At 40.3% G+C, this 114,532-nt stretch overlaps 2 protein-coding genes across 2 annotated transcripts in view; both read right to left on the reverse strand.

The window, feature by feature from the left end:
- sap30l (sap30-like) overlaps positions 1-8,674 on the reverse strand; it is a 12,461-nt gene extending 3,787 nt beyond the window's left edge. The window contains exons 1-3 of the mRNA XM_036588810.1: positions 8,095-8,674; positions 2,433-2,555; positions 1,520-1,618 (exon numbers count right to left, since the gene is read on the reverse strand). Of these exons, the coding sequence (XP_036444703.1) occupies positions 1,520-1,618; positions 2,433-2,555; positions 8,095-8,283 (411 nt within the window). The 5' untranslated portion in view covers positions 8,284-8,674. The remainder of the gene's footprint in view (positions 1-1,519; positions 1,619-2,432; positions 2,556-8,094) is intronic.
- Positions 8,675-18,582: 9,908 nt separating this feature from the next.
- On the reverse strand, positions 18,583-99,630 carry galnt10 (UDP-N-acetyl-alpha-D-galactosamine:polypeptide N-acetylgalactosaminyltransferase 10 (GalNAc-T10)). The gene is made up of 12 exons (XM_036588360.1): positions 99,478-99,630; positions 67,242-67,341; positions 64,457-64,595; positions 60,953-61,119; positions 50,087-50,272; positions 48,937-49,120; positions 41,114-41,231; positions 32,171-32,278; positions 25,911-26,132; positions 24,721-24,837; positions 22,767-22,916; positions 18,583-20,740 (listed from the first exon to the last, which is right to left on the reverse strand). Exons 1-12 carry the CDS (start codon positions 99,628-99,630, stop codon positions 20,573-20,575), a joined length of 1,812 nt encoding a protein of 603 aa, XP_036444253.1. The 3' UTR covers positions 18,583-20,572.
- Positions 99,631-114,532: the final 14,902 nt, after the last annotated feature.

Below are 114,532 nucleotides of genomic sequence, written 5' to 3' on the forward strand. Positions count from 1 at the left end.
CACCACTGAGAACATCTGGCACATTATGAAATGAAAAATACAACAAATGAGCCCCTGAACTGATGAGCAGCTGAAATCCTGTATCAAACCAGAACAGGAAAATATTTCACTTTCTAAACTACAGCAGTGTCTCCTCAGTTCCCAAACACTTACAGAGTGTTGTTAAAGAAGAGGTGATGAATCACAGTGGTAAACAGGCCCCCGTCCTGACTTTTTTGGAATGTGTTGTTAGCATCAAATTCAAAATGGGCATATATTTTTCAAAAAACAATAAAATTTCTCAGTTTCAACATTTGATTTGTTGTCTTTGTAGTATTTTCCTTTAAAAAATATGGTTTATATGATTTGCAGATCATTGCATTCTATACTTTTATTTACATTCTGCACAGCGTCCCAACCTTTTTGGAAATGGGGTTGTGTTTACAGCCAAGATGGTAAAATGGACATAAAATGTTGTGGCTCCCAAGGTGGTTTGATTTTTGCTGAATAGACCAAACGGCTGTTCTTCACATTTGGGTTGCGACCCCTGTTGTACATGTTTAAACTGTGTTTCTCCGCTAAGCTGTTAGATCAGTGACCTTGTAGAGGTCAGCTGTGGAGCCGCAGGCTGAGCGCTAATTGGACAGACTTGTTGATTTCTGATTTATTAATGACGTGTGATTCTCATTAACGGGGCCGAATTGTTCCTCCTGCCCACAGAAACGTCCAGCCAGAGGCGGTTTGTTAGCACAGAGCCGAACCAGCTGGATTAGCTTTCATAATAAAAACACACAGTGAGCCGCTCAGACACTCACTACATCATCTACACTAACGAGGATCAGTTACCGGACTCATTACTGACCACTTCGCCGTTACTGAGGGTTCTATAGGAAAATACTTTCCTCAATTAGCTCTTTCACATGTTTGGAAAAAGCAGACTGGCAAAAGTTTGAACACCCCCTGTTGAATGACATCGCATTGATTTTCTAATTGAAAATAAGTTACACGTCCTCTACAGAGAACACAATGCTGCACATTTTAATGCACTGAGAAAAAAAATAAATAAATAAAATATATATATTTTATTTATTTATTTTTTTCTCAGTGCATTAAAATGGCATCACTTTTGCCTAGACCACCTTATACGTTGGTTTTTCCCCCTAATATGAAAAAAAAGACCAAATAAAAAAAGACCAAATAAACACTGATTGTGCTTTAAAATTTGCAAAAACTCAGCAAATAAACAGTGATTCTGCCTTAAAATGTGCAGAAAATCAACAAAATGTAATTTGAACACGGGCGCCCAAACTTTTGACACTGATTGTACTTAGAGATAATGTTTTTGTCTATATATATATATATATATATATATATATTACATTTGTCTAATATATTTATTTACATAAAATTATAATTTGAGACTAGTTGGTGAGGACAGAACTGTGCAACACAGGCTTCAATGCATCAAAGTACAAACACAGTGTAAATGGGCGTGTGTGTGTGTGTGTGTGTGTGTGTGTGTGTGTGTGTGTGTCTGTACCTCTGCCAGCTGGGCTTTGTTCAGGCCTGGTCTGGTCTGGATCTTGTAGTGCCGTTTATAGCGCCTCAGTGTGTTCACCTGAAGCTGGAACAGATCCACCTGAGAAAGAAAAAACAAATCCAGCTCATCTATTAATCAAATACAGTGCATCGTACCTAATAAAGCAGGTGTTAAAGCGACAGACTGGAGGAAAATCTAGACACTTTACTCTGAATGTAGTCAATCAGTCGAGTCATGTTTGGGGTCTGAAGTGTGATTCTGTAGTTTCAGCACTGGAGCTATGAGGCTAATGAAGCTAACAAGCAACTGAACCTCATTAGCATGGTCCATGTGAAAACAAAACAGCCCCCTGCTGGTGAAAGCTGGTGTAACATGCTAAATGTTATCCAATCAAAATATACACACACACAGATCAGGCATAACATTATGACCACCTCCTTGTTTCTACGCTCATTGTCCATTTTATCAGCTCCACTTACTATATAGGTGCACTTTGTAGTTCTACAGTTACAGACTGTAGTCCATCTGTTTCTCTGACACTTTGTCCATGGGGGTCCTGACCACTGAAGAACAGGGTAAAAGGGGGCTAACAAAGTATGTCAAATGCTCTATATTAACCCATTCATTATGGACTCGCTCTGGAGCGCCCTCTAGTGTCTGAGAAACCCGGAAGACATTACAGAGTGGTAATTCTCCTCTCTACAAGTTCTCTGGTTTTACTTCAGCTTACTAGAATCTTGGTACACCATCCACTGCGGAGGAAAAACACACTCATTATCATCTACCACTACACCGGCTAGTGTTAGCGCAGTAGCTCATCTGAAGGGGCAGCCTCTGTTCGCCTCCTAGTAAAAAAACTACATTACCGCCCGTAAACAGTAAACAGAGAGGAAGAAATGATGATTCCTGATACCTCTGGGACCTCGACATCATGATCTGGAGACTCTCCTCCGTCATCACTCGTTTTCCTCTTCCGTTTGTTGCGGACGCTCTGGATGAAGTTTTTGTGGAAGTCACAGATGTACAGGTGTCTGACCTGCAGGAAAGGATTTACAGGGTTTACAGCTCAACCAAAATGCTACACACTTAAAAAGCTTCTTTAAGGGTTTGTAAGTAAAGAAAATGGTTCTATTTAAACCCTTTAACATTCAAAGAACATTTTGCCTGCTTAAATGGGTTTTAGCTTGGTGAAACGGTTCTTCAGACTGATGGAGAATGTGCTGTATATGGTTCCATATCAAGCCATTCGAACGTTTACACTTCTTATTTTGCCACAAACAGAAAATGGACTTCGGAAAATTTTAAGATCACATTTGACCGACAGCCGATTTGGTCAGACTCTGAAGATGAGATGACACTAAATTCCCAAACTGTCATCACCACTGAGCAGCTTTTCAGTCGGCAGCTGAGACAGAAGAACAGCTGAACAACCTGGAATCAGCCAGAAATGAACCCAACACCATTCGCCAAACGTGTAGTCTGATCTTCAGAGTCTGACCAAATCGGACTGAGCCATAAAACTGCCGCAATATCAGGTTCAGCTCAGTTTTGTCAGTTTTTGCCAGATCAGTATTAATGTTGTTTTGTTCCAGCCAGTCTGTAAAGCATCTTACAGCCCATTTAGTTTGGCGAATGGTGTTGGGTTCATTTCTGGCTGATTCCAGGTTGTTCAGCTGTTCTTCTGTCTCAGCTGCCGACTGAAAAGCTGCTCAGTGGTGATGACAGTTTGGGAATTTAGTGTGAGGAGCTGGAGAACGAACTGCTGGCTGTGCGGCGAGTGGGCGGAGCTCGTTACTCTGACGTAGCAACAAGCTGCTCGTTAAGGAACTATAATTTGGTGAAGGAACTGCGAACATTAAAACATATTAAACGCCGCGTTCACGGCCCAGTTTATTAATTTATTACTTTATTTATTTAACTGTTGTATTAAAGCAATAGAACACTCGAGGAGTGTGTTATCACCAATAACGCCACGGCTGTGAGGATCTACGGCGACCAAATCACAGCCGTGATGTTATTTCGTGATAACACACTCCCTCTGTGTTCTATTGCTTAATTACAGTACGCTAGTCTAGCCTAGTTGCCCAGCATTAATACTGACACCCAGCTGTGTTTACAAAGAGTTTTAAACGTAGTTTACACTCTTTTTACATTACAGCACAGTAAAACAATTAGCATTTAACATCCCGCTGATTGCTATGAAGAACGGCAGCAGTTGTGAGCAGAGGATTGTGGGAACGGCAGAAATCAGGCGATTAAGAACTTGAGCTTTTCTCAACTTTATGCAAATCAGAAGCGAGTTTTGCAGGCTGTGTGTCACGGTACGTGCTGTCATGCATCACATCCAGTCAAAACGACACGCTGAGATCAGTGTTGACGGAAGACAGAGGAGAAATAAGTGGGAGATTTTTACACTGGTTCACATTTTTATAAACAATACTGGCTGAGGTGCCAACACGTATGGTTTATCCATTTAAAACATGCTGTTTTCACACTTTTGAGGACACACAGTTGTATAAACCTTGGATATGGTAAATCTACTCTAATTTCCCCATAAACTTTGTTCAAATCTGCCTTAATTATTTGCTTGAGCACACAGCACAATCTGCCGTTCAGTGCGAATGCACTGTTTATTTTTCCAGGTTTAAAATGAGTTTTAGTGCACATTATCTACTGAATATACTGCAGTAAAGACATACACTATATGGACAAAAGTATTGGGACACACCCCCTAATCACTGAATTCGGGTGTTTCATTCAGTCTCATTGCCGCAGGTGTATAGAATCAAGCACCTAGCCATGCAGCCTGCCTTTACACACATCAGTGAAAGAATGGGTCTAAAGAGCTCAGTGAATTCAAGCGTGGTGCTGTAATAAGATGCGGTTACAACAAGTCAGTTCGCGAAAGTTCCTCCCTCCTAGATTTTCCACGATCAACTATGAGTGGTATAATTGAAAAGTGGAGGCGTTTAGGAACCACAGTAACTCAGCCACGAAGTGTCAGACCACATAAAGGTACAGAGCAGGTCAGCGAGTGCTGAGGAGCATAGAGCATAAAAGACACCAACACTCTGCTGATCAATAACTGCAGAGTTCAAACCTCCTCTGGATCAACATCAGCACTGAAACTGTGTACCAGGAGCTTCATGGCAGGGTTTCCATGGCCAAACAGCTGCATGCAAGCTTTACATCACCCAGCACAATGCCAAGCGTTGGATGGAGAGGTGTAAAGTGCTGCCACTGGACTCTGGAGCAGTAGAGACGTATTCTGTGGAGTGACGAATCAGCTTCTCTATCTGTCAGTCTGATGGACGAGTCTGGGTTTGAATGCCAGGAGAACGTTACCTGCCTGACTGCACTGTGCCAGCTGTACAGTTTGGTGGAGGAGGGATGATGATATGGGGCTGTTTTTCAGGGGTTGGTCTAGAACCCTCAGTTCCAGTGAAGGGAAACCTTAATGCTTCAGCAGAACATTTTGGACAATTCTATGCTTCCATCTTTGTGGAACACTTTGGGGAAGAACCTTTTCTGTTCCAGCATGACTGAGCCCTCGTGCACAAAGCAGCTCCATAAAGGCCTGACTGGGTGAGTTTGGTGTGGAAGAACTTGACTGACCCTCACAGAGTCCTGACCTCAACCCCATCACACACCTTTGGGATGAACTAGAATGGAGATTGTGAGCCAGGCCCTCTCGTCCAACGTCAGTGTCTGACCTCACAAATGCTCTTCTGGATGAACGAGAACATTCCCACAGACTCTCTCCAACATCTTGTAGGAAGCTTCCCAGAAGAGTGGAAGCTGTTAGAGCTGCAAAGGGGGACCAGCTCCATATTAATGCCTATGGATTTAGAATGGGATTCATAGAAGCTCCTGTAGGTGTCCCAATACTTTTGTCCATATAGTGGATCAGTGTATACAGGCTGAAGACATGAAGATGCTTCAGCAAAGATACACTTTACTCTTCCTTCTCACCTCGTAGACCACGCGCTCGGTCAGCTCCCCTCAGAGCATGAGCTGACTGTGTCTTCGCTCTCTGACAGCATTTGACTGTGTTTATATGCGTTTTTAACTGTAGGTGAGAATCTGTTCATCTTAATTTCCAATAAAGATTACCAGAGAAACTAATCACAGCACAGGAAATCAATACATGCCGAGCTGCTGATAATAAATTTAATGTTAGGTATGTTTTATACGGGTATCTGTCAATTTACAGTTCTGTGAACATAAGAGAGCAACTCTACTGTTTAACACCTGAGTCTTAGACTTTCTCACCTGCGATTCACTACAGTTCATTTTAGCAACTCGCCCACAAAGCTGCCAACAGCCTGAGAGGTGAGTGCTTCACTTCACTGTAACCTAAATTCAGCACAAAGATGGTCTGACACTCTCGTCAATGTCCAGTTAGATTTTTTTGGGAGAGAAAACTCCACATTTTAATTGCAGCATTAGATATTTATCTGTCTGTAAGACTCTCAGCTTCTCCTCATCTGTGTTTATGGAGTTTAACCTCTTTAACTCCATTCTTTACTTCATAACTTTCATATTTCATAAGCTACATTCTAAAGGTGGGGGTCGTATGAGAGCTGTTACTGTCTTCTTTCCAGTCAAATAGATGGGTGATGTCATTTTAAACCCTTATAATAAAAGAAGCTGAACTCACAGTTTATTTGTTTACTGAAAGTCGACCCATTTTTCCACAAATCTGAGCTATAAACTATAAACAGATGGCGTCTCTTCAGTGATCTGGTCTGTAAAAATTATTTTTATAAAATAATACAAAGAGTGTCTAAGATTTTGGGCTTTCAGCAGTAAATTGTAAGCATATAGCAATATGTGTGATCATAAAACATGTTCTGTTCATTTGAGGGGAGGTTTTACAAAAAAAAATTAGTTATTTCATGCAGTTACTGAATAATGTGCCTTAAAATTTGGTCATGTAGATTCAGATGGACAAACCAAAATATACCTACCCACCTATACCTAAGAGGTTAAACCCCTGGTTCCTATCGCCACCACTGGAAAGACATCTGAACCATTTCACACCAAACCTCTCTGAATCACTCTGTTTACATCTTAACCAGGGAATCGTGCAGGAATTTTGAAAAATCGGTGGAATTCCCCTTTAACATCCACTCTGAATTCCCTAGCTATTTACAAGTTTAAACTCAGTTTTAAAGCTCAACAGGCACCAAATCGTAGCCTGGCTGTATGTTTATATGAGGCTGGTCAGCTTCTCGTTCCACCTTAAATGGTGCAGCACAACGTAACCGCTGCATCATTTAAAGGGGAGTGTGGATGTAGATTCAGATGGACAAACCAAAATATACCCACCTACCTATAAGAGGTTAAATGGAGCTTTAAATGCAGTTTAAAGTGCTCTTACGCTCTTGCTGACCTCCAGTTTGACCTCCCTGTTTATTTATGGGAGTAGAATATACAGTGATACAGTCTATAGACATGACTCTCCGCTCCTCTTAGGCTGTTTATGGAGCTTCAGTGTGGTTTTGCCCTTGTTGACGTCTAGTTTGAACTCCCTGTCAAATGCATCGTGGTAAAGACACCGCAGGACATCAGCTGGATGTTTTATGCCAGAGAAAACTCAAATCTGTTAGCACTGTTGAATTAACCCACCTCTATCCGTCTGCTGTGTTTACAGAGTTTTAAATGTAGTTTAAAGAGCTCTTATGCTCTTGTTAAAGGAGAACCCCACTAATTTTCAAAATTTCTGCATAATTAAACGGTTAAGATGTAAACAAAGTCATTCAGAGTGGTTTGGTGTGGAATGCTCTGTTCTGGAGAAACTTACCGAGGCAGAATTGTTGGTGATAGGAACCAGACGTCCACCTCTAAAAGCCCCCTCACAGAAACGTATTACATTAAAATGGTTGCGAATTCACTGCCTGATGTCTGAGACACTGTTTTATGATAGTTTGGGTTGTTAATCCATTTGTTTTAATCCATCCATGGTGGAGGGATACATGCAGGGTGTTGTGAGGCAAAATAGTCCCCAAAGAAAATGTATTATTTCAGATTTTCCACTATTTTCCATCATCAACATTCCATATAAACTCAGAAGACTCGTGTAGGTTCACTGGTGGTTCTGGATAGTAAATAAAATGTCTATATTTGTGTTGTAGTCATGGCGACCCCTGGTTCCTATCACCACCACTGTAAAGACATCTGAACCATTTCACACCAAACCACTCTGAATCTCTCTGTTTACAACTCTACAAACATTGAATCACGCAGGAATTTTGAAAAATCGGTGGACTTCCCCTTTACCATCCACTCTGAATTCCCTAGCTATTTACGAGTTTAAATTAAGTTTTAAAGCTCAACAGGCACCAAATCGTAGCCTGGCTGTATGTTTGAACGAGGCTGGTCAGCTTCTCGTTCCACCTTAAATGGTGCAGCAGTTACAGCGCTAGCCTGAGGCGCCAGGATGTAACCGCTGCATCATTTAAGGTGGAGCGTGGAAATTCGAACCAGACGCTGGCAAATAGGAAGCGAACTTCAGCCTCGTTGTGTTTGCGGAGTTTAGGCTGAGTTTTAAGCGCGGTTTAAGGTGCTCTTACGCTCTTGTCGATGTCCAGTTTGAGTTTTTTCTGAGATATGCTCTTCTGGATCCTCTTGCTGAAGCTGGCGTTACCCGCAGGCCGGCCGCAGCGCTCTCCGTCCGCGATCAGGCAGCAGCTCTGCCCGAACAGAGGCCCCGGAGCCGGCGGCCCGTCGTGGCTGTCCTCCTCCGTGCTGAAGCCGTTCATACCGGCCTGGCCTGGGTTCAGACAAGCCGGGGAAAGCGCGGAACTGAGCTGAGCTGAGCTGGATCCCCGGAGCTCCTTTAGCTGGTGTTAGTTTGCTTAGCTGGTCAACACAAACAACACAAGCGAGCGCAGCTCTGATCAACAGCAGCGCAGAGAGACAAAACCCCCCAAAACTCGCATATATACGAGTCCCAGTGTTTACTAAACCCTCCGAACCGCCCTTTAGGACTCCAACACAGCCGGTAACGTGTCAATTTCGGCGTTTTTAAAGCTGTTTTTAGGCGTAAAATCCTTTAAAAACCTCTTTCACTCAAACGAGTCCTGGAGTCCTGCAGTCCAGCACCGGATGCTCCCCACCTCCAACCCCATTGGTCCGTTCCCGGCGTGGGCGGGCCCTAGCGGCGCCTCCTCGGGTTCTGATTGGGTGAAGCACACGTCACTCGCCCCCGCTGCTCTTCCTAGTTGTGCCGTGTGATTGTGGGCTGATGTACACGCTGCTCTGCAACAAGGTGAATCAAAAAGCCTCTCAAACGCAAACCGAGCCCCGAATTTCTCCCCCAGACAGTCAGCGCTTTCACACACGCCGCTAGAATCCGCTTCAAAGCTTCTTCTCCGAATTTTCCGTTCTACCTTAAGGTAGACTGTAACTGCTGCACCATTTAAGGTGGAACGGGAAAATTCGGAGAAGCTTCCTCCAACAAAGAAACGACAGGAGGGCGTAAGGCAGAGTCTAACTGGGTTATTTTTAGAAAGTGAGATGGGTGCTGTGAGTTATCAGAAACCTAAAATCCTCTCCCTGCTGCTGACACGACGTCGGTCATGTTAAAGGTTCGGACACAAACGCTGACAAAGGGCGTGACTGTACTGAACTCCGGCCACCAGGGGGAGGCAGAGTGGCATAAACAGGCTGGAGCCGGTGTTCTGACGAATTGTGCTACCTTGTCCAAATGTGCTACCGTACTGGATATTTTAGGTAGCGCTCTACATAAAACTACATAAATCACCTTATCAGAAAACGTTACCAGCATCAAAAGAATAATTAGGATATTGTAATGGTACAAATCACCTTATCAGGGAGTGAGTGATAATATTAAGATGAGTCTGTTAATGAATTAACATTAAAAACAAAATAAAACCTTTCAAACGTTGCTAGTCATAGATATACACACTTAGATGCCGCGTTGGGTCGTCAGGCACGTCAACGGCGCCGCCATTGTAGGGCGGTCAACATCGCTGCTGAACTGCTTTCAGTAGCATTACAGAGCGGCAGTTTAAGAAAGATACTGTCCAAAATTACACTATTTCAGGAATATTACACTCAGAAAGTGGGATAGGATTATATAACGGAGGGAACGCAGTGATCCACACTCATGTCTGTGTGATGTGTATTGTTTGTGTGGTGTTTGTGTAGATATGGCCATGTGGTTAATGAGGCACAGAGAACCTGTTGGTGTGATTGTTTTTTCTCTGGTTTTATATTAAATGATTCACACATTGATGGATTTGCTGTTTGTGTTTCTCGCGCTAAACTCGATTTTTAACGTCAGGTGCAGACTGAATACTCTCCTGCTGGTCCGGACGGCTAATTATCACGATCAGTTATTAAAGTAATAAAAGCTGCCGAGAGCAGATCCGAGCAGCCTGGATTAATCTGTGTCTGAGGATTATAACTAAACAGATTTGGTGAAAATCGGTTGAGTAGTAAGGAAGTTGTGGCTGATTTAATCCTGAGACTCATCGTCTCTCAATACAAGTGAATCTGTTCACAAGCGGATCTTGACCGCTCCAACATGGCGGACGCGCAGACGTATCGCCTCAGACAGAGAACAGCAGACAACGCGGCATCTAGGAATATGTATCTGTGGGTACTAGCTATGTAACGATATGCGCATGCTCAGTAGGACCACTCGATGGGTAGAACAAATTGTTAGAACACCGGTTTAAGGTACAGGAGAACATTTAGCCATGCAATGAATTCCTAAGACACAGATTTAAAGCTTCCACTTTCTGTGAAGGAGACAGAATAATTGGAACATCTGATTTTCTCATGAAAGCTATCTAAAATGTTTTGGAATGAACTTTATGCTTGTCTGACGACTAAATCCGAATTACCTGACCTGGAATATAAATTCATAAAATGTGATATTTTTATTGATAATTCTAAGACAGAATTTTGAATTAACAATGTTATAATTTGGGCTAAATACTGCATACATAAATGCAGAACTGTTAAACTCTCCCAGTTGGTCAGCCTCCCAAAATGATTTGGCTTTTCTTTACAAATCCTTGAAAGTCATGTGTAGTAAAAATGCCCTTAAACTGTGCTCATTATTTTGAATATTAATGCCTTTTTTATTTGCTTCTTTACTTGGAAATTAGTTTTATGTAAGTTCTTATTCTGTTAATATGAAATAAACAGATTGTTGCTGCTCTGTTTATCAAAGTTGCTGCATGAAATGTATTTGTAAAGCCTTTTTCATACTGATTGAATAAAAAAAGAGGAGAGGAGAATTCTCGCTCTGTAATGTCTCCCGGGTTTTGCAAATGCTAGAGGGCGCTCCTGAGTCCAAAATGAATGGTTTAATATGGAGGATTTGAACAAAATTACAGTTAATAATATTCATTTTTAATTGAAATGAATGATTTTAATTTTCTAAACAAAGAACAGCATAAACAATTTGAACACTGCTGTTATATTTTTAAGAGCTTTTAAACTCGAGTTGTAGGAGTTTAAACTGGCGCCTCATGTATGTTCATGATGTCTGTGAGCGCAAACAGCCAATGAGCTGCTCCGCTCGCCAATCAATCAGCACTCAATATCAGTAATACCAACCAATCAGTGCTCAGTAGCAGTAATATCAACCAATCAGCGCTCAGTAGCAGTAATGCTAACCAATCAGCACTCAGTAGCAGTAATGCTAACCAATCAGCACTAATCAGCTAAACGGCTGATCAGTTAGCATTAATGCTATACAGTGTTGAATGGTTAGCATCACTGCTACTGAGTGCTGATTAGTCGTCATTACTGCTGCTGAGTGCTGATTGGTTAGCATCACTGCTACTGAGTGCTGATTGGTTAGCATTACTGCTACTGAGTGCTGATTGGTTAGCATTACTGATATTGAGTGCTGATTGGTTAGCATTACTGATATTAAGTGCTGATTGGTTAGCATTACTGCTGCTGAGGGCTGATTGGTTAGCATTACTGCTACTGAGTGCTGATTGGTCGGCATTACTGCTACTGAGTGCTGACTGGTTAACATTACTGCTACTGAGTGCTGATTGGTTGGCATTACTGCTACTGAGTGCTGATTGGTTAGTATTACTGCTAATGAGTGCTGATTGGTTATCATTACTACTGCTGAGGGCTGATTGGTTAGCATTACTGCTAGTGAGTGCTGATTGGTTAGCATTACTGCTGCTGAGTGCTGATTGGTTAGCATTACTGCTGCTGAGTGCTGAGTGGTTAGCATTACTGCTGCTGAGTGCTGATTGGTTACCATTACTGCTACTGAGTGCTGATTGGTTAGCATCACTGCTACTGAGTACTGATTGGTTAGCATTATGGCTACTGAGTGCTGATAGGCTAGCATTACTAATACCGTATGCTGATTGGTTGGCTAGCTAATCAGCTCATTGGCTCAGTAAAGCAGGAACTCATTTTCCAGTCAAAATAAAATTCCCGAGCCAATTTCAAATGTAAAAAAGAAAAACGCAGTGAAAACTATTTCAGATTTAATTTGATTTCCAACATTTTGAACTGTGATGTTATCAAAAGCGGCTCTCTGGAGAAGTTTTAAAAGACAGACTCAGAAACATAAGAAGATAACGGTTTATTTTACACTTCAGAGAAAATATGTTACAGTTCCGTTTCACCTGGATGATCTTCAATATCTAAACATTTGTACAGACTGTTGTTTCCGTTTGTATAAAAATACTGTCCAGTTGTTTTTCTACACGTTAGAACTGCACACACGTTCATAGCCAACATCCGCGGCCGACATAGAACCACGCTTTTAAAAATCAGCTTCAGTTGAAAAACTTCTTAGAACCTGTTTATTATTTTTTTTAAAAAAGGCATTTTACAAAATAGAATTTTATTAACACCCTAAAAAGTTTCCCTTCAACCCGATTATAATAAAAAAAAACCTCTAAAAATGCAGCGGACCGCACAAAACACCGCAGAACATACGGAGTGCAAAGCCAAACCAAAGAGCGAGAAGTTTCTTAACTGGCGTTCGCCATCGAAGCACATCTGTTCACGTTAGAACCCGTCCAGAGCGCTGAAGCGACCCACTGCAGTGCCTTCAATCTGCCCCGAGACTGATTTAAAGAGGAATTCAGTGTGTGAGGTATAAACAGAGTGATTCAGAGGGGTTTGGTGTGAAATGGTTCCGATGTCTTTACAGTGGTGGTGATAGGAACCAGGGGTCGCCGTGACTACAACACAAATATAGACATTTTATTTACTATCCAGAACCACCAGTGAACCTACACGAGTCTTCTGAGTTTATATGGAATGTTGATGATGGAAAATAGTGGAAAATCTGAAATAATAAGTTTTCTTTGGGGACTATTTTGCCTCACAGCGCCCTGCATGTATCCCTCCACCATGAATGGATTCAAATAAATGGATTAACAATACATTTCAGGCCAAAAGTTTATCACGAAACTATCGTTACACAGTGTCCCAGTCATCAGGCAGTGAATTCATAACCATTTCATGTAGTAACTTTCTGTGAGGGAGCTTTTAGAGGTGGACGTCTGGTTCCTATCACCACCACTGTAAACAGTTCTGACTCGGTAAGTTTCTCTAGAACAGAGCGTTTCACACCAAACCGCTCTGAATGACTCTGTTTACATCTTAACCATTAAATTATGTGGAACTTTTGAACAATTGGTGGAGTTGTCCTTTAATAACTCTGACCTGCACAGCCAAATGCACAGAGCTTAACTGCAGTGGGGTGTCTCAGTGTCTCCCTCTGGCTGGTGACGGGCCTAATAATTTACCCAGTGAGGTTAAATCAGGCATTTTAAATTTGGAGAAAGCACAAAAAATGCCAAAACAAACAGAACACACTGTTCCCTAAACCAGCGGAACAGATCCACACATCATCCCACAGCTACACTCTTCACAATAAAGGAGCCAAAAGGGTTCTTTGGAGGAAAGCCTCAGGAACAGAGGAACCGTGTACGGCTCCCTGAAGAACCTTTCAACGAATCAGTGATTTTAAATGAGGCGTGAAGAACCTTTGTAACACATAACGTAAAGGTTCTATACCAATTAAAGGGTATTCCCTAGAACCGTGCATCCAAGCCAAGAACCGTTAAGCAACCTTTATTTTTTAAGAGTGTACAGAACATCAGTCAAAGCGATCCTTTACACTGAGTGTCCGGTTTATTAGCAAGTCCAACCTTGTTCTCGGTGGCCACTTTATCGGAAACACCTCATAGAGCTGCACTTCGTAAGTTTACTGACTGCTGGGTGGATGTTTGTTTGTGGAGGTAAAGACTTGTAAACTTTTTGGTGCTATAAAGAACCATTCAGAAGGTTCTTTAAAGAAATACCTAGCATAGGTTCTCAGTCAAGGTAAATATATGGCCCATTTTACTGAATTAGTTCAAACTGCGTCCCAAAAAAAAACTATTAAAAAAGTATTCAGAGTAAAGATATTTACAAGTATTCTGTACTGATCTGTTTAAACTCAAGACATTAATAGAGATAGTAATAAGCTAAATATATACAAAATTATTAACAATATCTACTCGTCCAAATACCCCATAATTTACACTTCTTAAAATAATATTTACTTTAAAAAATAATAATAAATGTTTTTTTGAAGATCTTTTAAAGTGGAGTTGAAAGATTTAGATTTATCATGAGTTTCAATTTAAATAAAAAGCTTTATTCTAAAAATGCTGTACCACGTTTTCATGTCACTACCGAAACAGAGTTTTAGTCTGTAGGCGGAGTCTTATTTTAGCCACGCCCTTGTATTTTAGAGCAGGAAGTGAGGCTGCATCCCTGTCCCTCATGGCCACATGGTGAGCAGTTAGATCCCATTGTTTTGAAGTAAATGTGTCCCAAAGTCTGAAAATCAGTGTGGAACATTAAGAATTGTCACTACCGAAACACAGATTTTTGCAATTAAGTACCTTTTTGTGTTTTAATGTAAAATATGATGATTTTCTGTGTGAACAGCTGTTAAAGCTGTGTTTGCTGGTCATGTACTGGCTGCGTTTTTGAGCTCAAAATGAGCTGAAATTGTCACTGAAACAGTCACAACTGAGACATTTGGCAAAGTTTGGTAGAGTTATGATTGTTTTAGTAGTGAGAAAATGGAACATTCAACCATTAGTTGTAATAAAATTATCATAATTAAGGTATAGAGTCACTCAAAGTTAAAGGATTAAGTTAAAGACGTTACATTTACAGCATTTAGCTGACGCTCTTATCCATATGATCATTTTACAAAGGTGGGTGAAGGCAGTGTTAGGAGTCTTGCCTAAGGACCCTTATTGGTATAGTGTAGGGTGTTTACCCAGGCGGGACATTGAACCCCAGTCTACAGCGTAGGAGGCAGAGGTGTTACCCACTACACTATACCAACCAAACACAAATGTGTTTTGAGCTCTGACTCTGAACAAGTTTGGTAAAATGATCCATATACATAATAATAAGAAGAAGAAAAAAAAAGAAGAGGAATTCATACAATAAAGAATATAATAACCATTCATCTTAACTGTCTGAAGACATCTGTAGGCCACACTCTCAAAAATGAAGGTGCTAAAAACACTTCTCGAGTGATGCCACTGAATTATGGCCACCAAACCTGGTCCTGGAAGATCTACCTTCCTGCAGACTCTGGTTCGAACCCTGTTCTACCCCACCTGCTCCAGATAATTATCTTCTTCAGAAGTCCTTGATTAGCTGGCTCAGACGCATTAGGGCTAGGTTAGAGAGGACAGGGCAGCATGTTTGATGCAGGTTGGCACTAAACTCTGCAGGAAAGCAGATCTCCAGGACCAGGGTTGGTGGCCACTGCCACTTTTGGTTCCCTAAAACAGAGGTTCTCAAACCGGTCCTCAGATACACCTTTTTGCTCTATCGCTGTGCACTGCCAGTTGTGTTGGAGCAAGGTGGGCTGTCTGGAGTCCCTGAGAACTGTTTATTCTACCCTAAAAGACTTTGTGTATGATTCTTTAGAGAACCATTTTCGGAAATGGTTGTGAGTGTTAAGAAACCTTTTTAAAGCTTAAAGAACCTCCACGCAATTTAAATGTTCAAAGAAAGAACCCTAAATTGGTAGAGAACCTTTATATTTCATGAGAGTTCTTCACATATACAAATCTCTTTTTCAAACATGGTTCTTTAGTGAACCAGAAGTGGTTCTTGTATGGCATCGCTCAAACAATCCTTTGGCTGCATTTAGAAGGTTCTTCAAAGAGCCATATGTAATAGGTTCTCAAACAGGGAGATTATATACATGGCAATAATAATAATAATAATACTAATGAATGCCATAGACAATATAATAACTGACCACACCTGACCTGACATTCAGAACCACACAGAACTTTTATAGCATCCAGATGGTTCTTTAAGTTGTCATGTGACCACTGTCTTTACAAAAAAAACCCAAGAAAGAACCCCTTATTTAAGAGCGTAGGTGTTTCTGATAAAATGGCCAATGAAAGTAGGTGCAATGTAGGTACAAGGTAGGTGTTTCCAATAAACTGGACACTCAGTATAGGGTCAATGGTGCAAAACCTGCCACCTACATGCAGGCATTTGTAGCTGCTGCCATGATCAACACTGCTCTTAATACAGCCCATAATAATCACTCATTCAGGAGAAGTTAAACACAACACTGCGGAAAAGAAAGCAAACTGAAAATAAAGGGATTTAGATATAAGAGTCTTAATTAAAATGCAAATGACTAATGACTAACGACTAACGCGGGTCTGTCTGGCCTTTTCATTATGATTAAAAATGATTCACACAACACAAACCAAACAGCCGCTGTATGACCTTCCCCTCCGTCTCTTACAATCCGTGCATGATTCATCACAGCAGGGCCAGATTCAGAGCAGGTCAGCGAGGATTAACCACAATAAGAAAGATCTTCAGACATTTTCCCACTAAATCTGAACGGAAAAGCTACAGTTTACAGAAATAAACAACAAACGAGGGTGAAATTAGCTGCTTACTCATTTTCAGGGGTCGGTCTGGGAAAGATGTGTTCCCAACATTATGCTAGCACTAATGCTAGCTAAGTTAGCTACATAGCATGTAAAAATATAAGTAGCCAGGTAGCTACAATCAATAACCAGAATTAGCATTGTCTTCCCTTCTTAGATCTCTCTAGTAGGGCTGGGACGATAAGCAATGTTTGATAAGTGATAAATTGGGATAAAATTATTGACAGTTATAAAACAGTTTCCATTTGTGCCAGAGGGTGGCGACAAAGTCAAAGGCCTTTACACACCAAGTCTGAGTTTTACAGTCAAAAACATAAAATAACCATAACAAAATAAAAGGCACGTTTCGTCAACTTAAACACTAACGTCGTCTTTCACATCACAGCTCATGGTTGTTGCTGTAGTTTGTCGGGAGAGCGTTTTAGTGATGTTAACACTGATTTCTAGTGAACTCTGAATCAGGACTATTTGTGGAAGAATAATTTAAGTTCAACAACTATGCAAATACTAGTCACATCCAATTATTTCTTAGCGTGAGTTTTCACATCATGTCGTACGGCTTTACGTATTAACGTCAGAGAACTTGTAGAGAGGAGAATTCCCACTCTGTGATGTCTTCTGGGTTTCTCAAACACTAGAGGGCGCTCCCGAGTCCAAAATGAATGGGTTGATATGGAGCATTTGAGCAAAATCATGTTTTATAAATTCTTAAACATTTTTAATGTAAAAGAATACAATAATTTCCTGAACACTGAACAGCATAAAACATTTAACACTGCTGTTATATTTTTAAGAGCTTTTAAACTCGAGTAATAGGAGGTTTAAATGCTCACCAACCAATCAGCACTCAGTAGCAGTAATGCCAGACTTCTGCGCAAAACCTGTTTGCTGCGGTTCGTTTTTAGGCATTGAGCTCCATTTACTCCCATTCATTGAGGACTGGCTCGTGGACGCCCTCTGCTGTTTTGAAGTCCTGTTTTATATATAACGGGGGAAATAGGAAGTGGCCAGACTCCTCATAAACCGGCTCTGTTAACATCACATGCACAGACTCAAAAAGAAGGTCCTGATGTTTAGGCCTCAAATGATCTCAAAAATCAGCATCATACTGATGAAGATATGATGACAACAGTCGATAATTCACTCACATCCTCTGAAGACGCGTCCTTCCTTTTAACAGAGTTCTCTTTGAATTCTCTTTCAATCATCAGATTCAGCTTAGACTAGGGGAGGGGTCCGAAACACAACTCGCGCTACAGAATGTTCCTCCGTACACTGCGTGCAATTACACATTTCCACCAGAGAGGTCGCCAAATCTCCAAAATGTATATAGTGTAGCTTTAAATACTGTATCTGTGGGTTGAATAATGACTGAGCAGCTGCTGTGTTGTTTTTTAGGGGGAGGGTATCTTTCAGAGTTCTCTACTGGAAAAATTCCTTCCTTTGAAAAAAAAAACGCAAATGTCGACGCAAATATCATATTTAGTATTCAACATATACAGCACTGCTGCAGAGTCGGTGATGAACTTGAGCAGAATGGGCCGTTACCCAGTGTCTTTGTCTTTCAGTCCCTCTGGTTACAAGGAAAATGTTGATTGTCACTGTCATTATTATTCAGTGGACCCTGTTTTTTCCCCCCTTCATCTCCTTTTAAGTGTTTAATATAAAGTGCATCGAATCAAGAGTTCTAGTGTGTTAAAAATCACATCCCATTTTATTATCTATTAAAAATAACTGACTTGGTGTGAAAAGACCCGACAATGACTCAACACTGAACTAACATTAGTCTGGACCAGAGTTTCAGAGCAGAGATCGGAGCTCAGAACGCTTAACGCACGCAAAAAGGAAAGATCAATTCTGTCGTTACTGTAAATTACTGATAAATCAATAAGTGGTCCCAGCCTTACTTTCTGTGCTCTTCCCAAAAAACTGCAACTGAAATCATAGTAATAAGCAAACAAACAAACAAACACCCACTTCTGGTGACTTTCAGTAGGGAAGAAATGCATAATTTGACATGTCTCTGGGGTCAATAATCTAAAATCAATCAAAGAATAAAACAGAAAAGAAAGAAAGCGAACGAAACAGAAAACAGTGTTCAGTGTTGCAGACGCAGATGAACATTCACTCGTTTCTTTACTCAGTCCGTACAAAAAACATCAGGAGCATATTTAAACTCTGTGCCGGGTTGTTATAATGTTCTCTAACAGCAAGGCACAAGGATTGGATTCAAGTTTAACATTTATGAGTGCTTTATGCATCAAAACAAAGGGAGAAGGCGTCCTCCGAGTTCCTCCGGTATCGGATAATAACCCACGAACACGCAAAAGTACGCTCCATTTCACTCCATTTACTGTCAAAGTCCCTCCGACTGCCTCCGATCCGCTGCTTTACACGGAGCGCGAGGTTTAGTGCATCAAAACAGCCTCGGCTTTAATTGCACTGGGGCCTGAAACCACAACCTGGCCGAGTTTGGAGCCAAAACAGTCCAAATCTGTGATGTGCCATCAGTCTCGTCTCGTTTACAGGCCCGCCTGGCTGTGTTCCTGACCTCTGCCTGGAGCTTCTGTTATTAAACAGCTGTCAGGTGAACAGGGGATGACGAGAAGGATGAGTTTGATGGAAATGTCTGAGGAGAGATGAAGGAAATTTCCAGGAGAAAGATCTTTCCTTCAGGGCTCTGGGTTAACGGCTGGTGGTCATCGTGAAGTAATCCTGGACCGTGGAAAGACGCTGTCCAAACAACTGTAACATTATCTAGGCTAATGTTAGCAAAGTTGCCAACAGTGTGGTAAAAATAAAGAATATATTAGCTAGAACAAAAACTGACACCTAATCAGCATTAGCAAGTTAGCTAACATTAACTTACTCACTAATGTAAAAAAAAAAATAGAAAAACACAAAATTCTGTCGTATTGCACATCCCTAGTTGCTGTTGTGTCAGAAAATAACCGTCTGTAATTTAACTGTAATTATTTCTGACTGAAACAAATGAGGAGATTTGTGCTTAACATAATGAGCCAAGTTACCATTAGCAATGACATAAACAAAGCTAGCTAGCTAGCTAGCCAGTCATTAGCTAGAAGGACAAAACTGGCACCTAACCAACATTAGCATGTTAGCTAACATGAAATGTTAAAATGAAAATGCGACTGTTTTCGCTAACGTCACTGCAATTTAGCGCTAACTAATTCGCTAAGGAGTTAAAAAAGAGAAAAACACAAAATTCTGTCGTATTGCACATCCCTAGTTGCTGTTGTGTCAACAAATAACTGTCTGTAATTTAACTATAATTATTTCTGAATGAAACAAATGAGGAGATGTGTGTTTAACATAACTAGCCAAGTTACCAATAGCAATGACATAAACAAAGCTAGCTAGCTAGCTAGCTGGCTATCCATTATCATTCACTGGAAGGACAAAACCTTCACCTAACCAGCATTAGCAAGTTAGCTTACACTGTCTAGTCAAGTACCCAATAGCAATGATATAAACAAAGCTAGCTGTCTAGCTAGCCACTGTTATTAGCTAGAAGGACAAAACTGGTACCTAACCAGTTTATTAGCATGTTAGCTAACATTACCAAATGAAAATATGACTCTTTTAGTTAGTTTACTCTTTTACGAAATTTTGCACTATTTTGACGTTAAGCTGGTGAAAAGACTTGCATATGTTCACAGCTTTACCAATGACAAAAACAAAGCTAGCTAGCTAGGTAGCTGGCTAGCCACAGTCATTAGTTAGAAGGTTAAAACAAGCGCTTAGCCAGCATTAGTGAGCTTACTAATGAAACTGTGACTGTTTTAGGCCGCAGCTCCAGCTAACGTGACTGAAATCTAACACTACTTTGATGTGGAGCTGGTGGAAAGACTCTTGCCTACATTCATAAAAGGACAAATGCTAAAAGTGTATATGAGACAGTTTTCCGTAATTTCATTGGTGTTGCTCTTCACTGCCCGTGAGGAAAAACCTCGATGTTCAGTCAGTCGTCTGTTTGAAAGTGAGGGCTGCACATCAGATTTCTCGCTTTGGCTTCAGGCCCCAGAAGTCCACGTCCCAAAGCCCCGAGGGCTCAGTGTGCTGAGCTTCAGGAGTCGTGGTTGCGGTTAAACTGCTCCAGAACAGTGGAGTTGGTCCTTTCGAAAATCCACTGCTGGCTGGGTGAGCTGGAGTCACAGGAGTTCATGAAGACTCGTTTCTCTGTGGGGTTGTGGTCTATACAGCTGTTGCTGATGGGGTGGTACAGAGTCTTATCCTGCATGGAAACACAGGAGAGTGTAAGTAAGAGAAAGAGATTTCTGCCATCACTATTATATTTTTATTGTCCTTTTTAACCCTCAGACGTTGCTATTAGGTCACCATTGCGGCAACTGCAACCCTGCAGGTGGAAGAAGACCAAGCAAACTAGACCAGAAAGACCACGAAAAATGATGAAATGATGAAATGATGAATATATGTAGACATTTTAGATCCAGAAAACACTGCAAGGAGAAGTTTAGCCCAATGGGTGGATTGGATTCTTATAGTCTACACACTTCTCAAACTCAGACAATTCAAATGCGTGAGATTTTTTATTAGACAAGAAACTAATAAAAGTGACTAACAAAATTGCCAAAGCTCTTACATAAACACAATTAATCTGGATTTGGCTTCTTATTCGCCAGCTTTTTTTTTAACAGACTATTAGGAGCGCTAGTATGCGGTTTGGGACGATGCAGAAGTGATGCAGCCAGAAATCTCAGCCATTTAGATTTATCTAGTTCTATCACTACAGCAACAAATCAAATAAAATCAAGGCAATACAGTCAAATATGTTGGTTAATATATAATATTTAGTTTAGTCTAGTTAGTTTAATGTGCTAAACATATATAGTTTTTGATGGCAGTTTTTAAATGTGGCATGGCTAGAGCACTGTGTCTATCGTGATACGTATTGGGTATCGTGACAATATCTATTCATTGTATTCCGATGACAGTGCCCATCACACTGCCACCCTTTCAGTAGGCAACTTCATGCAGCACAGGGACAGTGTGTTATCAGATAACAAAGCCATAACTGATTCAGCGAAGGCCGTAAAACATGTTTTTCTGGGAACATTCAGTTTAAAACTAATTTTAAAGCGTATTAACTGATATATTTCAGTGTATTGCCTTGATTTTATTTGATTTGTTGTTGTAGTGATAACAAATGAAAGCTGAAATCTAAACGGCTGAGATTTCCTGCTGCGTCCCAAACCGCATACTAGCGCAGTTTGCAAAAAACAGTGCAGTAGCATTAGAAGTGCACTCATTAGTGTAGTAGGTGAAGTATAGAAGTTTTTTTGCAAACTGCGCCTGAATGGAACTGCTGCACCATTTAAGACGGAAAAGTTGAATAAGAACCTGGCAAATAAGTAGCCAACTTCAGCTTCATATACATATACATGTGTTCATTATTTAAGAGCTTTAGCAGCTTTGATAGCTGTTTTTATTTGCTGAATTTAACATACTGGTTTAACCTGTAAAAAGGTAGGTCACAGTTAATTTTTTAATTCTTTTCCAGTATGTTAAATTCATCAAATAAACAGTAATTTTGCATTAAGTGTGTAGAGGATGTGTTAACATATTTTCACTTAGAAAATCAACAAAACGTGGAATTTGAATGGGTACTTTTGAATATGACCGTACACCTTTTTTGACTACCCAGTTTTTTGAAAGGACAGGCATATAGAACATATGAGGCACAGACACGTAAACCACCTATAACTGATCATATTAGTCGTGTCCCGATTCAGTGGCTGCATCCTTTAGAGGCTGCATTTGAAGGCCGACTGCGTCACCACGGCGCGACGTTAAAAAAGCCAATGTGGTCTGAAGCAAAACTTACGCTAACGTTTCGTTTTGTTTTAGGGAGCAAAGAACCGACAGAGAGAAGCATCTCCAGCTCTAAGAAATGAAAGAATAACAACTCAAAATTTCTGGCTCCATCTTTAAAAAACTTTAAAAGAACTTGACAAGAGTGGCGTTTCGTGATGCAGTGGTAAGGCCGGGAACAGCAGCGCTGTGATATAAACAGGACATCCGCCGTAGGGCAGACCATCTAATTTCAGTCCAACCTTTGCGGGTCTAAGCAGCCTTCAAAAGACACGCCTTCGATGACCGCATCCTTCAAAGGATGCAGCCCCTGAATTGGGACACAGCTTTTGTGTTATGAAGTTATATATAATTATATATACACGTTCCAGATTACGTTTTTATCAGTAATTTGAGCTGGAATACATATTCAAAGTAACCCTCTTTACCTTCCTGTAGCGCCACAGCTGGTTTCCCTTCATGCCATGACAGTCGTACAGTGTAACCGGACTGTTGTGCGAAATGGCGTCAAAACACACTTTCTTAGTGTGGAGTGGATCACCGACCCTTATATCCTCCCTCCAGCCAAACGTAAACACCTGAAAAACAAAAATAAACACGCTAATTTTATAGGAAATTTTGATTTAAAGTAACATCACAGGCTAATACATTACTAAAGTCAATATAAACTAAACACTGATACCTTAAAACCATCTGCTTTGAAGTTTGAAGTATCACCATTTACATATAATATACAGCAGTGTGCAGAAGTCAGAGACCATCCTTCATTTATTCAGTCTAAACAGCCAAGTACAAGATATCCATTTTTCAGGAGAGATTTCTAAGGAGATTAGATACAAGATAATCCACTTGAATAAGGAAGGATCAAAGTGAGATTTGTGAAAAAAAGAGCTGAATCAAAGCTACAGAGATCCCTAACAACCACCTGGAAGACACCAAATCTGCCCCCATCAGATAAACAGCACTTAAAGCTTTCATCTTTGAGAGAGAGGAGAAAATCAAGCTGCTTCAGATCTGAAAACATCCACAGGTGTTTCTGTCCATCCTTCCACTGTGAGAAGACGACTCAGCGCTGTGGGTCTGAAAGGATGTGTAGCTGTCAAGAAGAACCTCACTGAGAAAAGGAGACGGACACATCAAACAAAGAAGCTGAACGATGGACTGACCACCCCAGAGTCCAGACCTCAACACCACTGAATGTGTTTGATTAGTTCAGAAAATCATCAACCAACTTATAAGGCCCAGTCCGATTTCTTATTTTTACCCCTACCCCTTGTTTTCGAGGGTCTCCTTGCCCCTTGGAACAGGGTGATAACGGGTAGTGGTTGAGATCTGCCCTCTGAAATGGGACCCTCAAATAAAAAGAGCATCACTTCATTAACAGCTACTAGAGCTGCTCTGTAGGCGACCCTGCCAGTCTGCAGTGACAGCAGAGGAGGGTAAAGTTCAGCTTCTCACTGCTGGGCTTTAGTTACATTTAGGGCATCACATGACTTCAAAGAGCGGGGCAATTATTTATCACCCACCCCTAATTCTTCAGTGATATGAAGCAGAAGTCAGATATTCACCAGCTTCTCGTTCTAATTTTCCCGTTCCACCTTAAATGGAGCAGCTGGTACATTCTGGCGCTTCAGGCATCAGAACTGCTGCACCATTTAAGGTGGAACGGGAAATTTAGCTAGCTAGCTACAGAGACATTAGCATACTACTAGTGATTCTTTATGCTTGTTATGAAGAAAACGACCATAATACACTGAAATGAAACACTGAAACATTAAACTAAGACAATACAGCGGTTATGGTAATTTTTTTAACTGAGAAAATTCTCACATTTGTGGGTTTCTTTGGTCTCTTGTTCTCCATCTTGCTGGTTTTTCTTTTTTTCTCATAACTCTCTGTTTGGAGTCTCTGAAAAACCTCCGTTTGGAGGGTCATGTAGCTCTAACACTTCACCCTGCCCCTCTATCTCAACAAGAATCGGGACACCCTACCCCTAGACGAGAATGCGCAGAACAGAAGGGTAGGGTTGAGTGTTGGGGCAAGGGGTTGGGGAAATGGGATTGGGCCTAAGACTGAACTTTGGAGGCGTGTCTGCAGATTCTTTGAGGAACTGAAAGTGAGTCTCCTGAAAAGAATGGAAGCTGGAATAAAGGGGAAGAGTGACTCACTGACACTAAACAGCTGAGATCACGACAATGAAAATGAATAATTCCATTATGAAACAGCTGTTTTTCACTTAATTAAATAAATGAAGGAGGGGTCTCTGACTTTTGCACAGTGGTGTACATAATAGTTGGCGCTTTTCCGTTGCACAAAGTATCGGAACCTTTTGGCACCAGAAAAGCGGAGCTGAGCTCGTTCCACCGAACACAGGTGAGTTACCTGTCCGTGATTCCAGGCTGCTTCTCCTCGTCCTTTCACACACGTCTCCACTCTGAGTGGAGAACCGGAGGAGAAGTGTTTACTCTCCATACAGAGGCCACTGCCCACGTTACGCAGCTGCACAACACAAACAGATACAGGTCACTTTTACACAGACAGCACATCAACTGATAAACACACCTCCCTCCTGAATAATGAGAATTTAATTATGGTAATTAATACACAATTATGCCATACAGAACTCCCTTCAGGAGAAGTGATAATGAGAATTTAATTAAAATAATTAATATTTATTTAAACCATACATACCTTCCTTTCAAAACAAGCAGAAATAGTTGTTATTTAAAGAACTGAATTAAAATAATGAATGAATATTTAATCAAAGCTATATGTGCCATCCAGAAGGAGAAATGATGAATATTAAATTTAAATGATTACTGAATATGTATTTGAAACAATTAATACATTTTTCATTAAAGTTGGAGGAGTAATAATGAATACATAATTAAAATAATTAATGAATAATTAATTAAAGCTGCAAATATCTCTCCTAGAAGGAGGAGTAATACCTACTATTTAAATAATTAATGAATATTTAATTAATGTCAGATGCATCGCCCCTAAAAAGAGGAGTAATAATCATTATTTAATAAAAATAATTAATGGATATTTATGTTGTTTCATCAAATGTTGTGCGCACCTCACCCCTGAATAATAGTTCAGATAAGTAATGAATATTTAATTTAAGCTGCACACACCTCCCTCTAGGAGAAGCAGTAATAATTAATATTTCATTAAAATAATTCATTTATCTTTGATTAACATTAAAGTTATATGTACCTGCTCCCAGGAGGGGGAGTAATAACAATATTTTAATTAAAACAACTGATGAATATTTAATTAAAACAATTAGTGAATGTTTAATTAATAATAAAATTTAACCTGAATTATTTATGAATATTTCATTAAACCCTCCCCTCCAGTGGAGGAGTAATAATGAATTTTAAATTAAAATAAGTAATGAATATTTAATTGAAGCTGTATGCCCCTCCCACAGAAGGAGTAATAATGAATTTTAATTAAAAGAAGTAATGAATATTTAATTAAAGCTGTATGTCCCTCCCATAGAAGGAGTAATAATGAATTTTAATTAAAATAAGTAATTAATACTTGATTAACGTGGTACGTACCTCGCCCCACGCTGCGGCCGGAGGCTCGACAGGTGGGTAGTGTTTGGGCAGGTCCCAGGCCACCTCCGTCATGAACCATTTAAAATTCTTACAGTTCAGCCTGGCTCTCAGCTCCTTCTGCGCAGTTACATCCCCTGCAGACAGGTGGCGATATTCCGGCCGCCGCTGGTAAATATATTCAGCGTATTCATCCATCCACACCTCCGCCACACGCTTGAGGTTCTGCGGAGAGAGAGAGACGGTACTGAGATTACAGACCACTGAAGCCGTGCGTCATTCTGTAGATGCTCATGTTTGGAACCTGATACGTTTTGTCCTGTGTACATTTTTCTCCCGTATATCACTGGATCAACTCTGAATTACGAAGTTCTTTAAGAGTCACTACATGCAAGCTAAAGCTGCTGTGCATCAATTTGACGTCACTAACCTACACAAAAGTGTAGTGAAAGGCGTTTGTGCTACCTCATTGAAATGTCCTACCATAGTGTATATTTACAATGTACATAAAAAAAAACCTCTAAGTAGAATATTGATAGCTTAAGCTCTTCAACTCCTTGAGACCACTGGTGGTTCCAAAACGCACTTCGTCACATTTTTCATAACTTTCATATTCCATAAGCTACATTCTAAAGGTGGGAGTCGTATGAGAGCTGTAACTGTCTTCTTTCCAGTCAAATAGATGGGTGATGTCATTTTAAACCCTTATAATAAAAGAAGCTGAACTCACAATTTTTTTGTTCTACTGAAAGTCGACCCATTTTTCCACAAATCTGGGCTATAAACTATAAACAGATGGCGTCTCTTCAGTGATCTGCTCTGTAAACATTATTTTTATAAAATAATACAAAGAGCGTCTAAGATTTTTGGCTTTCAGCAGTAAATTGTAAGCATATAGCAATATGTGTGATCATAAAACACATGTTCTGTTAATTTTTAGGGGAGCTTTTACAAAAAAATAAATAAAATAAAAATTTACGTCTATTTCATGCAGTTACTGAATAATTTGCCTTACGATTTGGTCATGTAAATTCAGATGGAAAACCAAAATATACTCCGGTGAATAAGAGGTTAACACTCCTTATCAAAGAATAGCACCAGCATTAAAACTATGAAGCTGAAGTCAGGTTCTTATTCGCCAGATTCTTGTTCATATTTTCCCGTTGCACCTTAAACGGTGCTGCCTACAAAAACTCCATTCATTCCTCTCACAGAGAAATTCCTTTTGGACCCAGAAGTCCTTATACGGGCATAAGAGCATGGCGCGACTACAAAATGACGACACAACTACAGTGGCCTATATCATTCACTAATCAGTCTGCCAGGCTCCGCCCACAAACATGTTGTTACTTGGCTGCTGTTGTGAGGTTGGACAAGCTTTACAAAACGCTGCTAAAAATCCCAAACCTAATGAGGAACTATAGAACAGACTCAGTTTATATCACAATACCTACATTTAGAGTCGGTTATTCACTCAGCCTAATGAGAAACTGTAGAACAGACTCAGTTTATATCACAATACCTACATTTAGAGTCAGTTATTCATTCAACCTAATGAGAAACTGTGGAACAGACTCAGTTTATATCACAATACCTACATTTAGAGTCGGTTATTCATTCAGCCTAATGAGAAACTGTAGAACAGACTCAGTTTATATCACAATACCTACATTTAGAGTCGGTTATTCATTCAACCTAATGAGAAACTGTAGAACAGACTCAGTTTATATCACAATACCTACATTTAGAGTCAGTTATTCATTCAGCCTGATGAGAAACTGTAGAACAGACTCAGTTTATATCACAATACCTACATTTAGAGTCAGTTATTCATTCAGCCTAATGAGAAACTGTAGAACAGACTCAGTTTATATCATAATACCTACATTTAGAGTCGGTTATTCATTCAGCCTAATGAGAAACTGTAGAACACTTTTTTTACTGTATAATGATTATATGATTACTAAATTAATGCTACAGTAAAAATGATGTTTAATTCTTCCTTTGAATTATCATCACATTATTACTCAAAGTATCTTATTAAAGGTTTTCACTATTTTCTATTGAAACAAGGATAACACATTCTGCTCTCTCTATTGCTGTCTCTCTCTCTTTATGTATCTATATCTATCTATCTATCTATCTATCTATATATATATATATATATATTTATATATTAAGAGAGAGAGAGAAAAAGTGACAGAAAGAGACAGAGTACATATAATAATACATTGAAACATAATACTATATAATACAGCATTTATTAAATTGAATTTTGCAGTAAAATTTGCATTTTTGCTAAAAAAAATGTATCACAATTATTATTTTTTGTATACTTCAAAACTTCCAACTACCTGAAGGTTTTTGGTATTTTAGTGTGGAACGCTGCTCTGTTGCCTCCTACGGTGAACAGACAGGAGTGTGTGGTGCTCGTGGGTGAAACTAGAACTAATTAATATGTGCAGGGTTAAATAAGGCCAGATTTACATCGCAGCAGTACCAACTCTGACCACCGGAGGCACTGCAGCACAAACATTAAACACGACAGCCCACACTACCATCACATTAAACCACACTCTGCTCTTTAAACCAGAGTTATTGTGTTTATTACTGTGTTTATTACTGTTTTTATTCACTGTGCTGCTGTAGATAAGAATGCTCATATTATTTTAATGAAGAGAATCCACAAGAGTGCGAGAGGAGGAAAGAGAAAGAGAGAAAGACAGATTATCATTGTTGTCATTGTTATTATAATTATTATTACTGTTGTATAGCTGCTGTTACCATTATCATTACTGTGAGGGGGAGAGAGAGAGAGAGAGAGAGAGAGAGAGAGAGAGAGAGACAGCCATAGGAAGAGAGAGAAAGAAACAGAGAAAACAGCGAGAGAAAGACAGAGAGAGAGAGAGAGAGAGAGAGAGAGAGAGAGAAAGAGAGAGATGGTGATACAGACAAAGAGAGAGAGAGAGAGAGAGAGACAGCAACAGAGAGGGACGAAGAGAGACAAAAAGAGAGAGTGATAGAGAGAGAGAGACAGTGATAGAGAGAGACAAAGAGAAAGACAGACAGCCATAGAGAGAGAAAGACAGCCATAGGGAGATAAAGACATTAATAGAGAGAAAACAGCGAGAGAAAGACAGAGAGAGAGAGAGAGAGAGAGAGAGAGAGAGAGAAAAGAGAGAGTGATAGAGAGAGACAGCAATAGAGAGACAAGGAGAGAGAGAGACACTGATAGAGAGAGGCAAAAAGAGTGATAGATAGAGTGATAGAGAGAGACAGCGATAGAGAGAGAGAGAGAGAGTGAGAGTTAAAGACAGAGAGAGAGTGATAGAGAAAGAGTGATAGAGAGAGACAGCAATAGAGAGAGAGAAAGAGAGAGAGTTAAAGACAGAGAGAGAGTGATAGAGAAAGAGTGATAGAGAGAGACAGCGATAGAGAGAGAGAAAGAGATAGAGACAGAGAGATAGAGAGTGATAGAGAGACAGCGATAGGGAGAGAGTGAGTGATGGAGAGAGAGTGAGTGATAGAGAGAGACAGCGATAGAGAGAGACGGAAAGAGATGGAGACAGAGATAGAGAGTAATAGAGACAGTGATAGAGAGAAACTGATAAAGAGAGAGAGAGAGAGAGAGAGAGTGAGAGTTAAAGTGAAAGTGTGATGATTTAGGTATGCAGTCAGCACGATGCTAATTGGTGGGGTACAAGCTTCTATTACTTAATTAGCCTCGTAGCTCCAGCGCTAACACTAAAGACACTAAACATGTCTTGGCTGATCAGCTACATTTGAGGTGGGGGGTGACCGAGGGGGGGGACTACTTTTCTGTCTGAACTATCGCTTTAAAGCTGAAGCAGACCTCCTGCTGATGGTGTCAGTCTAATCTGAGCGTGAGTGGGCCGGAGGGTCCTGCAGTAAAAGCTCCATTGAAAAAGGAATTTAATTCAGACAGATGCGTCCACAATGGACTCCATTAATTCCAAATTCATTAACATTCCTGCTGTATACAACTCCGAACCAAGCCGAGAGCCTCCTTCAGCACGGAGAAAGGAGCGCTTCCACAAAACTCCACTGTCATTTCACTTAAACCTCACAAACCTCCAGACTCTGCACTGAGCTATAGACACGATCAGCACGCTGAGCCTGAACACAACCAAACCTGCACTCAAACACACTTCATACAAAAATGCCATTTAAAATCAATAAACTATTCAGACTTTACATACTTACAAGGGTTATGTTCTATTTAAACACAAGTAGGGCTGGGCGATAAAACGATAACCATAATTATCGCGATATAAATTTCCTTGATAGAACGATTAGAAATGTTCGATAAATTTTCAATATAATAGACCGTTCTCACACTTCCACGTTCTAGCAACAGCTGTGGCGTTTTCTATTGTAAGGAAAGGACACTACTCTGCTGTCGCCAGGAGAGGGCGCACTTCCGAGTTTTTCGAAAGGATTAAAGAGGGAGGGGCGACGAGTAAAATGAGTCGCCAAATATACAGGGTGTATATGTGTGACATCATTTCGTAGTCTAATAACAGCCAATTCTCCCTCAAATGATCTCAAACTTTAACAGAATGTGTAAAAACTAAGTTTAATTCTGAATGTTTTTTTTTCAGGTGAAGAACGGCGTTTACTAGAAATGAAAAGGCATTTTGTGTGTTAGAATACGCTCGAACACAGTCAAACGAGAGCGTGCAGCGTGAATTTTGGAGAAAATTGAATAAAAATGCACCAACTGGAAAGCAGATTTGGACACGGCACAAAAAACTCAAAGAGGAAGGCTGTCTGTGCAGGACAAAGGGATCTGGACGACCACCAGTATCTGAAGATATTACATTTGTGAAGCTGTGAAATCAGTTATAAAATCTACATCCCTCTGAATTTCTTCGAATTTTGATAAATAAATCTTGTATTGTTCAACATGAAGGACATGTAGTTACTCAGATATTCACATCTCAAATGATGTCAATTTTTTCGGGACACCCTGTACTTTAGCCACGTCTGAAATGCGTAGTTATATATTCCCTGTTTGAGTGGAGCGACTGGCGATCTGTTCTCCTGTGACCGAGTGTGAGTGACGAGGTCAGTGGCGTATCTGTACTGTCCCACAGTGAACTCACCTCTTTCCTAACATCCTAACCAGCTTTAGCGGTGTTAAATCACGTCTGATCCTCACAACTACAGCACTGTTACAGCGCTCAGTCATATTTTAGTATTAGTGCATTCACAAGCAGTGAAAGTGAAAGAAAGAAGTGGTTCATGTAAATTACAGCCCTGATTTAAACGAAAGTAAACTGAGGAAGCTGTGAGGCGTTGGAGAGCGGGAGAGCGCTATCTTTCCAGGCTAGCTGTTTTTAGCAGCTGGCTAACTTGAAGCAGCTCCGTCACTCAAACAGCACAGCGAATTGATGATACTGTAGATCAAACAAGACACAAAAGCACCGATTTCAGTTTAAACAGACCTAAAAGTCGGACTCTGTTTGTCTGGTGTTGATATATTGCTGTTCACCCCTCAAACTACTATAGAGAAGCCCAGTCTTCTGCTAGCTGCTGTCTGAATACTGAGATATGCTCTGATGTGGATGTGGTGGAGTGACGGCAGTAAGGCGGTGTGATCATCACTGACCTACTGAGTCAGCTAATGTTTGCTGTTCGTACTAAGTTGACGTTGTTGAGAAACTGAACAGTTTAGCACTGTTGTTGGCCGCTTGTTCAGTATTTGTAACGGGGTAGCCGAGCGCTCGTCACCAGACAGCTAAAATAATCTGTTTTCGTTCTTAAGTTATAACTGCAGCTGTGCTTTTCCAGCTGATAAAAACAGCCGACCAGACACTTTCTCCCACTCTCCCATGACAGATCTGTGAAACGTTCCACTGTTTGGTGAGTGTTTATCATGTTCTGACCATAAAGGATAGTTTAAAACAGCAACTGACCACCCAGGAGCAAAAATCAGCCTTCAAACTTGAAAAAACTATACGAATTTTGTTTATCGTCATAACATTTTGGCCATATCGCCCAGCTCTAAACACAAGGCATTAATAAAAATAGTAATAAGCTAAGCTCTCTCGTTCTCTGGCCGCTATCATAAATGCTAATATCGTTAGCTTCTTATAGCTTATGTCTCCTTATGCTGAACTCATCATATGCATGTAATATGCATGTAATTTAAAGAGTATTAAGAATATACATGTAATTTAAATATTCAATATTAGTCATTAAATTGAATAATTATCCATTTAAAACAAAAATAAACTCACCCTGGCGAGACTGACCCCTCCGGGTACTTTGTAGGGGACGTACTTCCTGTAAATGTGGCCGACCCGAGAGCAGGGGATATCCTCCATCCTCCCACCGCACATCCACACCTGCAGGGGCCAGAACACACAGTGTGAACACAAAAACACTGCAAAAAAAAGGAACAGAATAGAGAACAGAAAATATGATAAGACAATAGAATAGAATAGAACAGAATAGAATAGAATAGAATAGAATAGAACAGGATAGAACAGACCAGAAATGACAAGGGAATGGAACTGAATAGAACAGAACAGAACTTTAAACACTGGTAAATGTCGGTGTTCCTCAAGTTCTTTATGTTAGTTCTTTAGAGAGAGTTCTTTCTGTAGGCTGATCTCAGAGGGGGAACCTCTCAGTCTGGAGCCGTTTCTCTCACAGTGCTGTCACAGAGCCTGTATTTACTGATGAATCATGGACTCAGAGGTGAGCCCACCGGCCCCCTTCTGACAGAATACTTCACCAAAGAGAGAATGACAGTCTGAGAACTGTCTGATTGAAGTAGCTCACACTCGGACTGACATTTTGTTTCTGAATGTAATACATTTTTACTATGGCACAAATGTCCGAATACTTTCAGGGGCCTCTGTGTGTAGAAATGTGCATTAAACTGTGTGTGCAGAGGTGACAGTTTGACATGACGCAGCATACAGCAGTCATACAGGACAGGAAGTGTGGAAATTTAATAAAACTAAAAGAAAGACTAAACACAGTGAACAGTCTCGTTTCAGGAACAAAAGCCTGCATGTGTGTGGGCACTGAACCGGTCAGAGAGAGAACGGCTCTCTGTTTCTGTTTAGAGGGAGTGAAGAATGTGGACGTGTAAATAAACCTGCAGTGCATGAATGATTAATACAGTTCAGAGTGAGCAGAAACAACAGCAAAACATTAAAAATACATCACAGCAGAGAGAGGAAGAGGAGGAGGAAGAGGAGGAGGAGGAAGATTACAGCAGTTTAGTTCCACCATTCAGCTACAGCAGTTTAGCTCCACCATTCAGCTACAGCAGTTTAGCTCCACCATTCAGCTACAGCAGTTTAGCTCCACCCATTCAGCCTACAGCAGTTTAGCTCCACCCATTCAGCCTTCAGCCTACAGCAGTTTAGCTCCACCCATTCAGCCTACAGCAGTTTAGCTCCACCCATTCAGCCTACAGCAGTTTAGCTCCACCCATTCAGCCTACAGCAGTTTAGCTCCACCCATTCAGCCTTCAGCCTACAGCAGTTTAGCTCCACCATTCAGCTACAGCAGTTTAGCTCCATCATTCAGTGTACAGCAGTTTAGCTCCACCCATTCAGCCTACAGCAGTTTAGCTCCACCCATTCAGCCTTCAGCCTACAGCAGTTTAGCTCCACCCATTCAGCCTACAGCAGTTTAGCTCCACCCATTCAGCCTACAGCAGTTTAGCTCCACCCATTCAGCCTACAGCAGTTTAGCTCCACCCATTCAGCCTTCAGCCTACAGCAGTTTAGCTCCACCATTCAGCTATAGCAGTTTAGCTCCACCATTCAGCTACAGCAGTTTAGCTCCACCCATTCAGCCTACAGCAGTTTAGCTCCACCCATTCAGCCTACAGTAGTTTAGCTCCACCATTCAGCTATAGCAGTTTAGCCCCACCCATTCAGCCTTCAGCCTACAGCAGTTTAGCTCCACCCATTCAGCTACAGCAGTTTAGCTCCACCATTCAGCTACAGCAGATTAGCTCCACCATTCAGCTACAGCAGATTAGCTCCACCATTCAGCTACAGCAGTTTAGCTCCACCATTCAGCTACAGCAGTTTAGCTCCACCATTCAGCTACAGCAGATTAGCTCCACCATTCAGCTACAGCAGTTTAGCTCCACCATTCAGCTACAGCCGTTTAGCCCCACCCATTCAGTCTACAGCAGTTTAGCTCCACCCATTCAGCCTACAGCAGTTTAGCTCCACCCATTCAGCCTACAGCAGTTTAGCTCCACCCATTCAGCCTTCAGCCTACAGCAGTTTAGCTCCACCATTCAGTCTACAGCAGTTTAGCCCCGCCCATCCAGCTTACAGTAGCAGTTTAGCCCCACCCATTCAGCCTACGTCAGTTTAGCTCCACCCATTCAGCTACAGCAGTTTAGCTCCACCATTCAGTCTACAGCAGTTTAGCTCCATCATTCAGCCTTCAGCCTACAGCAGTTTAGCTCCACCATTCAGCTATAGCAGTTTAGCTCCACCCATTCAGTCTACAGCAGTTTAGCCCCGCCCATCCAGCCTACAGTAGCAGTTAAGCCCCACCCATTCAGCCTACAGTAGCAGTTTAGCCCCACCCATTCAGCCTACGGCAGTTTAGCTCCACCCATTCAGCCTACGGCAGTTTAGCTCCACCATTCAGCCTACAGCAGTTTAGCCCCACCATTCAGCCTACGGCAGTTTAGCTCCACCCATTCAGCCTACGGCAGTTTAGCTCCACCATTCAGCTACAGCAGTTTAGCTCCACCATTCAGCCTACAGCAGTTTAGCCCCACCCATTCAGCCTACGGCAGTTTAGCTCCACCCATTCAGCCTACGGCAGTTTAGCTCCACCATTCAGCCTACAGCAGTTTAGCTCCACCATTCAGCCTACAGCAGTTTAGCCCCACCATTCAGTCTACAGCAGTTTAGCCCCACCATTCAGCCTACAGCAGTTTAGCTCCATCATTCAGTGTACAGCAGTTTAGCCCCACCATTCAGTCTACAGCAGTTTAGCTCCACCATTCAGCTACAGCAGTTTAGCTCCACCATTCAGCTACAGCAGTTTAGCCCCGCCCATCCAGCCTACAGTAGCAGTTTAGCTTCGCCATTCAGCCTACAGCAGTTTAGCCCCACCCATTCAGCCTACAGCAGTTTAGCTCCACCCATTCAGTCTACAGCAGTTTAGCCCCACCCATTCAGCTACAGCAGTTTAGCTCCACCATTCAGTCTACAGCAGTTTAGTCCCGCCCATCCAGCCTACAGTAGCAGTTTAGCTTCACCATTCAGCCTACAGCAGTTTGCCCCCGCCCATTCAGCCTACAGCAGCAGTTTAGCTCCGCCCACACAGCCTACGGCAGTTTAGCTCCACCCATTCAGCCTACGGCAGTTTGGCCCCTACCGATGCCATAAGCAACAGTTATTGCTTTCTGAGCTCATGTTGCCAGGAAAAGTTCACAAAAATCATGTAGGACAAAGAAAATAAAAAAAAAGTGTTTGTTGTGGTAGATATCATCAGGTATACAGTAATTACTTCACTGACATCTAAGTAAATTGCACAAATGAAGGAAAGACTTACACATACACTACTCCATCCAATCACTTTACACCAGGAATCTTCACACAGTCAGACCTGCTGATCTGTTTCAGAGACGCTAAAACCGAAGCCACACGCAGAGTTTAAATTACAGTGAATGAGCTCCAGTTTTAGAGCTGAGTCTCTCTCTAGGAAATAACTTAAGCTCATATTAGCTCACTTTTCCAACAGAATAATTAATTAGACTGATGTACTGAGCCCACTGAGGGTCTTCACCAAATCAAAAGAAGATTTTTGATCTTCCACTCGGGGAGACTCCATTACACCCTCACACCTGGGGCCAGCGTTCTGAACCGAACTCCGCTAATTTAACTTCTGGACTCCTGAAAAGTGAGAAAAACCTGCTTCATCCCTTTTTACCCCAAAATAGTAGACCAGCCAACTGGTTTTAGCACTGGAGGTATGAAGCTGATGTAGCTAACAAGTAAAAAATAATAACTTCTGAATATTTTTGTATGTTTGTTCATTTTGGATAGTTTTTTAAAATCAAAATATTGGTATCACTTTAATTGGACAGCCCCAGTAGATTATCTACAGATTTTCAAATTATTAACAGACCATCCAGTGAAAGGCCACTGCACACCGGATGTGCCACGCAGCTCTGCATCGTGTGATGTAGCGTCACACAGCAGAGAGCAGCTATAGAACACCAGCAGCCAGAGAACCGATTCTGGTTCTTATAATAAAATAGTTTGTTGAAAACAGTAATAACAGAACTAGTGATGCACCAAAATGAAAAGTATTGATCGCAAGCGAAATGAAAATCCAGGATACACTCAGCCAAAAACCAAACTGCTATAATGATGAAAAACATCTTGTTTTTTAATGTGTAAAGGGGGGGAACATGGCTTCAGTCTGACGTTTCTGTAAGGGGTGCGATTAGCAGGCAAGTCGCTTTAACAGTCATCATTTAGAGCAGAAACAGCCATGAACCCACACCAGCAGGGTCAACCAACTCACCTGTGTACAGTAAAAGCATGTATTCCCTGTTGATCTGCTGCCCAAACTGAACAGGTCTGAGACGACTGACGCAGAAAACTAACAGCAGGTTATATCAATATTTCTCATTTTGGTGACACTTTATTCTGAGTGGTCGTTTTAGAGGAAACACTCAACGGACTATTAGTAACATGTCAATAAACACATGAGGGTTAGGATTAGGTTTTGGGTTGAGGTTAAGGTTAGGATTAGGGCCAGGATGAGGGTTAGGATTAGGTTTTGGGTTGAGGTTAAGGTTAGGATTAGGGCCAGGGTGAGGGTTAGGATTAGGTTTTGGGTTGAGGTTAAGGTTAGGATTAGGGCCAGGGTGAGGGTTAGGATTAGGTTTTGGGTTGATGTTAAGGTTAGGATAAGGGCCAGGGTGAGGGTTAGGATTAGGTTTTGGGTTGAGGTTAAGGTTAGGATTAGGGCCAGGGTGAGGGTTAGGATTAGGTTTTGGGTTGAGGTTAAGGTTAGGAATAGGGCCAGGATGAGTGTTAGGATTAGGTTTTAGGTTGAGGTTAAGGTTAGGATTAGGGCCAGGGTGAGGGTTAGGATTAGGTTTTGAGTTGAGGTTAAGGTTAGGGTTGGGATTAGTGCCAGGGTGAGGGTTAGGATTAGGTTTTGGGTTGAGGTTACAGTTAGGATTAGGGCCAGGGTGAGGGTTAGGATTAGGTTTTGGGTTAAGGTTAGGGTTAGGATTAGGTTTTGGGTTGAGGTTAAGATTAGGATTAGGGCCAGGGTGAGGGTTAGGATTAGGTTTTGGGTTGAGGTTAAGATTAGGATTAGGGCCAGGGTGAGGGTTAGGATTGCATTTTGTAAGGTTAGGTTTTGTGTAATGGAAGTAACATATTAACAACACATCTACTTAATGTAAGTAATGTATCAACAGAACATCTACAAGACTCCAAATAAAGTTACCCTCATTTTTTATGATCATTCAACCATTCAAATTCTCTGTAAAGTGTTTTAGACACTTTGTAGTAAATATATTTAAACTTCAGCTTTTCTAAGATAAACCTCGCAGCCTTTTTTCCCCTCTTTCAGCTGAAACTTTTCAGTGGCTGAAATTTCGGTGCATCCATAAAGTAAACTCAGAAAATTCTTAGGAATCCACAACAAAGGTCCAGGATTCTAGTGGGGTCTAAAGCGCAAATGTTGAAGCTTCTGATCACTACACTGTAAAAAACAATGGCTCGTCAATTCAACCTAAAAACTTTTACTTCATGTGGTAAATTAAAGGAAATTAACTAGTTTTATTCAACCTAAATAAATACTAAACGATTCTTTCAACCAATGTTATTTTTTTGAGTGGTTAAGGTTAGGATTAGGGCCAGGGTGAGGGTTAGGATTACGTTTTGGGTTGAGATTAAGGTTACGGTTAGGATTAGGGCCAGGGGTAGGATTAGGTCGAAGCTTCTGATCACTACACTGTAAAAAATTGGCTCGTCAATACAACCTAAAAAATTACTTCATGTGGTAAATTAAAGGAAATTAACTAGTTTTATTCAACCGAAATACTTTGAGTGAACGATTCTTTCAACCGATGTCATTTTTTGAGGTGAATAAAACTAGTTCAATTACTTGTTACTACATGAACTAATTTTTTTAGGTTGATCTGAGGAGCCATTTTTTACGGTGTATATAAAGGAAACAAAACCAACATAATGAACAGATACTCGAATACTTAAATTATTCAGATCAGCCCTAAAATTGTTTTCAATAATCACTTTTATCCATTATTATTAACTCCTGCAGGAAAAGCTGCTGATGCATTATCAGTGAAAGCACTGTGGAAAACATCATTCTGTCATTTTCATGTTGAAATGTGCCAGGAGTGTCTGTTTTATCTCAACATGATATTCCACTACTGTTCGTGTGCATGTGTGCAGATTACATCAGCCAGAGCTGAGCTGGTCAGTCAGAGCGGTGGTCAGATGGTGGTCAGGGTAATGAATATTACGTGGTGCTGAGCGTCTGGATCTGAATGGTATTTTATTCTGTAAAGCGGAGCTGCAGTGAAAGCTGGCAGATTCTCACAGTGCCGCTCGTCTGTCTCTTTCATATTACTGACCCTACAATAGCCTCCCTCACGCCAGCTGCCATGGCAACCGCTCGGTCAAACACACGCCGGCTCTGAACGGGGAATGTACAGAGTATAATTACTTCATCAGTACGGCATATTGATCTTTACAATACAGATACTGCAGCACACCGCAATATGGAAATGAGCCCTACATAAAATCATCTAATAAGCCATCTTCACTGTGTGCTGGGAGCATCTGACCACATCTGATGAACCAGCACATGTTTTTCTAACACACATTTAAAGAATTATGGTAAAAATAATGCGGCCAGATCTTTAATCATGTGACATTATGGATTCATCAATGTGTTTTTCATGTTTTGCATGATCACAATTTAGCAAAATAATCAGAATGTGATATTTTTAGCAACATAAACTCAAATTGAAATTAGGCCTCAGCTATTCGGTTAAACTTTTGCCAGCAAATGATATCTCAATATTCACGCATTCATTTGGAAATGGACTAAAAAAAGAGGTCTTCCTTTAGAAATGGCTTAGAAGAGTGAATTTACTTTCTTTACAAAACCATTTTACTTTCTTAAAATGCTTAAAAGAACATTTGGTAAAATTTTCTATGAATGTCACATTTGTAAGCATCTATAAACACAATTATAACATGTTACAATGCATTCATAAGACATTATAAACATGGTTATAAATATTTATAAAAATTAGTTACACTGAATTACACTTTATAGCCATGTTTATTATACATTATGAATTGTTAATATAATGCATTATAAGTAGTGTTGATAACATGTTATACTGTCAGTGCCAAAGAAGTCAGTCCCAGCCTGGAGAGCGTAAAGTAAAGACAAATACAAAGTTTATTTATGTCCTGAGATTTCCAGTATTTTATTTCTCCCCGCTGGTGCTGTTTGGGCTGCATTTTCGGGGCTTCAGTCCTGAATATTCAGATGCTCCAAACAGGCTGTCCAGCCTAGAATCACTGCTACAGTGAGCTTTTCTTACCCAGCGTCTCACTTTAAATGTTACATTACATCATAGCAAACCAAGTACCCATCAGCCCCTACCCGTGAAGTCACGGTGGAGTGAAGGCCTGGAGAGGGAGAGGCGAGATAGTAGAGCGCTGTCACTGTAATTTGTTCCCTCACTGGTTCTAACGTCAAGTGCTAGAACCCTTCACTCTGTAACACTACAGTACAGTAATGCTAATTTCTGCTAGCGTTCTATTGGATATGCAGTGTTAAGTTAGTGCCAGGCTAACTTTCCCACATTGGGTAAAACACTGATGGCAGCTCTAGTTTAAACTCTGACATTTGAAGCCTGTAATGTGCTTTACTGTGAATGTTTTAGTGTTTCAGTAAATCCTTCAGTAAATACTTCAACTTGAAGCCTCACTCTGAACACTGGAGGAGGCTTTAGTACAGTACGCTTCACTTTACTTAGAGCGGACAAATACCACTTATGAGCTCTTATAATTTGTTATGAACAGTACTTATAATGCATTATGTTAACAATTCATAATGCGTAATAAGCAAGGCTATAACGTGTAATTTATTTTTTATAAATATTTATAGCCATGTTTATGATGCCTTATGAATGCATTATAACATGTTATGAATGTGTTTATAGATGCTTACAAAGGTAACATTCATAGAAAGTGTGACCGAATGTTTTATTTCTTTCTGAAAAGGCTTAAGAGTATTTTTCCTTTCAAGGATGACTTTTAAGGAGCTGGCTTTCTGAAATGAATTAAAAGAGTGATTTTCATTTCAGAAATTGATCAAAAGAGAGCTCATTATTTTAGAAATGGGTTAAAAGGGTTAAAAGAATTGTTTTATTTCAGACATGACTTTAAAGAGTCATAATGTGGACTAAAAAGCCTTTATTAAATGCAAAAACACTCAGAAGTTAACAAAGTGTCACCAAATATATTCAAAAACATAACTGCAATAAGAGCTAAAGGACAGCAAAAATAATCAAGGTCTGTTTGTGGATCATATGAACATTATAGAGCTTTTTAAATGAAACAGTAGAAGCCATATCACCCCCTACACTTCCTGTAGTGTATTACAGTCTGTCAGAGTGACTGTGTGGATCATATGAACATTATAGAGCTTTTAAATAAAACAGTAGAAGCCATATCGCCCCCTACACTTCCTGTAGTGTATTACAGTCTGTCAGAATGACTGTGTGGATCATATGAACATTATAGAGCTTTTAAATAAAACAGTAGAAGCCATATCGCCCCCTACACTTCCTGTAGTGTATTACAGTCTGTCAGAGTGACTGTGTGGATCATATGAACATTACAGAGGCTTTTTAAAAGAAACAATAGAAGCCATATCGCCCCCTATGCTTCCTGTAGGGTATTACAGTCCGTCAGAATGACTGTGTGGATCATATGAACATTATAGAGTGCTTTAATGAAACAGTAGAAGCCATATCGCCCCCTATGCTTCCTGTAGTGTATTACAGTCTGTCAGAATGACTGTTTAAGCACATAAACTTAAATTTTTCCCATAACTAAAAGTTGTTGACTGTACACTAGTTGTTGCAAGCTTACTTGGACTTTATGTAAACATACCTTAAACGATATTTCATACTGCTCTCCGCCCCAAATCTCCAGCCCCGTGTCATATCCTCCCAGCTCCCAAAACCACTTCCTGTCCACCGCAAACAAACCTCCAGCCATCACAGGAGACCTGAAAACACAGACACAATACAGCGGTCATTCAAATACATTACAATAAAAAGCCTCTTAGCTTTAAAACACTCAAAACAAAATATCCTGATTGTTCAGAACTACTCTAGGACATTTCTACAGTACTGTACAAAAGTCAAAAGACCCTCTTCGTTTATTTAATATCCAGTCTACACAGCTATTAAACACAAGATATTCACTTTTCAGGAGATACATACTCAGAAAATGGCTAAAGGAAACAGTTAAACAGTTGAAAATGCTCATTTCCACTATCAGGGCAATAATTATGAGGTTTAAAGCAGCTGGAGATGCAGTGAGGAGGAGGGTTTGGGTGGCCAAAAGAATCTACAAAGATCACAGAGGGGGAAATGGAGACATTAGTTAGGTCTTGTGGTCAGAATGTCTCTCAAACTACAATCAGACGGCACCCACAGGGTGGAGGGTTTCCAGAAGAAGGCCTCTGCTGCCAAAGACCAACAAACTTAAGCTCCTACAATTTGATAGACGTTGCTGGAACTTTCAGTGGGACTGTGTTGGTCAAATGAGACCAAAATAGAGCTATTTGGCAACAAACCCCAGAAGGGGGTTCGGCATGGTCCCAAAACTAGCCATGCAGAAAAGTTCCTCACCCCCACAGGGAGGTGTGGTGGTGGATCTGTGACACTGTGGGGCTGTTCTTCTTCTAAAAGCCCTGGACAATTTATTCACATACACGGTATCACAGACTCCATCAATTACCAGCAGATATTAAACCAAAACCTGACTGCCTCAGCCTGGAAGCTCAAACTGGGCCATAGTCTGGATCTTCCAGCAGGACAATGATCCAAAACACACCTTAAAATCAACACTAAAGTGGTTCGCTGACCACAGAATTAAGGTTTTGCCATGGCCACCCCAGCACCCTGACCTGAACCCCATAGAAAACCTGAGGGATGAGCTGAAGAGGAGAGTCCACAGTGTGGAGCTCAGAATCTGATGGATCTGGAGAGGTTCTGTATGGAGGAACGGGCTCAGATTGAATGTCATGTGTTCTCCAGTTCCATTAAACGTTATAGGAGAGACTCAGAGCTGTTATGTTTGCAAAGTGAGGCTGCACAAAGTAATAAATGAAGGGGTGCCAACAGTTGTGACACACAGATTTGAGAAAAATATTTCATGATAAGGGTTATGTTTTTTTTTCTTTTAATCATTGTGCTTCAAATAAAGGCTGGAGTTTTGTTAATATTTTGAATGAAAGATCAAAAGGATGACTAATCATCTTTTTTCTTGTAATTAAAATTGAACTAAATGAACAAAAATGAACTGAATTGAACTGAAATGAATTAAACTGAGCTTATCAAAGCTGAAATGAGCTGAGGTGAACTGAAGTGAGCTGAGTCACAGTGAGCTGAGCTGAAAGTGAACAGTTTAAATTCGTTTACAGTGATCGCGAGTTCACTAAAAGTGTTTCATTAAGCTGTAAATGAAGAGCCTGTAGCGCTGCGCTATCCTCGGAGATTACATAAGACTGTGAACCAGCCGAGCCGAGGAGGAACCCGGAGCTGGAAGCAGAATGTAATGAGCGGCGTGTGCGCTCACTGAGAGAACATAATTACCCTTCCAGCAGGCTAACGCTAACGTCAGGGAACAAACTCAGCAAATTTCAGCCAAAATTATTCATCCTGCGCGCAACACAAACACAAAACCCAACCCACATATTTAATCACACACTTCTCAGTGTGGAAAAACTTTTCTGCTGAAAAAATAAAAATCAGCCGTTGTAAACACTCCATTAGCCTGATGAAGGCGAATTATCAGACGGTAATGAACTCCTCAGCGCTAATGAAACGCAGAACAGCCTGCGGCTCTTTTCTCTTTTAGCATTCCCCTAAAAAAGCTGACGTTCCGCCCCGTTCCACATCCAGCTCTTTTTCTCCTGAAGACCAACCTTTTCTCTCCGGTCTGTTTTGCCTCTTTTCACAGATACTATTCGTAAAACCCTGAAGTGTCCCACGGCCGTGTCGGTGACATTCCGTCAGCATCGTGTGTGCGAGCCGTCAATGACGGCTACGACTTCCCAATCAAGATATCAAGAAAAAGTCAGTTTGACTGGAGATGTTGATCCAGACCAAATCAGTCAGTTATATTTGAGTCCTGATTATGCGTTATTACCCACGATAACATATACAGACATCTATAATTACTACTGCATCAACGTACACACACTGAGTTAACAGCATACAAATCACAGGGTTGCCAGCTTTGGTGAGATGAGTGAGATTTTCAGGTGGCTGGAGTGAGTCTGGAGTGAGATTCCCAGGTGGCTGGAGTGAGATTTTCAGGTGCCTGGTGTGAGATTTTCAGGTGGTTGGAATGAGTCTGGAGTGAGATTTTCAGGTGGCTGAAGTGAGTCTGGAGTGAGATTTTCAGGTGGCTGGAGTGAGTCTGGAGTGAGATTCCCAGGTGGCTGGAGTGAGATTTTCAGGTGGCTGGTGTGAGATTCCCAGGTGGCTGGAGCGAGCCTGGAGTGAGATTTTCAGGTGGCTGGAGTGAGTCTGGAGTGAGATTTTCAGGTGGCTGGAGTGAGATTTTCAGGTGGCTGGGGTGAGATTCCCAGGTGGCTGGGGTGAGGCTGGAGTGAGATTTTCAGGTGGCTGGAGTGAGGCTGGAGTGAGATTGTCAGGTGGCTGGAGTGAGTCTGGAGTGAGATTTTCAATTTTGCACACACAGGTGTGCATCCGCTGTTACACTGCTTAAAACACTCATTTGAACCACAGCTCATAGCCATTAGCCGCAGAGGGACCCCAGCTGGTCCACGGTTTTGAACTAATGCAGCTCCCAGCACCTAAATAAGGCCGGCAAGAACACTAAACACCTGGTACAGTTAAAGGGGTAAAACTGTATTCTGAGGCTTTAAACGGTTTTCAAACACCATCAGCTGTTTCTTCAAATATAACTGAGGGGACAGAGTTAAACGCTGTTTACTGTGATTGTGTTTATTGTAATAAAGCACTGAAATGAATTTTCCCTCACTCTTTCCACTGAGAAGCTTTTTCTTTATTCTCCAGTCTTCTTACTTAATCATTAATCTGTTGTAGAACACCTTAAATAAAACCAGTTAAACTGATTATTACCACAGTAAGTCATTTTGGCCCCCGGTGTTTCTGTACTGTGTACCAGTGAAACACTGTTATGTGGCTCTGCAGCAGCTCTGAGCTGAGGAGGCCTGAGGAGGTGAAATTAAAAGCTCAATTTACACAAAGTTCAGCAGAATATAACACTTAGTTCAGCTGAACACAACTTTACAGTTTAGCTGAACACAACTTTACAGTTTAGCTGAACACAACTTTACAGTTCAGCCAAATACAACTTCACAGTTTAACTGAACACAAGCTTACAGTTTAGCCAAATATAACATTACAGTTTAGCCAAACACAACTTTACAGTTTAGCCAAACACAACTTTACAGTTTAGCCAAATATAACATTACAGTTTAGCCAAACACAACTTTACAGTTTAGCCAAATATAACATTACAGTTTAGCCAAACACAACTTTACAGTTTAGCCAAATATAACATTACAGTTTAGCTGAACACAACTTTACAGTTTAGCTGAATCCAATGCTACAGTTTAACAGTGAATAAAATGCTAGAGTTTAGCTGAACAGCTACACTGTAAAAATTGGTCCGTCAGTTCAACCTAAGAAAAAATACTTCATGTGGTAACAAGCAATTATTATTGTAAAATGGAATATTATTTCAGAGAACAGCTACGAAGTGAAAAAGAGAACCGAAAATGAATGCCGAGGTAAAAACAAATAGGAGTAGAGACGGAAACAGAGGAACAATTAGGCCTAAAGGTAAAGCAGCCAGTTGGAATTAGTTTGTCTTCAAAGTTTCAAAGCTAAAACAACCAACAATACTGTGCGAGTTACGATGTGGCACTGAGTTAAAGGTGTAAACAACAGCAGCCTGTTAGACCCGAACAGAGAAACCATCAAACTCAGCCTGTGCAGGAAAATCACAGTTATACAAACTGTGTTTCCATAATGTTACGTAACTCATGAACTTTGAAAGCTCATCATTTTTATTAAAATGCATAATGAATATTAGCAGTGAGACGAAAGACTGACAGAATGTTAAAAAATGTGCAACAATCAACTCAGATCAACAGAACATCCGTCTGTAGACCTGCAGAAAGCTTTTAAAGTATCTCTAAATGTCTGCTTCAGTTCTATATGTGTTACATATAATTTCTTTGATTGCTTTATTGGGTATAAGTGTGAGTTATTTCCATCCCGTCAATGTCAGCTTCCATCATTTCGAACGTTTCTGCTGTCAGACGTACTTTAGTAAATTGCTGTAATTTCAGAGCTGTTAAGTGTCTGGAAACTTGAATAATGTTGACATAAATCTCCTCCACTCGTCACTGTCTGCTTTCCATCACCGCAGTCTGCCTCAGCACAGCGTTCGGCGGCCAAGACCAAACATCTGCACCACTTATAAACACTACTGGGGTCTGGCATGAAGTATAAAATGACACCTATTTTATCCCAGTTTTCCCTAATTTGGGGTAAAACAACATTTACTCCTTGTAAATCTGATTCAAAACGTGGGCACAGAAGTGTTTACAGAAAGTGTCTGACCTTTACGCTGATGGGATCCATCTTTTGAAGATCTTACAGAAAAAGTTGACTAACTTCATCAGATATTTGCATGTATGTAGTTTTCTAAGCTCTGAAACAGATTCCTTACAAAGCCCACCTTCATCCGCTGTTGATCTAATGGCAGTAAATGACCTCTGCTCAAAAAATCTAATTACAAAAAAAAACTCATCTACAACCCCATTTCCAAAAAAGTTGGGACGCTGTGCAAAATGCAAATAAATACAAAATGCAATCATGTGCAAATCATTTAAACCATATATTTCACTGAAAATACTACAAAGACAACATATCAAATGTTGAAACTGAGAAATTTAATTGTTTTTTGAAAAATATTTGCCCATTTTAAATTTGATGCCAACAACACGTTGCAAAAAAGTTGGGACGGGGGCCTGTTTACCACTGTGATTCATCAGCTCTTCTTTAACAACACTCTGTAAGTGTTTGGGAACTGAGGAGACACTGCTGTAGTTTAGAAACTGAAATGTTTTCCATTCTTATTTGATATAAGATTTCAGCTGGTCGTCAGTTCGGGGTCTCCTTTGTCATATTTTTCATTTCATAATGCGCCAAATGTTACCAGTGATGACAGGTCTGGACTGCAGACAGGTCAGTTTAGCGTCCGGACTCTTTTAATACGGAGTCATGCTGCTGTAATACAGGCAGATTGTGGTTTGATATTGTCTTGATGAAATAAGCAAGACCTTCCCTGAAAAAGACGTCGTCTGGATATATGTATATATGTATATATGGTTCAGCATTAATGGAGCCTTCACAGATGACCGCCCATGCCATGTGCACCAATGCCTCCCTACACCATCATGAATACTGGCTTTTGAACTGTGCACTGATAACAAGCTGAGCGGTCTTTAGCCTGGAGAACACAGTGTCCACGGTTTCCAAAAAGAATTTCAAATGTTGATTCGTCAGACGTCAGGCTCGGGCCCAGAGAAGGTGGCAGCGTTTCTGGTTCCTGTTTATATTTGGTTTCTTCTTTGCGTTTTAGAGCTTTAACTTGCATTTGTGGATGCAGTGATGAACTGTTTTCATAGACAGTGTTTTTCCAGAAGTGTTTCTGAGCCCATGCAGTGATTTCCACTACAGAATCATGTTTGTTTTTAATGCAGGGCCCAAAGATCACGACCAGCAAATAGCCAGGCTTTCCACTGGTTTTCAGCCTTTTCCTTACATACAGAGATTTCTCCAGAGTCTCTGAATCTTATAATGTTATTATGTACCGTAGATGATGAAAAGCAAAAGTTCTTTGCTATTTTATGTTGAGAAACGTTATTCTTGAATTGTTGCACTATTTGATGGTGCAGTCTTTCACAGAGTGGTTACTTCTGAAAGACTCAGCCTCTCTGAGATGCTCTTTACACCCAATCATGTTACTGACCTGTTGCCAATCAACCACCAGGTGTTTTTTTAGCATTACACAACTTTACCAGCCTTTTGTTGCCTCAGTCCCAACTTTTTTGGAACATGTTGTTGACATCAAATTCAAAATGGGCAAATATTTTTCAAAAAAACAATAAAATTTCTCAGTTTCAACATCTGATATGTTGTCTTTGAAGAATTTCAATTTCAACTTTTTGATTTCTTCTAAAGTCAAAAGATTAAGATTTATCAAGAGTTCATGTTTTAAATAAATACATTTTATTTTAAAATGCTGTACCACGTTTTCATGTCACTATTGAAACACAAAGAGTTTAAGGTTTGTAGGTGGAGCTTTATTTTTGTCACACCCCTGCATTTTAGAGCAGGAAGTGAGGCTGCATCCCTGTCCCTCATGGCCACATGGTGAGCAGTTAGATCCCATTGTTTTGAAGTAAATGTGTCCCAAAGGAACATTAAGAATTGTCATATTTTCTGCAGTTCAGAACTTTTTAGTGTTTTAATGTAAAACATGATGATTTTCTGTGTGAACAGCTGTTCAAAGCTGTGTTTGCTGGTCATGAACTGGCTGAGATTTTGAGCTCAAAATGAGCTAAAATTGTAACCGAAACCGAAAAGTCACTACTGAAACAGTCACTACTGAAACATTTGGTGAAGTTTCGGTAGAGTGTGGTAGAGATTGTTTTGGTAAAGACAAAATGGAATGATCAGTCATTAGTTTTAATAAAACTGATATAATTAAGGTATAGAGTCACTTAAAGCAAAGAGATTTTAGTTAAAAGTCCTAAAAAAATGTGTTTTCAGCTCTGACTTTGAACCAATTCAATTAAATGGTCCATATAACGACTTCAGTTTTGACTCTTTTCTCCAGTTCTGTTCAACTCTAAAATCCACACCCCAATCAAACATCCTAGAGATTCTTCGGTAGCTATTGTGTCCACCGGATTTTAAATTAAACCCACAAGCAGAATCGGCTAAAGGTGTCAGCAAATGCTACACAAGAGGTAGCAAACAGAAACTATGACTATTAAGTAAGTAATTTATTCTAACAGCACTGACATCAGTTAATGTTAATGAGGTTTTTGCAAAGCAGCCTTAAAATGACCCGACCACGTCATCTTAAATAGCTCATATATATACAAATTAGGGCTGCCAAATCACCTTTAATCAAATTTATCTTTTATCACATTTATTTGCGCAGATTTAAATATTGTTTGTTTCCATTTAAAAGCAGTGCACTGTGTTATAGCTAGACGAGTGAATTCTTGCTACAGTGGAGGATCATGAGTGGAACTGGAGCTCCACCAAGCTGCTACTTTTATTAGTTAGCTGCTCATTGGTTTATCCATAGTTCCCCCACAACTGCTGTCCAGCACAGTCTGCTGAAGGTGCTGAAGGTTTCACTTTAAAAGACGCTTAAAAGCTGGACTTAAGAACTACAATCACGGATTCTATCAGAGCGACATACAGCGCTGCACCTGGACTTCAGCCTGCAGTACTGTGGACGAGTCGAAGGGTTAAAGTAGGAAAATTAGTTGACTTTAGAAATAAGTGTTGTAATAATTTATCACATTAATACATTATTAACACATTAACTTTAAAGGTCTAATTCAAAGATCAGGCCTACAAATTGCAAAAAAAGGTTAAATGTTTATAATCAGTTCTTACTCGAAGGGTTCGCTGGGGTCGTCCTTCTGCAGCTCCGAAGGAATGGGGATGCGTTTGTAATACATCTCCCAGTCAAACGCTCCTCGCATCGCATCGCCAGCCTGCGTCTCATAGCCAAAATTATCATGATCAATCACATCGATCATCGGACACACGATCGATTTTCGGTTCTGGGCGATGCGATCTAAATGAGACAAAAGCGTAAAATGAAGAAGCATAAAATGACAAAAGAAAAAAATACCTACAAAAAAAAACATCCGTTAGATACACTGCCTGTCGAAGGCTTCTCAGAATGTTTTTAATCTAAAGGATCGTGTTTTCTTTGTTGGTGTAATATCTGACCATATTAAAGCCTAATCAGGTTTATTTAGAGGAAACAATATCACAATGGTAATATGCCAATGTTACTGCCAGTGCTACTTTTGAGTATAAAGCCAAAGGCCACGCCCACTGTATCCCCTTGTTGTGATGTCAGTTGTTTAAACCACATTTGGACCGGTTTAGTTCCATTAGATTAGTGTGGAAAAGAAAATTGTCAAATTATTATTTAGATAAAAGCTGCTCTTCATATCAAGATGACACTTTGATGAACATGAAGTCCTGAAGATAAATTTACACAAAGCATCAGAACAGAGCTGATTTATGATAAACTAAACCTTTTATTACTCAATTGAAAAGTAACAGTGAAGATAAATCTTTACAAAACAAAGGAAAGTGCGCTCAAACTTTTGATGGGCAGTGTAAACATTAGTTACATGACAAGAAAAGTTCCTGAATAATTCATAGTAAATGTTACTGAATAGTCTATACTGAATATTTGACAGTTGCTAAATAATTCATAGTAGATACTGATTATTTGATAGTAGATACTGAATAATTCATAGTAGATACTGAACAATTCATGGTGGATACCGAATAATTCATAGCAGATACCGAATAATTCATAGCAGATACCGAATAATAATTCATAGTAGATGCTGAATAATTCATAGTAGATACTGAATAGCTTATTTCAGTTACTGAATAACTGATAGTAGTTTTAGGTCTAAAGGTTAATAACTGAATAATAAGCCTTCAGTTTAAATATTAAGTCTCTACACATTAAAAACATGTAAACATTTGTAAACATGTTGACTAAAGCGGATCTTACCCAGTAGTGGCGGGAGCCAGTTGACGTTAGCCTCGCAGTGCGAGTCCAGGAAGGTGATGACCTCTCCTTTAGCAGCGGCGGCGCCCAGCAGCCTCGTCCGGATCAATCCCTCACGCTTCTTAGTGCGCAGGATCCGAACCTTTGGCATGCGGACCATGTAATCCTCCAGAGAGGCCTTCAGGTGCTCTGATGGAGGGCAGAGGGGGCGGAGCTTAATTTACACACAGACTTAAAGTGTAAGATTATTTACATTTTCACACTTTTGACTGCAGTCAAAACTTGGAGATCTGTATAAAAACCAAAAATAGTTTCAAATATAGTATAATATACTATACTATAATATACTATTCTCCTGGACAGTTACAGACTGTAGTCCATCTGTTTCTCTGATACTTTGTTAGCCCCCTTTTACCCTGTTCTTCAGTGGTCAGGACCCCCATGGACCCTCACAGAGCAGGTGCTATTTGGGTGGTGGATCATTCTCAGCACTGCAGTAACACTGACGTGGTGGTGGTGTGTTAGTGTGTGTTGTGCTGGTACGAGTGGATCAGACACAGCAGTGCTGCTGGAGTTTTTACAACACCTCAGTGTCGCTCCCTCTACAGGGAGCACCAACAACGCAGGTGCGTCTAATAGAGTGGACAGTGAGTGGACACATTGTTTAAAAACTCCAGCAGGACTGTTGTGTCTGATCCACTCAGACCAGCACAACACACACTAACACACCACCACCACACCAGTGTTACTGCAGTACTGAGAATGATCCACCACCCAAATAGTACCTGCTCTGTGAGGGTCCATGGGGGTCCTGACCACTGAAGAACAGGGTAAAAGGGGGCTAACAAAGTATCAGAGAAACAGATGGACTACAGTCTGTAACTGTAGAACTACAAAGTGCACCTATATAGTAAGTGGAGCTGATAAAATGGACAATGAGCATAGAAACAAGGAGGCGGTCAGAATGTTATGCCTGATCGGTGTATGTTAAATATTCACAGTCTAACTGCCATTCAGATACTATTATTCTAAACTATTTTTTAGTTTTGTTCATGCATTCATAGATCAATATCTATATTGTTTAGTATGTTTTTCCCCAAATTTTGTCCCCAATTTAGACGTATCGAATTCCACTTACAAGCTAGGACTCACAATCGCACCATACCACCAGTGCTAGGGGAGTGAAAGCTAGCACAGGCTTCCTCTGAGACCTGCCAACTGCCGATATCGCAACGTCACTGGACAGCAGAACGAGCTCGGAAGGAAGCACCAACCACCAGTTCCGTTACATCAGCTAACAGACGCCTGCTCTGGCTAGTATCGCGCTGAGTGTTGGTGGGAGACTGGGGGGGGGTGGGGGGGCATCCTACCCACCCAGAGTGAGGACAATTGTGCAACTGTGGTATGTTGTGTCCAAACACAGAGAAAATACCCCAGACATATTAATGTATTTAGCAAAATACATTAATATGTCTGACTGTTTCACACTGCAGGACTCGTGACTGTTTTGAGTCGTAAATATCAAACATGTCTAATAATATCTGAGGGTTTCTGATCACTTCAAAGTTTGATCAGAGAGCTAAAGATTCACTCGTTTTTCCTCTCACACTACAGATCATCCACACCAGCGGTCAGTCACTTCCGAGAGCCCGGCCTGGAAAATCGCTTCAGATTGTGAAAATTTGTCGCAAGGGGCAAATCGGGGTTAAAATCGATTTGGGCAGCTTGGATTTGACATTTCATTAAACACTATATAATTCAATCTGTGTTATTATATAGTTTTAATGTCCTCACTGTTACTGTAAATGTGTAAAACAGCAAAAATAATGAAAGTTGATGAAGGAAAATGTGTCCCGTTTCTACAATGGTTCATTTTTTTCCTGAATCTAATCCAGCTTCGTGGAATGGGAGGTGATTAATCAGAGTAATGAACGGCGCTCTGCTTCACAAACTCATTAATCTTTATTTAAAATTAGACAGAGGGGCTGACAGCGTCGCCCTGTGACACAAATTAAGTTGTAACGTTCCCCCAGTCCAACATTTCCGCCTGATGAGACTCATTTTCTTTGCTACATCCATGTTTTCCCTTTCATAACAAGAGTCTCTGGCACTCAGCAAGTCATCACTGTAAATAAACACTGTTCTTAATGGCTAAATTAAAGATAATATGAATAAATCACCAGTAAACATTGGAAATAAAGAGAAAAAGAAAAGAAATAATGAGATCAGACACCTCAGAGTCGCTGCTGGACTGTGAACCAAAAATATCCAGCCAACAGCGTCCTGTGGGCAGCGTCCTGTGACCACTGATGAAGGACTAGAGGATGACCAACACAAACTGTGCAGCAGCAGATGAGCTATCGTCTCTGACTTTACATCTACAAGGTGGACTGACAAGGTAGGAGTGTCTAATAGAGTGGACAGTGAGTGGACACAGTGTTTAAAAACTCCAGCAGCACTGCTGTGTCTGATCCACTCAGACCAGCACAACACACACTAACACACCACCACCACGTCAGTGTTACTGCAGTGCTGAGAATGATCCACCACCCAAATAATAACTGTTCTGCGGGGGTCCATGGGGCTCCTGACCACTGAAGAACAGGGTAACAAAGTATCAGAGAAACAGATGGACTGCAGTCTGTAACTGTAGAACTACAGAGTGAAACTATACGGTCAGTGGAGCTGATTGAATGCTGTATTGAATGTATTCAATAGAGTAAATAATCACTTCATTCGTTTCTTAAACAGTTGTGAGGTCACAGATTTATCGCCGCCGTAACTCGGAGTGTCAGTTCCAGTTGGTTCTTTAATCGCTATACTGAGCGTTTCTGACACGAACCTGAAAATAAAGCTGCTCTGACACCTCGACACTTTACACCCCGACTCTCAGAGAAGGCAGCGCAGCGCTGGCAGCAAATCGGTTGCTAGGAAACAATCACACAGCGGCTTCCTGCACATCTGCCCTCAAACCTACAGGCTAACGGGCTAAACGCTAATCTGACACCTGTTCCTCCTGATAGCCTCACAGGGACAACGCTACTGCAGGATGACTGCACTCGGCCCATTTTCTAAAAATAAAAAATAAAATAAAATAAAAATAAATAAATAAAAAAAAAATGAATGATGTCGGGGCTCTGAGAAAATTCTCTAAAAACAACACTTCAGGGAGTGTGTGCTCAGACATTTGCTAAAACCATACACATTAAATAAATAAATAAATAAATGCATGAATAAATGACAGTTTTTTCCTCAAATTTATTCTATAAATATATAAAATATAAAATAAAGAAAATCAATTAATAACCTCTGTGCAGATTTAATTTTCTAAAATATTCCAAAAAAAAAACTAAAATAAAAAATATGTAAAGTAAAATAATAAACTATGTGCACGGTTAATTTTCTTAAAATATTCTAACAACTATAAAATAAAAAATAAAATAAAATAAAATAATAACCTCTTCATTTTAATATATTCTATAAAAGAAATAAATTAAAAAAATAAATAAATAATAACCTTTGTGAACTGAGTTAATGTTTAAAAAATAAACTATAAAAATCAACACAAAACTAAACAAAAATAAAATAAAAAATAAACGTCTCTCTGCTCAGAGTTCTCCCAAAAATAATGCTGGTGAATTTTTGGAGAAAGGTGGGAGCGGAACATTCCTGTAGGAGTGTGAGGGCCGTGGAGGATCACAGCGCAGTGGTGCGTTTCAGTGTGTAGGAGATAATCTACTGAACACACACACACACCATCTGCGCCTGATAACACAAAATCGAGTGTATTCACTCCTGAAACCTCCAGCAGCCCAAGACTAACCTCAGAACTGCTCAGAGCACAATATGTGTAAAAGTCAGAGACCCCCTTCATTTATTTATTAGCAATTAAGTACAATTTACTGATTATTCAGGAGATATTTGTAAAGAGATTAGATATAAGACAATTCACTTACATAATAAAGGAGGAAGTCAAAGGAAAATAAGTGACAAGAGTTTCTAAAACTGGAGCTGAAAAAATGATTAAAAGCTAGAGAGAAAATGGAGCGCCTAACAACCACCTGGAAGACCTGGTAGACCACCAACACTGATGAGAGAAGAGAAAATCAAACTCCATTCTTGCTTCAGACGTCTGGTTCCTATCAACACCACTGTGAGCAATTCTGACTCAGTAAGTTTCTCTAGAACGAAGCGTTTCACACCAAACCACTCTGAACCACTCTGTTTACATCTTATTGATGGAATTCTGAAAAACTGGTGGAATTCCCCTTTAAAGCCAGAGTGGGAAAGTGAATGTATATCAGAAGTAGGTAGTAACTACTTTGTGCACATGAACTTTAGGAAAAAACTGACAGGTCAGCTCTCTTCTGTGAAATCGTAATGCTTTTACTTCTATTCAAGTATATCAGTGAATTTACTCAGTTACATTTTAGCCATTCATATTTAGATATTATTTACTTTTTATGTCTTATTTAATTCCGTTTTCCATCTGTACTGCTCTGTGATTGGTCATGTCTGACTCTGGAGCTTTATCATTTTATTTCATCATCATCATCATCATCATCATCATCACTTTTATTTATATAGCGCCTTTCCCATGCTCAAGGACGCTTTACAATCGATACATAATCACAATACATAACACAGAACACACACACACACACGCACGCACGCACGCACGCACGCACGCACGCACGCACGCACACACACACACACACACACACACACACACACACACACACACACTCTCTCCCTCCACGGTTCCCACGGCTAGCGGAAGAAATTTCAGTGACCACAGCACAGAGTCACTCAGCTAGCTAGCCTGGAAAGAGTCGTTAGCGGCGGGGAAAAGTCTCACGCTGCAACTACGGTGCATCACGCATGAGGCCGGCCTGGGAAGCCTCGAAGACTGAAGATGTCCTTCGCCACAAAGGGGGAGCATTTTCCTGCAGCCGAACACCACCAGTCCAGGCAGCCGCACAGCTGCAATGCAGCGTTACCCAAGCGGCCGGCCCGAGAGGCTTTGTGGCTGCAGCGTCCATCTTTAAAGAACTTTAAAAGAACTTGACAGGAGTGGCGTTTCATGACACAGCGGTAAGGCCGGGAACAGCGGTGCTGTGACACAAACAGGAAATCCGAAATCCAGCAGACTGTCTCATTTCGGTTCAGCCTTTGAGGGACTAAGCAGCCTTCAAAGAAAAGGCCTTTGTAGACCGCGTCCTTTTAAGGATGCAGCCCCTGAATTGGGACACAACTTCTACGCTATTTAGCTGCATAACTGTCTGATCATGCTGACATAAATATCTGTGCGATGATGTTTGGATTCAGGCTACTTGGGGTAATACTGGGAAATTACACAGACACTTTATCCCGTATGAATCGGGCAGTCAAATCACGCATAAATTACATTATCGGACCTCTTCTGGGAAAACTAATCCAACTCCAACAGGGACTAATTCCTAACTGGAAATTCCATAGGGGTGCTAGAGGAAAAATCAGATAAGATCAAACATAAAGGGTAAAACTGGGCAAATCTGCTTTAAAAACTGCAGCATCTCACATGTGAGGTGAAGGACTTGGAGCCATGAAGCTTCCAGCTGATGCACATCTGCAAACCAGAGTTAATGAGGAAGGAACACTTCCCTGGCGAAACTCTGTAATTAGCCTCAGAAGTTCACTCGTATCCTGACTTTCACCCTCTCTCATTTATCATGTGCTCTGTTTCATGACCGACAGAGATGGGTGAAAATATTAACAGACGTATCTTATCCTGCCTTTTAATCCTCTGTGAAGGTCGTTGTCTGGGTGCTGATGTTGTACGTTAATTAGCATCGCTCTCATTAATTCACTTTATCAGCCTTTGATATAACTAAGACAATACTAATTTCTGATAGTGTTATATTAGTGCCTGGCTAACGGTGGTACACATTCACATTAATGTGTGGAGAAAAGCTTTAAAGAGCTTATATCATGAAAAACTGACTTTCACTTTTTAATTTAAATAAGAGTTTGATTTATGTAAACAATGTTAAAGTTTAAAACATATCATTTGCTTTACTGTACATACAGCCCATATATGGAAACTAAGCTATAAAAACAGCTCACTGCTTTTGTGATGTCACCAAAATCAGCACATTTACATATATCTATCAATTCAACCTACAGCAGTTTAGCCCCACCCAAGCTGTCTACAGCAGTTCAGCCCTGCCCATTCAGCCTACAGCAGTTTAGCCCCACCCATTCAGCCTACAGCAGTTTAGCCCTGCCCATCTAGCCCACAGCAGTTTAGCCCCGCCCATTCAGCCTACAGCCGTTTAGCTCCACCCATTCAGCCCACAGCAGTTTAGCCCTACCCATTCAGCCCACAGCAGTTTAGCCCCACCCATTCAGCCTACAGCAGTTTAGCCCCACCCATTCAGCCTACAGCAGTTTAGCCCCACCTATTCAGTCTACAGCAGTGTAGCCCCACCCATTCAGTCTACAGCAGTGTAGCCCCACCCATTCATCCTACCAAACTTTAGCCCCACCCATTCATCCTACCAAACTTTAGCCCCGCCCAGTCATCCTACAGCAGTTTACAGAATAAGGTCCAGTTAGCCCACAGAGAGCTCGCTAACATCAACAAAATAAGAGTCTACTGAATCAGTCACACTGATATGCTACCACAGTAATGCAGAGAGTCAAATGTTTACATGACATGATGCTAATTGGTGGGATATAAGCTTGTATTACCTGTTAGCTACACTAGCCTCATAGCTCCAGGGCTAAAACTAAAGAAGCAAACTTCAAACACCCACCATGTCCTGGCTGACTGACTACATTTGGGATAAAGGGTGATTCTGGTTAAACTATCGCTTTAAGAGCCTCAGATGGGAATCGTGAGCAGGTTGAGCAGAGAAAATGAGATTATGCTGATGCCTATGAAGCAGAAGAAGGTGCAGCGCAGGACCCAGAGTGGATCAGGAGAGATTAAACACAGCAGCACATCAATCACCAGCCCTCAGAACACAACACTGCATATACAACATGCTCCAAAACTGCAGGGTGAACGGTACAGTAGTTCAGATCATTTCTACAACCGATCAGTCTGATTAATCATCTACCCAGCGTTTCTTACACTATGGGTTTAAGAGTGATGAGGACTATGTACCACTGCAGTCTGAAACACCACTGATGGCAATGCTGCATAAAATTTTAATCAACAGGTCGACCAATCAGAGCTGCATCGTCATGGTTACTCCTGTAGTTTATTTGCTCATGTTTACTTGTTCATTTTAATAAAGCTGAGCCATCGTTGCCGTTAACTTCGATAATCTCATCGCTGTTACTGCTAAATTAATCAATTTCATTTTCATATCGCCCCCTTCCCTTCCCGTAGTGTATTACAGTCTGTCAGAGTGACTGTGTGGATCATATGAACATTATAGAGCTTTTTAAATGAAACAGTAGAAGCCATATCGCCCCCTACACTTCCTGTAGTGTATTACAGTCTGTCAGAGTGACTGTGTGGATCATATGAACATTATAGAGCTTTTTAAATGAAACAGTAGAAGCCATATCGCCCCCTACACTTCCTGTAGTGGATTACAGTCTGTCAGAATGACTGTGTGCATCATATGAACATTATAGAACACTCTCAACAACTAAATGACTCCATGAACTACTAGTGGAAGCCCTTGAAGGTTTTATGCACTCCTGCTCTGGGTGATAAAACACATGGATGAGTCAGTATATTATGCGAATCGTCTTTATTTTTAGGACATTTCCTCAAGTTATAATCACAATCCATAGACGGGGTCAGAAAACAGGCAGGATAATCCAAGACATATCCATAATCCAGAAACCCAAAGAGCAGGCAGAACGACATTAATCCAGATTAAACCAAGAAACGCGGAACGAAGATGCGGAAATCACAGAAACACGGCTCAGAAATGCAGCACATACACACAAGACTACTTAAAGAACACAGGCAAAACAAGCACTGCCTACAGTTTTCTACTTTACTAGATCCACCTACCTTGTACTCATTGGCCATTTTATCAGAAACACGCACCAACTGTACCTTTGTAGGTGTACAGTTACAGACTGCAGTCCATCTGTGCCTCTACTTCATTCACCAATGGAAAGAGACCACTACAGGACCACCACTGACCACATACTATTTGAGTTTTGAACGCTCAAGTAGTTTTTCAGCTAAACACAAAGCGAAGCGTCCTTCATTAGACCAAAAATACTTCATAAGAGATGAAACCGATTCCACTACTAATTGCAAGCTGTGTGAGAGTGATTCGAAATAAACCAAAAACAAGTGACCATTAGCAGAAGTCCCGCCTCCCTTAGTTACTGTTGTAACAGGGGGAATGAGTGTCCCCTTCCTGCTCGCCAAAGTCACGTGACTGTGCTCCCGGAAATATTTTGACACGGCAGCTCTCGGCGTAAAGTATCCTCTCTGCTTCAATTGATGTCTGGAACACTTTTAAAGATACAATAAGCACATTTTGTGGATTTGGAGACCTCTCTGGTGGAAATATGTAACTGCATGCCACATAACCTATCAACTTATATTACAGAAAGATATAAACAGAGTTTTGCTTAACTACCATAAAAACATTACACACTAAGTGATGACGAAGAATGACATTATCTTAATGAAAATTGCACTGATTTTTCAGAAATTCTGCATAACTTGGTGTGTGAGATGTAAACTGAGAGATTCTGAGTGGTTTGGTGTGAAATACTTCATATGTCTTTACAGTGGTGGTGATAGGAACCAGGGGTCGCCATGACTACAACACAAATAGACATTTTATTTACTATCCAGAACCACCAGTGAACCTACACGAGTCTTCTGAGTTTATATGGAATGTTGATGATGGAAAAAAGTGGAAAATCTGAAAAAATAAGTTTTCTTTGGGGACTATTTTGCCTCACAGCGCCCTGCATGTATCCCTCCACCATGAATGGAGTTTAAGTTCTCAACACTATCCTAAAACAGTGTCTCAGTCATCAGGCAGTGAATTCATAACCAGTTCATGTAGTAACTTTCTGTGAGGGAGCTTTTAGAGGTGGACGTCTGGTTCCTATCACCACCACTGTGAACAGTTCTGACTCGGTAAGTTTCTCTAGAACAGAGCGTTTCACACCAAACCACTCTGAATGACTTTGCTTACATGTTAACCACTTAATTAGGCACACATTTTAGCAAAATTGGTGGATTTCCCCTGTAATTAATCCTATAATGTGTGGCTCTAATTGGCACTCCTTTATTTGACTTGTTCTGGACAGACTGAAGTCACATTTGGAGCATTTTGTCGGTGTTTGCTTTGAAAAATAAGAGCAAATATATGCACAGAGTTATTCACTCCTCCATCACCGGATCACTGCTGCGTTCATTACTGAAGCTCTGAATGGACTCACCCTTCAGCCGGGCATGAAGGACGGATCAGTGCCGGGATCTGAGGGGGCCTCATTAACTCACCACCACAGGACAGCCCTCTAAAACTGCACGCACAGCTGAGCATGCATGCTGATACTTATTGTATTCTTCTATTCGACACCAAAATTGAATATTCTAAATAATCCTCCATCCTACAGTGGACACAGTCTCATTTCCAGACTATCACTAACAGAATCACGGGCATCTGGGCCTACCAATACGGTATCGGGTCCAAAGTTGCTCCCCTCTGTCTAATTTTAAACAAAGATTAATGAGTTTGTGAAGCAGAGCGCCGTTCATTACTCTGATTAATCACCTCCCATTCCACAAAGCTGGATTAGAGTGTTTAATTTATTCATTTCATTTATTCATTTAGTGCGGAAATGTGACATGCTGACCTCACAGCTTTCATTATTCTACTAATATACATTTTGTACAATAACAGTGAAGACTGTAACTATAACATGCTGAATTACACAGCAAGTCATAAAGTGCTATACAAATCCAAAATACCTCCCCCCCCCCAATCCAGTCATACAGGCAGAACATACAGTCCTGTGCAAAAGTTTGGGCACCCCTGTCCAAATTCCACATTGTTGTTCGTTTTCCAAGTGTAAGTAAGTTAACACACACCTCCTCTACAAAGAACACACTTATGCACATTTTAATACACAGTTACTGATCATTTATTGAATTTAACATATTGAAAAATTGCGCAAATATTATGGCACATTTTATAATTTATGTTGTATTTATTTGCCACATGTTAACCTTCAAAAAATGAAACACTACAATTTGCAGAAAAGCCATTTTAAATGTGCTCTCTGTGGGGGACGTGTTCACTTATTCACACAGAGAATCAATAAAACATGTCTTTTGACCGGTGTTCAAATGTTTGCATACAAGTGTGTGCGTATGTATGTATGTATGTATGTATGTATGTGTGTGTACATGTATGTGTGGGTATGTGTTTACGCATGTGTGTGTGTGTGTGTGTGTGTGTGTGAGTGTGAATGTAAATATTGTCACTGTCCAAAGAAAAACATGTACCTCCATTTTTGACGATTTTCACTCTGTGTCATTTGAGCCTGGCAGCCATTCTTTACATTTTGTGAAAATTTCATGATAAATGGACCAATAAAAATGCATTAAACTGCTTAGTGAAAATCTCTTTCCATTAACTTACATTATGAGTGAAGAACGTTTTTGCCGTCTCCTGTAAAGGTACTATTTTGGAGATATACGTTTTTCTTTGGACAGCAAGGATATGTGGGTATGTATGTAAGTATGCCTGTCGGTGTATGTATGTATGTATGTCTGTGTGTGTGTGCGCATGTGTGTATGTATGTGTGGGTATGTATACGTGTACGTATGTGTGTACGTATGTATGTCTGTGTGTGTGTGTATGAATGTGTGTGTATATATGTACATACCCCTGTCGCTGAAGTCATCCACCAGTATAATCTCCGCTATAAGCTCAGGCGGGGAGCGGTTGAGGACGCTGTGGACGGTCCGGAGGAGAGAAGACCAGCCTTCATTATGGAAGGGGATGATGATGCTGGTGTTTGGAAGCTTCTCGGCATACAGCTTCAGCTTACAGCTACACACACACACACACACACACACACAATCTTATTAGGTGCATTAATTGTCCAGTCATGCATAAACAAAACACTGTCAGCAATAGTTACACAAAGGGGCCTTTGTGCATCTCACAGTTAAAGTCATCTTTACTGCTAGAGAGAGAGAGAGTGTTAACTGTGATGCTCACTCACCCATTTAGCACCTTTGTGCTAAGATGCTTTAGGGAAACCCAGGTTATCCCAGGTGGTTGCTAAGATTGCTAGGTCATTGCTATGGAATCCTAGGTTGTTTGCTAAGGTGTTGTCAGGCTGTTGCTATTGTATTCCGGGTGGTTGCTCAGGTGTTACAATGTTATCCCAGGTGGTTGCTAAGATATATTGCTAGACCATTGCTATTGAATCCTAGGTGGTTGCTAAGGTGCTGCTAAGCTGTTGCTATTGTATCCCAGGCAGCTACTTAGGTCTTGGTAAGCTGTCACTTTGGCATCCCAGGTGGTTACTGAAGTGTTGCAATGTTATCACAGGTGGTTGCTAAGATGTTGATAGGCCATTGCTATGGAATCCAATGTGGTTGCTAAGGTGTTTCTAGGCCATTGCTATGAAATTCCAGGTGGCCGCTAAGGTGTTGCCAGGCTGTTGCTAATGTATCCCAGATGGTTGACAGGCCACTGCTATGTTATCCCAGGTGGTTGCTAAGATATAGTGCTAGGACACTGCTATTGAATCCTAGGTGGTTGCTAAGGTGCTGCTAAGCTGTTGCTATTGTATCCCAGGCGGTTGCTTAAGTCTTAGTAAGCTGTTACTTTGGCATCCCAGGTGGTTACTAAGGTGCTGCAATGTTAGCAACCACCTGTGATAAGATGTTTCTAGGCTGTTGCTATGTGATCCCATGCGGTTGCTAAGGTGTTGCTAGGCTGTTGTCCGGGTATTCCGGATGGTTGCTAGGCCATTGCTGTGTTATCCCATGTGGCTGCTAAGGTGTTGCTAGCCCATTGCTATGGAATCCCAGGTGGTTGCTTAGGTGTTGCTAGGTTGTTGCTATGGTATACCAGTGGTTGCAAGGTGTTGCTTGGCCATTGCTATGTTACCCAGGTGGGTGCTAACATAAGTGTATATATGTGCTAGTATGTATGCAAGTCTGTATGTAATGTCTGTGAGGGTCAGTGTGACAGATGTCCTTTGTAACATCATTTGTGGCAACCAGATTTGAATTTCTTGAACATATCGCCAATTAATTCCTATGAGAGATGAAAACAGTGTTTGAACAAATGCTGTAGAAAAGCTGTACGTGCGATCGGTCCCAAAAGCACTAGTGCACTAGTCCCATACAGACTTTATGAAACTGCATAGTGGTTCTAGCTCAAAACGTGCAACCTGTAAAAATGGCACAAAAAAGCACAAAATAGCAAAATGAAGAACAGTAAGTTGGCTTTGCATCTGAATAATTTAACAGAACGACTGTGGCTGTCTGAGGGTTAAGACGGCAGCAGGGCCTCTTTCCAGGAGAATCTGGAGCAGCTGACACTCAGCCAGCTAATAAACTTCATTACATGCTCTCTAAAAATGGACAGATTGGAGGAAGTTAAGGGTTTGTGTGACCTCTGAACGTTTGAAGATTAGTTAAAGCGAGTGGTTCAGAGCCTCGGCCAAACGGCACCTCGGAGACCGAGCGAGAAAAACAGGCCTGACGCGTCTATCAGAAGAAACTCTGAGGATTCTGAGGGAGCAGACTGATCTCCATCTCTCCGTGTCTGATCATCTGAGGAAGCTCACTCAGCTTTCTACCCTCATTAGACATTCAACCTTAAAGATGCTGTGAAGTTAAAAAAAATTAAAAACAGCATAGTCACTTCACATTTTCAGTGGGTTGATATGAGCCGGGTAGCTTAAACGGAATTCCAATGGTTTTCCAAAATTTCTGCATAATTAAGTGGTTAAGATGTAAACAGAGTCATTCCGAGAGGTTTGGTGTGAAACGCTCCGTTCTAGATAAACTTGCCGAGTCAGAATTGTTCACAGTGGTGGTGATAGGAACCAGACGTCCACCTCTAAAAGCTCCCTCACAGAAAGTTACTACATGAAATGGTTATGAATTCACTGCCTGATGACTAAGATGTTGTTTTTTTAGAACTAAAGCGTATTTATTTTGAAAAATTCATTATCACTGAGTAAATGCAAATAAAACTTATTATTTCAGATTTTCCACTATTTTCCATCATCAACATTCTTTGCATGTAAACACAGTAGTCTGAAAAGCCAAATTATATGTCAATCCAACTCGACATTCGTCATAATTTCGTGCTGCTGAGACTCATAAACATTTGGGCTGATGTTTCTGTCCAAAAGTATTAGACACTTACCCAAAAACCCTCAGTGTTTGAAGGGATTTCGAACGAAATGGCCGAATGCAGCCGTAGGAGAACGAGGCTGCAGCGTCAAAGAACTGTTTAAAGTCTGAAAGCAGAGTTTAAAGAATCCGAGGACGCGAACCAAAGAAGTGACCGCGCCCTTTTTACGGCTCGAACACATTCTGGGTGATGAGCCCAGCTGTCAGTCAGTGAAGCTTCATGATGGCTCCTGTGATGCTGGTGAAGATGAAGCTGATCCTCTGGGAGCGACTGGCGTTCGTTGGCGGTCGTGACTGTTTACCTCTGGATGAGCCATGAAGCAGCGTGACGCTCTGTTCTTTTGCGCATGAGGGTCAGTTTAGGAGCTGATCTGTTCAGACTGATGTCTCATACAGATCAGATTTAAAAAGATATTGTCAACAGCCAAACAAAAACATCGGATTTGGTGAGAAAATCAGATTTGGGCCACTTTTACCTGCTGGGTGAATGAAGCCTTTGAGCACTCGAGCACTACAGAACACTCTATAACTCAGATGTGTTCGTAGGTCAGATTGAGCTGCTATTGGAGATTCTGATCCTTTTGACGTTTGTGAAAATGCTCAAGTTACTGATACACGGCTGATTCGTCATCTTGGCTGTCGTCATGTCAATGCCGGAGACGACTGGTCAGAGAGCTTGTGTCGCCCGGTAAAGTCGAACAGAGTGTCAATAATATAATGATGCATTTTTGCTGTCTGAAAAATCATGTTTGGTGTGCAAGATATGATCAGTTATACTCGTGCTGCAATTAATGTTTTGTTGTCCGAATAAATCGTTCTCAATCTGTGGAGCATTCTTGAATAAACTTCTCTGGCTACAATAGATAGTAATAAACATGCTGTGCAGGTTCAGTGAATTCGTTGTAAAATATTTAATGAAATGTAAAAATCACTTTTGCTTCTGTACTTCTGGCCTGCAGTGTAAATTAATGCGGATTATAAAAGCTAAGAAATATTTTTTTTCTTACTTTGGGTGTCGTATGTCGGGCAGTGAGCGGTTGAGAGAGATTCTGTTGCTGACATAAATGTTGAAGCCATTCTCTCTGTAGGCCTGGTCAACACGGTCAGCATCGGTCAGCGGGAACGACTTGCCCTGTTCACCGTTACCTGCAAACAGATTAACACATAAATACATATAAAATAAAGTTAATATTAAACAACTGTTGTTTTAATTCCAGTGATGAGTGAAGTTAACCAGTAAAGATGCCTGTAGAGTTAATTTTGCTCTTTAAAGCCATATTTGGATGGGATTAGTTTAAAGAGGTGAGTGAGGTCATTTTTGTTGGAAATTCACTGTGAGTTTAGTCGATTTGAACACACTCATGCTATAAAACAAGCTGCAGAAATAACCCCAGTTCACATGAATTCAGGGGTATACAACACAACATTAGAAATAAACCCAGGTTACATTAATCCCATGCTATAAATTGCACCATAGAAATAATCCCAGGTTATATTATTCCCATTGTATAAAACGCACCAAAGAAATAACCCCAGATTATGTTAATCCCATGCTATAAAACATTTTGTAGAAATAAAAGCAGGCTATACTAATCCTGTGCTACAAAACGTGCCCAGATTAAATTAATCCCACTGTATAAAATGGACCATAGAAATAACCCCAGATTATATTAAACCTGTGCTATAAATCACACCATAGAAATAATCCCAGATTAGATTAAGCCTGTGCTATAAATCACACTATAGAAATAACCCCAGGTTATATTAATCTCATGCTATACAACGTGCTGTACAAATAACCCCAGGTTCAATTAATCCCACTGTATAAAATGGACCATAGAAATAACCCCAGATTATATTAAACCCGTGCTATAAATCACACCATAGAAATAACCCCAGTTTATATTAATCCCACTGTATAAAATACACCATAGAAAAACCCCAGATTAGATTAAGCCTGTGCTATAAATCACACCATAGAAATAACCCCAGGTTATATTAATCTCATGCTATACAACGTGCTGTAAAAATAACCCCAGGTTACATTAATCCCACTGTATAAAATGCACCATAGAAAAAACCCAGATTACATTAATCCTGTGCTATAAATTGCACCATAGAAATAAAGCTATATTATATTAACCTGTGCGATGAAACAAGCTGTAGAAATAACTCAATTATACCACGTGTGAATCAATGTCAGTAAAAAGGCTATCATAAAAGTAAAGACAGAAGAAAAGTCTGATTTTATGTGGTGATGTTGACTGTTCGCTGTTTCAATCCCAAAATAATGACAATGATACCACAGTGTGTTCACTTAAGACAGTGAATTCTGATTATGGTAAACAAAATATTGGCTGAATTGAATGCTTTAACATTCTCTTCTCTTCTCTGGAGTAAAGGCAGGGCATAAATCGAGTAGCCACTCCCGTCCCTGTGACCAACACTGACATTTCTTATTCCGTATGAACTGGTCATCAACATTTCAGATGTCCTGTGGTGAACTGGCATTACAGCACCTTCCCATGATAAACGAATCCCATCCCAAAAGTGCCTAAAAATTTTCAGTGCTTCAGTTATTATGGTGGTTGTTATGTAGAAATAGACTGATCTACAAGAATAATATCTATAATCTATAAAGATCTCACTACAAATACCCGAGACAGGGAGTGCGTTTACATGCACTTAATAATCCGATAACTGCAGAAAATCTGATTTTGTCAGTAATCTGATCAACCCATTTACATGCACTTGAGTAATCAGATAACGGGGAAACTCCAGGTCCACATGAGTCTGGCAGTAATCGGGTTTCTGCATTATAACCAGCCAATAAACTCACAGAAGAAGACACGACGTAAATGTTACGTAAAACTCAAACTTCATGCTGCGGCCTTTTTTAAAAACATCGCGTCACTTTGCCTGAAAATATGAACAAACATCATCTAGAAGATGAAGAATATTTAAATCCTTCATTTTGTCAAGCATGTAGTCGGTTTCAGCGTCGCTTGAAAAGTGTTTTGCTGCATCTCGCGGCGACTCTGCTCGCTTATTTCCGGTACCGTCTGTTTTCGCACATGCGCAGACTGAGAAATCCGAAAGAAATCAGAGTAAGAGTTCACAGCACTGAGAAATCTGACTACTGAGCTAAAATCCAGCCTCTTTATCAGATTTCTTAATCAGATTTCTATACCTTACTCCATTCTAAGAAATCAGTGTGCTCTCTACATGACCATTTGAATAATCAGACAACTACAGAAATCCGATTATGATCGAATTATTCAGTGCATGTTAACGCACTCAATGTTTGTTTTACACCCAGATCCATTACAGTGTGTTTACAAATACTGAAAATATCTCATAACTACAAATATTACAATATTATTCCTCAAGATGTAGGTCTGACAGAAACCAGAACTCACTGCATGTAAGATGCTTGAGTTGCTGGTTTATATTTTTTCTTATTTTCTGTCTTCCAGCTGAACACTCGACTGTAAAATCAACAGGAGCTGATACATTATTCAACTTTCCTGGTAATGTATCAGCTTCTGATCTCGCATCCTACTGGATCTCATGCATAGAAACTGCCACATAACCAAGATTTCGACTCTGCTGTAGCCCCTTCCAGTTTAACCATCATTCAGTTCCCATGTAAATGTAGGAATGTGTGAAGGGGGCTTGAGGAAGCAAACTCTAGACATCAAACATGCTTTGGCTGATTAACTACATTTAGAGTAAGAGGGTGAAATTTGAATTTTTCACCAAACTGCCACTTCCTGTGAAGTGTGTACTCACCTGTTCGGGCTGCATCTCTTTTGATCACTTCATAATCGTGCCAGTCTTTCCTCCGCTGACCACCATGACTCGCGGGTGGCCTGGGCCCTCCGTTCAGTCCCTAAAACACAAATGCAGTACAGTCAGACACACGTACAACTCGCACTTCCTTTAATATCGGACACCAGGGTTCATCTGGTTCTGTTATCCAGCACTGAATTCATTAAAAAAAAACATACTTAAACTAAAATCTTTTCAAAACTATGATAAAACAATGTCACAGACATCAGGAAACATTAAGAGCTATTTGACGTAATAACCTTGAGCTTTTAGAGGTGGATGTCTGGACTGGGTTGTACTGGTTTTGCATAGGTTTTACTTATTTTGTGCATAAAGTCTTTACTAAGTCCTTAAGTCGTGCCTTAACTAGTAACAACTAACTGACGCGTTCGACACTTTAATATGATAACATTCAGAACCAATCTATAAACCCGCTACCATGGAAACACAACGGCAGCTTGCGCTGAATTTTTCCAAAAAACAAAAAATGAAATTTAATTAAAATGTTCATCTCTGAAATTTTGAGCAAAAATTTAAGATTTTTTTTCCTGTATGACTAAAGAGTGAGCTGTTCTAACTTTGGTAACATGCGACTACTGATGTTTAACAAAACAACAGAAAACCCACATTTAACTTTTGAAAATTAGATCACTTTAAACCAATCAGAACACAAATTTTCTGCAATTTTTTCTTCAAATTTCCTCATCAGGCTAAATTTAGCTGACATTATTGGGTTAAAAATAACATACCTATGGATGGGAGGGTCTATGCTGTAACTATGCTGTCATTTTACCCTTTGTTGCTGATTATTGAAAATAAAAAAATGCAAACAAAAAATACAAATATATATATTTATTTTGGGCATTGGAACATTTTTTTGAGTTTTAATGAAAATTATTATGATTTTTTGTGATCAGCTGTTCAAAGCTGTGTTTGCTGGTCATGTACTGGCTAGCGATTTTGAGTTCCGCTCAAAATGAACTAAAAGTGTCACTACTGAAACATTTGGTAGTGACAAAATGGAATGGTCAATAATTAAAGGAATAGAGTCACTCAAAGCAAAAGGATTTTAGTCTAAAGTCTAGGTCAGTTAAAAGTCCCAAATGTGAGCCAATTCAGTAGAATGATCCATACATACATACATACATACATATATATATATAAAAACATATACATACATACATACATATATATATATATATATATATATAAAAAAAAATCTTAAATTTTGGCTCAAAATTTCAGAGATGAACATTTTAATTAAATTTCATTTTTTGTTTTTTGGATCAATTCAGTAGAATGATCCATACATACATACACATATATATATATGATCTCTGTCCAATGAAAAGCATGTCTCTCCATTTTTGCCAATGTTTATTTTTCTATATAATTTCAATAAATCAGCTGTCCTTTACATCGTGTGAAAATTTCCTGATGTATGGACCAATAAAAACACCCTAAAATAAAAATATATAATGTAATAATATATAATGTACAACTGCAAACAGCAGAGATGCGGACTGAGTTGTCGCTCACGGGTAAAATTAATGCATTCAACATTAATGCATTTCAAATGAATGCATTCCTTTCTTGATTATGCTCTCTGCACTGCAGCATTATTTAAATCTGTACCCAGACAGAAGGACATAGAGCCATATGTTCTGGATGCAGAAATTATTATGTATAAAACTATTAAAGGCATTTACAAAATGTATATAAAAGTCTTCTTATAAAGAAACTCTGTGACCTACACAAAGCATGTTGAAACTGAATTATACTGCGGATCCATAATCATTAACAACACAGATGGGCTACAGGCTATAAATCATTCAGCGCTAATTCAGCCTTTAATAAATGTTTATATCTTTCAATGGATCACCAGCCATCTAAATGAATATCGAAGTAGCGGTGGTCCATACGGGGGAAAAACGGTTAATGACGATTCTGAGACATTTTCACAATAAACTATACGCATCACAATATCTTAGTACACAGACAAAATGCACTATTAGTGCCATCCTGTCCTTTTAGTACTGATAATATCCACAATATCCTCAGAAGAACGTACCGTTTATCACACAACTAAATCGATCATGATAATGTCAGAATATCGCCATCTCTAATCCCACACACCATATTTACACCATTTTATCAGCTCCACTAACTATATAGGTGCACTTTGTAGTTCTACAGTTACAGACTGTAGTCCATCTGTTCCTCTGATACTTTGTTAGCCCCCTTTTACCCTGTTCTTCAGTGGTCAGGACCCCCATGGACCCTCACAGAGCAGGTACTATTTGGGTGGTGGATCATTCTCAGCACTGCAGTAACACTGACGTGGTGGTGGTGTGTTAGTGTGTGTTGTGCTGGTCTGAGTGGATCAGACACAGCAGTGCTGCTGGAGTTTTTAAACACCTCAGTGTCACTGCTGGACTGAGAATAGTCCACCAACCAAAAATATGTGGGCAGCGTCCTGCGACCACTGATGAAGGACTAGAGGATGACCAACACAAACTGTGCAGCAGCAGATGAGCTATCGTCTCTGACTTTACATCTACAAGGTGGACTGACAAGGTAGGGGTGTCTAATAGAGTGGACAATGAGTGGACACTGCTGTTTGATTCACTGTCGCAGACAAATATCCAGCGTTGGAATAAAATCATGAGAGTCTTGCTAGAGTTGCGTCACGCTCGCGTCATCTCGATCGGTCAGTGTGAGGTGGTCAGGGCGGCTGTTTTAGGGCAGTCTTTTTTACGCCTTGACGCTGCGACAAAATCAATCATGTTTAAAATTATCGTAAGTTTTAAGTCCTGGCTTATGAAAATAGTGACATGCCTGAGAGAGAGCAGGTGGCACAACAGAGCGAGCGAGAGAGAGAGAGAGAGAGAGAGAGAGAGAGAGAGAGAGAGAGAGAGAGAGCGAGAGAGCATGTGTAAGAGCCTGAAATCTCCGTAAAAAGGCAAATCTGCTCCACTTTACAACAACAATCACATTAACTTAAAACATAAAGTGGCTGTTTTAATATTTCAGGTTCACTGTGTGCAACAGTGATGTAAGGAAAAGTGCAGAGGACTTTAACAATGACATTATTGAAGAAGCATCAATGTTTTTTTTTTTTTGCTTCCTGTTACACTGGTTTTATTTTGTTTCACCCAGTCAACGATGCTGAATCGCTGCATATTGTGTTGATGTGAAAATCTTCATCTGAAATAAAAACATTTTACAGGTTAATTAAAAGATTCTGGGTGATGATCTGCCAGAATATACAGCTCCACAGTGAACTGGGCTGAGCCCCAGATCTTTACACACCCAGCCAACGTATTTTCCCATCTGTACCACTATATAGTGGAAGGAAAGGGTTTATCTGCTTGTAAATTTCCACCAGGTGCATGATGGGAAATAAACTGAAAACCCTAGTTGCACAAATAGTGACACTGCAAGATCCCCAGACTTCATGCAAAATCATAGTCTATGGCTAAAAACTGTGACAGTGTATTTAGATGTGAGAGGGAGTCAGACTTTCTCAGTCTTTCAAAAGTCTTTACAAAGTCTTCTCCAAGTCTTCTGGTGTACGGTTAGCATGAGACTCGACTCCTGCCACGATAGTTTATAGGATCAGCTCTTCAACTCCACTTAACTTTAACCAGGACAGCACCAGAGCCGGTGATAAAGGGACACAGCAGATATTAAACCGTCCCAAATGTTGTTTACTTATTTTTTGAGTAGCTACAGATTATAGTGATGAAGATTAGTAGATTATACCAAGAAATATCAGATGAACAATTACAGTTGACGCATATTTCAACACCTCTTACCATCAGCCTGTTTCACGTAATGAGGGGAAACTGACTGATGTTCTGAGAAAATAATTGCTGCAGTCATAATTCTCTGAAAAAAGGAACTACTTTCAGTTTTTTTCAGTCCTTTGAAAAAGAAACCAGGTTTTCACTCCAGAAGAGTCGTCAACTTGTCCCTCTTTTCAAAAAGGCTGAAGTTGCTTCTTATTGACTCTCCTGTTCCAACTTAAATAATACAACCGTCACCTTAAGCTGCGTTCACATTACAAGCCTCATTGCTCAAATCCGATCTCTCTGACACGATGGTTCACACTCGTTTAGGTGACTCAAATCTGTCATTAATGTGACGAACCGGCGTCCTGAAATGACCCTCATGCGCACATCCTACTCAGTAACGTCACGTGAATGAATCACGTTCATCATCAGCACAAACTAACGAGCAGAACGAGCTTCGCTGAGAAGATAATTAACTCTGATCAGCTCTCAGCTTCATTATTAGAGCGAGACGAAGGAGAAAAAGTGAGATGAGCTGCTTTTCCACCGTTTACTGGCTTTAACTTCTGTTCGGCGCTGCTGCCATGGTAACGCTGAATGATGGCGCAGTGGAAAAAAAGCACATGAATTCCGATCTGAGCTTCACATTAAGGTCACATGGCCACAATCGGATACGTATCCGATCTAGGACTACGTATGAAAGTGGCTCAGGTCGGATTTGAAAAGATCAGATTTGTGTCCACACAGCCCTGAAAACATCAGATCTGAGTCACATAAGGGCAAAAAATCGGATTTGTGCCACTTCAGCCTGGTAATGTGAACGTAGCCTTAATCTTCTGCTGGTGTCAGAATGTCACTGCTGCAGCATTTAAAGTTGAACGTAAAATCTGAACACAAATTAGGAGTCAACTTAATTGTTTTCCACAATGTTCTGTGAGAAACACTGTTTTTGTTTTTTGTTTTATTCCATCTATCGTTTCTAATCATTGCGTATTGCACCCCTAACCATGAGGAAACTGCAGAGTGAGGTGCAGAGGAGACAGGAGGCATCGAAAACGGTTCTGTGAGCAGAGTTTGCGCTTACAGCAGCTGGTGAGCAGTCGTCATTGTTTAAAGCTGGTATTTAAACAAACTCATGCTACTCAAAACTCACTCTTTCCTTCTTTACACACTCCTCTGTCAAACCGTCCCTCAAGCTAATTACGATAAAAAACACGGACTCAACAGAGTCGAAGAGTCGACTCCAAGCATTCCGACTCTCAGAGTCACTGGCCAAGAGTCGACCCTGACCTGTTATTATTAAAGAATCGCTGCTGGAATCAACTCTCCATCGCTATTTCATCCTGAGCCAAAAAATGGGCACCAATATGGACATTTCAGACTGAATGCTGCTGTTTTTAGCTATGCTAACGTACTTTAGTCCATGTTTATAGATAACAGTGAGTCATAGGCCCAGTCCCATTTCTTCTTTTCCCCCTACCCCTTGTTTTCGAGTGTCTCCTTGCCCCTTGGAACTGAGTTACAGGGTAGTGGTTGAAATCTTCCCTCTGAAATGGGACCCTCAAATAAAAAGAGCATCACTTCATTAACAGCTACCAGCGCTGCTCTGTAGGCGACCCTGCCAGTCTGCAGTGACAGCAGAGGAGGGTAAAGTTCAGCTCCTCACTGCTGGGCTTTAGTTACATTTAGGGCATCATATGCCTTCAAAGAGGGGGCAATTATTTATTATCACCCACCACTAATCCTTCAGTGATATGAAGCTGAAGTCAGATATTCGCCAGACTCTTGCTCGAATGTTCCCGTTCCACCTTAAATGGTGCAGCAGTTACATTCTGGCACTTCAGGCGTCAGAACTGCTGGACTATTTAAGGTGGAACGGGAAAGTTAGCCAGACAGCTACCGAGACATTAGCATACTATTAGTGATTGTTTATGCTTGTTATGAAGAAAACGGCCATAATACACTGAAACAACATTAAACTAAGATAATACAGTGGTTATTGGAATTTTTTAACAGAGAATATTTTCACATTTGTGGGTTTCTTTGGTCTCTTGTTCAGCCATCTTGCTGTTTTTTCTTATTTCCTCATATCTCTCTGTTTGGAGTCTCTGAAAAAACCTCCATTTGGAGGGTCATGTAGCCCCAACACTTCACTCTATCTCAACAAGAATCAGGACACCCGACCCCTAGACGTGAACACGCAAAACAGAGGGCGAAGGGCTGAGTGGTAGGGGCGAGGAGTGAAATGGGATTGGGCCAAACAGTGTCAGAAACCACAGAATCAACTCTATTAGAGATAGTAAACAACTCCACACGCTTTGAGGTGAGTATGAGATGATTCAGTCCTGCTCAGATAGCAAGCAAATATATAATGGTCCACTGGCTTGATACGGTCAGCAACCCTCGGACCACCAAGATTACTGTCCTGCATACAAGATCTAAATACTATTTAATCTCCTCAAACAGATTTTAAATGCACACAGCCTTTTATTTCGGAAAATAATATGTTGAAAATGTCGCTGCTGACACCGTGCTACATTAAAATGATATACTAAACTAATTCACAAATAATAACAAGAGAAAGAAATTGAGGAAAAATAAGTAAACTGGACTATGAGCGCTTAACCACTGGTGGGCGGCCCGGAAAACGCTGCGCAAGAATTCAGTGGGGTGCCAGCTTTGCCGTCAGGGCCAACGGAGGCCTGCTTTCCTCTTGCTTTCTGGGGTGCTGTTAGCATAATGCTAACTGTTTTATTAAAAGAAAACTACTGCAAGCTGCTAGCTAGCTTGCTTATAAGTAGAGCTGGGCGATATGGCCTACAATGTTATCACGATAAACAAAATTCATATCGTTCGATATCGATACATATCGCGTAAATGTCAAATCGTTATTTCTTTCAAGTTTGAAGGCTGAGTGGTCAGTTGCTGTTTTAAACTATCCTTTATGGTCAGAACATGATAAACACTCACCAAACAGTGGAACATTTCACAAATCTGTCATGGGAGAGTGGGAGAAAGTTTCTGATCAGCTGTTTTTACCAGCTGAAAACGCACAGCTGCAGTTTATATAAAAGTCATAAATTAAGAAAGGAAAGATTATTTTATCTGTCTGGTGACGAGCGCTCGGCTATCCCTTTACATATGCTGAACAAGCGGCCAACAACAGTTTCTCAACAACGTCACCTTAGTTCGAACAGCAAACATTAGCTGACTCAGTAGGTCAGTGATGATCACACCGCCTTACTGCCGTCACTCCACCACATCCACATCAGAGCATATCTCAGTATTCAGACAGCAGCTAGCAGACGACTGGGCTTCTCTATAGTAGTTTGAGGGGTGAACTGCAATATATCAACACCAGACAAACAGAGTCCGACTTTTAGGTCTGTTTAAACTGAAATCGGTGCTTTTGTGTCTTGTTTGATCTACAGTATCATCAATTCGCTGTGCTGTGTGAGTGACAGAGCTGCTCCAAGTTAGCCAGCTGCTAAAAACAGCTAGCCTGGAAAGACAGCGCTCTCCCGCTCTCCAACGCCTCACAGCTTCCTCAGTTTACTATCGTTTAAATCAGGGCTGTAATTTACATGAACTCACTTCTTTCTTTCACTTTCACTGCTTGTGAATGCACTAATACTAAAATATGACTGAGCGCTGTAACAGTGCTGTAGTTGTGAGGAGCAGACGTGATTTAACGCTGCTAAAGCTGTTAGGATGTTAGGAAAGAGGTGAGTTCACTGTAGGACAGTACAGTTACGCCACTGACCTCGGCACTCAGACTCGGTCACAGGAGAGCAGATCGCCGGTCCACCCAGATCCACCTTTCAGACGTTGCTAAAGTATATTTGGCGACTTTTACTCGCCGCCGCCCCCTCCCTCTCTAATCATGTCGAAGGACTCGGAAGTGCGCCCTCTCCTGGCGACAGCAGAGTAGTGCCGCATTCCTTGCAGTAGAAAACGCCACCAGGGCTGTCACTAGAACGTGGAAGTGTGAGAACGGTGTATTATATCGAACATTTATCGAACATTTCTTCAAGTTCTATCGAGGAAAGTTATATCGCGATACTTATCATTATCGTTTTATCGCCCAGCCCTACTTGTAAGTTAGCTAAGTTGCTAATTAGTTAGCTTCTAAGCCTCAGAGAACAAACACTGGCTGATACATTTGGGATAAGAGGAACTGCTGATCAACACTCTGGTGTAAGAGTTGCACAAATTGGGTAAATTCCAATTTTTCCCTTTTTTATCACTTTAAATGAAAGTCTGAAGCTTCTGTTAGAGGACATCTGGCAGCCGTAGTGGCGGAAATGTTTTGTTTTTGGCTGAAAGCATGACCCATTAGCATTAGCTACTAGCTGGTGTGAGTTTCATTCAGCGGCTGAACACCTGAGCTCAGATCGGCGTCTCTCAGCCTGAGGGACATTTCACACGTGCAGCTGCGGCATTTCTCACATTTCAGAGCCCGAGAGAATAAATCCAACTGTGACTGTTTACAATCTTTAATCCATACAACATTATGAAGGAATAATGAGAAAAACTGCCTGAGAAATTAGAATTAAATGAATGCAGCCTAAAAAACACCCTTTGTTCATGCAGTAACAATCAGTAGGGCTATGACAGTCATTAAAGAGCCCATATTCAACATGTTTTTGGATTTTTTTTTTCACCCTGAGGTGCAATTATCATGATTTTGGTTTTGTGTACCAAAAAAATACAAAAAAATATTTTTTTATGACCATTTTCCAACCTCTCTTTATCCCCTAGAACTAATCAGGTTGTTCTTTTTACTGGGCCTTTAACTGCTGTAGGCTAAATGGGTGGGGCTAAACTGCTGTAGGCTAAATGGGTGGGGCTAAACTGCTGTAGGCTGAATGGGTGAGGCTAAATGGCCGTAGGCTGAAGGGGCGGGGCTAAATGGGCGTAGGTGGAATGGGCGGGGCTAAACTGCTGTAAGCTGAATGGGTGGGGCTAAACTGCTGTAAACTGAATGGGTGGGGCTAAACTGCTGTGGGCTGAATGGGTGGGGCTAAACTGCTGTAGCTGAATGGTGGAGCTAAACTGCTGTAGGCTGAATGGGCTGGGCTAAATGGCCGTAGGTGGAATGGGCAGGGCTACACTGCTGTGGGCTGAATGGGTGGAGCTAAACTGCTTTAGGCTGAATGGGCTGGGCTAAATGGCCGTAGGTGGAATGGGCAGGGCTACACTGCTGTGGGCTGAATGGGTGGAGCTAAACTGCTTTAGGCTGAATGGGCGGGGCTAAACGGCTGTAGGCTGCATGGGCGGGGCTAAACGGCTGTAGGCTGAATGGGCGGGGCTAAACCGCTGTAGGCTGGATGGGCGGGGCTAAACTGCTGTAGGCTGCATGGGCAGGGCTAAACTGCTGTAGGCTGTATGGGTGGAGCTAAACTGCTGAATGGGTGGAGCTAAACTGCTGTAGCTTGGGGAGTTTCTCCTTTAGAATCTGGGTTCCTCTCGGCGGTTCTCCTACATGCTCCTGAGGAGTTCCTCCTGACACTGTCTCCCTTGGCGACGCTCATTAGGGAGAATTAAATTAAGGAAACTCAAACTGCAGCTGCTGCACGCTGACCACTCTGCCCTAAACCACACAGCTTCAGAGCTCCAGTATGACAGATACCGTGCTCGTCAAAAGTTTGGGGACACTTTGCTTTCTTTTAAAATTTGTCTCAACGTTACTTTTTAATAAAGTGCAAAAACGAAAAGTCCCTATAAAGGTTTTACTGACCATAAATCAGCTGTGTGCTGATGCTTCATCAAAGGTCATCAAAATATCTTCCACAATATGAAGAGCAGGTTTTCTCCAAATAATGATTTGACAGTTTTCTTCTCTAAACTGCTGTTAAACTCATACTGAAACTCTTTTGGCCAAAAGGTGGTTAAAGGGCCAGTATTACACAAATTTGAACTTCCCTTGCTTTTTTTTCTAAATAAAAGTGCCTATAAACAACGTTCATGTTTCAAATGACCCTCCAGTCCACAAATAGAAACTATGCTAGAAAAGCAGGCTGTTTGTAAATCACTGTGTTTGCGATGTCACAAAAAACAATGCATTACATACATCAACATATTCAGCCTACAGCAGTTTAGCCCCGCCCACTCATACTGAAGTTATAAAACGGGCCTTTCATGACTGATACATGGTTGTCTAACCATTATTTGAAACGTAATTTTTTTTATGTGATCACAATTATTTTATCTGATTGCAACAGTCATTAGATTTCACAATCATATTAACCACAACAAGCAAAAACCTGAAATGTGCACCTGTGCTGGACTGAGGCAAATAAACGGATATAAAAGAAAGCAGTAAATGTATTCACTGAAACACACTGCGGGTCTTCTGACTTGGTGCTCTGACCTGTTTAGGGGACAGCGCAGGTAATATCTGCTTGTTAGCTATACAGCTAATTCTAATTTTTTTGCACGTATGCTGGCAGAATGAATTTTGTTGTTATATTTACACTCCAAAGACACAAAATAACTTGCCTCAACACATGATTCTGCCAAACTACAGACGTTTGTTTGAGTGTGTGTACAACAGCGTTGCATATTATTTAGACAATACAACCAGTTTTAGCTACCTGGTAAATACCTGGTAACTAATTAGCCAATTTGGCCCCTTTAGGCTTGTTACTTTAACGGCTGCATTCAGTAAACAAGAAAAGATGATTAAATTGTTAATTGCAATTATTCATAGAACAGTTAACAGTTCACCATCATGACTGCCCTGGTTATAAGAGTACTTCTGCCTAGACTGCTTATAAGGCAGCCAATCAGAACAGAGTTCATTAACATATATCAGAATTAAAGGTGCAGTGTGTAAAATTTAGGTAGATCTATTAGCAGAAATGGAAGATAGTAAACAAAACCATGTTTTCATCAGTGAATAATGACCTGTAACTACGAATCGTTGTGTTTTCCTTTGCTCAGAATGAGCCCTTCACATCTACATAGGGAGTGGCTCCTCTTCCAACAGAGGTTGCGATGTTGCGCCGACATGATTCTACAGTAGCCCAGAATGGACAAACCAAACACTGGCTCTAGAGGGCGCCTTTCACGCCGGAAGACATAGAAAAAAGAAGAATCAGTGGTTGCTGCCAGTGCTGGCTGACCCTTTTGTGCTGTGAAAAATTTGAGAACGCAAAAAATTTTGACAAATGGAGGATCGAAGTTGTTATTTACCACAAGAAAAAGCGACGGAGGGTGAATCCTCACCGACAAAGAAGCAAAAACATGAAAAGCAAAATTAAATGGGGATGGGTGACGGCAGAAAACCGAACAGCCACCGTAGGTTCTACTACATGCTTGGAAAGGGAGGGGTGAGGGAGGGGGATTCAGTTGGTTGCAATCTGCAACCTCACCACAAGATGCCACTGCATCTTACACACTACACCTTTAAATGCACAATAACAAACAGGGCAGGGCAGGGCAGGGCAGGGCAGGGCAGGGCAGGGCAGGGCAGGGCAGGGCAGGGCAGGGCAGGGCAGGGCAGGGGTCCCAGCCCAAATGTTAAGAAGAGCCATTTTGTCCTTTCAACAAAAATCAAACCACCTTTGGAGCCACAACACTTTATGTCCATTTTACCATCTTGGCTGTATATATTTCTCAGTATGTGCTGATGTGCTATTATAGACTAAAAACACAAAATAAACAAAAACGCAGACTTACTCTGCTCTGCTTTAAGCTTTAGCTCAGCTGTAGCCGCTTTTCTCGCATCTCTGGCAGGAAACTATTCTTCAAAAGTAGAACAGTTTCTTATAAAACATCTAAAAACTAATGTTTTGTAAAACATTTTACGAGGCTGAAGGTGCATCTCATTCACCAGCTCCTTGTTCTAATTGTTTACTGTAAACGGGCAGTAAAAGACCCGCATGTCACCGACACCTGCTCTAGGGGATAAGGCGAGGTTGGAAAACGGTCATGCACAAATTAACTGGCACACAAACTGTACAAATGTTGGACCTCAGCGAAAACATACAAGCAAAATGTAGGATATTGGCCCTTTAAACATCTGAAAGACATTGCTGATGAGCGCTGACATCACAATAAGAGGAGAAAGTGGGCGTGGCCATTGGCTTTAATCCCAAAGGAGCTGTCACTTTAATATGGTCAGATATTGAAAAACGACAAAGAAAACTTTCAGAAAGGCAAGACATCCCCAAACTTCTGATGGGCCTCTCAGCTGTGAGGATGTAGGTCAGCAGTTCATTAGAATAAACGAGTGTGTGAGTAAACGAGTGTGTGTCACTAAAGCCTGGAGTTCATCACGCTTCTGAGCAAACACGGAATATTTGTCGTCCCTCTGAGTAAACGCTGCTCCCTCCGCTCAGTGTGAGATGAATTTCAAGGCCAGCAGGCCAGTCAATGCTGTCATTAGATTATACTGCCGGAAAAATTCTGTAATTCCTCCGCTGATTAACTCCCCCACTGCCAAACACGCACAACAACGGCATGCATGCACAACTCGGTCAAAAACACGTTCATCTAGGAGCGATTTTATGATTTGTTTTTGTTTGTTGCATCAGTGCAATCAAACCACTGGCAGATCTTCACACAGCAATGAGGACATTCACACTAAACCCAGACCTACATGAAAACAGACCATGATTTACAGAAGGGTTTAGTACAGTAGTCGAATGAAGTCCTTCAGCAGGTTAAACGGCCACAAACATCTATCAGCACCAAACCCGTCTAGACTGACCATTTACCAAACTACTGCTTTAATTACAGGCACAAGCTCAGCTGTGCTATAAAGTCCAAACAGCCAAATGAAAGATGACCTAACAGAGCGAACATCACGCCCTCCTACTAGCAGCCTCACTGTAAATAACACAGACCCTGCCAACAGGGATGGACTCGAGGAACTGCAGCCCATCACAGAGCTAGCTTTTTAAGTTAATGTTAGCTATTAGTGCTAACTCTCAGTCTTAGATAATATGCTGCCATGCAAAAGTTTGGGCGCCCCGGTCAAACTATGTTTAAATGCACAGTTAATTTAATTTATTTACTGAATTTAACATACACAGTCACACACACACACTCACACCTAGGGGCAATTTAGCACGTCCAATCGGCCTGACTGCATGTTTTTGGACTGTGGGAGGAAACCGGAGTACCCGGAGGAAACCCATGCAGACACGGGGAGAACAGGCAAACTCCACACAGAAATGACCCTGGTCACCGGCCGGGAATCGAACCCAGGCCATTTTTGTTGTGAGGCGACAGCGCTACCCACTGCGCCACCGTGCCGCCCCTGTCTGCCCTGCGATGGACTGGCGACCTGTCCAGGGTGTATCCTGCCTTCCGCCCAATGACAGCTGGGATAGGCTCCAGCACCCCACCGCAACCCAGAAGGATAAGCGGTTTAGAAGATGTATGCATGTATGTACTGAATTTAACTGAATTAATAAAAAGAAAAAAAATTAATAAACATAAAATGCGGCCTGTGTAACAGTTATGGCACATCTTATGTTTGTTTTTTCTAATATGTTAAAACAAATATAAAATGTGCTCTAACATTAGCAGAAAAACACCATATCGTCACTGTCCTAAAAAAACATGCATCTCTATTTTTGGTGGTTTTTATTTTTCTACGTCATTCGAACTCGGCAGTTCTCCTTTCCATTGTGTAAAAATTTCATGATGATTGGACCAACAGAAACGCCCCGAAATCAATACGAATAAAATCTCCTTACATTAACTTACATTTAAAGTTAGGGGCGTTTTTGCCGTCTCCTGTAAAGTTACCATTTTGGAGATACTTGTTTTTCTTTGAACAGCGACGATATGACAATATGACAGGTATGACTGTGTGTATGTGTGTGAGTGATGGCAGGAATGCATGTTTTATCTTATTTTATTCCTTTTTATTTTACTTTATTTTATTTAGTACATGTAATATGTCTGATACTGTGCACTGTGAGCTCCTGTAACCAAAACCAAAGTCCTAGTATGTGTAAGCAAACCTGGCCAATAAAGCCTGATTCTGATTCTGATATTTAAGTCCGTTTCGTGTGGATGTGCCGATGTACGTTCGAATTTTAAATCAACAAATCGTTTTACCGTGGGTGTTCAAACTTCTGCACACGACTGTAAACACAGTCACACAGAGCTCCACAGTATTCTCGGCATTTCTGCCTGCAGAGTTGAGCTCCTGCAGGAATTCACGAACGGAATCCAGTTAGAAAGTCTGAAAACGTCACCGGGAGACACTCTCGCCGAGTCCACCCGGCCGAACTCTCTTAAAGCAGTGGAGATTATGCCGCCCCATTTCCTTTTGATTAAAATTTCAGCACGCAGGGAGATGATATTTCAAACGAGCCTGATGCTCCGTAGCCTCAGCAAGACCTTCAGAAACAAGTCTGAGAATTTAAGAAGATTTTGAGCTTCGGCTGCAGACGTGAGAGAGACACGCAGAGCTGAACAAACAGCGGAGTTAAAGCAAACTTACCAACTTTGCCTCATTAGTCCAAATATACACTCTTAAAAATGATGGTTCTTCAAGGGTTCTTCAGTAAAGAAAATGGTTCTATACAGATCTATGGACACTGATGTAGATGGTTCTATATAGAACCTTTTTGAAAATAATTCTATATAGCACCAAACAGTGTTCTTCTACTGTTACGATGTCAAGTCTGTAACAATAGAAAAACCCATTTTGGTGCTATTTTGAACCTTTTTCAAAAAGGTTCTATATAGAACCATAACCACTGCTGTCGAAACAAAACCTCGTATCTCCACAATTATAAGTGAGAAGGAAAAAACATTTTCTGTTAATGTAAGTCAATGGAACCAGACTTTTTTCAGAGTAATTCTGGGTCGTTTCTTTTGGTCCATTCACCATGAAATTTATATACAATCTAAAAAACAACAGACACTTTCAAATTATGTCAAAAACTAAAAATTGCAAAAATTTACAATTTAATTTACATCAGAATTACATCAACACCTGCACCCTGAAACAGGAACCGCATAACCAAAAAAAAAAAAATCTTCACTGTGTTGACAGTGAAGATCTGGACTGAAGATGTTCTTTTAGAAGGACACTCCTAAAAAAGATGGTTCCTCAAGCATCCTTTGGTAAAGACATGGTTCAACACAGAAGCATAGACACTGAAAGAACCATTTGCATGATTAAACGGTTTTTTGCATGGTGAAATGGTTCTTCAGACTGATAAAGAATGTTTTGTATATGGTTCAATATGTCACCAAATCCCTTTTCGTTGCTATACAGAACCATTTTAAAAAAGGTTCTATATAGAGCCATACACCATTCAGGCCTAACATCATTACCACCTCCTTGTTTCTACGCTCATTGTCCATTTTATCAGCTCCACTGGTCTGAGTGGATCAGACTCAGCAGTGCTGCTGGAGTTTTTAAACACCTCAGTGTCACTGCTGGACTCCAACCAAAAACAGCGTCCTGTGACCACTGATGAAGGACTAGAGGATGACCAACACAAACTGTGCAGCAGCAGATGAGCTATCGTCTCTGACTTTACATCTACAAGGTGGACTGACAAGGTAGGAGTGTCTAATAGAGTGGACAGTGAGTGGACACAGTGTTTAAAAATTCCAGCAGCACTGCTGTGTCTGATCCACTCGTACCAGCACAACACACACTAACACACCACCACCACGTCAGTGTTACTGCAGTGCTGAGAATGATCCACCACCCAAATAGTATCTGCTCTGTGAGGGTCCACGGGGGTCCTGACCACTGAAGAACAGGGTAAAAGGGGGCTAACAAAGTATGCAGAGAAACAGATGGACTACAGTCTGTAACTGTAGAACTACAAAGTGCACCTATATAGTAAGTGGAGCTGATAAAATGGACAATGAGTGTAGAAACAAGGAGATGGTCATAATGTTATGCCTGATCGGTGTATATAACACATTCTCCATCAATCTGAAGAACTATTTCACCCCGCAAAGAACAATTTAAACATGTAAATTGTTCTTTGAGTGTTCATGGTTCTATACAGAACCACTGTCTTTACCAAAGAACCCCTCTTTTTTTAAGAGTGTAGCTTACATGGCTTCAGATGGAAGACAAACTGATGCATTCTGAAAGTTATAAATTCATAGAAAGTCTGTATTTTAGTCTGATTGTGAGACTCTGTGCGACAGCAAACAGCATATCAGATTGTTTACTGCCCCAGATATCTTCACCTTCCGTATGATTCCGGGAATATGCGGCGAGAAAAAGCACAAGTGGATGTGCAGCATTAGCATTAAACGTCTTTCCTGTGGAAGAACAATGAAGCAGCGTTGGAGCTTAAACGGGGCTAAAGGCAGTGCTGGCGTGGGGGAGCTTGAGTGTTTCTTCATTAACTTTAATGCACTCGTTTAATGGCCTAATCCACCTGATTGCTACCAGCAACAAATAGTGAAAATCTCCTCTAATGCTTCTCAGTTCCTGCTCCTTTTTACTGCGCTGATCTGTCTGGCTGAGATCCATTAGCAGGTAAACACCACTTTTTCACACTGCAAACTGCACAAAACAGAACTGACAAATCAAAACTCCACTGGAAACATTAGGATGGACTGATCTGGGACTGATATCGCATATTCATCTGCAGATATATAAACATTTATAAAATGTATAAATAGGTGCTCTACGATGGTGTTTTAGGGTCATTGTTAATAAAAATTAAAATAGCAGACTTAGAGAATAAAGTTGTAATATTTAGAGAAAAAAAGTCGAATTATTTTGAGAATAAAGTTGTAATATCTCGAGAATAAAGTCGTAATATTTCAAGAGTAAAGTCGTAGTATTTCGAGAAAAAAGTCGTAATATTTCAAGAATGAAGTCATAATATTTCGTGAGTAAAGTCATAATATTTTGAGAATAAAGTCGTAGAATTACAACATTAAAGTGGCATTAATACCAGGAAAGGTCGCAATATTGTGGCCAAAGGCTTTGCAGAGGGAAGCAGCACCTCCTCATGTTAAATGAGGGGCGGTGAGTTGGTGGAGTTCTACTTTCATATCGATTCACCCATAAAGAAACACTCAGTCTCCCTGTCTCTCCTGCACATCAGCACCAGCCTGTTATTAGTATAAGAACCGGCTGAAACGGCTGAGCAGGAAACCATGTTTATCTCGAATAAAGAGCCAGACGGACTCGGAGGAAACTGTCTGTCGGTATTGTTGAAGGAGAATCTCAGGCAGGGTCGTCTACACGGCTATCGGGGCTACATCTCCCCCCATTCAAAGAGGGCATGATGTTTCACAGACAGTGAGAATGATGATCAAAATTACAAATGACATGCACGCACACACACATATACACACGCACACACACACGCACACATATACATTATTTTATATATATATATATATATATATATATATATATATATATATATATATACACACACACACACACACACACACACACATACACATACACATACATATATATATATATATATATATATATATATATATACATATATGTATGTATGTATGTATGTGTGTGTGTGTGTGTGTGTGTGTGTGTATAACTGAAGATTCCACCTCAGTGCTGATCCACCTCAATCTAATGGCAGCTAAAGTCATAAAGTCCTGACAGTGGCCTATTAAAACGCTGTTAAAGTCAGAAATCTGGGCGCAGGAAGCCGGAGGCTGGAGCAGATTTCCCCACGGAAGCGCATGTGCCTGGGGGGATTTAGAGCTTACACACAGCCTCGTTTTCTAACCTCAATTCCGTCCAGCTTTTGTCCATCTCTAATCTCTCCAACAGCAGATTACAGTGGCACTGAGGTGCTTTACGCTGACAGACCAACAGCTTTCACTGCTTTATATCAGACTGACTTCATTCAGCATTCAAATACCAAAAACACTGAGGACAAATCCTCAACACACATCCGTCGGCTTATACAACCGAATAATAACATACATAACCGTCTCAGGTGGCTTCACATCCTGAAACATCCACTAGTTTTGACTGATGACTGACCTGAACCAAAAGTAAATGTGCAGTTTGATATCACAGCATGAAATACACTGTTTTATAACAACACAGGCTTGTTTAACTGAACATTACACCCTTTTCTGAGCATACAGGAACTTTAATTTAGCAACATTTCACCGCAGATCACTCCAAAACTAAATGTTTCTCCCTCCAAATACAAAAAACAACATGTAGAGCATTAGCTAGGCTAATACAAGAACCATTCACTGATGTAGAGCATTAGCTAGGCTAATACAAGAACCATTCACTGATGTAGAGCATTAGCTAGGCTAATACAAGAACCATCTACTGATGTAGAGCATTAGCTAGGCTAATACAAGAACCATCTACTGATGTAGAGCATTAGCTAGGCTAATACAAGAACCATCTACTGATGTAGAGCATTAGCTAGGCTAATACAAGAACCATCTACTGATGTAGAGCATTAGCTAGGCTAATACAAGAACCATTCACTGATGTAAAGCATTAGCTAGGCTAATACAAGAACCATCTACTGATGTAGAGCATTAGCTAGGCTAATACAAGAACCATCTACTGATGTAGAGCATTAGCTAGGCTAATACAAGAACCATCTACTGATGTAGAGCATTAGTCAGGCTAATACAAGAACCATCTATTGATGTAGAGCATTAGCTAGGCTAATACAAGAACCATCTACTGATGTAGAGCATTAGCTAGGCTAATACAAGAACCATCTACTGATGTAGAGCATTAGTCAGGCTAATACAAGAACCATTCACTGATGTAGAGCATTAGTCAGGCTAATACAAGAACCATTCACTGATGTAGAACATTAGCTAGGCTATTTCCAGAACCACTCAGTGAGCATACAGGAACTTAAAATAAGCAATATTTCACTACAGACAAGTTTGAAACTAAATTTTGCTCCCTTCAAATTCAACAGACCTCAGTAAATGCCAGCTGCATAATTCCAGGGAACATGTACTCAGGAACTGAGCACTAGCTAATTAAAAAAAACAATCAATCACTCAGAACAGTTTGGTAGTTTTTCTACTCAAACACACCCACTAAACCCAGCAATTGACAGATCAGTCAAATCATGTTTGAACAGGTAAAACCAGTTGTTCAGGAATGGAGTTGTGCACACCTGAGCTAGGCTAATTCAAGAACCATTCACTGGTATGGAACATTAGCTAGGCGATTTCCAGAATCTGTTACTGATGTAGATCATTAACTAAGCTATTTCCAGAACAATCTACTGATATAGAGTATTAGGTAGGCTGTTTCAAGAATCCATCTCTAGTGTAGAACATTAGGTAGGCCGTGTTAAGAACCATCTACTGATATAGAACATTTTCTATGCTACTTCCAGAACCATTCACTAATGTACAGTATTAGCTAGTCTTTCTTCAGAACCATTCACTGATGTAGAACATTAGCTAGGCTATTTCCAGAACCATTCACTGATGTAGAACATTAGCTAGGCTATTTCCAGAACCATTCAGTGATGTAGAACATTAGCTAGGCTATTTTCAGAACCATTCAGTGTTGTAGAACATTAGCTAGGCTATTTTCAGAACCATTCACTGATGTAGAACATTAGCTCGGCTATTTTCAGAACCATTCAGTGATGTAGAACATTAGCTAGGCTATTTCCAGAACCATTCAGTGATGTAGAGCATTAGCTAGGATATTTCCAGAACCATTCAGTGATGTAGAACACTAGCTAGGCTATTTCCAGAACCATTCAGTGATGTAGAGCATTAGCTAGGCTGGCTATTTCAGAACGTTTCGTTCATGCTAAGCTAGCTGAACATGACGTTGAGCCGACTGTTTTCCTGACTGGCTGTTCTTTTGACTCCTGTGCTCCTTTTCCTGTAGTCACTGAGCAGCTCGTGACATGACGAAGCAGAGCCTGACTGGCGATCTTGTGCATATTCGAAGTGCTGATTGGCTCACAGACAGAACCTTACAGAACCAAGTTGGAGTTTGACTTTGGAGGTAGAACCTTTTTGGTTTTTAGAGTTGACCTGTTTAGCTGGTAGGCAGGACAACTGGAGTTTAAGCAGTTAGAAAATGTGAAATGGATGGAATCTGAATAGATGGAAGTGTTGAGCACGTCACAGTTTACCTGTATAAACTGCTCTGTATCTACCAGCAGCCCCTCAGAAACAGGAGGAGCTGCTCCAAACATACAGTTTAAAGAACAGAAAAGGTTCTGAATGTCAGTGTTTTTGTTAGGAACCTTTCATTTTCCAAAATTCTGCATAATTGAGCGGTTGAGATGTACAAAGTCATTCAGAGGGGTTTATTGTGAAATGATTCATTGTGGAGAAGCAAAACCACCAGTGAACCTACATGAGTCTGAGTTTTATATGGAACGTTGATGACGGTAAAACAGTGGAAAATCTCAAAACTATCATAAAACAGTGTCTCAGTCATCAGGCAGTGAATTCATAACCATTTCATGTAGTAACTTTCTGTGAGGGAGCTTTTAGAGGTGGACGCCTGGTTCCTATCACCACCACTGTGAACAATTCTGACTCTGGAACGGAGCGTTTCACACCAAACCACTCTGAACGACTCTGTTTACATCTTAACCATTTAATTGTACAGAATTTCCTCTTTAAACACTTTAAAATATGTGATGTTTGTGAAGAACAACCCAAACTGTCAGTTAGATCAGTGAAAGCCCAAATTTATGGTCAGAAACTCTTGATGAACCTCCTTTTTTGTTGTTGTTGTTGTAAACACAACGCGGTTGCTGAGCTGTGGAGCAGATGTGTTTTATATAACACGGGGTGTTGGTGTCTCAGGGGCTTCATCCACTGTGCTCTCAGTACAAACACATCCACTGCGGTCATCTCGCTGAAACAGTGCTGTTTATTTGTTTGTTTATTTGCATATAACTGACACAAACAACAACAGTAAAGGAGACCGGTTCCTGAGCAGGGCTACACGGCAAATTAAAAAATGCATAAGGTTTATCTTTTACAGCAGCAGACAACACTCTTTAGTGAAGAAAATGGTTCTATATAGAACCATGATCACTCAAAGAACACTTTGCATCATTCAATGGTTCTTTAGATAGATGGAGAATGTGCTACAGATGGTTCTATATAGAACCTTTTTGAGTGTCAAGCCTGTAACAATATAAGAACACTTTTTGGTGCTATATAGAGCCCTTTTCAAAAAGGTTACATACAGAACCTTATAAAACACGTTCTCCATCAATCTGAAAAAGGGTTCTTTGAGTGTTCAGAGTATTATGGTGAACTGGGAGTGTTGGTGCTGTCGTCCCGCTGCCTCACGCGTTCACTCAAGTTTGTTGAGCTCTCAGGTCTCTGTTACCTTCTGTCTCTCCCTCTTAGTGAGGCTGTAATAACTAGACCTGCCGGAGTCTCTGCTGCTCTGTTAACCCTGTAAACTGTGATCAGTCACTCTTTACAGAACTGACTGTGTGTTTTCCCTTCTTTGCCGAGTTGAACAGCTGCCCATCCTGTGCGTCTGATGCTGTTGCGTCTTCTTCCTTGATCAGGTGCCCACTGCTCGCCTGCCTTCTGGACCAGTTTGACCACCATGGAGCTTCTCGCTGTGCAAACCTTACCTGCATGAACTGACCCTTCAGCTGCTGCATAAACTCAAACTATCTAATTAATCATTGCTCCGCCTGTTTTTCCCTGTTTTGTATTTTAATATTTTATATTAATGCTGTTTCCTATCCGGTGTTGACCAGAGGAGGATGGGTTCCTCTTTTGAGTCTTGATTCCTCTCAAGGTTTCTTAGGGAGTTTTTCCTGCCACTGTCGCCATTGGCGACGCTCATGGAGACTTGGACCTGGATTTTTCTGTAAAGCTGCTTTGTGACAACACCTGTTGTAAAAAGCGCTACATAAATAAACTTTGACTTGACTCGATTCATAGTTCTATACAGAACCATTTTCTTTACTAAAGAACCCCTAAAGAACCTCCTTTTCAAGCGTGTAGTGTTAATAAAAAAACTGATATATCGGCACATATCGATACTGAAACGGGACAGTACTCATTTGACTCATTTTGAAACGGGACAGTACTCATTTGACTCATTTTGAAACGGGACAGTACTCATTTGACTCGTTTTGAAATGAGACAGTACTCATTTGACTCGTTTTGAAACGGGACAGTACTCATTTGACTCGTTTTGAAACGGGACAGTACTCATTTGACTCGTTTTGAAACGAGACAGTACTCATTTGACTCGTTTGATTCATTTCTCCAAAATATTAACTTTGCAGAAGAAGGAAAAACATACTTTACTTTTAATGTAAGTCAACAGGTATTTTCAAATTATGTCAAAAACTGAAAAATGGTTTTGTTCCAACAGCAGCGACATGTTTCTGTCACACCATTGTTTAAGGTGGAACGGGAAAATTCGAACAAGAAGCTGGTGAATAGGAAAACAATTTCAGCCTCGTATTAAAACCACAAGCAGGACGCTCCCAGTGTTTTTAATAAACAAGGAATTTGGTTATTAAGGTTGTTGTTTTACTAAACTTCTTATATACTAAGTAAAATATATACTTTCAAAAGCTATTCATGGTGGAGAGGTACATGCTGGGCATTGTGAGGCAAAACAGCCCCCAAACAAAGTTTATTTTTCCAGATTCACCACTATTTTACCATCATCAACAGCACATATATATTAAAAAAAAAAAAATCAGAATATACGTGTATGTTCACTGGTCGTTTTGGAAAATAAATAAAATGGCAATATTTTTGCGTTGTACACATTGTGACTCCTGGTTCCTATCACCACCACTGTAAAGACATCTAGGTTGGCAAGTTTCTCTACAATGAATCATTTTACATCTCAATGACTGACTTATACAGAAATGTTTAAAAATCGGTGGAAGTCCCCTTTAAGAACCCAGTCGTAAAGACCAGTTAAATATTATCTCTTATAATCTTCGAGCAGAAAGTCTTTATCTCTATAAACATCCAAAAACAGTGGATAAGGGTTCCTTCAGACTGTTTACATTCATTACATTCATTATTAGAGATCCTGTGTCTTTAAACTGGTGAAATATGTAATCAATGCAGTATTTTGAACTTCATTTTCCAGGCTGAGTTACACGCCAGTACATGGGATATTATATATACATCCTTTCATTCATCATCATGAATTCTAACACCAAGGTCAGCCTCCCAAAGGGCTTTTACCTCATTTGTATTATCGGTATGTCAGTATAGCAGTGCCTTATGAAACCGTTGTCATGCTGACCGGAATGTATTGAGATCTCTGTGTTTTCTCAGTTGGGGATACAACAAAACCATGCAGGAACATTCTCAGGTTCTTACTTATAAAACTGTGAATCTGGTGATAGAATAAAAGTTACTTTCATTATTATATTTAACTACAATTTGATCTATAGTTTGAATTCTTCTGCCTTCTATAATGTCACCAATGACGTTAATACCTTGAACGATCAGGCATAACATTCTGACCACCTCCTTGTTTCTACACTCATTGTCCATTTTATCAGCTCCACTTACTATATAGGTGCACTTTGTAGTTCTGCAGTTACAGACTGTAGTCCATCTGTTTCTCTGATACTTTGTTAGCCCCCTTTTACCCTGTTCTTCAGTGGTCAGGACCCCCATGGACCCTCACAGAGCAGGTACTATTTGGGTGGTGGATCAGAATGTTATGCCTGATCGGTGTATTTCTCCAAAGCGCCAACCCGTCATTTAATCTGGGTTATTATGCAATGGTGTTAAAAGTGAGAGGTTTTCGGTGTGGCCCTCAATCTTGTGGACCTGAGTCCATAACAAAAGCATATGATGTTATCTTTAATTAGAGGATGAAATAGGGCTGAAAGATCATTTTTATATCAAAATCGCAATTTAAGAAAATGCAATTTTCAAATCAAAAGAGCTTCAACTTCAAACTACAGCCAACATTACCAAAAACATTATTACAACAGTTTTAAGAGGAGAAATTTAACCTAATAACAGTTACGAGTTGTTGCCTGTAGAGTTAGACCAATCAGAGACAACCAAACCTCCATCTGTTGTGACATCACAACCACAACTTACCGGCACTGTGGCACATTACATTAAGAGGTCAGTCCTCAGGTCAGAAAAAGGGAATATTCTGGTCTTCTTGGTAAAAAAAAATGGGTCTGAACCTCAATTTATAGAAAATAATCTAAATTTAAATCACAGTCGCAACAATAGTTGGAAAAATGTGATATTTTCCCCCAAATCGTTCAGCCCTAGGATGAAACATCTAACAGGTTACCTGTCACAACTGATCCTAGTGCTGCAGCTGGAACTTGGGTCATGAAGGAATTTGGAAAAATTTGTCAAATTCCCTTCTAAAACTTCAAAAGGGTCTTACATGATGGCATGTTTGATCAGTTAACGAGCAGGAGAAGAGCCCTCCATTTAAACTGATGGTCTGTAAATGAGGCGGATCTGAACTCGGTGTGAACTGCCCCCTGTTTTTAGGTGCAAATTCAGTAAAATTATAAAGGTTACTGATATTCAAACACATTTTCTGCATAAAGAGAGAAATATTTCATTTGTGTGTGAACGATTCACGGGTTCTGCACCTGCCTTTCATTTGGCTTCTTCGTGCAACACTGCACAGTGTTCACACACATTGCCCCCCCCATTCAATCAAACACTCAGCCTGGGACACAGCCAGCAGTAGAGAACACTCTCCTTGTCTGGCTCCTGAGGACAGGAAACGCTTTACAACACCAGCAGCCTGTCAACAAACAAATAAACCTCTATTTCCATCCACCAGTGGCTGTAGCTGGGCCTTTAAAGCGGTAGTTCAGATTTACCATGTTTCTCCTCCTGCTTCGCCAATTGTAGTCGATCAATTGTAGTTTAGCACCGCCCATTTTGGCTACAGCTGTTTAGCCCCACCCATTCAGCCTACAGCGGTTTAGCCCCACCCATTCAGCCTACAGCGGTTTAGCCCCACCCATTCAGCCTACAGCAGTTTAGCTCCACCCATTTACAAATACACCCATGTAAATTATTGTTTACATTAGCCTCATAGCTGCAGTGCTAAAACCTCAGACACCAAAGAAGTCTTTCCTGATCGGCTACATTTGAAATGTGTGAAACTGGATATGTTAGATCTTTCACCAAACTATCGCTTTGATCTCTGGGTTCAGCCTCACAGGATCTCAGTAATGTGGATAATCAGATAACGATCAAATTATACCAATAACAGTCTTTGACCACCTAAATTCAGACTGTGACTTTAGGAATTAGTTAACTGAGCAGCTACAGCACAATAAAATATATCTGCTTATAAACTCATACAGGCCTGTTTTGTGTTTAATGAATATTTAAACACTTTACTGTGGTACTGTGAGTGTAGGGAGTTGGGGGGCTCTAATATGGGAATTCTCGGCAGATATCTGATATTGTCATTAGTCAGGTGGAGGTTGGTGTTTATTATGTACTTTTACTTTTTTTTTTTATTAATAGCCAAAAATAATAATTCAAAGCACTGTATCACTAAAAATAAGTATGCTGTTGCTGTCAGAACACAACTTTGTATCTTCAAAATATAACTTCACAGAAGAAGGAAAAACATTCTTAACTTTTAATGTAAGTCAATGGAGAATTTTTTTCCCCCAAGTATTTTGGACCATTTCTTTTGGTCCATTGATCATGAACACATCATTGACACAACATAAAGGGCAACTGCTTTTTTTGAATTATGTCAAAAAATGAAAAATGGCTTTTTTTTTGGCTAATGCCGCTTAAAAGTAAGCCAAAATAAAAGTCCTAAGCAGAGCCACAGAACAGTGAGTATGATGCCAGCAGGATTCAACACAAACGTTCTAATTTGACTCTGCTATGTTTGACATCTTGCTTTTACAAAAAACATTGTTTTTACTTTTTGCCTAAATATACAAGATTTTTTTTGCATAAGTTGCTGTAATTATTGAAATAATTTAATGAAAAGCAACAAAAAGGAGGAGAACTATTCTACCGAAAGAAACCTAACAGTACAGAGATTTGGACAATGAATCCAGTTCCAGTATTTTGTAATAGCTGTTAATTAACTGACATGATGTAACCGGTTTCATCCACTTAGTGACCTAGTCACCTACCAGTAACTGCAAAATCCAGTACATAGTGTCAGAAACCATGTCGGGTGTAAGAGAACACCATTACAGAACAGTTCGGAAAAATTGCATTGTTTATGTTTATATACAGTCATAAGCAGATTTGTGAACACACCAGTCAAATTACATGTTATGTTGATTTTCTAAGAGGCATTAAATTTTAGTGCACAATTTATATTTATTGCCTGAATTTAATAAAGTGGAAAATATAAAATACACCGATCAGGCATAACATTCTGACCACCTCCTTGTTTCTACACTCATTGTCCATTTTATCAGCTCCACTTACTATATAGGTGCACTTTGTAGTTCTACAGTTACAGACTGTAGTCCATCTGTTTCTCTGCATACTTTGTTAGCCCCCTTTTACCCTGTTCTTCAGTGGTCAGGACCCCCATGGACCCTCACAGAGCAGGTACTATTTGGGTGGTGGATCATTCTCAGCACTGCAGTAACACTGACGTGGTGGTGGTGTGTTAGTGTGTGTTGCGCTGGTACGAGTGGATCAGACACAGCAGTGCTGCTGGAGTTTTTAAACACCTCAGTGTCACTGCTGGACTGAGAATAGTCCACCAACCAAAAACATCCAGCCAACTGTGTCCTGTGGGCAGCGTCCTGTGACCACTGATGAAGGACTACAGAATGCCCAACACAAACTGTGCAGCAGCAGATGAGCTATCGTCTCTGACTTTACATCTACAAGGTGGACTGACAAGGCAGGAGTGTCTAATAGAGTGGACAGTGAGTGGACACAGTGTTTAAAAACTCCGGCAGCACTGCTGTGTCTGATCCACTCGTACCAGCACAACACACACTAACACACCACCACCACGTCAGTGTTACTGCGGTGCTGAGAATGATCCACCACCCAAATAGTATCTGCTCTGTGAGGGTCCATGGGGGTCCTGACCACTGAAGAACAGGGTAAAAGGGGCTAACAAAGTATCAGAGAAACAGATGGACTACAGTCTGTAACTGTAGAACTACAAAGTGCACCTATATAGTAAGTGGAGCTGATAAAATGGACAATGAGCGTAGAAACAAGGAGGTGGTGCTTCAGAAACCTCCAAAACGAACCTCCTCTGAGGGGTTAGAAGCTTAAACCTCGCTCTGATTGCCCAAACACTGAAACCGCTCCACACTCCAGCACCAACACTTCGAGAACCCTACAGCAGAACCCGTTTATGCCCACAAGCACCCCCCCATTCTGACTCCTCTGAACCGAACTGAACTATATGGATGGAAGTTCCTTCTACTTCTTTTCCTCATCCTCAGCATGTTATTTGACCAGGGCCGCTCAAACTTTTGCATACGACTGCATGTAAATGTAAACCTGTAAACGGCGCAGTAAACAAATCCACAGAGTCCAGTAAATTCAATGATGGTTCTGAGAGCTTTTACCCCAGCAATCAAGCAGAACTTTGTGGTTCTGGGTTTACTGGACCTCAAAGTGTTAGTGAGCAGCACTCCTAAAAAAACAAGGGCCAAAAAGTGAAGTGAGAGCATCAACTAAACATAATGAATGTAACGCATAAGCAACCATACTAACTACAGCACAACACATTAATATACTGTACAAAACCATAACACTGAAAAACAACACTCAAAGAGAAACCGTACTAGATAGAGCAGGAACCACTGACAACAGCCTGAACCATTTACTACAGCAGGAACCATAATAACCACACAGTTCCAGTAACTACGGTAGAAATTATACTAACTACAAGAGGAAAACAGGGACCACTAACTACAGCAGAATCAATACTAACTGCAGCAGAATCAATATTAACTACAGCAGAATCAATACTAACTACAGAATGATTAGTAATAACTACAGCAAAATTAGTACTAACTACTGCAGAATTAGTACTAACTACAGCAGAAACCTCTAACTACAGCAGAAACCTCTAACTACTGCAGAAACCTCTAACTACTGCAGAATCCGTACTAACTACAGCAGAATCAGTACTAACTACAGCAGAATCAGTACTAACTACAGCACAATCAATACCAACTACAGCAGAATCAGTACTAACTACAGCACAATCAATACTCACTACAGCAGAATCAGTACTAAGTACAGCAGAATCAGTATTAACTACAGCAGAATCAATACTCACTACAGCAGAATCAGTACTAAGTACAGCAGAATCAGTACTAAGTACAGCAGAATCAGTATTAACTACAGCAGAATCAATACCAACTACAGCAGAATCAATACTCACTACAGAAGAATCAATACTAAGTACAGCAGAATCAGTACTAAGTACAGCAGAATCAGTACTAACTGAAACCGCTCCACACTCCAGCACCAACACTTCGAGAACCCTACAGCAGAACCCGTTTATGCCCACAAGCACCCCCCATTCTGACTCCTCTGAACCGAACTGAACTATATGGATGGAAGTTCCTTCTACTTCTCTTCCTCATCCTCAGCATGTTATTTGACCAGGGCCGCTCAAACTTTTGCATACGACTGCATGTAAATGTAAACATGTAAACGGCGCAGTAAACAAATCCACAGAGTCCAGTAAATTCAATGATGGTTCTGAGAGCTTTTACCCCAGCAATCAAGCAGAACTTTGTGGTTCTGGGTTTACTGGACCTCAAAGTGTTAGTGAGCAGCACTCCTAAAAAAACAAGGGCCAAAAAGTGAAGTGAGAGCATCAACTAAACATAATGAATGTAACGCATAAGTAACCAAACTAACTACAGCACAACACATTAATATACTGTACAAAACCATAACACTGAAAAACAACACTCAAAGAGAAACCGTACTAGATAGAGCAGGAACCACTGACAACAGCCTGAACCATTTACTACAGCAGGAACCATAATAACCACACAGTTCCAGTAACTACGGTAGAAATTATACTAACTACAAGAGGAAAACAGGGACCACTAACTACAGCAGAATCAATACTAACTGCAGCAGAATCAATACTAACTGCAGCAGAATCAATACTAACTGCAGCAGAATCAATATTAACTACAGCAGAATCAATACTAACTACAGAATGATTAGTAATAACTACAGCAAAATTAATACTAACTACAGCAGAAACCTCTAACTACTGCAGAATTAGTACTAACTACAGCAGAAACCTCTAACTACTGCAGAATTAGTACTAACTACAGCAGAAACCTCTAACTACAGCAGAAACCTCTAACTACAGCAGAATCAGTACTAACTACAGCAGAATCAGTACTAACTACAGCACAATCAATACTCACTACAGCAGAATCAGTACTAAGTACAGCAGAATCAGTATTAACTACAGCAGAATCAATACTCACTACAGCAGAATCAGTACTAAGTACAGCAGAATCAGTACTAAGTACAGCAGAATCAGTATTAACTACAGCAGAATCAATACCAACTACAGCAGAATCAATACTCACTACAGAAGAATCAGTACTAAGTACAGCAGAATCAGTATTAACTACAGCAGAATCAGTACTAACTACAGCAGAATCAGTACTAACTACAGCAGAATCAATACTAACTACAGCAGAATCAATACTCACTACAGCAGAATCAGTACTAAGTACAGCAGAATCAGTACTAACTACAGCAGAATCAGTACTAAGTACAGCAGAATCAGTATTAACTACAGCAGAATCAATACTCACTACAGAAGAATCAGTACTAACTACAGCAGAATCAGTACTAACTACAGCAGAATCAGTATTAACTACAGCAGAATCAATACTAACTACAGCAGAATCAATACTCACTACAGCAGAATCAATACTAACTACAGCAGAATCAATACTAACTACAGCAGAATCAGTACTAAGTACAGCAGAATCAATACTAACTACAGCAGAATCAATACTAACTACAGCAGAATCAGTACTAAGTACAGCAGGAACCACTAACTACATTCAAATGGTTCTTTGAGCCGTCATTGTTCTAAACATAACCACTGCCTATCTTCTATATATAACCACTGCCCTTACTAAAGAACTCTAGAGAATCTCCTTAGGTACAGGAGGAACCATGCTAACTAAAAAGGATCCAGACTAGACAGAGTAAGAACCACACTAACTACAGCAGGAACCACCCTAAGTATAGTAGGAACCACATTAACTATAACAACCACCATATTAGACAGAGCAGGAACCACATTAATTTCACCAGGAACCATACTGATTACAACAAGAACCATACTAGATAGACCAGGAACCATACTAACTATAGCAGGAACCATACTACACAAAGTAGGAACCCCACTAACTACAGCAGGAACCATACTAACTATAGCAGGAACCATACTACACAAAGTAGGAACCCCACTAACTACAGCAGGAACCATACTAACTACAGCAGGAACCATACTAACTACAGCAGGAACCACACTAACTACAGCAGGAACCATACTACACAAAGTAGGAACCACACTAACTACAGCAGGAACCATATTAATTATAACAAGAACCATACTAGATAGAGCAGGAACCATACTAACTATAGCAGGAACCATACTACACAAAGTAGGAACCACACTAACTACAGCAGGAACTGTATTAGACAGAGTAGGAACCACACTAACTACAGCAGGAACCATACTAACTATAGCAGGAACCATACTACACAAAGTAGGAACCACACTAACTACAGCAGGAACCATACTAACTACAGCAGGAACCATACTAACTACAGCAGGAACCATACTACACAAAATAGGAACCACACTAACTACAGCAGGAACCATACTACACAAAGTAGGAACCACACTAACTACAGCAGGAACTGTATTAGACAGAGTAGGAACCACACTAACTACAGCAGGAACCATACTAACTATAGCAGGAACCATACTACACAAAGTAGGAACCACACTAACTACAGCAGAAACCATACTAACTACAGCAGGAACCATACTAACTACAACAGGAACCATACTACACAAAGTAGGAACCACACTAACTACAGCAGGAACTGTATTAGACAGAGTAGGAACCACACTAACTACAGCAGGAACCATACTACACAAAGTAGGAACCACACTAACTACAGCAGGAACTGTATTAGACAGAGTAGGAACCACACTAACTACAGCAGGAACCATACTAACTATAGCAGGAACCATACTACACAAAGTAGGAACCACACTAACTACAGCAGGAACCATACTAACTACAGCAGGAACCATACTAACTACAGCAGGAACCATACTACACAAAGTAGGAACCACACTAACTACAGCAGGAACCATACTACACAAAGTAGGAACCACACTAACTACAGCAGGAACTGTATTAGACAGAGTAGGAACCACACTAACTACAGCAGGAACCATACTAACTATAGCAGGAACCATACTACACAAAGTAGGAACCACACTAACTACAGCAGAAACCATACTAACTACAGCAGGAACCATACTAACTACAGCAGGAACCATACTACACAAAGTAGGAACCACACTAACTACAGCAGGAACTGTATTAGACAGAGTAGGAACCACACTAACTACAGCAGGAACCATACTACACAAAGTAGGAACCACACTAACTACAGCAGGAACTGTATTAGACAGAGTAGGAACCACACTAACTACAGCAGGAACCATACTACACAAAGTAGGAACCACACTAACTACAGCAGGAACCATACTAACTACAGCAGGAACCATACTACACAAAGTAGGAACCACACTAACTACAGCAGGAACCATACTACACAAAGTAGGAACCACACTAACTACAGCAGGAACCATATTAATTATAACAAGAGCCATACTAGATAGAGCAGGAACCATACTAACTATAGCAGGAACCATACTACACAAAGTAGGAACCACACTAACTACAGCAGGAACCATATTAATTATAACAAGAGCCATACTAACTATAGCAGGAACCATACTAACTATAGCAGGAACCATACTACACAAAGTAGGAACCACACCAACTACAGCAGGAACACACGAGAGAAACTTGTAGCTGCATCAGGAACCACACACACTAACTAGAGCAGGAACCACTAACTCCTACAGCAGACACCGGACTAAAACACCCCGAGTAAGCGGACTAGGCCCGAGCGCAGCAGTAAGTGATGAGGACAGAACAGTGAGACACAGTGGACGGTGAGAGACAGTGGACGGTGAGAGACAGTGGACGGTGCGGATGTATGAGAATGTGAGCAGTGTACAGCGCAGATCTGAGGATGTTAACAGTGGAAGTTAGTTATATAAACCGTTACATGGCGCCGTCACTACCGCGTTACTGCCCTCAGCGAATCGCAACAGCAGCGCAACAGAGTAACAGCGGAGTCGGAGCGGAGACCGTGGCGGAGCTGCTCACCTGACCGCGGACGCTGTGATCGTCCAGCGACGCAGGCGAGTTTTCAAACACTCTGTCTCGATACAGCGACCATAAACCCACATTCGGCAGGAAAAGCAGCGCTGCGATCAGCAGCCCGGCCAGCTGCAGCAGCCTCTTCTCCTTCCTCCTCATGTTCGGGAGTGTTTTGCCCCTCTAGGCGCCCTGCTGCCCCTCCGCTTCTGCCCCACCAACCCGCAGCAACTTCCCCACCAAAAGCACTAAAAAACTGCGAGGACACTTCCGCTGGCTGGAGCGAACCAACTCCGCTGAGCTGGGGGGGAGAACAGACCCACACTGTCTTCATTCTCAGTCACAACCGAGGGCAAAATCATAATAATATTACCAACAATGATAATAATATTACCGAAAATCATCATTAAACACTTTTATATCCCTGTGTGAGTTTGGACTGTGTGAGATCAGGAGCTGTGGTCAGAGCCGAGCGCCCCTCTGGAGGTGAAGTGGAAGTGGCGCTAAAGTTGTTGCGGAGGGATGAACAGGTTGGAGCTGCAGGTCACGGCCAGGTAACACCACCCTGCTGAAAGACCCATAGAAACCATTAAGCGTTTCTGTTGGTTCCTGATGGTTTTAATGCTTTTTTATCACAGTGTAAAGGGTCCTAATGGTTTAACAGTATATATATATATATATATATATATATATATATATATATATATATATATATAAGATGGACCTTTTTGATGCTACAGAGAACCATTTTCAAAGAGGTCCATCAATCTGAAGAAGCATTTCATCATGAAAAGAACCCTTTAATCATGCTAAGGGTTCTTTGAGTGTTCATGGTAATGGACGGATATTACAGCAGACAGCACTCTTAGAAAAGATGGCTCTTCAAGGGTTCTTTAGTAAAAGGAATGGCTCTGTTTAGAACCATGAGTTCTATGGAGGACTATGTAGCAATGGTTCTTTGCATAATGAAATAGTTCTTCATGTATACATGCTTAAATCGTTCTGTGCATGGTAAAATGGTTCTTCAGATTGATGGAGAATGTGTTGTATATGGTTCTATGTAGGACATTTTTAAAAAGGGTTCTATATACCTCCAAAAGAGTTTTTCTATTGCAAACAGGCTTGACTGTCTAACAATAAGAGAACCTTTTTGGTGCTGAAGAGAACCATTTTCAAAGAGGTCCTTGAAAGATGGCTCCTCAAGCGTTCTTTAGTAAAAGGAATGGCTCTGTTTAGAACCATGAGTTCTATGTAGGACTATGTAGCAATGGTTCTTTGCATAATGAAATGGTTCTTCATGTATACATGTATACATACATATATATATATATATATATGCAGTGTAAAGGGTCCTAATGGTTTAACGGGTGACCAGTGGCTGATTCTCAATGGATTTGATGGTTTCCTAAAGGGATCTAAAGGTGTTCTATTGGAAACTGGAAACCATTAAGCCAATTGCCATTAGAAAGCAAAAGCATTAGGTTTTAATTCTATTGGTTTCTAATGGTCATTTTTTCAGCAGGGCGGACATTACAGCACACAGCACCTTTAAAAGATGGTTCTTCAAGGGTTCTTTAGTAAAAGGAATGGCTCTGTTTAGAACCATGAGTTCTATACAGAACCGTTTCATGCTTGAATGGTTCTGTGCATGGTAAAATGGTTCTTCAGATTGTTGGAGAATGTGTTGTATACGGTTCTATGTAGAACGTTTTTAAAAAGGGTTCTATATACCACCAAAAGAGTTTTTCTATTGCATACAGGCTTGAATGCCTAACAATAAAAGAACCTTTTTGATGCTACAGAGAACCATTTTCAAAGAGGTCCATCAATCTGAAGAAGCATTTCATCATGAAAAGAACCCTTTAATCATGCTAAGGGTTCTTTGAGTGTTCATGGTAATAGACGGATATTACAGCAGACAGTGCTTTTAGAAAAGATGGCTCTTCAAGGGTTCTTTAGTAAAAGGAATGGCTCTGTTTAGAACGACGAGTTCTATGAAGGACTATGTAGCAATGGTTCTTTGCATAATGAAATGGTTCTTCATGTATACATATATATATGCAGTGTAAAGGGTCCTAATGGTTTAATGGGTGACCAGTGGCTGATTCTCAATGGATTTGATGGTTTCCTAAAGGGATCTAAAGGTGTTCTATTGGAAACTGGAAACCATTAAGCCAATTGCCATTAGAAAGCATTAGGTTTTAATTCTATTGGTTTCTAATGGTCATTTTTTTCAGCAGGGCAGACTTTACAGCACACAGCACCTTTAAAAGATGGTTCTTCAAGGGTTCTTTAGTAAAAGGAATGGCTCTATTTAGAACCATGAGTTCTAAATGAGAACTGTTTCATGCAATGGTTGCATGATGCAGTGGTTCGTTATGTGTAAACCTCATATCTCCAAAATGGTAACTTTACAGGAGAAGGAAAAAACCTACTTTACTTTTAATGTAAGTCAATGGAACCAGACTTTTTTCCAAGGCATTTTGGGTCGTTTCTTTTAGTCCTTTCATCATTAAATTTACATACAATGTAAAGGGTAACAGGGATTTTCAAATTATGTCAAAAACTGAAAAACATCAAAAATGGAGATACAGGGTGACACAACAGTGTGAACAGTGTGTGTGTGTGTGTGTATCACTGTTGTTGGAAGAAAGCATATCTATTTAAATACCCATATTGCACCATAATCCATTACAATTCTACATTTTTTAGTTTAATTGACTCCACTTACCCTGTCTTGGGTCCAGCATTTTTATTTTGCTGTCCTGTTTTAAAACATTATGAAAAGGTACAATTACGCACCACTGGACCTTAAACCCACTGTTGTACCTCTGAGGGCACATTTACTTTATTTGTACCTTGACGAAGGAAAAACGTACCTGCACTGAACCTGTTTTCCTGACCGTGTAGGTGTTGACATTGTGAATGTTATTAGTGTTATTTTTGATGTGGACCCTTCAGTTATAATATTATTGAGTTAATTTGTTTGGGTAATTAGTGCTGAGCCTCCCCGGTGAGCTTCATTACCCAGAAGCCCTTTCTCTATTTTGCTATTTGCACCACAGCAGGAAACAGCAGCTAAAACTCTTCTGAAGTGTGGGAGTCATCTGAGACCCCCACACAGAGAGAGAGAGAGACAGTGATTCTGATTTGAGGCCTTAATGAATAACAAAGACAACTGCGGGTCATTTGCAGCTGCCGTGTATTTATTACACGTCTCCCATCATCAGTTGCAGCGCTGTGGCCAGAGCCCACCGGCCGGCCCAAAGTTTTACTAGACACTTCTATATCCAAAGAATAGCTCAACCAGTTTGCATTGAAGTCCCTGCAGTTGCTGAATAATAAGCTGTAGTGTGTAATAAGCCTGGGATTTTAAGGGGTTAATGTAGAGCAGGGTTGCACAAACTTTCTGTCATGTGGGGCCAAAGTGCCTGTTAGTCATATGTTTTCCCGTATTGCCAGTTAATGTGGATAATTTAGGCCATGTGTGGTTTCATAATGCTGATAAATGCTGTGTTCTTTAAATGCTGCTGTTTAGTCTTTAACATACTTAGTTGTGTGTGAGATGTAAACAGAGAGATTCAGAGTGGTTTGGTATGAAATTGTTCCGATGTCTTTACAGTGGTGGTGATAGGAACCAGGGGTCGCCATGACTACAACACAAATAGAGACATTTTATTTACTAACCAAAACCACCAGTGAACCTACACGGGTCTTCTGAGTTTATATGGAATGTTGATGATGGAAAATAGTGGAAAATCTGAAATAATAAGTTTTCTCTGGGGACTATTTTGCCTCACAGCGCCCTGCATGTATCCCTCCACCATGAATGGAGTTTAAGTTCTCAAACCTATCATAAAGCAGTTTCTCAGTCATCAGGCAGTGAATTCATAACCATTTCATGTAGGAACTTTCTGTGAGGGAGCTTTTAGAGGTGGACGTCTGGTTCCTATCACCACCACTGTGAACAATTCTGACTCGGTAAGTTTATCTAGAATGGAGCGTTTCACACCAAACCACTCTGAACGACTCTGTTTACATCTTAACCACTTAATTATGCAGAAATGTTTAGAAATAGGTGGAATTCCCCTACAGATATGAGAAAATATATTTATTTTATAACTTCAGACTATATGTTTGGCATATATGTATACTGTATATATGTTTTATATACACTTGTTTGTTCTCTCATTAGGTGAGGGGGTGAGGGAGTTAAGGCAGTGTTGTTGTGGGCCGAATTTGGCCCGTGTGTCTTACTGTGTACGGTCCTGTTGTAGACTATCAGCAGTTCCGCAGAGCACCTCATCCTCAGTAACAGGTGTATAAACAGTAGAGCTTGTAAAGCTCAGGTGAATGTGTTTGTTTATAGATTGGTGTGACAGAGTGAAGCAGATAGAGATTCCAACTTCTCTTCCTTACAATCAAACAGACCTTTTTTACTGTGCCTTTAAGACCAATATATGTAAATGAGCTCTGTTCTGATTGACTGCCAGTAAAAACACAGTTTGGGCTGAAAAACTCCTTATAACTTCAGCATGAATGGGCAGGGCTAAGTTGCTGTATGTGGAATGGGTGGAGCTAAACTGCTGTGAGTTGAATGGGCGGAGCTAAACTGCTGTAAGATGAATGGGCGGGGCTAAAGTGCTGTATGCTGGCTGAATGGGTGGGGCTAATGTGCTGTAAACTGAATGGGTGGGGCTAAACTGCTGTAAGATGAATGGGCGGGGCTAAACTCCTACATTTTCTGCCCACTTTAACATTAAACTAAAAATTTGTATAAAAATAACCAAGATAAATATATACAGGCTGGTGAAATGAGGACCGAGCAGGTTTATTGTGCAATAAAGCCAAATCATGTAATACAATAAAAGCATTTAAAAGCAAATAATAGAGTCGTCTATTGGAGCCAGTGAAGAGAGGTCACTACAGGTCAGATAGACTTCTTCTCCTGGTGCTAAAAGAGCTGGTGAGAGTAACAAAGTGCAACAGCAGATTACCGACACACCCTGTGAGCAAAGAATACTTGTCCACTGTACCACATCTACATCCTGTTTTCCTTTAAACTGATAGATCAGCCAAAATTACATCAGTTGAATTTAAGCTGCATTAAAATTACATTTACATTGTATTAATGTAAAATTACAGTTGTGCTGATGTTATGATGGTAGGTTGACAGTGGAAAACTAGATACTCCATTGTTTTCAATGGATCAGCAACCGTAAATTCTGCTACCACCTGCATTAGCATTTTCGTTTATGTGCTTTCTATCATGAGTTCAATTTTCCCAACTTTTGCCATAAAAAACAGATTTTTTTTGTATTTTTTGGGGGGAACTTTATTGTAATGATTCCCCTGAAGGAAAATGGTGAAGACAAGTTGACAAGAACATGTTAAAATAGTGTTGAATTGGGCAGAGAGAGTAGAGGGTGGAGCAATTTATACGATTTATTCAAATGGTAATAAATTAACTCATGTATAACTGAAATCCTGCACACCATCCCAGCAACTACAACCTTTTGACAAGTGTTCATCATGGATTCTGTCCGTTTTTTTTTGTTGCGATGCAAATATGGAAAAATGAAAGCGTTCACTTCCTTCCGTTTATTCGAACCGGGTTCATCTGTAAGGCTCTACATACACTACAACTTACCCACTTAGCCCAGCCACCATACATGACTGCCCATCTTCGCAAACACGCTGTGAAATGCGTCCCTTCAGAGCGGGAAACATCTGATTAAAGATGAAAACGCTGGGGTCAGTGTGTGGGCAGAGTCGACATGTATAATCTGAAAGCTGCTCTGATTGTATAATTAGCTTCAGACTAGGCTTTTCCTGCTGAGTCTGCTGTTGTCACTGAGCTCATTTCTGACTTCTACACAAGGTTCTTATCTGAGAGAAGAGAAGAAAACAAACCTTCAGAGAGAAAAGATGATTTTACACTCTGTCCAGAACTTTGTAAGAATAAACAAATGTACACTGCAGAACTAAAAGCAGTTAAAACAGTGACTGTACTTTTCAGAAATTATTCTCTGATCATTACCTATTTCAGAAATTACCCTCTGGTCATCATCTGCTTCAGAGATTACCTTTTGGTCATCACCTTTTTCAGAGATTACCCTCTGGCCATCACTTATTTCAGAGATTAACCTCTGGTCATCATCTTTTATAGTAATTACCATCTGGTCATTGCATATTTCAGTGATTACCCTCTGACCATCACCTATTTCATAGATTAACCTCTGGTCTTTACCAATTTCAGGGATTACCCTCTGGTCATCACATGTTTCGGAGATTTTCCTCTGGTCATCACCTATTTGAGAGATTACCCTTTGGCTATCATCTATGTCAGAGATTACCCTTTAGTCATCACCTATTTCAGAGGTTGCCCTCTGACCATCACCTATTTCAGAGAGTACCCTTTGGTCATCAGCTATTTCAGAGATGACCCTCTGACTGTTGCCTATTTCAGAGAGTACCCTTTGGTCATCAGCTATTTCAGAGATTACCCTCTGACTGTTGCCTATTTCAGAGAGTACCCTTTGATCATTACCTATTTCAGAGATTACCCTCTAGTCATCAGCTGTTTCAAGAGATTATCCTTTGGTCATCAACTATTTCAGAGATTATCCTCTGGTCATCAGCTATTTCAAGAGATTATCCTCTGATCATCAACTATTTCAGAGATTATCCTCTGGTCATCACCTATTTCAAGAGATTATCCTCTGGTCATCACCTATTTCAGAGATTATCCTCTGGTCATCACCTATTTCAGAGATTAGTCTCTGGTCAACATCTATTTCAGAGATTACCCTCTGGTCATCACCTATTTCAGAGATTACTCTCTGGCCGTTATCTGTTTTAGAGATTCCCCCCTGACTATCACATATTTCAGAGAGTACCCTCTGGTCATCAGCTGTTTCAAGAGGTTCCCCTTTGACCATCACCTATTTCAGAAATTAACCTCTGGTCAACACCTATTTCAGAGATTACCCTTTTGCCATGATCTGTTTTAGAGATTACCCTCTGGTCATCATCTGCTTCAGAGATTACGTTTTGGTCATCACCTTTTTCAGAGATTACCCTCTGGCCATCACCTATTTCATAGATTAACCTCTGGTCTTTACCAATTTCAGGGATTACCCTCTGGTCATCACATGTTTCGGAGATTTTCCTCTGGTCATCACCTATTTGAGAGATTACCCTCTGGTCATCAGCTATTTCAAGAGATTATCCTCTGGTCATCAACTATTTCAGAGATTATCCTCTGGTCATCAGCTATTTCAAGAGATTATCCTCTGGTCATCAGCTATTTCAGAGATTACCCTCTGGTCATCAGCTATTTCAAGAGATTATCCTCTGGTCATCAGCTATTTCAGAGATTATCCTCTGGTCATCAGCTGTTTCAAGAGGTTACCCTCTGACCATCACCTATGTCAGAGATTACCCTCTGGTCATCATCTGCTTCAGAGATTACCTTTTGGTCATCACCTTTTTCAGAGATTACCCTCTGGCCATCACCTATTTCATAGATTAACCTCTGGTCTTTACCAATTTCAGGGATTACCCTCTGGTCATCACATGTTTCGGAGATTTTCCTCTGGTCATCACCTATTTGAGAGATTACCCTTTGGCTATCATCTATGTCAGAGATTACCCTTTAGTCATCACCTATTTCAGAGGTTGCCCTCTGACCATCACCTATTTCAGAGAGTACCCTTTGGTCATCAGCTATTTCACAGATGACCCTCTGACTGTTGCCTATTTCAGAGAGTACCCTTTGATCATTACCTATTTCAGAGATTACCCTCTAGTCATCAGTTGTTTCAAGAGATTATCCTCTGGTCATCAACTATTTCAGAGATTATCCTCTGGTCATCAGCTGTTTCAAGAGATTATCCTCTGGTCATCAACTATTTCAGAGATTATCCTCTAGTCATCAGCTGTTTCAAGAGATTATCCTCTGGTCATCAACTATTTCAAAGATTATCCTCTGGTCATCAGCTATTTCAAGAGATTATCCTCTGGTCATCAACTATTTCAGAGATTATCCTCTGGTCATCACCTATTTCAGAGATTACTCTCTGGCCGTTATCTGTTTTAGAGATTCCCCCCTGACTATCACATATTTCAGAGAATACCCTCTGACTGTCACCTATTTCAGAGATTACCCTCTGGTCATCAGCTGTTTCAAGAGGTTACCCTCTGACCATCACCTATTTCAGAAATTAACGTCTGGTCAACACCTATTTCAGAGATTACCCTTTTGCCATGATCTGTTGTTGAGATTACCCTCTGTCCATTACCTAGTCCAGAGATTACACTCTGACCTTCACCTGTTTAAGAAATTTCCCTCTGACTGTCACCTGTTTCGGAGAATACCCTCTGTCCATCACCTATTTAAAAAATGTACACGTAATGTAAATAGATTGTAAAGTAATTGTCATGTTATGTGATGTAAACATTATGTAAATGTGATGTAAATGTGATGTAAAGTAGTGACTGTACGTAGAGAGCAGAAGCCTTTCTGCTGATTAAGCTTGCATTCCCAACACTGCGGGAGAAATTAAACGCCTCGTCTTTACTGAGAGCCATTCAGTCTGAGGGCCTGTTATCTCCTCATTCGCATTCATTAAACATCTGAATTACAAAACAGCTGAATACATTTAACAGAGCAGGACTGCAGAGCACAGCATCACACAAAGGAGCCCGTATTTCTATCTTGCTCCGAACTTTAGTCCATGTTTATAGATAACAGTGAGTCACACAGTGGCAAAAACTACATAATCAAGTCTCTTAGAGACACCGAACACCTCCACACAGTTTGAGACACGAAGCTGAAGTCGGTGCCAGAATGTCTGCTGCACCACTTAAGGTGGAATGAAAAATTAAAACGAGAAGCTGCTGAATAGGAAGCCTAATGCACTAACAAGTGCTATGCAGTTAGCACCACGCTAATTAGTGGGGTATAGACTTTCATTGCTTGTAAGCTACATTAGCCTCGTGTCTTCAGTGCTAAAACTAAAGAAGCAGCCTTCAGACATTAAACATGTCTCGGCTGATTAACTACATTTGGGGCTCCACAGTGATGTCCAAGGTTTCTGTTCTAAGAACACAACATAAAAGAAGCGGTTAAGCTGCTTTTAGCTCCCAAACTGTGGAACTTCCTCCCATAAGACACACAAAAAGCAGCTTAAAACATACCTTTACTCTTAGTTTTAATATCAAGTGTAGAATTTGATATCAAATGAAGCACTATTTCAATTTTCAATCTTTTTTCTGAGCTTCTGTACATTGTTTCACCGATTTGGTTGCTGTAGTTTATTGTTATATAGTACGGCAGTATTTATTTCTATTTTTATTTTTATTTTTTACATTATTAACATATGAAACGGGCCCAATTAATGAGCATTAATGTTTAAAAAAGTGTAGACGGTATTCCTTATTTAATAATGAGTAACTACTGTGCTGCGAAAAAGTATTCATCCCCTCCTGACTATTTTTGCATATTTGTCACACTTGATTTCAAATTTATGTGCCAAATATCCAGACACAGAAGAAATTACGAGGCCACAAACACATTTTATGGAACTGCAAACATTAAGGAAAAATTTGTGCACAACAATGTAGCAACATAATAAATAACCACTTTTAAAAAAGGATGTAGTTGATTCATTCATAATGATAATGAGTTGCTTCCTGTAAACATTTACTATTTCAAGTTATATCATTTAAAGATAGGATTCAATTTCTACAATTTAAAATGATTAGTGATTATTTTTTACGTCACAAAGTAAATGGTTAATAATTTAAATGCAGGGTTGGTATGTATCGGAATACAAGTACTGGGATACGCATTTAGAATACAGAAACAGAAGCATCTCCATCCAGTTACATTATGTAAAGGCAGTATAGTGTTACTGTGTTACTGAGCTCTGCTAAAGCCTGAGTAGACTGATAAATCAATGTGATCGGTTATTAATCTCAGTGTTACTGAGCTCTGCTAAAGCCTGAGTAGACTGATAAATCAATGTGATCAGTCATTAATCTCAGTGTTACTGAGCTCTGCTAAAGCCTGAGTAGACTGATAAATCAATGTGATCAGTTATTAATCTCAGTGTTACTGAGCTCTGCTAAAGCCTGAGTAGACTGATAAATCAATGTGATCGGTTATTAATCTCAGTGTTACTGAGCTCTGTTAAAGCCTGAGTAGACTGATAAATCAATGTGATCAGTTATTAATCTCAGTGTTACTGAGCTCTGCTAAAGCCTGAGTAGACTGATTAATCAATGTGATGATCAGTTATTAATCTCAGTGTTACTGAGCTCTGCTAAAGCCTGAGTAGACTGATAAATCAATGTGATCAGTTATTAATCTCAGCGTTACTGAGCTCCGCTAAAGCCTGAGTAGACTGATAAATCAATGTGATCAGTTATTAATCTCAGTGTTACTGAGCTCTGCTAAAGCCTGAGTAGACTGATTAATCAATGTGATCAATTATTAATCTCAGCGTTACTGAGCTCTGCTAAAGCCTGAGTAGACTGATAAATCAATGTGATGATCAGTTATTAATCTCAGTGTTACTGAGCTCTGCTAAAGCCTGAGTAGACTGATAAATCAATGTGATCAGTTATTAATCTCAGTGTTACTGAGCTCTGCTAAAGCCTGAGTAGACTGATAAATCAATGTGATCAGTTATTAATCTCAGTGTTACTGAGCTCTGCTAAAGCCTGAGTAGACTGATAAATCAATGTGATCAGTTATTAATCTCAGTGTTACTGAGCTCTGCTAAAGCCTGAGTAGACTGATAAATCAATGTGATGATCAGTTATTAATCTCAGTGTTACTGAGCTCTGCTAAAGCCTGTTTAAATGATACAATTTATCAATACATATGTAATTAACAGCCATTAACAGACAATCAGATACAAATTAAGTTGGTGTTTATTAGAACCTGTTATTTTTATTATTATTATGGAAAAAACGCACCACTTGCATTCTCCAGTGAAATCAACATTAGCTAAAGCTGCCAGTAACAGTGCAGGCTGCTGAGAAGTCGACATAAACCACACAAAAGAGTTCTATTTGAGAATAAACACATGGAGAGAAGTCTAACACACTGGGACACTGAACAAACGCAGTACAGGTGTGGTATCAATATTGTGTGTTGATTGTTCTGATAAGGATCCGGGGCAGCAGGATGTGTGATTTTATCTTTATTCACTGTTGTTTATCTTTTTTATCTATATTTACATCTTCAGCACACTGTGGTAACGCTTTATTGTGAGAGTCCTATAGATGCTCAGCTTATCTGTAATTAATATTAACCTTAATATCTATTAAACATGTACTAAATTTTAAGTTGTATGAAGTAGATTGTATTATATTGAACCGTAACTCTAACCTCAGGGGTGGAAAAAGTACATGTGGATGTGCTCTTAGTAAAATACTATGTGAGTTAAAGTAAAAGTATTCTGTGTATGTTTCTATTTGAGTATAAGTACTTGATTGTGAATGTACCATAATGTACTGCATTAAGTACTGTGAGTTATTTTAAATAGGAGGTGCTGCAGGCATGGAAAATGTCATAATAGAAATAATAAATCAAAGTACTTTTACTTTTGATACACTTTTGGTACAATCACAAACAAGTACTTTTGTACTTTTGTAAATAGATATAAAATACTTTTACTCAATTACGGAAGTACAGCTTTTCATCTACCCCTGCCTAACCATAACATCAGCCCCAAACCTAAACCTGGTCCTAAACCTAAAGCCAACCTTAAAGTCAACCCAAAACCAAAACCTGAACCTAAACCTAACCCTATTTTACTAATCTTAACATCAAACCAAAACCTTAACCTAATCTTAAACCACTTAACCTTAAAATCAACCCAAAACCTAAACCTAATCTTAGCCCTAATCATAACATCAACCCAAAACCTAAACTTAACCTTGACCTGAACATCAACCCCAAACCTGAACCTTACCTAAACCTAAACTTAATCCTGAACCTAAACCTAACTTCCTAACTTAATATCAAATTAAAACCTAAACTTAATCTTGAAACTAAACTTCCTAACCTTTTCATCAACTTAAAACCTAAACTTAATCTTGAAACTAAACTTCCTAACCTTTTCATCTAATTAAAACCTAAACTTAATACTGAACACAAACCTAACTTCCCAACCCTAACATCAATTTAAACTGATCTCTAATCTTGACATCAATCCAAAACCTAAACCTTAACTTAAACCTAACTCTAACCCTAACAACAACCCCAAACCTGAACCTAATCCTAAACCACCCATAACCTTACAATCAACCCAAAACCTAAATCCTATCCTAGCCCTGATCTTAACATCAACCCAAAACCTAAACTTGACCTGAAACATAACCCTAATTCCTAAACCTAATCCTAAAACTAATCTTGACATCAACCAAAAACCCAAACATAATCTTAAACCTAACCCTAACCTTAACAACAACCCAAAACCTAAAATTAGACCTAAAGCTAACTTACTACCTTTTTCATCAAATTAAAACCTAAACTTAGTCCTGAACCTAAACTTAACTTTCTAACCTTAATATCAAATTTAAACCTAACTCTAGTCTTAACATCAATCCAAAACCTAAATCTGAACCTAAACCTAACTCTAACCCTAACAACAACCCCAAACCTAAAGCTAATCCTGATTTACTAATTTTAACATAAAATCAAAACCTAAATTTGAACCTAAGTCTAAACCTTAAACTTGCTAAACTTAACAAATCAAAACCTAAACCTAAACTTAAACATCAACTCAAACCAAAATGTAATCATAAATCTAACCTTAACATCAGCTCAACCACTAAACTAAGACTTAAACATAAAACTAATTCTAACTCCAGATAGTTTGCTCACAGTTCTGAGCTCAGACACTGTCGTATACAGTGTGACCCGTACTGCCTGTATGTTGTCTGTATACAGTCGCATAAACAGGCAAAAGTTTGGGATGGAAGGATTTTCTTGCAGCATCATTAACCCGTGTATGGTGTTGATGTGTGTGTTACTCAGTGGTCTGCTGGACCCACCGCATTATTATTTCATTAAATCAATACAGCCATAACAGTTTATGCAAAAATACCAGATGTTTAAAACATCACAAGTGTCCAGCGTAGAGTTCTCATTTAGCAGCTGTAGCCAGTCAGCAGCCTGTCCATGTTGTCCACCCTCACACACACGCACACACACTAACAGCAGGCCATGTAGGAGGAGAACAGAGTGAAGGACACAGCACCTCCACACTTTTACTCCCCGCAGGTTCACCCAACACCACATGTGTAATATAAATGTGTGGGGGGTGAACAGAGTGAAGACACTGAAAATGGGTCATTTTATATGTTCTTCACAGAAAATGAGCAAAGGCCAAGAATCTGAGGTTGAAATAATAATAAATCGCTTCATTTTTTATTTTGGTAAACACTGAAAACATTGAAACCTGAACACCACACAAGGGTTAAAACACAGGCTTTTAGATCAAAACGTCCTTAAGATGATAAAAACACTCATTTGATGAAGTGGGTCGAAAATGTTTAGCTTTAAATGTGTATTAATACTAAACTAGTAGCTGCGTATATTTTGTTTTGTTGTGCTTCCATAGAAATGACCGCTATGTTTAGGTTTCTGTTTAGCTTATGGCTTTTGACGGTTATAATGATTTTTTATTTGGCAGGGAAGTCGATGTGGTTGGCAAGTTCACATCTTATCATCAAACATCTGATGAAGTCTGTAATGACCTGTACTGTGAATTCTTCCTTGATCGCATCTCTCAATGTGTCGTATTGGTGTCGAGCGAATAGACGCCCTCTCTGACACTTGATTGGCTGCTCTTCTCAGATCTTTCAGTGAAGCTGAGCCCCTCCTGGATTGACATTTGTGGTTTCTTGGCCTGATGGAAATTCTGCAACATCACTACAGTACAGCACATATGAATCCTTTTTTACCTAATTATATTTAAGTGAATATACATTTTATTTTAACGGATGTAAGCTTTGCCCCAAGACTAGTGGCTCAGTTCACCCCACAACCCCCTTTTGAAAAAGCTGATCCACACATGAACTCAGTTATTCTGAGTTCATGGCTTTTGAAGCTGTCACTGCTGTAAACTAGCATGTAAAAGTATCCCAAGCCTATCGATTTCTTTTAGCATTCAACACTGAAAACATCTCAGCCTTAATAATTTCACTTGGCATCATTTTTGGGCTCTGGTGAGCTCACCGCTCTCTTCGCCTGCTCATCTCAATCAGAGTTCATGTGAAATGAACTATTCTACCTGAAGCTGTGATCACCCACTGCTCAGTGTACCCCGCTCCCCATGCTGTATATTCTGCATCTGTGAATCTGCATGTTGACAGTATTGATGGCTTTACTGTTTTCCACTTGAAGGAACTCGAGGATGAACTCCGTCCTGTCAGTGCAGAGTGAATCTTGAAGATGGTGTCCTCAGTCTGATGTGTTTACTTTAACAACAACAGTTTCGCATAAAAACAACAGCTGGTAAAAATGTCTCATCTACTTCACACGAAACCTCGACTGCTAACAACACTGAGTCACTTACTGTAGGGATATTAATCACAAAACTACACATGATAAACAAATATCACACGTCTGTTTTCATACAGTGGCAAGATGCAGGATCAGACAAACGGCCCACGTGCTTTATATGCATGTAAGTACATATATACAATAATATGCCCCGTATATGTATTACGTGTGTTATCACTGTTAGGATAAAACCTTGTAGGTCTTTTCTTTGATTTTTAATCATTGGAATGTGCCAGCTGCCCTTAAGACTGTGTGAAAATTTCATTAAAATACAATAAAACAATTTACAATAAATTACTTAGAATTAAATGTTATGTTAACCTCAGCTGAACGTTAAGAAGGTTTTCTCCCTTTCCTTTTTTTTTTGGGACATACAAGATTTTGTTTTGACAGCAACAATTTATAATAAACACTATATGGACAAAAGTATTGGGACACCTACACATCACACCTACAGGAGCTTTAATGAATCCCATTCTA

Source organism: Colossoma macropomum, unplaced genomic scaffold (genome assembly GCF_904425465.1).
Source record: "Colossoma macropomum unplaced genomic scaffold, Colossoma_macropomum, whole genome shotgun sequence".
NCBI classification, from domain to species: Eukaryota; Metazoa; Chordata; class Actinopteri; order Characiformes; family Serrasalmidae; genus Colossoma; species Colossoma macropomum.

Coding starts and splice junctions, on each gene's coding strand:
- galnt10 (XM_036588360.1), bottom strand. CDS start 99,630: ATGAGGAGGAAGGAGAAGAGGCTGCTGCAGCTGGCCGGGCTGCTGATC. Junction 64,596..67,241: donor AAGAGATGCAGCCCGAACAG/GTGAGTACACAC, acceptor ATCTGTTTGCAG/GTAACGGTGAACAGGGCAAG. Junction 61,120..64,456: donor CCCGACATACGACACCCAAA/GTAAGAAAAAAA, acceptor GTGTGTGTGTAG/CTGTAAGCTGAAGCTGTATG.